Source organism: Euleptes europaea, chromosome 13, assembly GCF_029931775.1.
Source record: "Euleptes europaea isolate rEulEur1 chromosome 13, rEulEur1.hap1, whole genome shotgun sequence".
Taxonomy (NCBI): domain Eukaryota; kingdom Metazoa; phylum Chordata; class Lepidosauria; order Squamata; family Sphaerodactylidae; genus Euleptes; species Euleptes europaea.
This window is the reverse complement of record NC_079324.1, coordinates 61,408,111-61,550,603: the sequence shown is the minus strand read 5'-3', so window position 1 is coordinate 61,550,603 and position 142,493 is coordinate 61,408,111. Positions and strand designations below refer to the sequence as shown.

General features: G+C 47.0%; 6 protein-coding genes across 6 annotated transcripts; 2 read left to right on the top strand and 4 right to left on the bottom strand.

Moving 5' to 3' along the window:
* The first annotated feature begins 421 nt into the window (after positions 1-421).
* LOC130486491 (uncharacterized) lies at positions 422-2,193 on the top strand. Its single transcript, XM_056859766.1, has 2 exons — positions 422-507; positions 1,981-2,193. Exons 1-2 carry the CDS (start codon positions 489-491, stop codon positions 2,163-2,165), a joined length of 204 nt encoding a protein of 67 aa, XP_056715744.1. The 5' UTR covers positions 422-488; the 3' UTR covers positions 2,166-2,193.
* A 6,922-nt stretch (positions 2,194-9,115) lies between these two features.
* DIABLO (diablo IAP-binding mitochondrial protein) lies at positions 9,116-13,473 on the top strand. Its single transcript, XM_056859764.1, has 5 exons — positions 9,116-9,232; positions 10,455-10,586; positions 11,174-11,284; positions 12,298-12,394; positions 13,245-13,473. The coding sequence occupies exons 1-5, from the start codon at positions 9,137-9,139 to the stop codon at positions 13,457-13,459; spliced, it is 651 nt and encodes a 216-aa protein (XP_056715742.1). The 5' UTR covers positions 9,116-9,136; the 3' UTR covers positions 13,460-13,473.
* Positions 13,474-17,159: 3,686 nt separating this feature from the next.
* On the bottom strand, positions 17,160-18,289 carry B3GNT4 (UDP-GlcNAc:betaGal beta-1,3-N-acetylglucosaminyltransferase 4). Its single transcript, XM_056859758.1, has one exon. It carries the CDS (start codon positions 18,287-18,289, stop codon positions 17,198-17,200), a length of 1,092 nt encoding a protein of 363 aa, XP_056715736.1. The 3' UTR covers positions 17,160-17,197.
* A 6,770-nt stretch (positions 18,290-25,059) lies between these two features.
* On the bottom strand, positions 25,060-43,721 carry LRRC43 (leucine rich repeat containing 43). The gene is made up of 12 exons (XM_056859097.1): positions 43,635-43,721; positions 41,426-41,704; positions 40,083-40,193; positions 38,779-38,918; positions 38,150-38,388; positions 34,913-35,091; positions 33,558-33,690; positions 31,710-31,849; positions 31,213-31,368; positions 29,936-30,127; positions 28,200-28,287; positions 25,060-25,202 (listed from the first exon to the last, which is right to left on the bottom strand). Exons 1-12 carry the CDS (start codon positions 43,719-43,721, stop codon positions 25,060-25,062), a joined length of 1,887 nt encoding a protein of 628 aa, XP_056715075.1.
* Positions 43,722-64,972: 21,251 nt separating this feature from the next.
* On the bottom strand, positions 64,973-110,418 carry MLXIP (MLX interacting protein). Its single transcript, XM_056859096.1, has 18 exons — positions 110,027-110,418; positions 109,889-109,957; positions 83,286-83,392; positions 82,581-82,666; positions 80,794-80,883; positions 79,738-79,779; positions 78,849-79,020; positions 78,517-78,600; positions 76,400-76,494; positions 74,240-74,849; positions 73,136-73,257; positions 72,848-73,034; positions 70,663-70,787; positions 70,093-70,194; positions 69,206-69,333; positions 68,108-68,231; positions 66,882-67,011; positions 64,973-65,164 (listed from the first exon to the last, which is right to left on the bottom strand). Exons 1-18 carry the CDS (start codon positions 110,416-110,418, stop codon positions 65,043-65,045), a joined length of 2,787 nt encoding a protein of 928 aa, XP_056715074.1. The 3' UTR covers positions 64,973-65,042.
* A 4,377-nt stretch (positions 110,419-114,795) lies between these two features.
* Positions 114,796-138,530, bottom strand: BCL7A (BAF chromatin remodeling complex subunit BCL7A). The gene is made up of 6 exons (XM_056859472.1): positions 138,432-138,530; positions 126,684-126,765; positions 123,889-123,985; positions 118,246-118,413; positions 116,468-116,589; positions 114,796-115,502 (listed from the first exon to the last, which is right to left on the bottom strand). The coding sequence occupies exons 1-6, from the start codon at positions 138,521-138,523 to the stop codon at positions 115,428-115,430; spliced, it is 636 nt and encodes a 211-aa protein (XP_056715450.1). The 5' UTR covers positions 138,524-138,530; the 3' UTR covers positions 114,796-115,427.
* Positions 138,531-142,493: the final 3,963 nt, after the last annotated feature.

Here is a 142,493-nt window from a genome sequence, read left to right as displayed (position 1 = left end):
TTCTAGAGCAGAGTGTCATCCACATGTTACTTTGAATTATGCACTCTTCTTTTCCTACTGGGTCCTATTATTATCTTAAGCATCTGCTGTACAGGAAAAAAATACACCTTGATGTTTTTGAAAAGAAATGATTACAAATGTAACTTTGTACGCTTATTGGGGGGGGTGGAGTTACAAGTAACTGGAGCAACTAGCAATCTGGAAACAATTATTTTGACTGCATGGTATTCGTTTCCACTTTTTAAAAGAACCATGAGTATTTGTGTACTCTATGAAGGATGAGTGAAGGATCTGCGTATGTCCTATCCACGAATAGATTCCCGACCACACCTAGTCCATTAGGACAAGCATCCTTTGTACGTACAGACTCATTACGCCTGCCTCTTCACATATAACAAGAAGAAGATCCAGCGACATCACAAGGCTTTCTACAAACAAGACATTCAAGAGAGAGTCCAGAAACAAAGGCAAAGAACAACTTCAAGCAAATGCCGTCATTCATCCAGGGTAAGCAATTTCTCCCCATCAAACGTAATATTTCTTCCCCCCCATAAATTAATAGGATTATCTGATCTGTTTCCTTATCTGGTGACAGCAGCTTTTATATATTTGATCCAGGAGAATATCAATAAAACATAATGCTGTTACTGTAAATAATTAACAGATTAGTTTAATAAATAACTGGGTTTAAATCATTTCTCGTAGCTTTTAAAATGATCACAAGTGTTTGGTGATTTAATTTGTTCCTGACAGTTTTAAGAATAGAAAGAATCCTTTAGATTAGTTCTAACCTGATCCAGGCTTTATTTTCTCTTGTTCAGACCAAAGTAAATTATTATCTTTCTGATTTATTAGTGTTGTTGTTATTTAAGTTTTGACATATTTCCTACACTTAGAAAAGTGTAGCAGTTTTTACCTTTACAGTGTTATAACTCATTAAACCATAGTAACGGTAAAATGTTGCAGGATTCAATAGAGCAACCAAGCGTATACCTCCAAAGCCTGTGGGCTGAAAACCGCTGTTCATTTTACTTTTCTGAAGTTTAGGAACTGCTGTAGCTTACTGTGTAACACAAGTATACGTATTGATTTGAGTGGGAATGGAATTCAAGCATTTCTCTCTTGCACAGATTATTTTGGGCAGAAGCAAAGATGCAAGCCAAACAATTTGTACTTAACCCCCCCAAATCATAAACAAGAATGTTTATTTCTGCCAGTCGGTCCATTAGAGGCAATTATGGCATTAAATATTAACGGGGGCTCCATTGGAAAGATGGGCTGCTTTGATTAGTGCCTTTGATTGTTGTTAATGCACTGCCAGCCATGCATCTAGAAATGTTCTCCAGATGGTCTATTGGGAAAAGTACTTTGGTGGTCTCATTTCCTCACATTAGGCCTTCTCCTTCCATCAACTGGTAGTAGTTATAATCTATAACTCTTATGTATGTACGTGTCAAGTCATAACCGACCTATGGTTACCCCAGCAACGGGCTTTCAAGGCAAGTGAAAAACAGTGGTGGCTTGGCGTTGCCTTTCTCTGCCGAGCCTTCTTCAGTGGTCTCCCATTCAAGTATTTGCAAACTGTTTCCAAATCTGCCTAACTACTATTACAAACTTACAGTATTATCCTTTAAGCGGAGTTACATCCATCTTCACTGCAACTCTACTCAGGACGGCACTGTTAGAAAACTAATTTGTGGTTGGCTCTGTTGATTCAACCACTCTTTTAGATGCGTAAAGTGTGTAAAGTGCCATCAAGTCGCAGCTGACTTATGGCAACCCCTTATGGGGTTTTCAAGGCAAGAGACTAACAGAGGTGGTTTGCCACTTCCTGCCTCTGCGTAGCAACCCTGGTATTCCTTTGTGGTCTCCCATCCAAATACTAACCAGTGCTGATCCTGCTAAGCTTCCGAGATCTGACAAGAACAGGCTAGCCTGGGCCATCCACTTTACAATGCCTTTTTTTTGTCTCCGTTACAGATCAGGCTGTTCCCACGCATTTCTCTCCACCATCTTACAGAACCCGAATCATGCAAGACTCCTTCGCTGTCCACTGCCTGAAGGTGCTGAAGGAGCTCCTGGCTTTTGTACTGTTCAGTTACACGGTGCTGTTTGGTGCCCTGCTGTTGGCTGGCTGGACCACTTATTTCCTGGTGCTTAAATGACATCTCCACACACACCCCACCTGCGGCTGCAAAGGCCCCCCGTTCTGTCCAATGCCTAAACAATAAACACAACAACGCCCCCTTTTTAGTCCACGGACTTTGCAAGCTTTAATTTTGTTACATGATTAATGATTAACAACAAACCAAATGATTTGTTCATAAATTTTACCTTTTTTTCTCAGGAGTCAGCATCTCATAGCAATAACAGCAAAGCTATCCTCTCTCATCTTTCTTTTAATCTCTTTAGGAGAGAGCCAAGATAAGCGCAGAAGCTGGCTGGTCAAGCTGTAACTTGCCCTCCTTTTATCACCCTTAATAAGCTCTGATGTTGACTGCAATTTTCCCCTTGCTTATGGTATTCTCTAAAACCCACTCTAATTTTCAGCTTTTACTTCCTGCTTTATCTGAAGATAATGAAGTTGCTGAAGCCAAGCTGCCTGGAAAAAGCATAAAGGACTGTGCGATTATTCTCTGTTTTGAAAAGAGAAATCAATAAAATAATTACCTGCTGGTCTTGTATTATCTCTGATATCTGATTTGAATTAGAATGGTTTATATTAATTTGTAATTTTAATTTTTTACTAATCAAAGAATAGGCCATAAGAACTGATATACCCATCTGATGTGAAGTGAATTTCATAAGTACATTTCAAACTGAAATACAAAAATGCAGGCATTGAACTGCAGAACTTGATTTTAAAAGGAAAGAAATCTATACTACCCCAGAAAGTTATACTATCTATTTCTTACAATCATTGTGATGTTTTAGAGGGGGAAAGTATGGCATTCTATTCGCTAATAAATTCCTTTTGGAATTACAACTGATCTCCTCCACACTATGGAGACCATTTCCCCTGGAGAAAATCTGAATAAAAATTATGGGAGGGGGGAGTCCCCCCACAATATGTGCAAAACTAGTGATATATCAACTGGTACCCAACCTCTGGTATAACATTATTTCCAACACACTATATTCATAAATATATTTGTATGTACATGAATATCTAGTCAATAATATGGTTGCAGATTAAAGGTATATTTTACATTTGTAATACAAGTCTTACAAGTACACCGTCTAATACAAAATAAATGGAGGCTCTATTGCTTTTTCTCTCTTTTGTGCAACACTTCTTCATATATCACGAGTGTACTCGGAGGCAAATAAGCTACTCGTGATATATGAAGAACTGTTGCACAAAAGAGAGAAAAAGCAATAGAGCCTCCATTTATTTCGTATTAGGTGTACTTGAAAGACTTGTATTACAAATGTAATATGTAATATGAAGAAGTGTTGCACAAAAGAGATAAATGTTGTTACCCCTGGAGAAAATGGCTACTTTGGAAGGTGGATGGTAAGGAATTATACCCTGCTGAGGTCCCTCCCCAAACCCCACCACCCCTCCCAGGCTACACCTATAAATCTCCAGGAATTTCCCATCCCAGAGTTGACAACACTAGCAGTTGGGTTGCCAAGCCCCTCACTGCCACTGGCGGGAGGTTTTTGGGGCGGAGCCTGAGGAGGGCAGGATCTAGGAAGGGGAGGGACTTCAGTGCCATAGAGTCCAATGGCCAAAGCGGCCATTTTCTCCAGGGGAACTGATATCTATCTGCTGGAGATCAGTTGTAATAGCAGGAGATCTCCAGCTAGTACCTGGGGGTTGGCACCCCTACCTAGCAGTGCTACTGGGCTCCAATCTAGGCAGTCATAGAATCACAGAGTTGGAAGGGACCACCAGGGTCATCTAGTCCAACCCCCTGCACAATGCAGAAAATTCACAACTACCTCCCCACCACCACACCCCCAGCGACCCCTACTCCAATGCCCAGAAGATGGCCAGGATGCCCTCCCTCTCGTGATCTGCCTAAGGTCATAGAATCAGCCTTGCTGACAGATGGCCGTCTAGCCTCTGCTTCAAAACCTCCAGTCTCCTCAAAAAAATTTGGGCAAAGGCCGTCACATATTGGGATAAACTGGCAAAAATGGATTTTACTAATTTAGTTAGTGAGTTATAGAAACAAGTTTTATTACTTTTTTATTATACTGTTAATGGAAATTTTTAAAACTGTTAAGACACTTCTTCGGACGTCTGGTGATGGGGGTCACTTTTTAAGGTGGGTGGAGGGTCAAAAGGGTATTTTTTGTTTTCTGAACTGTACAATTTTGTAATCATGAATGTCTTAATAAGAGCATATGATTGATACTCTTTTGTATGTTCTGTTTATTTCTTATTTTTTAAATTATTATTATTGTATTTGTTTGTACTTGTTTTGTTAAATGTTATATAAATAAATACATACATATATACACATACACACACACACACACATATATATATATACATACACATATATACATACACACACATATATATACACATATATATACACACACACACACATATATCTATATCTATCTATCTATCTATCTATATCTATCTATCTATATTTCTATATTTCTATCTCTATATCTCTCTCTATATATCTATATATCTATATAAAATCTCCAGTCTTTAAACGTTGGCCTCTCATGTAAACTGGAAGGTGCCGACAGGCTCGTTTTGTCCCCCCTTCCCGCCCCGCATCCTGTGGGATGAGAGACGATGATGGGAGGGGAAGGAACGGACCCCTTGCGGAGGGAAGGGGGAACAGGCCGCGCCTCGGCTCTATGGTTACCGGCCGGCTCAGAGAAGTTGCGTCATTTCCGTCGCCCCCAAGAACACGGCGGAGCCAAGATGGCGGCGGCGGGCCTGCGCGCTCGCTGGCTGCGGGGCTGCTGCGCGCTCCTCAGGTACCCGAGGAAGGCGGCGGCAGCGGCAGCGGCGGCGGCTCCTTCCCCGCTCCGCCGCCCCCCCACCCCCGTCCGGAGGGCCCGGAGACCCCAGACGGGGCTCGAACCCTCGGGGCAGAAGCCCCGCTCGGAGAGGCCGCTCTCCCGGGGAGGAAGGGGGAGAGGGAGGCGGCCGGCCGGGAGAGAGGGAGGCGGCCTCCCTCTCTCCCTTCCTCCCCGGGAGAGCGGGCTCTCCGAGCGGGGCTTCTGCCCCGAGGGTTCGAGCCCCGTCTGGGGTCTCCGGGCTCTCCCCTCTCCACCTGGGGAAGTGGGGGGGGGATCTCTTGGGGGCTCTGGAGCGGGTCTTGGGGAGCCGCCCGCGTCGAGGCTGCCCTTCCCGGCCGGGAGGGCCGCGCTTTTGCCGCGAGGGCCTGCTTGGGCGGCGTCCCTCCCTCGGAGGCGAAGCCAGCAGACTCTCATGCCTGGGAGATGGGGGCGGGGCGGCTGGGGGGCGGCGGCTTCGTGCTGCCTGGTCGCGGCCTACACGCTGATTCGACTTTTCTTAGGGAGTTTGTGTTTTGTTAAAAGTCTGTTTTGATTTAGGACGGCTGCCAACCTCCAGGTGGTTAGAAAATAAGCAGCACACAAGCTCAAATTTATACACCATACTCTTATGTTTGTTGAATTTTTCAATACAGTAAAATACTCACTATAGTGAATTCACAGTGGGTAGCCGTGTTAGTCTGTTTGCAGTAGTAAAAAAGGGCAAGAGTCCAGTAGCACCTTAAAGACTAACAAAAATATTTTCTGGTAGGGTATGAGCTTTCGTGAGCCACAGCTCACTTCTTCAGATACCTTGTTAGTCTTTAAGGTGCTACTGGACTCTTGCCCTTTTTCACTATAGTGAGTATTGATTCAGCTCAAACCCACCCCTTTCTGACCATATATTACTCTTCCTACACACTTGACACTGAGAGACACTGTCCTTCAGTGTTACTCCTCTGAAGATGCCTGCCACAGCTGCTGGCGAAACGTCAGGAAAGAAAATACCAAGACCACGGTTACACAGCCCGGATAACCTACAAGAACCAACTCACTATAGTATACCTTATCAGTTTGTATTCAGGCAAATGATTTCTCAGGCTGTGGAAATGTCCAAGAAACGAAAGAGACTGTAATGGCTGGAGAATTCTTTGTGAATCCTGCCATAGAAACCTAGGTGTAGGTCTGCAGAAAGTGACAACGATGAAAGCTGGGCTGATCAAGCCGATTGGCGAAAGCATTTCTGGATGGAACGTTCTCTCTGTTAGTCTTCGGAGCGTGGCTTTTACCGGCCGCGCTGGGACCTCCCGGTCCCCCAACCTCGCCTAGTTGAGGGAGGCGAAGAGCCCTAGTAGCCTCTGGGCACACTCAGGACACCGTTGTGATCTTCATTGACGCGACCGCTCTTGTCTTCAGCGTCCTGTTTGAACTCACATCTACCAACTTGTTTTGAGACTTTTACATTACGATCTCTTTCGTTTCCACAGCCTGAGAAATCATTTGTCTGAATATAAACTGATAAGGTATACTATAGTGAGTATTTATACTGTATTGAAAAATTCAACAAACATAAGAGTATTGTGTATAAATTTGAGCTTGTGTGCTGTTTATTTTCTAACAGTATTGTATTACAGCACTTTGGTTTTTTGTTTCTTGGTTGTAACCTCCAGGTGGTGGCTGGAGATCTAGTATTTCAGCTGATCTCCAGGGTGGCAGAGATCGATTACCCTGGAGAACATGGTTTCTTTGGAGGGTGGACTCTATGACATTATATACCAATGAGGCTTTGGTTTTGCAGGTCAAATCGAAGCCAGTTCAGTGAACCTAATTTTTTTTAAATAGATGGATAATTGTGTGTAGTTGTGGTTTTATTCCACCACCACCAAATAAATAAAAACACATCTATATTTTTGAGCCGTTTCTAGGGATAATCACCTGAAAATTATTACTTACAACTTTGAAATGGCCAAGCTTCCATAAAAGTTTTCTGTCAATAGCTAATATTCATCGTGGTTAATTTCATGCAACATAACTTAGAAATTGATCAATTTCCATGGGAAAACCTTGAAAAATGTCTGCCTCTGTGCACACAGTCAGTAGCTATCCCTGCCTTTTAGGCTGAAGTACATTAAGAAATTGTAGAGTCCTGGAACTGTTTCCCTGGGGGAAACCTGTCTGTTCCCTTACTGAACACATTAATCTGGTGAATCAGATCATCGGTCCATCAAGGTCAATACTGTCTACTCAAGTCAGTACTGCAGGGTCTCCAGCAGAGGTCTTTCCTATCATCTACTAATTGGTCCTTTCAACTGTAGATGCCAGGGAGCCTTCTGCAGGCCAAACAGATGCTCTACCACTGAGCCATGGCCCCTCCCTTCTGTTGCTGTCTTCCACCAGCAAGTGAAAACTTTTTCGTTTTGTTTGGCGTTCCCACAGTGATCCATCCTTCCTGCCCAATGTTTTAATTGTTCTTTTTATGTGTGTGTGTATATAAAAACTCTGGTTTTAATTGCTTGAATTATGTGTTTCTTGTTGGTTTTAAAAATTTTGACTATTATGTAGGTAATTTGTTAGCCGCCTTGGTGGCCCGTACGAGGGCAGAAAGGTGGTGTGTAAATTCTGAAAAATTAAATATCATCTGTTAAGGAAGAGAATCTAATAAACATCAAGGCAAAGTACTACTTCCATTTCCAGCATCCCATCTTCCCTATGAGGTTACCATTTATGCTTTCTTGGTAACTGGGCCAAACGTGTGGGATGAAACAAAGTTAGAACACACTCGTTTACATAGCCAAGAACATAGCAGGGAATATAATATTTCAGATCAAAATGGCTCTAGCTTTGCATGTGATGCAACAGACAAGCAGGTTATATCTTGGGTAGCTTCATAAAATAAATCTGGTGCCTTTTCATGTGGATCTTCTGTAGCCACATAAGAGAGAACCTACCAGAAATCAAGGCTTTCTTTGCCTTCTCAGCAGAAGGTGCAGTGTGGAATCAAGCAAGCCTGGTTTTTTAAAGCTCAAGACTGAAAATCCTGACCAAAAGACCAGTTCTGTGAAAGTGACAGGAGGGCATTACCTGATTCATTGTGCAGTACTTCAGTCTGAGCTCACTAATTTCAGTGGAGATAGCCTGAAGGACTACATTATTATCTTGTATAGGACTTCCAACAGGGCATGATACAGGATACATCCAGCTAGAGCATGCTGGGACCCATCCTAGCAATATGTAACTTCCATGTCTGAATGCAACCTGGCTTCTTAGAAATTGAGGCAGGTCAGTTCATTCAGCAGCACACGTGTGTGTGTGTGTGTGTGTTAAGTGCCATCAAGTCGCTTCCAACTCATGGCAAACCTATGAATCAATGTCCTCCAAAATGTCCTATCTTTGACAGCCTTGCTCGGGTCTTGCAAATTGAGGGCTGTGGCTTCCTTGATAGAGTCAATCCATCTCTTGGTGGGTCTTCCTCTTTTCCTGCTGCCCTCAACTTTTCCTAGCATGACTGTCTTTTCTAGTGATTCTTGCTGTCTCATAATGTGACCATAAGCAGCACACTTAGGGAGAGTTTATTCCAGATGGATAGCCATGTTAGTCTGTAGCAGCAGAAACAAACAGGAGTCCAGTGGCATCTCAAAGACTTTGTTCCAGCATAAGCTTTATTGAGAGAGCTCACGTTATCACCTGCACAGGAGTATATGTCCATGAAGTTGATGCTTTTACATTTACAACAGAAGGGGGGAGGCAGAAAACACTACAAAAAGAAGCCAGTTCAAAACAAGATCTGCATCCACTCTGATTATTCTTTTTATTAGGTCTTGTTTCAAACTGCCGTTTCTTTTAACATTGTTTCCCGCCCCCTTCTGTTGTGAATGAAAAAGCATTGCCCTCCACCTTCATACACGCAACCCTCTCCATCTTTAATGGTGCCAGGTAAAATTTCCTGGGTGGCTAATCTGTGTCAGGCATTGCATAGCCTAAAGGTGCCTTGCTTCTTGAAGGGGAGAAGAGTGAAAGTCAGACTTCCTGGCAGATGCTGGTGGATCGAGGGCACCAGATGTGTGGGACCAGCCTCCAAAAGGGCATGGTTACCTGGTAGCAGGATGCCCTGGTACTTAACAGGTGTGTCTCTCGTAGGCGGAGTTTTCCGATCCTGGCTGACATGAGGACTCGCTGTGTCTCAGGACTGAGGGGACCATGGAACAAAGTGGCAGCGTTGGGGCTTGGAGTAACACTCTCTGCCATTCCTATTGCACAGGTAACCCTAAGGAAATGCAGCTTGGTATCAGGTCTGGGGTGCACATACGTTGGCATTGTGTAACAGCAGTGCAAGGAACACAGATTGATGTCGGTTAAGGAGAAGCGGTTGCTTCATTACATCGGTGTGTGGACACTAGAGATTTATTTATTTTCTGCTTTTCTAATGAAGACAGTGGTGGCTACTTGGCAGCCCTGGGACAGCCCAGTGGCTAGGCTGATGGTTCACTCTGGGCAACAGTTTATTTTTGTGGTTGGAAACAGCCATTTTGCCCTCTCCACCGTCCCTTTCAGTTGGCTTCAGGAGTAGGAGAAGCTTGGTCATCCAATGCTGAGGCAGAATTAGCACAAAAGATAGTTACCAGCCCACCATTTCAAACAGTGGCATAGGATTCTTCATTGGAGGAAGCTTAAAACTAAAGATAAATAAAACTGAAGCAGATCATATTGCTTGTGTCAGAGGAGCACAGACTGTATGCAGCCCCAGGTGTAAAATGTTCTGATTTTCAGCCATCAGTCACCAGAAACACTAAAGCCAAGAACAGCAGGATATTGTGGAATTGCCCACTAATTGTGGTGTTTGCATCACTGAAAGGGCCCTCGCATCAGAGCAAATCAGCATGAATAGCAGAACAGCTCCATAGGCTCCAGTTAGCTGTTAAAACTTTTGAGTGTACCAATACTACCAGTTTTTTTTTTCCTTAACTGTGGAAGTACGAAACTCAAACTCTTGGGGAAAGTATTAAACGTTCATAATGGCCTGTGGGTGGCTTGGATCCCACCAAAAAAAATTCTGCTGACAGAAGAGATATCTGTCGGTGAAGCAACACTTCCTTGCCTCCTTTTACAGCCCCAAATGCTTCCCGAAATGCTGGGACAAAGGACCCCTAGGAATAGTGTGAGGGAGGAGTCAAAGTCTGCAGCAGAAGGGGGAAATCAGCAAAAAAATAACCCTCCTTTTGGTTAGTGGAAATTTCTGCTGGATCCAGCAACCTCTAACCCTAATATGCCACACAGGGTTATTGCAGGTATAAAATGAGGATTGTAATGCTGTTTGAAAAGTGGTAATAGGAAGTATTGACTTTGTTCCCTCAGCATACAGATTATCTGCCGCCCTTTTTCCTTTTGCTGCCAACCGTGTATAACGTTTCCTTATCACGAGCTTCCGGAGAGGCTGTGCCATCGGAGAGCAGCCTGACCAGCGCCTAATATTTGTTTTCCAGAAACATGACCCGAGCCTGCTTAGCAACGAAGCCTTGATCCGGCGAGCGGTCTCTTTGGTAACTGACAGCACCGGGACGTTGCTCTCCCAAACGACGTACGCGCTAATCGATGCTCTCACGGAGTACACAACGGTAAGAGACTCTGCCTCGTGACACCAGTGGAAATGCTGCTGTGGATATTTAGCCATATATACAGGAAAAAAATACCACTACACACCTGAATGTGATCAGTCATATAATTTCATATAGGTGATTTATAATTCCAAATGAACACTTATAATATTCAAAATACTTATGTCCACACAATGCAAATTATCCATACAAGGTTATCATTGTTTTGCATCAGCTTCATCAGAAGTCTGTTGCTTTATGTCTTGCTATTTACAGGAGAATCTTGACTGCTTCATTTTCTTTCTGATTCTAATCCTGTTACCAGGCAGATTATTCTGTTTGAACTGGCAGTCAAGATGCGAAACAAGGATATAATCGCGAAACCTTGTATGGATAGTTTGCATTGTTTAGACATAAGTATTTTGAATATTGTAAGTGTACATTTGGAATTATAAATCACCTTTCTGAAATTATATAGTTGATCACATTCAGGTGTATAGTGGGTTTTTTTCCTGTATGTATGTGCTTTGGGTACCACTCCCCTGTTGGTATAGTGGATATTTAGCCAAGCAGCTGGCCTCTAACCAGACCCCTGTTCCCCCATGCAGGCGGTGTACGCGCTGGTGTCACTGTACCAGAAATACACGCAGCTCCTTGGGAAAATGAACTCCAAAGAGGAGGATGCTGTCTGGCAGGTGATCATTGGTGCTCGAGTCGAGGTAAGCGACCAGCCAGGCTCTTGAACCTGGTGTGTCTTGCTCTTCAAGGGCCAGAGTGCTCCAGCTTGCAGCCGTTCTGGAGTTGAACTCGAGAGTCTGTCTGTCTATCATCTATCTCTGCTCTTACAGCTATGGCCTTGAGCAGAAAATAAAAGAAAAAAAATGCCTTACTTAGTGTAATTCTTTTGGTATTTAATTATTGCCCTTATAAACTTTGCCACAGACAGAGTAACAGAATCATTTGTATCTGAGAGCAGCCACATCACCTGCGCCCTCGTACTGTGAGATGCCTCATTGGACCTTTCCATATTTATAAATAAAGGATTAATTAAACTGGCTCTCAGATCATTAAAAATAGGACACTCCATGATCATATCTTCAGTAGTTTCAGCTTTATCATGCGAGCATCTACATGTTCTATTTGAGTATGGCACTTTTTTAATATCTGCCCTCCAAAACCGCCGAAGGAAGGGCAGTCGTTCTTGCCAAAGTAAAAGCTCTTCTGAGTTTTGGTATTGTCAGGCAATAGAAATACTTCGGCAGTTGCATCAGAATGGCAATACCCAAAGAGGAGGGTGAGCACACCCTACGAGCCCTAACAGATATACTGTTGAAGTCCAGTTCCTTTACTCGCATTTTGATTAGACTAATTATTTCTTTGATCTCTATAGTCTTTACCATGTCATTTGTAATTCCTAGACATTTCATTTTCTTTTCCAGTAAATAATCCCATTGGCTAATGCGGGCATCTGCCGGCCCAAGTCCAAGTCAAGTAGGCCTCCCCACAGATTTTAAGGGAGAGTCCTGAGTTCAGGTTCCTGCTCCATTGATGCTCACAAAGTCTGCTTTTCCCAGTAGCTAGTGCCTGCCTTCGAGTCTGTAAAAAGGTGGAAGCCAAGCAGTGAGCTGCTGTCAGAAGGGCAAATGTGAACATGTTGCTGTTTGTTTGAATCCGATGGCTTTTACGGACAGGCTCAGGTGGTGTTTCTGATGTGTCGTTTGGCTCTAATTAGGTGACGACAAAGCAGCAAGCGTACCTGAAGCTCGAGTCCAGGTGGAGAACAGCCTTGCGCCTTTCTGAGATGGCGGCAGAGGCAGCGTACCAGTCAGGTATTGTTAACTGATGACTATCCCTATGGTCAGAGGCTGACGGGATGCCAGTAGCACCCAGCTCTTTTCCCTTTCCATAGAGATTGTGCTTAGCAAAAAAAGTTGCATTTCTTTGAATTGTGCCCAGAAGTTAAGGCCTTGATCCACATCTGTATGCCCTTCATGCGTGCATTTAAGTCTTCCTCTCAAAGGTTACCCTACGCAGCCTCCAAAGTATCAATGATTTTGAAAGACGGTTTCTTAATAAGGTAGTTCCTCTTAATAAGAGGAAAGCAGTTCCTCTTAATAAGAGGAAATTACATTTCTGTGGAGGCATTCCCCTCCCACACACCCACACACACAAAATACCCTCACCTCAGCTTAGGAAAGATCTCACCTCCTGGGATTGTTGTTGCCTAAGGAATGAGATGGTGTCTAAAAAGGAGCAACAGAATAGAGAACTGCAGACAAAGCTTTTGCCTAGCATGTGCATGACCCAAGTTGTGTAAGTTGTTACACGGCACTGTGTGGGAAGGGCTGTGTCTCAGTGGTAGAGCCTCTGCTTGGCGTGCAGAAGGTCCCAGGTTCAATCCCCGGCATCTCCAGTTAAAGGGACTAGGCTTTAAGTAGGTGATGTGAAAGACCCCTGCCTGAGGCCCTGGAGAGCTGCTGCCTGTCTGAATAGACAATACTGACTTTGATGGACCAAGGGCAGCTTCATGCATTCATGTGTGCTTTCTGTGATAGATAAACTCACAGCAAAGGAGTGAAGTGTCGAGGTCAGAACAGAGCCCTGTGTCACGCAGCTGGGCTTCCAGGCCACACACCGTGGGCATGTAAAGCCAACCTGACCTCCACTTCCCTGTTGCAGGAGCTGATCAAGCCTTGGTTTCAGCACAAAACCATATTCAGCTGGTGAAGAGCCAGGTGCACGAGATACGGCAGCTGTCGCAGAAGGCAGAGACCAAGCTGGCTGAAGCTCAGACCGAAGAACTCCTGAAACTGAAAGAAGAGGACCCTTTGCTGCCTGCTGGTCAACAGGCCAGCAGTGAGGAGGCTGAAGAAGCTTACCTTCGCGAAGACTAAAGCCTGTTGATTGGCTGCCTCGAGGATTTCACCACTAGTTCAGCTGCTGGGTGGGGAAAATCAACACGATCAAGTTGAAATACTGGGGCCATAAGGTTACTGGCAACCTTTCCTTTGTCTTGCCAGGCTAGCCTGACGCAGGGCCCAGACCTTGGGAGCTGTGCTTCTGATCGGGTGGGAACTTGTTTATTTAAACGCGCAAATGTGAAAGTAGCTGGCCAAAACACACATTGCTGCCTGTGGAGATGTATTATTGGAACAACTAATAGCAATGCCTCAGTAACATCCGTTGAACTCCCAGGTGTCTGGAGACAATTGTAGGCTTCAGTAAATCCAAGAGGGCTGCGTCTTTTTACATCAGAAAACATTTAGTTGTTTTGTGAAGGGAATGAGGTCATGCCAAGGATTAATTGCATCTGAAACTTAAGACTGAGTTGCACTTCCTAGCCAGAAAGATTGATGCCTCTTTTGTGGGTTTTTTTCTAATTATGTAATGCGGACTGTTTGCACCGAAACCTGTTTTTAAATAAAAGGCAACAATTAATTGTAACTAAAGCGACTTCCTCCACTTTGTACCGTGGCACCAAAGTGAGCCAGACTCCTGTCTGTGGGTCCCAGAGCATTCAGTCCTAGTCTGTATGTGCTTCTGAATGGGGAGGGACTGTAGCTCAATGGTAGAGCATCTGCTTGGCATGCAGAAGGTCCCTGGTTCAATCCCCGGCATCTTATAGGCAAGTAGGTGATGTGAAAGACCTCTGCCTGAGACCCTGGAGAGCCGCTGCCGGTCTGAGTAGACAATACTGACTTTGATGGACCAAGGGTCTGAGTCAGTAGAAGGCAACTTCATGTGTTCATCACTGGCCCTGCTCAGCCAAGAAATGCAGCAGCACCTTCCACTATCTCAGTTGTCTGCAGAAAACCCTCTGACCCTCTTCCCTTTCCTTTTCTAGACTTTCTTCTAACTCCTCCCACACACATACTGCTGCCAAAAGACACTCTAGCAGTGGAGAGAACCACAGCCAGTCAGCTTCCGCTTTGGCCATCTCCTCTTCCCACAAACAGGCTTAGTTGCATGAGTGTCACGTGCTTGCTAAGGTCTTGTGGTTGGGTTTCTCACTGTACAGAAGGCTGTCTGTTTACTCTTTGGCCATGGTGATAGTCCAGTTTGAACAAAGGCAGGCGTTACTCCTTCAAACCACTGAGCGGGACAAGCAATTGCTACAAAAAGTCAAAGGCAACGGGACACTCAGATGGACTCGTATCTCACCTTTCATACCCTGATGCAACTTTAGACTGGGCTGCATTTAAACCTCAGTCTGTCTCTAATGCTTCCAGCAGGAAACAGATTGCTTAGTTTGTTCTTTTAAATCTTATTCAAACACACGTTGGAGAGAAGTTCTTTGAAATTGCAGCTGAAACCCAATGGGGCAGAGAGGTAACTGCTGCTTGCAGATGAAGACAGATGGTTGCAAGAGGTCAAGCAACCTGTAGTCTTGTTCCCAACCCCGCCCCTGTATGTACACACATGGGTGGTAACTGAGCCTCCGCCCCTTCAGCAGCTCCTACTCTTCTTCCATGCCTGGCTCCAGTTATTCACTCTTGGTGCTGATTACTGCAACACACTTTACAAAGACAACACGACAATAACCACATTTGCGCAAAACATTTTGAACTCTGAAGTGCTTTTTGTACATCATCATCCATGGAAATGACATTCAAACGGGGCCCTGCCAGGGCAGTAACTGCTAATGCTAGCTCTACTAAACATCCCTGGGGAGACCTCACTGCTATAGCATTAGACTGCAAGTAAACTAGTATTTCCCTCCCTTCTCTGAAGCAGACGTGTGACAAATGTTACATCACTTTCAGGAACAGAAAAATCCACCCACCCCCCAGCACAAAAATCCACATGGATTTCTGATCCATGAGGTGGCATCTCAACTTTGGAGGAAGACTATCCTGTCAGGATCAGAGCGCTGGGGTGGGTGAGAAGGGAGAACAGGTTGTGAGTCTCTGTAAATGATGGCGGGGCCAGCTTGCACCCCCCTGCCCCCCCAAAAATAAATGAATTTCAGCAAGAGCGGAAAGGCTGTCCACAACTCAGCTGTAACACTGCACCAACCTTGCCTGGCGGATTGCAAGCCGTTGTGAGTGGTATCCTGACAGCCTAAAAGAGCCAGCAGTTTGCCAGTTTATTACCCCTTCTGTGACTGGGTGTGTGTTTATACCTCTCCCTCACTCTGCTGAAGGCCTGGCATGTGGACAGTTACCAGGCTGGATGATGCATTTCCTGTTCCCCCCCAACCCATCTTTCCAAACGTCATAAATTTTTATTGTCCCTCTATTTGTGCCTTCTGTGACGTTGCTCTGTTGTTTCTTTTTAGCAACACAGAAATGCTCAGTAGTTATATTTTCAAAACTGTTTATTCAGCTCTGCTGTGAAGGAAAAGGACGGGAGGCCAGGGTTTGGTGGGGGTGCCCCTTCGGCCGCCCTACAGTGTCAGTGACTTTTAAGCACAAATGCTGGTGGAAAACATGATTAGTGAGAAATTAGTATCAAACTAAATGTGCTCCCGGACTGGGGCTGGTTAAGAGGGAATGTGTAAAGTGTGGCGCCTGGCAGGTCCACACCTCTTGGAATGTTTAGTACCTGTTACCAGATAAGAACAGCCCGAGGTTTCAGCCTGGCAGGGCGGCGGCCAAAGCCAAAATGTAACCGTAGCCTTCAGACTAAAGGCTTGTTTCTGGAGAGCTGCTGCTTCAAGGGAACATTTACATGACAGGCGTACTTGTCAGGGGCTTCCCTCCCTACCAAGTGGTTTCTAGTAACCAACTGCCATTTTGGTAGGGCACAGAGAATCCTTTCCTAGGAAGCCTCAGCTCCTTCGCAGAGCTACGCTTTGAGAAATTCCCAATAGGGAAGTAATTCCCCCCAAAAAGTAGTTAACCCGCTGGTTTAAAGCTGTAGCCAAGCCAGGGTCTCTGTGGGAGATAAAGAGGAACTCAACCGGTTGGAGTTGGCAGATTTGTTTTAGCAGCGGCCCTTCCCTCCAGCCTCTTGTGTGGGGTAGCCTCCTTCCCCTGGAGGAAAAGACCTCCTCTAGCAGAACGAATCCGCAGGATCCAACTCGGTTCGTTTTTACGCTCTCACAGAACTCCTTGGACTCTCTTCTTGGTCTCCTTTATCACCCACTGAGAAGGTGAGTCTAAAGTTAATTGCACACCTTCACCTGCATCATGCTTTAACTTCGAGGGAAGCATAATACGTATGTTTCTTGCTCAAGGCATTACAGGTCTGCTCTGAACTAAAGAAGTCTCCGTGGAGCAGCCCGCCCCCAAACATGTAGACACAATCTAGACAAATGTCATCTGATTCCACCGACTAGAGTTCAGACTTATAAATGCTTGTCTTTGGCTAGACCATGCCCTGCCCGTACAACTAGGATCACCCTGCAGGCTGAAACCCACTCCCCAAATCACCTGGTAAGTAAGGCAAGCACCCAGCAGGATACACATCCTGAGCAGGGGAACCAGAAACCAGACCTGCTCTTGGTCCAAATGTTTAAGACTTCTGTAAACAATTATTTTAGGGAGGAAAAAAAAGTATCAGTGCAAAAGTTATCCTACCATAAACAATTAGACTTTAACAAAAACTTATCTGTTAATAACAGTTTAAGCCAACTCCTGACAAAGTCTCAGCTACATTGTATTTTGCCAGAGGCCCTCAAATCGCTTCTATCATTTGTGAGCTACTGACATGGCACATCTAAGTCCGCCGTCTTTCATCAACGTCCACATGACCCACATCTCCGTTGGGCTCAGTTTGTGTATGATCATCAGTTCTCTGTACAGACAGGGATCAAACGGATTAAACGGCCTCTGGATTCCAAAGGTCTTAAAGCCGGTGTGGTGAACTGGAGTCATCCCCATTTTGGCCAGGCACATCCCAACAAAGACATCGTCTATCGGGAAGAGCTCCGTGTTCTCGACTGCCAACTGCAGCCGTTGCACCGTCGTCTGGGACATGACGTAGCCACCGCCACCGGCGTAGAGGGGGTAGAAAGGCTCCCGGTACATCGATTCCGGTATAAAATACTTGATGTTGGTGTTTCTTATCGGCCGGGCTTTGCTGATGACATCTCCAGCGAGAAGATCCTTCTGCGGGTCCAGATCTTTAAGGAACGCAATGATATTGTCGATGTTTACAAACACGTCATCGTCCCCTTTCAGCACAAAGCGGGCGTGCGGACAATCAGCGGCGTACCATTGAAGGAAATGCAGTTCCTTCAGGGTCAAGTTGAAGAAGTTGTCAACGAAATCCCACTGGACAATATCGTCGAATTCCTGACTCTCGTACACCAGAAGCTGCTGGAGGGAGTGAGCCCGAACTTTGACCTCTGAACGACCGACCAAGAACAGCAGCTTCACCGATTTGCCACCAACGATGGTTTCCTTCCCCCACGTGTTCCTGATGGTCACTCGGCGATCTATGTTGACGGGGGCGGATTTGATAGCCAGCAGCAGGAAGGTGTTGGCATCACAACCCGTGGGCTTCAGCAAAGTTGAGAAGTGCCGGCAGTGCTTGTACGTTAAGAAGACTCGGTGGACCTCAGGGAGGGAGGTAGAGGAATTGGCAACGGTAAGGTCCGGCGTGCATTCGCTCGGCTCCACCTGTTCAGGGAGCCGTAAGGCATGCTTCTGTGGCGGCTTGTGCGTTTTCCCGGTTGCTGTAGACACAACCGACTTGGTGTCTCTCTTTAAGTATACCAGGCATGCGAGCAAGAAGATGGACAAAATGTACATGGCAAATGTCCTTATCCTGGGATGCATCTTGAACGCCAAAGAAGGTCTGAGACCCTGTGTGGTTAAAAGACACAGCGTTGTTAGACTGGCCAATCTGCCGCTGTCAAACCTAAGCGACAGAGTTGAAGCAAAATAAATTTGTGCACGCTCTGCTCTGTTTGAAATGTTAGAGATGTGTAAGAACAGGGATTCCTTCTCACTTGGTACCTACATACAACCCCACGTCCGTATTTCCATCAACGCCACTGTACACAATCGCCAGCTTCGGTGACTGCAGCCCCTGCTGGGTTTGGATGGTCCATCGTTCTTCAGCATTGCCCCAGGCTAGGTCCTTCGCTGCGACGGCCAAGGGCCTTCTCAGCCCCCACCCACCCCGTCACACTTTCCAGCAGCAGTGACCAAGTTTATTTAGCTCTGGCTGGGCGGCGAGGGATCGTAAGGCAGTGTTAACAAATTACTGTGAAGAAAGCCGATTGACGAATTCAAGCAGATGTGGGGGCCATTTTTGATAGATATAGGTGATTTAATGTTTATGAAAAAGGTCATTGGTACTTTAATAACAAAGTAGAACAGCAGATAATTTAGATTAGAAAAATGTATGTTACTTATTGTTGATCATAGGTTGTTCACACACAATTTTATAACGGAAACATAGATATAGCCAGCAACCAAGGTTGATGTGTATAATAGTCTATTGCATTAAGACCAATATAAACAGTTCAATTTCTAATTAGTAACAGTTACTGGAATATTAGTTAAACTTTGAATTAATATAAGAGAGACTACGGGGTTAAGATAGATGGTGGAGCCAGCCTGGGCACAGGCCAAACTCTGATATTTCCCCTATTTGCTTTTTCCATTTTCTTTTTTCTGTACCCCTTATAAAAAACAAATAAAACTACATTAAAAACAACAACAAATTACTGTGCTGGATTACATGCTGCTTTTATAGAGGAAGGCTGGGGAGGCAGAACAGGAGCCAGAGATAATTTCGACTACTGCCTCCCTCCCCTTCTCTTTCAGTGATTCACACCACCACTTACTTTTTCACAGCACAACGAATATGTTTATTGTCTCTTCTTTAGAAGGGCTCAATGCTTAGTGGTTTGGTGGATATGGCAAGGAATGTAACAAGCAATCAGTTCTTTAAAGCAAGGGACAGCAGAACTCTGCTTTAAAACAGTTACAATTTCACCCCCCACACACACACCACTTGACTGAACTGAAAGGGTGATTCCGGCAGACGAAGAAAGACTTACGGTATTACTTTTCGAACTCCTCCTTAAACCCGAGAATCTCAGCCTGTTGAAAAGGGTTAGCTTGTCTCTTGGGTTATTTCCCTCAATCCCCTCACAAGTCCCTAACCTATTTCCCAAAGGATACCTGCTCTATTCACATGAATACCTGAAGCAGCCTTAAACTGAATCAGACCCTTGGTCCATCAGAGTCAGTGTTGTCTACTCAGACTGGCAGCGGCTCCCCAGGGTCTCAGGCAGGGGTCTTTCACATCACCTACCTGCCTAGTCTCTTTAACTGGAGATGCCGGGGATTGAACCTAGGACCTTCTGCATGCTGAGCAGATGCTCTACAAACTGAGCCACAGCCCCTCCCCCATGCAGGAACTGCCTTTGCTCTGGGTTCAAACTCTGAGAAATGCAGCTTCCATTCCCACCCGACAGCATCCCCAAAAGCAGTCTACTGGCCCTCATACCTGCATACATACTTGAAATCTTATGGGCAATTGGCTCAAATCTAGGGCTCCTGATGCATGCTGGGGACTAAGTGTACACAGGGTGTGCCTACACTGGGTTTCACTGCCGACTTCAAGGTAGGGTGAAGCTCCGTGCCTGAGCAGTTGCTGCACATGTGGACCTCTCCACAACAAATTAAGTCAGTCCATGGGGAAACTGTGCCTGTTGCAGCACACAGGGCGTTCTGGATTCAAATCTCACTCAAGGTCCTGCTATGCTCCTGGACACCTGCACTTGCTCCACCACCAGGGCAATGCAGCCTACGGTAGAGTAATTGTCCAGGAATCCAAACTCTGCCATTTAAACTGGATGCTAGAGCCTTCCATCCTAAGCTTGCAAATTGGTCAAAGAAGCAAATGCCAGTCAGCAGCCACAGATGACGAGCATGGGATCCAAAACTGCCTGAGTTCCGGGAAACAGCCACCTGGGGTGGAAGGAAACATCCCTTTCCCCAGCCAGCCCAGCATGACTTCCCTTCTGCTGTGACTCAGGCAGGACTCTTTGAAAAACTTTGGTACTAGTCATGATGCATACCTATTCTCTCCAGGATCAGAGGAGCAGGCCTATTATAGTAGGTGCTGTGGAACTCAGGCAGGACAATGCTGCTGCTGCAGTCGTCTTGTTTGGGGGCTTCCTGGAGGCACCTGGTTGGCCACTGTGTGAACAGACTGCCGGACTTGGTGGGCCTGGGTCTGATCCAGCAGGACTTTTCTTATGTACTGGACACAAATTTTGTGAATCCCTGGCACTCTGCAACTCACTCTATGAATCAAGCCTCAAGTTGTATTGCTTACCAAAGCTCTCAAACAGCAACTGAAGACTTTGCAGAGTGCAAAGCAGCAACAGCAAGAACCATTTGGCAGAAGGAAAGGTTAAGCCCTAGGTAAATTTACCTGTTGACATAAAAAGATGGTCTTTGCCCACTCACCTGCCGACTTTCTCTTCCACTTAAGGGAGACTCAAACCAGCTTACAATCTCCTTCCCTTCCCCTCCCCACAACAGACACCCTGTCAGGTAGGTGGGGCTGAGGGAGTGTGACTAGCCCAAGGTCACCCAGCTGGCTAAATCCAGTTCACCAGATAAGCCTCTGCCGCTCAGGTGGAGGAGTGGGGCATCAAATCCATTTCTCCAGATCAGAGTCCACCGCTCCAAACCACCGCTCTGAACCACTACACCATGCTGGCTCTGTGGCAGCTTGAAATCTTGTCTTGAAGGTGCCACAGGTGCATTCCAACTGCCAGGTTAAGTGTGCTTAAGCCCCACCGTGCTCTGACTCAAGAGGATCCAACTGCGGGGTGGAGGGGAATGTGGCAATCCAGCACACCCCAAAGGGAGCAGGGAGACAAGTTCCAAGAGTAGGTGAGGCTACAGCTACCCGAGACAGCCTCAGTTTCCTCTTCTGTAAAATGGCAAAAGGCCTGATCTGGGTGGGCCTGGCTGGCCCGATCTCGTCAGATCTCAGAAGCTAAGCAGGGTCGCTCCTGGCTAGTATTTGGATGGGAGACCACAAAGCCTTCTGTTTAGCTAAACTGAATGCAAACCACTCCATGGTCCTGCAACGCAGAATTTTGAACATACCCTACCCAGACAGGACCTGTCCTTGCTCTTCTGGCTCTACTGATTCATTAGCCTCCTGCCCTCTTGGAATGCCGCTTTTAGGAGGAACTCCGATCACGTTACATCTCTCCCCTTTTAACATATAAATCTAATGCCTCTATCTCTGACATAATGCCTTTTTTATTAAGTGACAGGGATCCCAAGGCTACATTGTCAGTGGCAAGATTTGTTTCAGTCCTCATATCCCTCAAACATTAGATCCAAAATCACGCTGCTCAAGATCAATGGATCAAGGAGCTTCTAAGGGATAAAGGAAAGGACCCAGCAGCACCAGGGGCGCAACCCAGAGGCAGGCAGTTGCAAGCACGATTTGCAAAGCAGACTGACCCCCCGGGTCCAGGCCTCGCCTAGTCCGAGGGCAGCTCTACCGCTGCCTAAGCGGGCAGCTGGCTGGAGGAGACCCCACCATGCAAGGGGCATCGCGGCGGAGCACGCTTTTCTCCCGGAGTTCCCCCCCCCCCGCCAACCAGGGACCGTCAGCTTTCCTTCCCAGCAGAAAGAAAGGGGAGGGGGCGTCGGCAGCAGGCCGGCAGGCACCAATTCAGCATCTCCATCCCCCCCCCCCAGCCCGGGCACGCTAAAGCGGCTGCAGCCTCGGCCCGCCCGAAAGGCAGCGCGGGGGGGGGAGGGCGTGACCGGGGCACACAAAGCATCCTCGGCGGCGGGGTTGGTCCGGGGTGGGGGGAGAGGCGAAGCTTTCCCCCTCCAGGGCGGGACATTCCCGGAGATTTGGGGAGCAGGTCGTGGGGAGGGGCACGACGCCCTCCCCTCCACACCCCCCGCGTTCTCCAGGGGACTGACCTCGGCGGGCTGGAGACCGGCCGGGATCGCGCGGGACCTCCAGGCCCCGCCGGGAGGTTGGCAGCCCTGCAAGGGCCGGGGCGGCCGGGTCTCCCGCCGGGAGCGTCGCCTCCCCGGGGCCGCCGCCGCCCAGGACGACCTGCTCGGCGTGGCCAAGGGCGCCGAGATGCGCTGCGCTGCGATCCTGCACCGCGCCTCGCCTGCCGGCGCTGGCCGTCTCCTCGCCAGCCAGCCCAGCCCAGCCCTGCAGCGCCGGCAGCCCCTCCTCGACCACCCCGCCCCGCCCCGCAGGGGCGGGACGGGGTGGTCGAGGAGGGGCTGCCGGCGCTGCAGGGCTGGGCTGGGCTGGCTGGCGAGGAGACGGCCAGCGCCGGCAGGCGAGGCGAGGCGCGCGAGCGGCGGGCCCGGGCCGGGGTCGCCGTGGCAACGGGGGGCTGGGCCCTGGCGCGCGCCGGCTGCAGCCGCAGAGCCCGGGGGGGTGGGGTGGAGGAGCTGCCTTTGGGGCCGCCAAAGGAGACTTCCCAGACGGCAGCTGAGCAGCAGACCCCGCCGAGCAGCTGGGGAGGGCCGGCAGACTCCGGGGTCGGAAACCCCGGGCGATTTCAGGGTGGGGCCCGGGAGAGAGGTTGAGGAAGGGCAGAGGCCAGGGCAGGGCAGAGGGCCCCACAGCCCACCTCCCAAAGCAGCCCTTTTCTCCCGGAGAGGCGGGGGGGGGAGAGAGAAATAATAACTGTTGTGGATAAATAATCAATAAGCGATTGATGTCGTCTGGAGGTCAGCTGGAGTGCTGAGAGATCCCCCGCCCCCGCCTGGAGGTTGGCAACCCTCAGCCGCACCGCTGGACTTGCTTTGGTCAGCCTGCCAAGCAGGGGGAGGGGGATACTCCTGAGGCGCTGGGCTGTTTGTGACTGGGAGCCCTCCCCTCGCCAACATTCACGCTGAGAACTTATGTCGGAGATACATGGTTTTTATAGATTTTATAAGTAAAAAGGGAAAGGTCCCCTGGGCAAGCACCGGGTCATTCCTGACCCATGGGGTGACGTCACATCCCGACGTTTCCAAGGCAGACTATAGATTTTATTCCCAGTGGGTCGCCGTGTTAGTCTGTCTGCAGTAGTAGAAAAGGGCAAGAGTCCAGGAGCACCTTAAAGACTAACAAAAATATCAAAAATATAATACCAGAAATTATTTTTGTTAGTCTTTAAGGTGCTCCTGGACTCTTGCCCTTTTCTACTACTATAGATTTTATGCATGTGTAAAGTGCCTGTCAAGTCGCAGCCGACTTATGGTGACCCCTTTTTGGGGGTTTTATGGCAAGAGACTTAACAGAGGTGGCCATTGCCTGCCTCTGCACAGCAACCCTGGTATGCCTTGGTGGTCTCCCATCCAAACACTAACCAGGGCTGACCCTGCTTAGCTTCTGAGATCTGACGAGATCAGGCTAGCCTGGGCTGGTTTTATAATTCATTATTTTAATTAGGTTTATCATGTTTTATAGTATATTGTATATTGATATGACTGTGTCAGCCTCCCTGAGCCTGGCTTTTGCCGGGGAGGGTAGGCTATAAGTTTGGCAAATAAATAACTATCCACCCTATTTAAAAAAAAAATGAAACCTGCATTGAGTCGGGGCACACTTGAGTGGTGTCATGTGGACATCTCTTAACACCGAGGCCAGTGAAACTGTGCTTAGTGGGTGAAAAAGCTGCACCTTGCAAAGGAAAATCATTTACCTCCAAGCCAAAGGGGGGGTCATGAAGCATGCAGGGGAAAAACAGGAGTGGGGGGTCTTAGTCTGTCCTTGGGCAGCGGAGGGGCTCTTGCTTGAAGCTTTGAGAGCCAGCGTAGCACAGCGGTTAAAGTGTTGGACTACCTTCAAGTGACAGCCCCTCCGCTGCCCCAGCCCATTGGCACATCAGGGTCTGAAATGTGGCTTTACTGTAAAGCTCCTTTTCTGCTCTCCACTGAGCTGTTCAGGATAGGTCCTGCTGATGGGCAGGTATGATCCCAAGTAGATTAAGTGGATATTTCACTATGGGATAATGGCGAGGCAGATAAAATGCCAAAGTTTCCCTTAAAATCGGAGGGGGAAACTGCCCCATGAACCCTGAATTTGTAGCGCTGCTTGTCAAAGAATGAATACGATACTTTCACTGGATAGTACCTTATTCACAGCTGCAAGCTTTTGAGTTACAATGAGTTCTTCTTCAAGCAAGAATGGAGTAACAAAGAAGGTGTCCACAGAGACTTGCTCACCCAGACTTTTGGTTTTCAAGCTGTGGGTTTTATCCGGCAGCCACAGGGCCCAGGCATCTGCTAATTTGATTTCCAAATGGTCAACAGCAAAACATTTGCTAGCCAGCAAAAAGGAAAGAGCAAATTGAAAGTCCAAAGAAAGCAGCAGAGAGCACACAGAAATCAGCCTCTTTAAATGAATTCCTGTCTCCAACGGAAATGACCTCGGGGCCCAACTGCACATTATTTTGGGGACCCACAACTGGACCCCCCTGACAGGTTGCTTATCCCCCCCAAAGAAGCACATCCACAAAGGTCTTGAAGATCTTCACCACCACCTGTTACTTCCGGTGCCCCAACGTTAAATCAAATCTGCGCTACTCACAGTACAACTATGTAGATACTTCGGTTTTTATTAAGATTTGTGATGATGACTTCCACTTAGGGTGCTGAATCTGGAATTCCACAGTCAGAGGCACCGGCTGGACCATTTGGACCTCTGCCCCTCTGGGAGACTCCTGTTTCTTTCCTTTCCCTGCAAAAAAAAAAAAAAAAAAAGTGTAGCCATTCGCGTTTTTAATTCATACTCGTAGGAGACTTTGAGTTGAAAGATAAATGCGTGAGGAATCTGTAAGATCCCATCTCAGGCATATTTCATGGCAGAGGTTCCCAAATAGGGCTCCGCGAAACATCTCCTAGTGCTCCATGAAGAGATTGGAAAGAAAAATACTGCTGTCATTCGATTTAGTATATAGGTGCGAGGTGAAAATTAGTGCTCCATGATGAATTTCTCTCCTGAAAAGTGCTCCATAACTCAAAAAGTTTAGGAACCTCTGCTTCATGGGAATTAACAGAGAGGGGGGCGGTCACGTTGTGTGCCAGATACACTCTGTACAGTTGCATCACTGTAAAATACACAATAACCCTAAATACATTTTTACCGTAATGTTTATTTAAACATTTTTCTGCCATACTGGGGACTCAAAGCCCCTTGCAAAGTATATATAAAACAAAAATATACAACCCAACAGATGCCCCCTAGTCAAACTCAGAAATAATGATCGAATTCAGCTCATTATTCTTTGTTTGAAATATCAGATTAGACAACTGCATTTTGTAGAGACAGAAGGTTCCACGAGGGAGGGGGGCGGTGTGGTATAGGTCGATCTCGTCAGATCTCGGAAGCTAAACAGGGTCAGTACTTTGGAAGTAGGGTTGCCAACCTCCAGGTACTAGGGGGAGATCTCCCGCTATTACAACTGATCTCCAGCTGATAGAGATCAGTTCACCTGGAGAAAATGGCAATTGGAACCTATGGCATTGAAGTCCCTCCCTGAACCCCACCCTCCTCAGGCTCCACCCCAAAAACCCTACCTGGAAGGGAGACCACAAAGGAAGACTGCAGAGGAAGGCAATTACAGACCCCCTCTGCTTCTCACTTGCCTTGAAAACCCCTTGCTGGGGTCGCCATAAGTCAGAAGCTAAGCAGGTTCGATACTTGGATGGGAGACCAGCCAAGAAGACTCTGTTGAGGAAGGCAATGGCAGACCACCTCTGCTGCTCACTTGCCTTGAAAGACCCTCACTGAGGTTGCCAGAAGTGAGTGCGACTTGCAGCATTTTGCACATACAAGGCTCCACAAAAATGGGAAAACGTCTGCGGTTCTTCCTCCTTCTTGCCCTTCTTTTTTTACCACAAGTGCCACTTTCGAACATGTCATGTTTTTATTCATAGTATAAGTTCCCGGCCGGGGGGGAGGTTCAGTCACGTGATTTTCCAGTTCCTTTAATGTGGTGGATGAGTAATGCATGCCGGAACACAGCACTTCCCCACAAAGCGATTCACTGTAAAATGTGACCGACGCAGCACTACGGGCATCGCTTTTTTCCAGCATGTTTCTCTGAAGATCTATGAGCATCTGACTTGAGGCCACTGAAGAAACACCTCTCTTTGAAAATACATGGAGCTGAATTGCTCCTCCCCCCTTAGGTTTGACAGCCAGTGTGGTGTAGTGGTTAAGAGCGGTGGTTTGGAGCGGTGGACTGATCTGGAGAACCAGGTTTGATTCCCCATTCCTCCACATGAATGGTGGACTCTAATCTAGCGGCGGAGGCTAATCTGGTGAAATGGATTTGTTTCCCCACTCCTACACACGAAGCCAGCTGGGTGACCTTGGGCTAGTCACAGTTCTATTAAGAGCTCTCTCAGCCCCACATACCTCACAGGGTGTCTGTTGTGGGGAGGGGAAGGGAAGGTGATTGTAAGCCGGTATGCTGTGTGGAAGTGGGAAAAACTGCTTTCCAACAGCTCCCTACCTGGGCAATCACTTGTCTAATGTCACCTAGGTCATTTATGTACAGGTACTTTCACTCATGTTCATCCCCCGTCTGTCTTGGTTGTTCCTTGAAGTTATGCATGAGTTTTCCCACCATTAGCGATGACCTCGCTGCCAGCCCTCGCAAATCCTGGGACTTCCCATTCCTCTGTTAATCCGGTTCTTCCCTCTCCTCTGAGCTCAGCCTGGGTGAAATCCCCATGCATAAGGCAAAGCATGGGACACGCAAGCTTGGTTTCTCTTAAGGCCAATTACAAAGCAACATGTAAAGAGGCGAGGATTCAAATCATTCCTGCTTCCTCTGAGCAGAAGAAAGGTTTTTTAAAACCAAGGCTTGGATTCCACTACCACCCCGCCGCATTCTTTTCAGATTGCTCTGTTTTTTGTTCTTAAAATTCTTTTTTATGCGACAATTTGGGTTTGGGGGGAGGGAACTTTTCTCTCACTACAGCCAATTACGAAGCAGCATTTCAAGGGGCGGGGATTCAAATACGTCCTGATTTGAGCTTGGAGACTGCTGGTGCATAGACTCCCAACTGGAAAGTGTGGGTCCAGCAAGCAACACACCTCAGGTAAAACTCCCGTGCATAAGCGACCCTACTTTGTTGCAGTGGTGAGACTGGAACCAGGGATTGCACAGATTCTCGTCAGAGGCCACCAGGCTACACCTGCCACAAGCAGTCTATACACTGCCATGGAACCAGTGTAGCCTCTGACGATCCGCCAATACGCTTTTATGAAGTCCCCAGTCCTCACGAAGGATGTGAAATACTTGCTAAGGTGCAGGCAGCATCTGTTTTGCATAGCTGTAGGCTCCAGTGGCGCAGAGTGGTAAGCTGCAGTACTGCAGTCCAAGCTCTGCTCACGACCTGAGTTCAATCCCGACGGGAATCGGTTTCAGGTCGCCGGCTCAAGGTCAACTCAGGCTTCCATCCATCCGAGGTCGGTAAAATGAGTACCCAGCTTGCTGGGGGTAAAGTGTAGACGACTGGAGAAGCAGTGGCAAACCACCCCATAAACAAAAGTCTGCCTAGTAAACGTCAGGATGTCACGTCACCCCATGGGTCAGGAATGACCTGGTGCTTGCACAGGGGACCTTTACATTGCATTCTCTGCTAGCCACCCTGTGGGTCATCTGATCAAATGGTTGAGCATCAGTCTTTAAATGCAAAAGAGATACTGGGCTGTCTCCATTACCTTTGGCAGCCGATGCGGTTTTCTGGGTTGCCGCGCTGTCTGTCCCACCTTTAGGTTTTTTATCTTTGTTTTTGCCCTTTTTACCATCCTGCAAAGGAGAGAGGGGGGAGGGGCAAACAGGGGAGCATTTTTCAGGGAGGGCGGGAGCTTTATTGCAAATGAAAGGAGTGAAGTGTCTCAGCTTCACAGGACCATACTTCTGAACTTTGGAGTGGCCGCAAGGTATTGGAAACACAAGAGCCAACCCCACGCCAAAGGCAAATTTAGGGTGTGTCTCCTGTGACTCCTCCAGCATATAGGGTTGCCAACTCCAGGGTGAAAAATTCCTGGAGTTTTGGAGGGAGGGCTTGTGGAAGGCAGGGTTTGGGGAGGGGAGGATCTCAGCAGGGTATAATGCCATAGAGCCCACCCTCTAACACAGCCATTTCATCCAAGGGAACTAAGCTCTATTGCCTGGAGATCAGTTGTAACAGCGGGAGATCTCCAGGTCCCACCTGGGAAGTGGCAACCCTGGACAACAATGATCTGCTTCTTCTTGAGGAGAAGAAGAGGAGTTGGTTTTTATATGCCGACTTTCTCTACCACTTGTGGAAGAATCAAACTGGCTTACAATCACCTTCCCTTCCCCTCCTCACAACAGGCACCCTGTGAAGTAGGTGGGCCTGAGAGAGCTCTAAGAGAGCTGCGACTAGCCCAAGGTCTCCCAGCTGGCTTCATGTGTAGGAGTGGGGAAATTAACCTAGTTCACTGGATTAGCCTCCGCCATTCCTGTGGAGGAGTGGGGAATCAAACCCGGCTCTCCAGATCAGAGTCCACCGCTCCAAACCACCGTTCTTAACCACTACGCCATGCTGGCTCCCCAACTCTTTTATTCTGAGAGTCCTGACGTAGACCAAAGTGGGGCCGGCAATACGAGATCCAGTACAAGAACCTTTAGGAGACAAATGCAAGCCCCATGTTTGTGGGCAATGCAGTTGGTGAATGGGGAGCCCGAGAGGCATCCTCACCCCCAGCCAGAGGGGTGCTTGTTTGGGTCATAGAATCATAGAGTTGGAAGGGACAACCAGGGTCATCTAGACCAACCCCCTCCACAATGCAGGGAATTCACAACTACCTCCCCCCACACACACACCCATTGACCCCTACTCCATGCCCAGAAGATGGCCAAGATGCCCTCCCTCTCACCATCTGCCCAAGGTCATAGAATCAGTGTTGCTGACAGATGGTCATCTAACCTCTGCTTAAAAACCTCCAGGGAAGGAGGGCCCACCACCTCCCGAGGAAGCCTGTTCCCACTGAGGAACCGCTCTTACTGTCAGAAAGTTCTTCCTAATGTCTAGATGGAAACTCTTTTGATTTAATTTCAACACAGTGCCACAAGCCATCGCTGCTCTTGTGTGGGCCACACAGAACGCCTCATGGTACCGGATGTTGTCCTCTACAGCCAGGACCTCAGCAGGATGCCTCTGTCCCTCAGGAAGGCAGCCATCTTGTTCCAATGCCCTTTCTGGCTCTCTGAGTAAATATAGGCCCGGGCAGCAGCTTCTGACAAAGCTCTACAGTCCAACATGGCATCTGGGCCAAAGCCCGCCTGCCCATACGTTTGAGGCTCTCCCAACTGGACCTTTTTACCACATGGACTGAACTGATTTGCCTTTGTGACAACAAAAGAAAACTGTGATTTTTTTGGTGTGTGTGTGTAAAATTCCAGCGCAAGTTCATCTGGTTCCAGGTACCTTCTCTTTCAGGGCTGAGGGCTGAGGTCTCAGTTCTGTGATGAGGACGCCAAAGTCACATACAGTTGTCAAGAGCGACTCTCCCGCTAGCAGGCTTTGGAGGTTGACATGGCCAGAGCCCAGGGTTTTCAGGATGGGAGGGTCGCTTCGTAACTCCGGGGAGACGGATTTCTTTCTCTTCTTGTTGCTACCCTGTAGGAATATCAGAGAGAAGCATCTCCTAGTCAAAATGGATACTAGTCACGATGCAGACCTATTCTCTCCAGGATCAGAGGAGCATGCCTATGATCTGGAGAACTGGGTTTGATTCCCCACTCCTCCACATCAGCGGCGGACTCTAATCAGGAGAATTGGGTTTGATTCCCCATTCCTACACATGAGCAGTGGACTCTAATCTGGAGAACCGGGTTCAAATAATTCAGTTATGCTTAGTTTGCAGAAGGCAGAAGAGAGTGAGCCTTCCTGACCTCCTCAGGCAGGTCATTCCACAAGGTTGCGGCCACAACAGAGAAGGCACATGTACGGGCCATTGTGGATTTTGCCCACTTGCAAGTTAGCACCTGCAGTAGGCCCTGCTCAGAGGAGCGAAGCTGTTGTGGCAGAGCAAAAGGGAGAGGCAGTCCTGCAGATTTGAGGGTCCAAGGCCATGAAGGGCTTTGTATGTGACAGCCAATACCTTAAATTGAGCTCGGTAACTGATGGGTTACCGGGCTCAATTTAATTTAATGGAAGTCGGTTTCAGGTAGCCAGCTCAAAGTTGACTCAGCCTTCCATCCTTCTGAGGTCGGTAAATTGAGTATCCAGCTTGCTGGGGGTAAAGGGAAGATGACTGGGGAAGGCACTGGCAAACCACCCCGTAAACAGAGTCTGCCTAGGAAATGTCGGGATGTGACATCACCCCATGGGTCAGTAATGACCCAGTGCTTGCACAGGGGACTACCTTTACCTTTTAACTAATGGGCAGCCAGTGGAGTGACTGAAGTTTCCAGGCAGTTGCTACCACTGAAGGATGCCAACGGAGACTTATTAATATCTGCACAACAACCCCAACAGCACCAAGGAATTAAACAACGTAGCTGTTAACCCCATAAAGATATTTTCTTTTGCAAGTACAGGAACTTCAGCACGCAGTAACAGCAGCAACCCCTCTCTCCCCACCTACAGGTAGATGTGCACAAATGTCATGTTGTCATGCAAAAATAATGTGGCTGACCTCTCAGCCGGGCTTCCGTACATTGTGGGTTGAGCAGAATTGCCAGGCCCAAGTCCAGCCTTACCTTCCCGCCATCTTTCGGCTTCCCCTTCTCCACTTTGCCCTTCTCTGCTTTCTCTTTGTCCTTTTTCCCCTTTTCTGGTTTCCCTTTCTCCGCTTTCCCCTTTCCTTTCTTACTGGGAGTTTCAATTGGCGTAACAATGACAGGCCATGAGATGATCTAGTGGAGAGAAAGAGAACGTCACGAGGCTGCAAAAAAGGCCAGAATCTTGGTTATGCTGGAATTTTAAAAAATAAACATAGAGGAAAGTGTGTTTCATGTTGCTGCATATTTCCAACACTGGAAAATCTAAAAACCCTTGACCACAAAGTCACATGAAGAAATGAAGCTGCCTTATCCTGAATCAGACCCTTGGTCTAGACTCTAGAAGCAACTTCCATTTCTTCTAGATTCTATGGTTATTGCAGAGGAACTGATTTCTTTGGTCTAGAGATCAGCTGTAATTCTGGGAGAACTCCAGGCATATCTAGAGGATGGCAACGCTACACAGGATAAATTACCTTTTCCTCCACAATTGTGACGGTGGTTCCAGCAAGAAGATAGGCCTTCAAAGCAACCAGGTCTTTGGTGACGTGCTCCTTTCTGTATTCACACTCAATGGTCTCTGCCCAGGGCTTCCGAAGGGTGGAGTAAACATTTGCTAAGTTAGAAAGACAAGAGAAAATTAAGATTTAACAAAAGTATGCCTCTAGAACAAAACGTTTTTAGAGCAAACAAAAAAAGAACAGAGCGTGACCCTTATGGTTTGGTGACACATTCAAAATGGCTGTGTGTGATACAGTCATCTGTGGCTGTCTCAAAGGGGCTGGGGAGATATTAAGTAAGGGCTGGACCAGAGTCAAAACAGCTATCAGCCTTCGTGGCTAGATGGAACCTCCAATGTTCAGAGGCAGTGTACTTCTGAATACTTGGTGCTAGGAGGCAACAACAGGGGAAGAGAGCCAGTGTGGTGCAGTGGTTCAGGGTGTTGGACTCTGATTTAATCTGGAGAACCAGGTTCAATTCCCCACTCCTCCACATGAAGCCTGCTGAGTGACCTTGGGCCAATCACAGTTCTCTCAGAACTCTCTCAGCCTCACCTACCTCACAAGATGCCTGTTGTGGGGAGAGTATGGGATTGTGATTGTAAGCCACTTTGAGACTCTTCTTCTGTCTCTGAATACCTATTGCCAAGAGGCAAGCACAGGGAAGGATCTGGCCTCTGTGCTGGGCTTTTGTAGGCCTTCTAGGGATTGGTTGTGGTGGGAAAACAGGCTGCTGGACTAGATGGACCACTGGACTGATCCAGCTGGACACTTCTGCTGTTTACTTTTCAAAGATGGCCTCCAGGAAGACCAGTTGCCGATCAGAGCCAAGGGTTGCCAACCTCCAGGTGGGGCCTGGAGATTTCCCAGAATTACAACTGATCTCCAGACTACTACAATCAATTCCCCTGGAGAAAATTTATGGCGTTATACCCTGTTGGAGTCCCTCCCCTCCCCAAACCGGCCTTTCCCAGGGTCGAACCCCCCCAGATCCCCAGGAATTTCCCAACTCAGAGTTGGCAACCCTATCCGAGCCACAGCACTAGAGAGGTATTCTATCAAACCAGATGGGTGGACTTAAACCCCGGTACCACTCAGGTGGTAAGACCTCCGTTTTGATTTGTAACTCAACAGGCTACCATTCAGGCAACAGCCCCGGTGTAAGATCAGATTACTTTTTCAGGATAACAATATCCCTTGTCAATTATTAATCAATGTGGCCATGCTAACAGATCCCTCTGTGACCTAGATTGTTGAAAACGCACTGCTAGGAAGCAGAAGCAGGTCACAAAATTACACAGGAATCCAGTAGTACCCCAAAGACTTCCAGAAGTTATTTCAGCATGAGCTATTGTGGGTCAGAACTCACTTCCTCCAAATCATAGAGGCCTACATCTATGATGCCTCCCCACCGCCTTTCGAAGCAGAGCCACAAACAGTCCATTTTAGCAGGCAGCATAAATTTTCATTTTGCCTTTGAACAGGCAGCATAAACCCTCCCTTTGCTAGGATGCTAACTTTTGTAACAGTTGGGTGGGTGTATTTATGGCCCCTCTCCACCCTTAGTGACAGTTTTAAAATACTTAACCTATCAGTGACAGTTTTAAAATACTTAGCCTTTGCAAAAAATGCAGAAATAACTGAAGATCTAAATCAGAAGCCAACAGAGGACAGGTGGAATTCATCTGTGCAATCATGAAGAAGAGAACATTACTTCTGAAAAATCAAATTAGAACTCGGGTTCTCGGAATTCTATCAAGCCTCTGCTTTGGAGGCCTGGAGACCACAAGTTCCCGCTACTCCCATCTGGCAGGGGTTACCTACCCGCTTCAGAAGGTGAATCCAAATTAGTTGGTATATCCAAAGCTGCCTCCACATTGCCCCTTGCTTCTTCTGGGCCTGCCGGGGGGCTTCCTGCATTATGCATAGTTGCTACTGGATTTTGGGATGCCACGACCTGGGACAGAAAAACATCCAGCACCACTATCCACTGGCTACTCCAAATGCTGTCATCACTAACAACAAGACGAGGCAATGAGAATATTCAGAAGAGAGACTAGGGGCACTGGGCCCTAACCACACCATGAAGAGGAGGAGGAGGAGGAAGAGAAGGAGAAGTGGTTTTTATATGCCAACTTTCTCTACCACTTAAGGCAGAAACAAACCAGTTTACAATCACCTTCCCTTCCCCACAAGAGACACTCTATGAGGTAGGTGGGGCTGAGAGAGCTCTAAGAGAGCTGTGACTAGCCCGAGGTCACCCAGCTGGCTTCATGTGTAGGAGTGGGGAAACAAATCCAGTTTACCAGATTAGCCTCCGCCACACATGTGGAGGAGTGGGGAATCAAACCCAATTCTCCAGATCAGAGTTCACTGCTCCAAACAACTACTCTTAACCACTACACCATGCTGGTTCTTACATTGCTGGCTCTTACATTGCTTTTACAAGGGTTTAACTATCATGCCCCCACAAAATATCCTAGGAGTGGCAGGTTGACAAGACTGCTGAGAATTCACCCCAGCTCCTCTCCTAGAACTGGTTCCCCAGGCTCTCTGGGGAGAGGGAATGGTCATGAAACCTGTTTGTGGTGTACATACAACCTTCCCCCCATATCTCATGGCTCCAAAATGAAGATGAAGCACTATTTTTATTCGGTGTTCCTTTAAAAATAATTCCAGGTAAACTGGGAAACTTTCAGACAGTAGCTGTTAGTCTGCAGTAGAAAAGGTAGGTTTGAGTCCAGTAGCAACTTAGAGACCAAAAAGATTTTCGGGGTATGAGCTGTTGAGAGTCAGTCAAAACTCCATCAGATACCTGATGAAGGGAGCTTTGACTCTTGAAAGCTCAGACCACCAAAAATTTTGTGGGTCTCTAAAGTGCTCCTGGACTCGAATCAACACTGGGAGATAAAACTAAAGAGTTAACAACATTATGATCGCTAGATACTTTGCATGAATGCCTGTGATATGTAAGTCTGATGAGCCAGGAGATCAACAGAATAATATTGAGTTTTAATATATAGAAAATGAATGGAAGATGTGTCGAGGTTCATTAAAATTTTGGCCCTTTCCCTATGTACAATAAAAAGGATGCTATTTTTAAAAACTGTTCCCTGTGGCTTTCCTTAATATTTCTGACTCATCAAGGATTATGTCACTGCAGCCCTTCAAAGGTATACCTTGGTGTGATCTCTGTCACTGATTTTTTCACCTTTGGCAAACTCATACATCACGTAGTAGCTGTAAGTGACCACGGGAGACTCAGGACTACTTTCCGGATCCTCAGCACCTATAGGATTGGGGATGCCTCGGATCTTGCCAATGGTGACAATCATTTCAACGTCCTGCTGGAGCAGCGCTATGAAAGGGTCAGAGAGAGCAGCAAACCCATTTTCGTTAAGGAGGGGCAGAGATGCCCTTTGCGCCATTCCGTTCCACCAATCTCTTTCTTGCTTTTTCACCAGTTTTGCGTTAATATGTCCCTCATATGCAAGAGATGCCAAAACAACATTAAACATAACATTGATTCAATGGGAAAAGCTTGCTGCAAGGAAATACAACACAGTGTGACAAGAAATGGTTGGATCCTGTGGAGACATTCTGCAAACAAAGAGCCCCTTGCTAGATTAAAATGTGCTTGAGCTTCAAGACTCCTGGCTGGGCTTTGCTTAGAGCAGGGATGGGGAACCTCAGGCCCGGGGGCCATATGCGGCCCCCGAGGACATTTTTTGTGGCCCTCGGGAGCTCCGGAGCCCTGCCGCGGGGGTGTGGTGCAGGGCAGCCTTCCCTGAGGGTGTTCCTGGGGCCACGGTTTGCAGGGGCGCTGCGGCGCCCTTTGGACCTCCTCTTGCCGACTGACGGCTGTTGGTTGGCGAGAGGAGGGGGAGGGACGCTTCCCCCAAGGCTGCCCCTAAAGCCGCAGCATGCAAGAACGCCGGGGCACACTTTAAGCCCCTCTCACTGCCTGTCGGCTGTTGAGCAGCGAGAGTGGAGGGGGAAGAGGCCCGCGGCTCCTGGCGGCAGAGCATGCGCGCAGGAGCCTATCGGGCTTCAGGGGGCCTTTTGTGGACTCTGGGGGGGGGGAAGGGCATGGAGCCTGGGGCCAGGTCACATGGGGCGGGCGGGTGTGTGTGTGGGGAAGGCTTTTCTCTCTCCCTCTCTTTTTTTTTGTCTGTCTCCCTCCATCCTTTTCTTTCTCCCCCTCTTTCCATTTCTTTCTCCCTCTCTCCCTTTTCCTCTTTCTGTTTTCCTTCCTCCCTCCCTTGCCGATCAACCGTGGGCTGCGCCCCCCTGGTGCCTCATTTGCTTGGGCCCACTGCTGGCTGCCCTCCCGCCTGGGAGGGGGGAGGACCGGGGGAGCGGGGGCGCCCTCCAGGCCTTCTCTGTGTGGCCTGTCCTGGGGTTACCAACCTCCAGGTGGTGGCTGGAGACCCGGCAACCCTAGCCTCTCCCCCCCCCACCAGGAGATCTACACCTGGTATGGCCCCCGAATGATGTTATAAATGTGCAAATGGCCCTTGGCAGGAAAAAGGTTCCCCACCCCTGGCTTAGAGAGACTGATTCGGGAACTGTTATACCTGTTAAGGAGAGGACCTACATCGCTTGACCACAAGAGGTCACCCAATGGCCTTGCACAACTCACATTTTTCCTGTGCATTTCTCCAGTGATGCTCAAGCAAACACTGCTCACATTTAGATATTTTGTGTGTAAAGTGTCCTCACGTTGCAGCCGACTTATGGCAACCCAGTAGGGTTTTGAAGGCAAGAGACAAGCAGAGGTGGTTTGTCATTTCCTTCCTCTGCATAGCATTTACATGAACACACATGAAGCTGCCTTATACTGAATCAGACCATTGGTCCATCAAAGTCAGTATTGTCTACTCAGACCGGCAGCGGTTCTCCAGGGTCTCAGGCAGAGGTCTTTCACATCACCTACTTGCCTAGTCCCTTTAACTGGACCAGCTGGGGATTGAACCTAGAATCTTCTGCATGCCAAGCAGATGCTCTACCACTGAGCCAGAGCCCCTCCCCTCCTGGACTTCCTTGGAAGTCTCCCATCCAAGTACTAACCCTGCTTAGCTTCTGAGATCTGACGAGATCAGACTAGCCTGGGCCAGCCGGGTTCAGGGTGTTTAGATATTAATACAACGTATGTTTCATACCCCAGTTGTCTGGTTGTGTTTTCTGAATTTCTTGATATCTGCTCTTCGGCACTTAGGTTTTCCCATTCTGATCTCGTTAACCTGGGTTGCTCTCCTATGGTCACAAGATGCTTGCCCACCTGTACGTACCTACACATCCGCAAGTGGTCTGGCCCATCCATTCACTGATACCTAATCAGGCAATGTGTTCCCCTCTACAGGCAGAAATATTACATTTGACACACATGATGCACATCCTTTTTATTACACAAGTCTGAAAGCAAAACTGCTATTCAGCAGAGGTGTTAAAACCATGCAAGCATCCAATACCCTGACCTAGATGGCCCAGGTTAGCCCAATCTCAACAGATCTTCAAAGTTAAGAAGAAGAGTTGGTTTTTATATGCCGACTTTCTCTACCACTTAAGGGAGGCTCAAACCGGCTTACAATCACCTTCCCTTCCCCTCCCCACAACAGACACCCTGGGAGGTAGGTGGGGCTGAGAGTGACTTGCCCAAGGTCACCCAGATGGCTTCATGTGCAGGAGCGGGGAAACCAATCCAGTTCACCAGATTAGCATCCGCCGCTCATGTGGAGGAGTGGAGAATCAAACCCGGTTCTCCAGATCAGAGTCCACCGCTCCAAACCACCACTCTTAACCACTACACCATGCTGGCTCCCTAAGAAGGTGTCTTTAAGTATTTCCCAACCCAGAGCTGGCCACACGGGCCCTGATACAAATGCTTGTGCAAAGAACCCTACTTTTTTTCGGAGTCCTCGATTCTGCAGAGGCCAAGGGCAGAGCTTCTCTCTTGCCGCAATCCCACCTCCACTTCCCTTAGACCAGGGGTGGGGAACTTTTTTTTTGCCAAGGGCCATTTGGATATTTATAACATCATTCGAGGGCCATACAAAATTATCAACTTAAAAATTAGCCGACCAAGCCCCAAGCAGGCAGCTGCCCCAGATGACCCCCCCCCCCGCACAGGCAAGCAGGCAGGCATCCAACCGGTGGCGCACACAGTGGGGGAAGGTTCCTTTTCTCGGCAAAACAAACTCACATCCGCCTTGAATAGAGGCTATTCCTGTCCTCGGGAGGGGGCGGGTCACCAGTCTTAGATCCTTCTGGGCTAGAGATCTGCCAGGACCCATATAGGGCCAGACCAAATGATTTTGGGGACCTTAAACGGCCCCCGGGCCTGACGTTTCCCACCCATGCTTTGACCATTCCACAACCTGCCAGCGAGAGAGATTCTGTAAATATGGCAGCCCCACCTGGGTTGGAAGAGACGCCCAAGAACCAGTGCCTTTCGTCGGGGGTGATGTTGCCATCATCCAGGGCACAGAGTTTTGGCAGGCTGTCTATGGTGAAGCCGCGGTAACCGGGCATCAGGGCCAGAGGGTTGCCCTGCAGCACGAGGACTCGAAGCCTCTTCAGCGTCCCGAGTTTGGCGAGGAGGCAGAGCAGGTCCGTGAAACTGTTATAACTCAAGTCGAGGGAGACGAGCTTTGGCCTGAAAGCAAAGGAGAAATTACTAGGAGGTTCCAGACTATCGGTCGGATTCTGCCAATGGTGGTGCTTGCCCTCCCTATCCAAGAAGTGTCTGGGGAGGACTCTTTGCATGGGGGGGGAAAGCACCACCCATTAATGGAATGGATCCACAGAATCCCCTTTGGAATTGTTCCAGATGTTGCAGCAAGCCTGTCTTATGGAGATCAATTGTAACTCCGAGAGATCACCAGGCCCCACCTGGAAATTGGCAACCCTACCGTTTACTCTAAACCACCCATCTTTTCAGAACACAAAGGAAAAAGGAGAGGCAGAAACAAAGGAAGTATCCTTAGAAAAATGGCTGCTAGAAACACCTCAGGTGATTCTTGCTGGTGCCAGAGCTCAGCGTTACCAGAAAGCATTGGTGAGGTAGTCTTCCTGGGACGAGCCCAGCCGGCAGTTATGACCAAGGCCCAGATGCTGGAGTTCTGGAGGGGGGGGGGCACACAGGTCCTTCAGGCATTCCACCTCGTTGCCACAAAGTTCCAACACCTGCCAAGGATGGAGAGAGGAGAAAGAGAACCTTGGGGGCGGGGGGACCGAGGCTGGCAGCCCGTCTGCTCCAGGCACATGAACACATGAAGCTGCCTTATACTGAACCAGATCCTTGGTCCATCAAAGTCAGTATTGTCCACTCAGACCGACAGCAGCTCGTCTCAGGCAGAGGTCTTTCACATCACCTACTTGCCTTGTCCTTTAACTGGAGATGCCGGGGATTGAACCTGGGACCTTCTGCGTGCCAAGCAGCTGCTCTACCACTGAGCCACAGCCCCTCTCCAGGGTCCCAGGCAGAGGTCTTTCACATCACCTACTTGCCTCTTCCCTTTAACTGGAGATGCCGGGGGTTGAACCGGGGACCTTCTGCATGCCAAGCAGAGGCTCTACCACTGAGCCACAGCCCTTCCCCACACAGGCCACGCCACCGTTTTCACATATTAGATGGAATTTGAACTCAACTTCTCTTATCCATGGAGGAAGACTGCCCTTTTCCTGTGCTATCAATACTTGCAGTGCCCAAAACAATGAAGTATTTGGCTTCATGTAAAAAGGCCCTGATCCCGGGAAGCCTAGCATGCAGAATTCTTGCCTGGCAGGGAGCTACAAACAGCACAAGGGAAGGGGTGGGAGACAACAATTCCATCTCCATGTTCAATTCCAGAGGATACCCTTAAAATATTGCAAACTTATCCAAGTTACAAAACTTGCAGGATGCCAATTGGATCCATGGCAAAATCCTCATATCATCAAAGCACAATATCTTTATTAGGACCAACAATAAGGGCCCCAAGCAATGGACAAGTTTTGCATTCTGGAGAGTCGAGAACAAATAAAACAAGCACGAAAGGAGGAGGGAGAAGAAGCTGTTTCAGGGCATGAGATGGAAGTCCCAAGTCGGCAGTTTGTAGCTTTCTTCAAATGTGTGCAATTCTCCACTCCTCCATTTTATCCTCACAACAACCCTGTTAGGTAGGTTAGGCAAGGTCACCCAGTGAGCTTTATGGCTGAGTAGGGATTTCAATCTGGGTCTCCCTAGACCTGGTCCAAAACTCTGACTGCTATACACCACTGCCCCCCTGTAAGACTACTCTTCAAACGTTAAAAGTCAAAGAGCCGAGTGACTGCAAGAGGCTCTCGAGAAGAAATGTGACCGTTTACCTTCAGGGTTGGAGGGAGGTTGGCAGCGTTTATTCTGCTGATGTGATTGGCACTGAGGATGAGCTCTTCCAGGTTGGGAAATTTTAACAAATTGGCATCAATTTCATCCACCTAGGGTTTAAAAAAATACATCACCACAAAAGAAGAAGAGGAGTTGGTTTTATATGCCGACTTTCTCTACCACTTAAGGGAGACTCAAACCGGTTTACAATCACCTTCCCCTCCCCACAACAGACACCCAATGAGGTAGGTGGGGCTGAGAGAGTGTGACCCAGCTGACTTCATGTGTAGGAGAGGGGAAAGAAATCCAGTTCATCAGATTAGCATCCGCCACTCATGAGGAGTGGGGAATCAAACCCAGTTCTCCAGATCAGAGTCCACCGCTCCAAACCACCGCTCTTAACCACTACACCATGCTGGCTCTCTTCACCCAGAGATCATCCAGACCATCCTCTTCTTGTGAAAGACTCTCTTTAGCAGCAGTGCCCCCTACTCCAGGTAGGGTTGCCAACCTCCAGGAGGGGCCTGGCTGTCTCCTGGAAGTACCACTGATCTCCAGCCAGTAGAGATCACTCCCCCTGGAGAAAATGGCAGCTTTGGAGGGTGGACTCCATTCCATTACAACCTGCTGAACTCCCTCCCCTTCCCCAAATCTCCAGGAATTTCCCAACCCAGAGCTGGCAACCCTCATCCCAGGCCTAATACACAAGCCAGGCCCCAGACAGACAACTGATGCTTCCAAGGGAAGCCCTAGAAGAGCCAGCAGCTCCAGAGGAGTGACTCAAGCCACAACTTCGACGTCAATTAGTGTTCTAATACAGTCAGGATGGCGGGCACTCAAAGAGCCCCAATCACGCAAACTTTAACAGGATTGGACACTCTTGAGTTGGGAAATTCCTGGAGATTTTGGGGTGGAGCCTGGGGAAGGTGGAGTTTTGAGGACAGGAGGAACCTTAGCAGGAAGCAGTGCCATAGAGTCCACCTGCCAAAGCACCCATTTTCTCCACAACAACTGATCTTTGTCTTCTGGAGAGCAGTTGAAATTCTGGGAGGTCTCCAGGCCCCACCTGGAGACTGGCAAGCCTACGCACAAAGGGAATCCAAATTCAGACATTTGTTCCTAAGGGATAGGAACAAATACAAACCACTGCTGCTTTGGGGGCCCAGCTGCAATTCTGCAAATCTATCCTAAAGTAGACCCATTTTACAGATGGAGAACACTGAGGCAAAGTGACACAGACAGGCCAGGCTCAGAAGTGAGATGAGGCAGGCCCCTGGATGGCTGAATCTCTCATTCCAGTCTCAGCCGTCTGCCCCCAACATGAAACCACGCAGCCACTCACGCCTTTATTGACGATCCGGAGTGATTTGAAGTAGGAGAAGATGAAGGTGTCTTGGATGACCTGCGGAGTCCACACCGTCAGCTCCCTCAGCTGCTGGTCCTCAGGGCTGCAGTCGGGCGGCAGGGCCCACGGTGAGCCAGGGCTTCTCAGAAAATCTATGAGCATTTCAGCGGTTTCCTCCGTGGGAGGAATGAGCTGGTCACACAGGGCCACGCTTGCCTGTCGCCGCTGGAAGGGCCACGAGGCTTTGGCTTTCCGCTGCGGGAAATGGGATCGATTCTGGAGAGAACAGAAGATGGGGGTGGGGGAGAGACACAGAAGGACTTTGGCTGGGGAGCCACCCAACAAGGGAAGTGACCCAAAGGCATGTGGGCGATCACTCCAACAATCCAATTTCACTTTAAAAAAGGATGTGGACAGAATTGAGCGGATGCAGAGGAGAGCGACGAGGATGATCAGGGGCCTGGAGACCAAGAAGCCCTGAGAGGAGAGGCTGAGGGAGTTGGGAATGTTCAGTCTGGAGAAGAGGAGGTTGAGGGGGGACAGGATTGCTCCCTTGAAGTATTTGAAGGGCTGTCACTCAGAGGAGGGCAGGGAGCTGCTCCTATAGGCAGCAGAGGATAGGACTCACAGTAATGGGTTAAAATTGAGGGCAGAAAGGTACCAGCTGGATATTAGGAAAACGTTTTGTTACAGTAAGAGGTGTTTGCCAGTGGAAGCGGCTACCTGGGGAGGTGGTGAGCCCCCCCCCCCTCACTGGCAGTCTTTAAGCAGAGGCTGGACAATCACTTGTCAGGGATGCTCTAGGCTGATCCTGCATTAAGCAAGGGGTTGGACTAGATGGTCTGTATAGCCCCTTCCAACATTGATAAAGACATATGGGTTTATTTTTGTTATTTATGAAAAGCAATTTGTGCTCATTTGTTTAGGAAATGTATATGCTGCCTCTCCAGAGTCTTCCTTGGGATGGTAAAAAGAGTACCATAAAATAATAAATGACCAATATTTACATTATAAGCTGCCTTGAGTTCCAATAAGGTAGAAACGCGGCTAATTTTTAAATAATAAAATAATAATTTTAAATAAATAAATATAAAAACAAAAGCTTTTTGTCTGCTCAAAGCGCTTCCACTGCATGTCTCCAGAATCCTTAAAACACCCCTAAAAATAAATCTGGTGCATCTGTTAATGTGGTCTAGTGGTTAGACTATTTGATGAGAGGTTTCTGGGTTCAAACCCCTGCTCAGCTACTCTCAGTCCAAAAAACTTGCAGGGTTGTTGTGAGGACCATGTACTTCACCCTGAGCTCCTTGGAGAAAGGGCAGAAACCAGAGGTAATAGATAGATGCTTCAGAGAAGAGGGTAATTGGCTGGGAGAGAGAGAGGGAGAGAGAGATCTGATATCCGAAGACCTCCATCCAAGAGGTGAGATGACATCTGCCTAGGGGAATGCATTCTCCGGGTCCCATTGGGGAGAAAGTTATGGTATAAATGAATTGATTAAATAAATATACCACATATTCTCAGTCCCAGGCCTTACACCACACCTTCAAGCATTTTCATTTTTATTTTTTTTGAAGCATGGAGCCTCAAACACAAAATCTTACACACTTTTTGTGTGTGTCATGTGGTTGGATCCAACAATGTAGATTGTGTTCTGTTTTGGGGGGATTTTTCTTTTCGCACAGCTGCCAGCAATGTCTTTTCGGACTAGTAGCTGACATTTTTTTTTAAATCAAGAAAACATTATTTTAAACATTCATACTATTAAATATCACAACTGACCAGCAGATTACCATCTCAAGCTCTGGTAACACGTGTATCTCCCCCCCCCCCCCACAACCAATGCTTGAGCCCTGCATTCTACTACACCAGATCTCAACTCTGTCTATAGGGCTGGGTGGAGGACAACAACCTGGTGGGCAAACTCTGGGGGCCCCGGTCGGCAGACAAAGTGTCTCTGCCGTGTCCCTTCGTTGGCCTCCTTAATGAGAGGAAAGTGAAGTGGAATCTGCACTTGTCAGCCTGGCCTGGCCTGCCTTACAGGGTTGTTGTGAAAGGGCCAAGTAGGCGACCGTGAGCTTTTTGGAGGGAAGGTGGGCTACATAGGCTCAGAAAGAGGGGGGGGGAGAATGCAGAGGGCCCCAAGAGCGATGAAAGGCTGGGCTTGGGCCCCCCCCCCGCCAGCCGCTGAGCCCCCTCCTCCTACCCAGCCCCCAGCCCCGCAGGGAAACTGGTCGAGGCAGAGCGTGCGCAGATGCGTCCAGAAGGCGTCGGAGGCGCTGAGGCCGCCCATGCCGGAGCCCCCCGCGGCCCCCCGAGAGGAAGCACGTGGCGCCAGGCCAGGCCAGGCCAGGCCGCGAACGCCCCGGGGACCAGCCCGGCGTCCTCCGTTGCTAGGAGACGGGGCCGGTTGCTCGGAGACGCTGGGGCGACGCGGAGGAAGCCGATTGGCTCAGCCGGCGGCGCCCGCTTCTTTCCACATTCCATCCTGCGGGTGTCGCCCGGGGTTTGCTGGTTGACGCGCACGTGCGGCAAAGCGAGGGTTGCCAGCTCCGGGTTGGGAAGTGTGTGTGTGCAGTGGCGTAGCGTGGGTTGTCAGCACCCGGGGCAAGGCAAGTAATTTGCGCCCCCTAACCCGTGGATTTTAGCACTCGAGTCTCTTCCACTAGATTAGTTAAAGAAACCCTTACCCCCTAAGCACATGTATTGTTTGTGCTGATGTAATTAAAGTAAAATGACTGAACCTGGGGCCTTCGGTATACCAAGCAGCTGTGGGACTTGCAAATACCTCTGTACTTAATAATTTGTGTTTAAGAGGTGTTTGGAAGATGCAATACAAACCTTATGCCTGCTTGTCTTTGGGCCATACTCCTCCTGTGTTGTTTAGGTGGAAAGCAGCCACTGGCTTCCTTTTGGGACTTCATGTACCCCCCCCCCCATTCATTTTCATATGCCCAAAACATATATTTACTGTTTACTGATATGATGCTTGCTATACACCTCTGTGCACATCCTGGCCACAGGAGGCAAAGATGTATAGTAAATTGGCCCATGCTGCAAAACTAAATTAACTGTATACAATTCAAATTCACCAATTAGTAATAAGTGGAAGATGAGTTTGAAAAAGAAAAGTCCAGGAGGCAATTCTCACTAAGCATCAAATTCTAATCCACAAGTGGTTTCTCTAACAATGTGTGTGTGTGTGTGTAAAGTGCCGTCAAGTCGCAGCCGACTTATGGCAACCCAGAGGCCACTTACCGGCATCATCTTCGCCCCGAACCGCATTGAGGCGGGTGGCGCCGGCTCCCACCACCCGGGACCGAGGCGGAGACCAACGGCCGAGGCCTGGAGGAGTGCGGCGGCCTCGCGTGCCCAGGAACCTGTTGCAGGCGGCGCTCCCGGGCCGGTGGGACGGCCCTCGCGGGAGCGGCGCCTCTCTCAGGGCCCAGCGCCGCCCCGCGCCCTTCAGCTTTGTCTCGCCTTCGCCCCCCACCCCTCCTTCCCCGCCGCCTCTGCTCGCCACAAACAAGACGGCCGCCGCCCTCCAGCCTCCTCTGAAACTCCCCCCCCCCTTCCGCTGGCCCGGCAGGGAGGAGCTGCTGAGTCCCACCCCCAAGGTGGGCTGGGCCGGGTGAGGCCGACGCTGTGGGCTCCGCCGTGCGGCCCTGCCTCAGCGGCGAGGGGGAGGGAGATTAATGCCTGAGGCGGCCCTGCCGTGAGTTGGGGAGCGGGGCCGCGGCTTTCCCGCCCCCTGGAGGCCTGCTGAGAGTTTGAAAATGTTATACAAAAAACACCGCTTTGAAAGGGTTTTTTGGATACCGCGGCTTATGAATGGTTGGAAGACGTCTTCACTGCAGTGAGAGAGAGTGAGTGAGTGAGCCAGGCAGGGGCAGAGAGCTGCGAGTGCGCCCCCCCAGATGTTGCGCCCGGTGCGGCCGGCCCCCCCTGCACCCCCCACGCTACGCCACTGTGTGTGTGTGTGTCGTGCGGGTCAAGTGACGTCAAATCGCTTCCTGCTCACGGCGACCTTATGAATTAAAAGTCCTCCAAAATGTCCTGGCTTTGACAGCCTGGCTCAGGTCTTGCAAATTGAGGGCCGTGGCTTCCTTTATAGAGGCATAGAAAAGGGCAAGAGTCCAGTAGCCCCTTAAAGACTAACAAAAATGTTTTCTGGTAGGGTATGAGCTTTTGTGAGCCACAGCTCACTTCTTCAGAAAGCTCATACCCTACCAGAAAATATTTTTGTTAGTCTTTAAGGGGCTACTGGACTCTGGCCCTTTTCTACTACTGCAGACAGACTAACACGGCTACCCACTGGGAATTATCTTTATAGAGTCAGTCCATCCATCTCTTGGTTCTCGTAGGTTATCCAGGCTGTGTAACCGTGGTCTTGGTATTTTCTTTCCTGACGTTTCGCCAGCAGCTGAGGCTGGCATCTTCAGAGGAGTAACACTGAAGGACAGTGTCTCTCAGTGCCAAGTGTGTAGGAAGAGTAATATATAGTCAGAAAGGGGTTGAGCTGAATCATTGTCCTGCAAAAAGTAACAAAGGTAATGTGCTAACCATTGTCCTGTAAGTATCAAGGTAATGTGCTAATGAGCTGCTGGCAAAACGCCAAGACCACGGTTACACAGCCCGGATAACCTACGAGAACCAATGAACTCTGAGCATGAAAGCCTTCGACAACATCCATCTCTTGTTGGGACTTCCTCTTTTCCTGCTGCCCTCTACTTTTCCAAGCATGACTCTCTTTTCCAGCGACTCTTGCGGCATTCTCAGTTTAGTCATTCTAGCTTCTAGGATCCGTTCAGGCTTGATTTGATCTATAACCCACTGATTTGGTTTTTTGGCACTCCACGGTATCCATAATACTCTCCTCCAACATAGGGTTGCCAACCGCCAGGCAGTAGCAGGAGATCTGCTATTTCAACTGATCTCCAGCCGATAGAGATTAGTTCACCTGGAGAAAATGGCCGCTTTGGCAATTGGACTCTATGGCATTGAAGTCCCCCCTCCCCAAGCCCTGCCCTCCTCAGACTCCGCCCCAAAAACCTCGTGCCGGTGGTGAAGAGGGACCTAGCAACCCTACTCCAACACCACATTTCAAAGGAATCTATTTTCTTCCTAGTGGGTAGCCGTGTTAGTCTGTTTGCAGTAGTCAAAAAGGGCAAGAGTCCAGTAGCACCTTAAAGACTAACAAAAATATTTGTAGGGTATGAGCTTTCGTGAGCCACAGCTCACTTCTTCAGCTCATACCCTACCAGAAAATATTTTTGTTAGTCTTTAAGGTGCTACTGGACTCTTGCCTTTTTTGACTATTTTCTTCCTATCAGCTTTCTTCAATGTCCAGCTTTCACATACATAGTGTGTGTGTTAAGTGCCATCAAGTCGCATTCGACTCATGGCGACCCTATGAATCAATGTCCTCCAAAACATCCTATCTTGCAAACTGAGGGCTGTGGCTTCCTTTATAGAGTCAATCCATCTCTTGTTGGGTCTTCCTCTTTTCCTGCTGCCTTCAACTTTTCCTAGCATGATTGTCTTTTCCAGTGACTCCTGTCTTTGCATAATGAGGCTGGGAAATACCTGAAGATTTTTGGGGCAGAGCCTGAGGAGGGTGGGGTTTGGGGAGGGGAGGACTTTAATGCCATAGAGTCCAATTGCCAAAGTGGCCATTTTCTCCAGGGGAACTGATCTCTATCGGCTGAAGATCAGTTGTAATAGCAGGAGATCTCCAGCTACTACCTGGATGTTGGCAACACTATGCAAAGCCCTGATACAGGTTTACTCGGAAGGAAGTCTGGCAACCTCAGCTGCGCTTTCTCTCTAGTAAGTTTGGGTTGCAGTTGTATCCTGCCTCTGGCGCTGTTTCCTCACCTGGTCCCCCCGGGAATGAGGATTTCCCTTTGCCCCGAAAGTGTTTATTGAACTGCACTGCAGACCAAGGGAGAATTAACGTTAGTTCCAAGTAGTTTCCTTCATCTCTAGAGAGCCAGAGTGACCTTTTTAAAAAAATGCTGATTACATTGGGCCCTTCCTATTCTTCAGGAAGTCCAGAGATCTTAACAGTCTGATGATGTGAAATGTCCTCTAGATCTTCAATGGTGATTTTAAGTTCTCTTGTGGTTTTAGATACACCTCGTTTTGTTTAGATACACCTTGTAGCTTTAATTCTTAGTCACATTATCTGTTATTGCAATTTTGTTTAATATTTATTTACGGTATGTATGTATTTTATTGCTTTTCTTTAATTTCAAGCTCTTTGCTTTTCACCTTCAAAATGGGATTCCAAATGGCTTATGGGGGAAAAAAGATCAACAGTTAAAAGTCTGCTAACAGCAATAAATAAAAAATGCCTGACTAAAAGCCAGACGTACCTCTTCAAAGGTGTCCCAGGCTCAGCTCTACCTTGCAGTTTCCTGAAAGCTAAAAGCTTAAAGGATGGGTACCTTCCAGACAGATTTAGGGAGGCTGTTCCATAGTCCTGGGAGTGTCTGCCAAGAGAGCCTAAGACCTTACATGCTTGCATGAGGGAAAGGACTGGGAAAATGTGCTCAATCCTACTAGTTACACTGAATTGCCTTTGCAGCAGAAGTTTCTATACAGTCTTCACGGGCAGCCTCATGTAGACTGCATGAGTGTAATCTAATTTAAATGTTCTCAGAGCTAGGACTGATGTATCCAAAGAACTGGCTGCTCCCGGAACAAACTGCCAGTTGTTCAGATGGCCGTTGGAGGTCCACTTTGGAGAGGCCCCATCTTTGGAAACCAGGCGGGTAAAGAGTCAGGGTTTTCTCAGTGATGGTGTCAAGCTTCGTATATCCATTTGCTGGGCACTTGGTTTGACCACTTTTAGACACCAGTTGAAAACTGTTATCTGGGCATTTTAATCTATCAGTGACTGGGGTGTTCTCTGGTTTAGTATTTGGTTGTTTAAATCATATGCAAACCCCACCTCAAAGGCTTTGGTTGAAGGGCAAAGTGGGAAGATTTTTAAACCATTAAGCAAATGAACCCTGCCTTTTTTTTCAGTTTGCATAAGAAAAAAACATGCATGTGGGTAGGTGAGCACTACGTTAGGGGTAGGGTTGCCAGGTCCCTCTTTCGCCACCGGAGGAAGTTTTTGGGGTGGAGCCTGAGGAGGGCGGGGTTTGAGGAGGGGAGGGACTTCAATGCCATAGAGTTCAATTGCCAAAGCGGCCATTTTTCTCCAGGTGATCTGATCTCTATCGGCTGGAGATCAGTTGAATTAGCAGGAGATCTCCTGCTGCTACCTGGCAGTTTAAATAACTAACCCTAGTTAGGGGGCATAAGGGAAACCCAGTGTGAGCCCCAGGCTGCTGGTCAACAGTCTCTAGCCTTAAGGCAAAACAGAAAACATTGTGATTTGCCACAAACAAGAGGATTGTTAAGTCTGCGTGGGAAGGATTCACGAGATCAGAGACGGAGTTCAACAACACAGATTTATTTTATTTCAGCACAGAACTAACTTACACACTGAACATGCCCTGCATGCACTCCCCCCTGATCCGTGTTAGGGGGGAATACCCTCTCGGTGACCAATGGGACATGCTGGCTTAGGGCCAATAGGATCCGTTTGCTTAGCCAATAGGGCGAGCAGGGTTTAGGATCCTTCGGACGGAACTCAAGCTCCTCAGTCTCCCCTTGCTTACTACCCTACTAAATACATACACAACAAAGATCATCCCCAGAGCCCAAATTCAAACCACACCTTTAGGATCCAGAAGCATCAAAAGCCAGTCTGAAAAAGCATCAATGTCCATTGCTGACTCGAATCAGGACTTGCGGAGGAGTTAGGAACGCAGGTTAAATCAAGGCCATCACTGGCCACGTCATGCTGACAAGAGCCGTTGAGATTTGGGAGGCCTTCTAGGTGCACGAGTAAAAAAACCTGTTTCGCCTCCTTCCACATCTGATAGCTTTTCTAGCCTGTCGATCTAATCTCTCTGTGTGTCATTTCTTTCTCAGAAGTGACCCCCAGAGGAAGAGAAGGATTCTGTTGTGTGTGTGGTTTGGGTGCTTATCTCCTGTGGGGACAGGCCTTGGGCTGGTGCAGGACTCCACCCTCACTTCTATTCACTGGAAAAAGGAAAGGCGTCAGACTGGGTCTTCCTTGGCCAGGCCGTGCAGCCGATTCATTCCTCACCCGGATAGTTCATCGTTTCCATTCACGTCATGGGCATCAAACTGATTTTTAAAAAATTATCGGATCTTGGCAGCAACTAATTTTTTAAAAGTCATATTCAAAACTGAGCGAGGGATTTATTCCATTTAAAAGGTTGATCTGACTTTCCATTTCCATTTCAGGCAGAATTTTTTTTTTTAATGCAACTGGTATTATGACATGTTTATTTATTTACATCCTGGTTTCCTCCCAGTTTTGGTGGCTTTGAACGTTGTTCTACCCTCCTTCATTTTCTCACAACAACCCTGTGAGGTAGGCGAGGCTGAGAGTTTGTGACAGGCCCAAAGACACCATGCAAGCTTCCATGGCAGAAGCGGGGATTTGAACTCAGGCCTGCTGGCAGCTGATTGCAGAAAAGAATACGTGAGCAGTGCAAAAGAGCCCAAGTGGCAAAAAAAATCAAAAACATTTGCCTTAAAGGGAATTGTCTTAAATTAATGTTCATCTGCCATCCATCAGGAGGTCTAGAGCAGGGGTCCCCAACCTTAATGTTCATCTGCCATCCATCAGGTCTAGAGCAGGGGTCCCCAACCTTTCTGAGCCTGCGGGCACCTTTGGAATTTTGACACTGGATGGTGGAGCCAACCACAAAATCTCAAGGAGTGAGCTCAGGCATAATTCTAACAGTAAATCTTCAACAGTCCAGACAGAAGCTCTGTTTAACTGGGTGCCTTTAAAAATCAGCACATTGTTTTAAAGTATTTCCTTGCATACACAGCTTATCTTTAGTCATACAGTGAAGATCCTTGTGTTGTGGTGGCAGCTGCTGAAGCAACTTTTTTAAAATCTGCACAGTCAAGTCAGCTCTCCAGCGATTCATCAGAAGTTCTGTTGGGCAAAAGCCCCACCCACATTCTCAGAACACTTCGTGGGCACCAGAAAAGGTGTCGGCGGGCACCATCGTGCCCACAGGCAGCGCCTTGGGGAATCTTATTCTAGAGCCTCACTTCTGAGAGTTGGTATGGAAAACTGGGGTACCAAGGTCAGCCACACAGCCGCTCAGAAACCACAGACAAGATCCAGGAGCAACAAGAACACCAACTGCATCCTCAGGCCTTCACTGATCACAATCACTCTAAATGAGAAACGAGTGATTATGATGGAAATGATCCTAATCAGAACTTCCCATGTGGGCACTTGCCTTCGAAGGCAAAGAAGTAACTCAAAGCCGGTATCTTGTGTATGGCAAACATTTTTCCAGGGGAAGGAATCTGACAAAATGAGAAAATCCCCAAATCAAAATTGCCCCAGCCTCCCACCATTTCTCCAGTTCACTCACTTCCTTCCACCCAAATCTTGTTCAAATCGCTTAAATACGGGCTCTGTGATCCCTGAAAAGATAGACGAGTGGAAGTCACACGAAAACGGAAGACCAGGCCTCTTGCGACTGCATTAACCATGCTGGGCCAAAAAGGTAGGTTTTCCCTTTATGTGTAGTGTGTGGGGTAATAAGTATGAAGTGTTCTTTACGCTTATCAGCTATAATCATGGGGAGGGGAAGAACCAAGTAGGCAGTTTATACTGGTGTCAGCTTGAATGGGACTTCTCAAGTGTAAATGTTTAGCAATGTTTTGCAACAAAACATGAGATTTTAAAATGCTTCAGAGGTAGAGCATCTGCTTGGCATGCAGAAGGTCCCAGGTTCAATCCCCAGCATCTCCAGTTGAAAGGACCAGGCAGTAGGTGATGGGAAAGACCTCAGCCTGAGATCCTGGAGAGCCGCTGCCAGTCAGAGTAGACAATCCTGACCTTGATGGACCGAGGGTCTGATTCAGTAGAAGGCAGCTTCATGGGCTCATGTGTTCAAAAGGAGACATGGTGAGTTTCAAACCATTCTAACCAACATCATTGCCTGAGGAACCCCTGCACAACTCTCCTGCATAACGCAGAGGATTTTGAGACTTATTCTGCATAGCAAACTCATCTCTGCCTGATCACTGGCCAAGCTAGTTAGATTCACTGATTTAGGACATACCCAAGAACTCTCCTGGGGCTGCCAGGCAGGATCTGTAGTGGTGGACAAGCTAGAACCTCCTCTGCCATTACTGATCTCGTCATTGAGGGGTGCCTGAAAAGCTGTAATAAACTTCATGGAGTATAGTTTGGAAAACCACTGGAGAGAGAGCGAGAGCACTGAAAAGAGAAAATGTTTTCATTATTAGTTGTGCTTAGCTATTCACTTGCATCAACTAATTGCATTTATTTACCTTTGTGAACAGAAATATGTGGATTGATCTTTATCCTCTGCTGCTGCCTGGCACGTTCACTTCCCAGGAGACAGTGTGACATATGCCTGATAAATTTACAAGAACACGCAAATGCACTTGAGACAGCTGTAAGTATGATGCACCATCCCCCCCATTGTTAATACCAGGGGATATTTCAAGTTACTAAGAGCAAAATGATGCCAAGAAGCTAGCCTGCTATAACAACATCCTGCATTGCTACTCCATATCAGATGACACCCAGGCTGTCCCCATAGCAGGTACCAACATTCGGGATTGGGTTTTCAAATGTGATGCTGCATCGGACAGGCAATCAATCTCCCACTCCGAATTCTCACCGTGGTTTAAACAGTTTAAAAGGGATCATGTCAGAGCTTCATACCTGGTCAGTATCCCCTTCCATAACCTCAGAATAGCTTCTACCTCCCTCCGGTTGCAAACCATGCCAACGGCTTGGATAGCTGGATGTTACTCCCAAACACCATGGGCCTCTCGCCTACGTATTTGTGGGGCCGCACCAGAGGACCTTACTCATTACACCTTATTCTGTCCTCTTTATATAAAGCCCAGATTTAAATTCCTCAGAGCGATTCTAAAGGGCCTAAATCTTTCTCCAGATCCAGAGAAGCTGCTCTTTCTCCTATCAGATGCCAATTCTGATGTTTCCTACAAAGTGTCACTCTTTGCTTTAGCAGCTAAGAAAATCCGAGCTAAAGCTGTTTTTAACGAGGGATCTTAACATATTTAAATATTAGTTTCTTGTGGGTCAGACTGTTTTAAAGTTATTTTAATGTTACTTTATGATATTTTTATGTTATTTTAATGTTTTGTATGGTGGATTGTGATGGCCTTCGGCCACAGACAATAAACTTTATCACTATCACTAAGTTACTAAGATGGTATTTAGGATCTCTCCTCTTTCTCTCCAACATTTTAATACATACAATTATAGAAGTTAAAATTTCATTTCTAATTAAATGCCTTCTTGTCGAAAACATTATAGCAAACACAGAAAACAGGGTGAAGAGGAGTCTACTTTATAAGATCAGACTGACAGATAACATTATGCAGAGAATTCATGCATTTTAGATAACATAACCTTAGTGCTTTTAAAAAATGATTACAGCCCCCAACTCTAAAGGAAATTGGGCTACTGCCAAAGGACCTTTTTGAGTGAAAATAACCACCAGCGCTTTTCCACCAGTGATTTCCGTTTGTGCAGATTTGATGTATTTACTTTATCATCCATGATTCCATTTGCTCAAGAGCTTGTGGAAGCTTCTGCACAAGTGAAAAAACAGCTTTGCTTAGTTCATCTTTTCTTCCACCATCTTTTAGCCTACCAGTGGTTTACAACAGCCGTTCCATGAGTGGAAGACACTAACAATAGCCTCTCTAGATCAAACTCATGAAGAACAATCCATTAGGAAAGTCTTGTCTTGCAGTACCCTTGTACATTTTAAAGGGGCTTGCACAGGAGAACATCTTGGTGGATCAGGCCCCTCCCTCTACAGCCAGTTTTTGCTCTTCAGGCCCATAGATTCCAATGGCCCTTTGCTAGTTTCTGACTAGTCACCTGACTGTACCTTTAGCTCCTGATGGAGACTTTCTACAACAGGGATGGGGAACCTCAGGCCCGGGGGCCGTATGCGGCCCCCAAGGACATTTTTTGTGGCCCTTGGGAGCTCCGGGGCTCTGCTGCGGAGGCGCGGTGCAGGGCAGCCCTCCCTAAGGGTGTTCCTGGGGCCACAGCTTGCAGGGGCGCTGTGGTGCCCTTTGGACCGCCTCTCGCTGACTGACGGCTGTTGGTCGGCGAGAGGAAGGGGAGGGACGTTTCCCCCAAGGCTGCCCCCTATAGCCGCAGCGTGCAGGAACGCCGGGGCACACTGTAAGCCCCTCTTGCTGCCTGTCGGCTGTTGAGCAGCGGGGGGGGGGGAAGAGGCCCGCGACTCCCGGCGGCAGAGCATGCGCGCAGGAGCCGATTGGGCTTCGGAGGGCCTTTTGTGGACTCTGGGGGGCGGGAGGGCATGGAGCCTGGGGCCAGGTCGCGTGGGGCTGGCGGGTGTGTGTGTGGAGGGGAAGGTTTTTCTCTCTCCCTTTCTTTGTCTGTCTCCCTCCGTCCTTTTATTTCTCCCCCTTTCAATTTCTTCATCCCTCTCTCCCTTTTCCTCTTTCTCTGTTTTCCTTCCTTCCTTCCTCCCTTTCTGATCGACCGTGGGCTGCGCCCCCCTGGTGCCTCGCTTGCTTGGGCCTACCGCTGGCTGCCCTCCCGCCTTGGAAGGGGGATGGCCGGGGGAGCGGGGGCGCCCTCCAGGCCTTCTCTGCATGGCCTGCCCTGGGGTTGCCAAACTCCAGGTGGTGGCTGGAGACCTGGCAACCCTAGCCTCTCCCCCCATACACCTGGTATGGCCCCCGAATGATGTTATAAATGTGCAAATGGCCCTTGGCGGGAAAAAGGTTCCCCACCCCTGTTCTACAACAAAATAGCCATTTGGGGGGAATGATTCTCAGAGCAAACTAACAAAACTAAAACTAAATGCAAACCATCATTCCAAGAATTTCCTACCATGCCTACAAACCATGCAATATTGCTGTAAAATTGTGTGTTAAGTGCCGTCAAGTCACTTCCGACTCATGGCGACCCTATGAATCAATGTCCTCCAAAACGTCCTATCTTTAACAGCCTTGCTTAAGTCTTGCAAATTGAGAGCTGTGGCTTCCATTATAGCAGGGGTGGGGAATGTCAGGCCCGGGGGCTGTATAAGGACCAATCATTTGGTCTGGCCCTTCATGGGTCCTGGCAGATCTCTAGCTCAGAAGGATGCTGCCCTGCCTGAATCCCTTGGGCCCAGCTGGGGACAGCAGAGCTCAAAAGCAAGTCGCTCTATGTGGCAGACACTCGGAGCTGGCTCCGGTCGTGCCTCTTGGCTAAATGTTTGACCAAATATACCAGGCTAATTTTTAAGTTGATAATTTTGTATGGCCTGCGAATGATGTTATAAATATCCAAATGGCCCTTGGCAGAAAAAAAGTTCCCCACCCCTGCTTTATAGAGTCAGTCCATCTCTTGTTGGGTCTTTTCCTGCTGCCTTCAGCTTTTCCTAGCATGATTGTCTTTTCCAGTGACTCTTGTCTTCTCATAATGTGACCAAAGTGCGGCAGCCTCAGTTTAGTCATTTTCGCTTCTAGGGTCAGTTCAGGCTTGATTTGATCTAGAACCCACTGTTTAGTTTTTTTGTCAGTCCACTGTATCAGTAACACTCTCCTCCAACACCACATTTCAAAGAAATCTACTTTCTTCCTATCAGCTTTCTTCATTGTCCAGCTTTCACACCCATGCACAGTAATAGGGAATACGATGGCATGAATTAACTTGATCTTGGTGGCCAGTGACCCATCCTTACCCTTCAGAATCTTTTCTAGCTTCTTCATGGCTGCCCTTCCCAGTCTCAGTCTCCTTCTGATTTCTTGGCTGCAATCTCCCTTTTGGTTGATGATGGAGCCAAGGAATAGAAAGTCTTGAACAATTTCAATTTCCTCGTTGTCAGCCTTAAAGTTGAGTAATTCTCCTGTAAAATTAGCCATTCCTTTTATAACGGGAAGTTTTTGGCTATGTAAGTGCAGCCCAAACTGCAGCTTGCTGATTTCTTCTTGTGTTTACAGTCTTAAACTATCAGCCAGCAATTGAGGGTGCAATACCTTTCGCTCCCTCTAACACCCCCTTAGGGTTGCCAACCTCCAGGTGGTGGCTGGAGATCTCCCACTATTACAACTGATCTCCAGCTGATAGAGATCAGAAAATGGTCGTTTGGGCAATTGGATTCTATGGCATTGAAGTTCCTCCCCTCTCCAAACCCCGTCCTCCTCAGGCTCCGCCCCAGAAATCTCCAGGTATTTCCCAACCCTGAGCTGGCAACCCTACACACACACATACACACCGGCCTGGCTGGAAGAGTATTTTCAAGCCTTTCAGTGCCAAAACATTGGAAGCATCGCCTGACATGCCGTCATAGGGCTGGATCCCTAGGATCAGTTCCGCTAATACTCATGCTTTCTCCTATGTAAGAAAGAGAGAGAGTCTCAAGAGTGTCTCTAAGAAAGGGAGCTTTGAGTCTCAAAAGCTCCTACCCCAAATATCTTGTGGGTCTCTAAGGTGCTACTGGACTTGAATCTCACAAGAGAGAATCTCGTATTTCTTTCTTTCTTGGATTTGTATCCCGCCCTCTATCCCCAGGCAAGGCTGGGCTCAGAGCAGCTTAAACCAGAAAAAACACGTATACAATAAATACAGAAAAATAAAATCCTAATTAAAATTACTAATTCAAAATCTAAACAATTTAAAAACAACGGTGCGAAACTGCCTGCGCACAGGAGCAAGAACCAGCCCAGGAAAGGCAAGCAGTGTCCCCTGGAAAGATCAGATGTAGACAAAAGGCAGGGGCGTTAAAATAACTACATCAAAATAAACACACTTTTATGGGTGGAAGGGTGAAGTGTGCAGCCAGTTTTAATTCCAAGTGTGGGGAAGAGAGATGCTTCAGAGATGTCGTAACTTGTAGCAGGAATTACGAAGGGCAGTCAAACAGGTGGTGGGCCATCTCTGAGCAGCTTCGGACAGAGGGACTAATAAAATAACATCTTTTTATTTCAATGTTTGCAGACCAAGAGTTTTGTTGACGTGCCAAGCAACTTGATTAGTACCATCGCCGATCAACTCCCCAGTTGCAATAGCTCCCTCAATAAAACCGACATTCTCAAGGCGTTTCACACTCTGTTCCAGCAGCTCAGCGCAACCATTGACGGTGCTAGGAGGATAGAGAACCTGGATAGAATCCTTGGTCAGCAGAAAGTATGCCTGCAATACTATAAAGTGGCAAACTCCTCTATAAACATCACCTATGACAAGAAAAACGAAACAGACCAGAAAATACTTCTTATCAGGGCTTCTGAACGCTACAAGTGCTTAATGCAGAAACTTCACAAAGACTTATGCAAACAAACTTTTGCTGATGCTGCGGAAGGCAGAAGATAATTGGGCACATTTCTGTTGGGGGCATTTTCACAGGTGAAGCTGAAAACGTCAACGTGTCATGCTTCTGAGTGTGGTTGAAACGAAAGGAAGCTGGTCGCTGAAACGGGAAGTAGATTCTGCCCAGTGTGGCCCCTTTGAGTTACAAATGCCAGACATTCAAATGACAAGTTTTTAGCTTCACTTGAGCAAATGTATTTTGCTGATAATTAAGTGCCACAGATAAGCCAAAAAGGGGAAGGAGGTCAGGGAGTCTGATCTATATAGATATATATAGCTTATCTATTTATTTTTAATAATATTTCCATTTAGAAAGGTTTATTTGTTAATAATATTTCCATCTATAAATATCTTTTAATTTATTAAAGGCCACTAGCTACCTACAATGCCAGAGTGGTTTATAAATGAGTATTTGGTTCATCTCAGGGAGATAAGATACATGTTTTCATGTTTTTAATGCATTTTATTTTATGCATTTTATCTGTTGTAACCCACCTTGAGCTCCATAAAGAAAAATAAATGTTTTAAAGAAATAATAAATTTATTTAATAAATGTTATAATGTTTTAAATAATTAAATATGTTATCTAATAAAAGTATTTAAAGATACACAATGTTCTTGGATTACTCACTCTATTTATTGTTAATGCTCTCCAAATTTTTATGTTAATAAAGCATCCAAAGAGCCAAACTACTTGTGAATTTGTTCAGATTGGTACCACGAATTCAGGCAACCTGCCCTGCCCATATCAAGCCGAGAACACCAAAGCCACATCTTTCCAAGTTTGGAGGCTCCCCTCATCTCTCTCTGTGGGCCCCCACTTTCTATCTGGTTTGCATAGAGGACTCTAGGGGAGTATTGTCTACTCAGACTGGCAGCAGCTCTCCAAGATCTCAGGCAGAGGTCTTTCACATCACCTACTTGCCTAGTCCCTTTAAATGGAGATGCCGGGGATTAAACCTGGGACCTTCTGTATGCCAAACAGATGTTCTACTACTGAGAAGAAGAGTTGGTTTTTAACTACCACTTAAGGAAGAATCAAACCGGCTTACAATCACCTTCCCTTCCTCTCCCCACAACAGACACCCTGTGAGGTAGGTGGGGCTGAGAGAGCTCTAACAGAGCTGTAACTTGCCCAAGGTCACCCAGCTGGCTTCATGTATAGGAGCGGGAAAACAAATCCAGTTCACCAGATTAGCCTCCACCACTCATGTGGAGGAGTGGGGAATCAAACCCGGTTCTCCAGATCAGAGTCCACCGCTCCAAACCACTCTCGTGCTGAGCCACGGCCCCTGTTGACCAGAGGCACAGGATCCAACCTGCTTTGGTCTGATTAGCTGATCTGCTGAGCACAGAGTATTCGTGTTGTGAGTGAGCTGCTCAAAAGAAATCTGATACTTTCAGGAAAATGTAAATCACAAAAAGAGTTGACAACACATTATGCCACAACCACAAGCATGCTCTTGAGGATTGACATGATTGTTCCAATTGCAAAGGGGTGCTGACAGAGAGATTTATCTGTCAAAGGAAAAGTGTGATTGCCCTCAAAAAGCTTTGAAGACCAGAGAGTGATTTATGGCAAGAACTGAAACCACCAGCAAGCACTGGAGAGGTGTTTTTTTAAAACTGCTTTTCAAGCAGCCGGATGTGGGAAATCAGTGTATAAATTCAGAAAAAGCCCTTGATACTCACTTCTTGACAATATCCAACTCCAGAAGGCTGGTTGGCGATCGTACAACTTTCAAAGGACATTAAGCATATTATTTCCTTTTTGTTCACAATTTGTTGCCTGAGGAATAAAGTTCAAATGATGCCCATGCTATGACGGTAAGACTGCAAAATCGTGACAAAACAATTTGCTGCCCTTTCTTGTTCCCTATGTAGAAGGCCAAACGGGAGGGGATTGGAGAACTTCCATTATTCCTTCAACATCTCCCAGAACTGCCATTCTGCCTCTTTCTGCAGGCAGGCCCACGGCCATGGACTAGTAGCCAGAGGCAGTGGTGTGTCAGACAGGTGAGACCTGGGTTCTGATCCCCAGTCTGCTATGAAGCACCTTGAGGGTAAACATGGGTAGGGTTGCCAGGTCCCTCTTCGCCACCAGTGGGAGGTTTTTGAGGCAGAGCCTGAGGAGGAGGGGGGGTTGGGGAGGGGCTTCAATGCCATAGAGTCCAACTGCCACAGCAGCCATTTTCTACAGGTGAACTGATCTCTATCGGCTGGAGATCCGTTGTAATAGCAGATCTCCAGCTAGTACCTGGAGGCTGGCAACCCTAAACATGGGCCAGTTAACATATTCTCTTTCTCTTCAACCTAACCTTCCTTACAGGGTTATTGCAAGGATAAACTAGAGGGGAAAACCATGGGCACTATCTTGAACTGCTTGGAAAAGTGGATAAAGATGCAATAAAAACACAGGACTCAACAAAATCAGACGGAGCTGTGGGGACTCACTGGGGTGGGGAAACCCAATTCCCTCCCCTGCTGGCCCTGCTCTGCCCTCCTTCTTCATCCAGCTCTGCCTGGCTGGCCTCTCTCTGCCCTCCGCCCACTCACCCAACCCTCGTTGCCCTATATTGGCCTCAGCAGTTCCTACGGCTTTTATTTCCCCCCTCCTTTCCCCACTTTTCAATATCAGGCACCATTTGGGATTGCAATCCAAAACACCGTCCAACTTGCTTCCCCTGTGACATTTGCACATTAACAGATTTCACTTTTCATGTTTTGGGTTTTTGTTATAACCCCCACCCCCCGAAGCTTGCATATTTCTGCAAATCTGAAGTTTCCTCTGAGGTTGCAGAAAACATCTTTCTCTTACACGTGTGCGCACGCACTCCTGCAGGTTTTTTGATTTACACAAGAGGGCATACTTGGCTATCAGATATATGAAATACAGCCTCGGGAGTTCTCAAGTCTGCCCAAAATCACACTCTCTGCCCAGAGCCTATCCTGCAATCCAGTTCCCTGTAAGATACAGTAGTCAAAAAGGGCAAGAGTCCAGTAGCACCTTAAAGACTAACAAAAAATATTTTCTTAAAGAACAGGCAACACAATGCTTTTAATCAAACCATCTTTGAATCAGTCTTGTATTAGGGCGCTGTAAGAGATAAGCATTGTGGCTTTTGACTTGCACAAGTTTGACGTGCTAAACTCCCAGCTCCAACCATTTCTCAGAAATTCTGACAGACTTCCTGGTCTGAATTGGCTTTCAGTAGTCTAGGCTCAGCAAGGTAAGTGGGAATGATAGTTCAATATTGTACAAGCAGGGGACCCACAAGGACTTGTGGGGGAGGGGATTTCATTTCTCCTCTCACTTTCCTCTTTCCCTGCCCTGGCATTCTCCCTCCATAGCTTTTCCCCTTTTCCTGTTGCCTTTTCATCTACTCACCCGCTAATGTACCTTTATCTCATCCCCCCCCCACCCCGTATCTTCAGCTTTTCCTCCTTCAACACCCCCAACAGCTTCTATTTAGGAGTGGTGGACCAGGTTGGTTTCCCCACTCCTCCACATGAGTGGCGGGCTCTAATCTGGTGAATTAGGTTGATTTCCCCACTCCTACTCATGAAGCCAGCTCGGTGACCTTGGGCTAGTCACAGTTCTCTCTGAACTCTCTCAGCCCCACCTACCTCACAAGGTGTCTGTTGTGGGAGAGGAAGGGGATTGTAAGCCAATCTGATTCTCATTAAAAGGTAGAGAAAGTCAGCATATAAAAAACTGGTCTTCTTCTCCACCTCCTCCTTCTTCATGGCTACAGTCTCTGGCTTTAAGTATCCACAGATTTGGCCATGTTGAAAATCGGATATAATGATTTTTGATAATTTAATGAGACTGTTCGCGTCTGAATCCTTAGAGGAGGCCTGACTAGAAACTTAAACAGAATTGTCTAGCCCAGGTACTCTAGACTCAACAGCAAAGCATCTTTTTGAAAAGACTACAATTCAAGTCTGTTTTTTCCCCAAAAATAGTGTTTATTTTGGTTGTAACTATAAAAAAATGTAATTGCACAGTTTCAAGAGAGCGACCAAAGTGGCCGAAAGGCCCTTTCATGCAATAGAAAAGAGACCCTTAAAACCGGCGGCAAAGGGCATGCCTGCAGTTGCCATCTTTCCAAGCTTGTTGCAATTTTAAGAATAAAATCCATTAATTAAGAGAGAAGTTATCATCACATATGCAAAAGACGCAAATCTTATCCAAACAACTGAACAGATCGCTTGCTTCCATTTCATTCACAATTTTTTTTAAAAAAATGCATGTTTGTGGGTGAATTTCAGAATAAACCTAGCTTCCCCCAAAAACAAAACACACAACTCACCACAGAACGATCATGTTGAAACTACTTCTGTACACCACTGGTAATGTTACCAGGCCATACCACAACCTTACCAGCTCAAGTGTCCCCTTCTACTTGATTTATACAAGCTATTATGAAACTGTTGAGCATAGAAGAGCTGGACAGGGAGGGGAGTTCAATTTGCATGCGCAAAGGTGAGCAGGATTATGGACCTCAGGACTGACTCCCCCCCACCCAATGACATCTATCCTTGGACAACTGTGATGCAAAGTAACACCACTTTCTGCAGTCAGCATAGAGGGGATTTTTCTCCAGGGATAGTTTGTTATGCAGGTTTGAGAAAACTTGTAGCACCCCCTTCTTTTCTAATACAACCCCTTAAAAGGATTCAGGAACTGAGGCTAAAACTTCACAAACAGAAGAAGGTCTCATAGCTTTGCCTGCATACAAAGGCTCAGACTGAGGCTTGGTTTTCACATGCAGAAGAATGAGGTGGCGGAACAGACTGCCGTCGCTTCAGGCTGCTGGGGGCAGATGCTGCCTGGGATGGGCCCGTTGCATTAAAATGTCCTCTATTTGCTGACCTGTTTTTCTGCTTGCAGGTTTTTAAACATTCCAAAACGTGATTCTCCCCCCGCAGTATTCAAGTAGTGCAGTCCCATCTGACCACCTTATTCTGCCCGTGTAGGTGAACCAGGTATTTGTGAAAGAATTGGTGCTCGTGTGTGACCATTTCCAACCCCACCCCAGCTGAATCCCCCGTTCCAATTTCCCACAAGCCCATACAGATTGAACTGGAGTTTGCATTGAAATAAGTGCCAGAGAATTATTTCCTGAAGAGCAGACATCTGTTCCATTTTATTCTTTAATTCCTTTCTCAGTGGGCACAGGAGTGGAAAGAAGGGCTTAACTAACGTGGGCTAATGGCTGGCGTGCGCATAACGTCATGTTCATTGCGAGATGGGAAAGGAAAGCCGCAGACCTGTATATTGTGCAAAAAGGTGAGGAAAGGGAGAGGCAGTGTAAGACAACGTGGTGTAGTGGGTTAAGAGCGGTGGACTCTAATCTGGAGAACCGGGTTTGATTCCCCACTCCTTCAACATGAGCGCCGGAGGCTAATCTGGTGAACTGGATTGGTTTCCCCACTCCTACACACGGAGCCAGCTGGGTGACCTTGGTCTACTCACACTCTCTCAGCCCCACCTACCTCATAGGGTGTCTGTTGTGGGGAGGGGAAGGGAAGCTGCCGACGCCCAAGGCAAAAGCATTCCGAACTGTAGAGGTGATGTGACCATTGGGTCTTACGGATCATCAAGGAAAGGCTGGGCAGTTCTCAATAACTTGACTGTCCCACCCAGGAATGGCTAGCTGGCAGCCCATGTGAGTCCAGCTGGGGCTCCAATCCTGTGTGGTTCCCCCTCACTGCAGATCCTATGAGAATGCAGTACCTCAGGGTCAACTTTACGGGTCCTGGGAAGAGAGGTGGGGGCATCTCCCAGTAATATTTTCAGTTTGTGCAGCTCTGCTATTCCACTTTCATGCCATTACAGCCCCTGGAGGAACTCCGGCCCCTTGGGCACTTTCTCCAAGAAGGGCCCCTCCTACCCTACTGAACACATAGGCTATTGCTGCTTCTAACTCACATGATTGAATGCCAGTATGAGACATAATCATGGCTGCATTTCTAATGATTTCCAACGGTTCCAATTTCTGAGGCCCGTGTGAGGAGCAAATCTGTGGGTTTTTTAAAAAGGCTGTCTCAATATTCTGCCAAAGCTGCCCTGAGAAAACTGAATCTGCATGATTGAGCAAACATACACCATGGAAGAAGTCTGTCAGCCATGGCTGGTGGGAAGGAACTGAGCTCTGGCGTTGTGCTAATTCCGCCCCTTCCTGTGCCGGTACAGCAGACCGAGAAACAAGAAGGAATTATTGCTGCGCTTGCAGGAGCCAAAAGGAAGTTTGTCTGATTTAGTCAGCCCTCCCGACATTCTCCTCGATAAGCCAACACCTCTCCTTTACAAAACAACAGCAAAGCCAATAGGGGGTATCTAATAACTGTAGTAATTCTGGCCAGGAAACAAGCTGGGTTCAGTTACCCGGCCAGCCTGGGGACATGACCCCTCCAGGAAGCAGCCCTTTCAGAAATAGATATTGCTGGGCACATAGATCATTATTGCTAAAGAGAAGCCAGCTGTATTAAGGGGAAGGGGCTGAAAACAAGTTCAAAGAATGGGGCCAACTTTGCAAATGTAACTGCTCTAAAACTCGCAAATACATTAAGACTTCTTGAGTTTTGGAACATGTTTCATCTGATGAACTGCTACAGGAGCAGGCTGTGGATTCCCCCTATCCCCCAGCTAATTTTCTGTGCCAGCCTCAACCGGACCTGTATAGATCTTACTCATGATTAATGTTAATCAGGATTTGAAACCAGGGCCTGAAATGATCCCATGGTTAAGGAGCTGAGCACATCGCTTCTGCACAGGGCTACAGGGATGGGAAGCAGCGCTGGGAACCAACAACAACCTCTCTTGCCTCTGGGACAATTTCCAAATGTGAACCAGAGCATGCCACTAAGTCATCCATCCAGATAGGCTTTCAACGGCAAGCTTTGCGGTGCATTGCCTGCATATGGCCACCGATCACCAGTGCCAAGTAAGAGTTGCTTTGGGATGACCAAGCAGGAAAAGGTTGTAAACTAGGTTCATCTGCCAGGTTGACAGTGCACCAGTAGAGGTAAGTGCGGGAAGACTAGTAGATTGCTGCTTACAGAACTAGTAGCTTTTGGGGACAAATCTGCGCAACTGACGGTAACCATGCAGGCAAAGCCTGCCTGAAAGCATCACTCTTCAGGAGAGTGAAAAGAGGCCTTCTTAAGAAAAAAAGAAAGACAAAATGGCGCAGTAGTAAGAAACACTCCTCCCGCTTCTGCCAAGGTGTCTTGAGCTAGTCCCTGGAAGCTAGTAGAAGTTAATCTTAAGCCATTTACTCAGATGCCACAAAAGATAAGCTGATCCTGCTGTAACAATTTGTATTAAGAAATTGTAGAGTTTCACCTCATTAAAAAAGGGGGAGGGGAGCTGGCCAAGAGGATGCCTTCCCTGTCAACAGTGGGCTGGGGAGATGTTCTCTTCCTCCTTTTGCCGATGGAAGTTATTTCCCACTGAAGTCCTTCGTCAGGCTCCAGAGATCTCCCAGTGACTCCCTGAAGGCTTGCAGGTGCCCCGTGGAACGTCTGGCTCGTCCGTCGATATTGTGATCCACCCCCCACCCCCTGCCTTTTCCCATGCTGTTCCACAGGCTGCTGCCAGGTCCTGTCGAGAAGGAAAAGACCCGCCGCTCAAAAACAAGGCCCAACGACTGCTTGGGGAAGGCGGTGCTTTGAATCCCGGCCTTCCACTTTCCCTGAGGAGGAAACCAAGAACTGGGAAAGGAAAGAGAACAACAACAAAAAAGGCTTTTTACATTTTGTGAATCCGGACCTCCGTTTCCCTTTTAAACGCCGCAGCTCCTTGTGGTCTCGGCTCTGCTGCCTCCGTCCGTCTCAGGTGCTTGAGGTCATGTTGCTTAAGCGTCCGTGCTGCATAGATTTTGAGACATTGCATTGAAGGAGTGTTTCTATTGCTGGCGCAGGCGTTTTGGCCTGCTTGTTTACCTGAGAGGGCTTTCCCGGGTGACTGAGCCCCTTAAAGCACAGCATCGAAGGATCGTCCCGTGGCTCCCACCCTCCCGCCACGTCCCTCGTGGCTCAGGTCCCACAGCAAAGCTGACTGCGAGGAAGTTCTGAGGTCTTGTGAGGCTCGGTCTCCTGCCTGCCCAGGCTTAAGGAGCTGGCGCTGCCATCTTTGGATAGGTTTGGTTAGGTCTCTCCAGCTGTTTGGTTCATCTTGCTGACGGCCTTGGCGGCTTGCTCCGGCAACCGGGACGGGTCGGAGAGAATGGAGGTGGAGACGCTTAGGTGTCGGAGGGTGTTCAAAACCACTGGGATGGAGGATGAGAAGGGGTGCAAACAAAATAAACCCCGTTACTTTGGTTGCCAAAAAAAATAATAATCACACATGTTCAAATTTCCTCCCAGAAAACTTCAGCAAAGCCACTGAAGACATATTGGTCTGCTGTGATCACATCTGCCTCCCGAGGGACACAAATTACATAGCTTGGAACTGGGAATGCAAAATTTGCATTTTTCCATACCTTTATTAGCATAAATTCATAAAAGGCTTTATTGAAAGCAATTCTAAATGACTACAGTGCTATCTCATGAAAGGGATAGTGCACAATACACAGCTTCAAAATGCCATTAATATCTCCCTATACCAGGGGTGGGGAACGTCAGGCTTGGGGGCCATATAAGGCCAGTGAAGTCATTTGGTCTGGCCCTTCATGGGTCCTGGTGAATCTCTAGCTCAGAAGGATCTAAGACTGGCGATCTTCCCCCTCCTGAGGACATGAATAGCCTCTATTCAAGGCAGATGTGAGTTTGTTTTGCTGAGAAAAGGAACGTTTCCCCCCCCCCCTTGCAGAAGAGTCGTTAGCTATGGAGCTGCTAGGACTGCAAAAGAAACTGTGTTAACCCTTTCCCACCTGGGCCATGGAGAAACGCATTCCCTCTGTACTACAAGAGGGCTGGGGGTGGAAGAGGTGACAATGGAGGGGTTAAAGGGGGCAGGGCCAGAATGTGTGTGTGTGTGTGAGCTCTTAGCCAGTGTGTCCTCATTTCATCCCTGCCTGCGGAGGTAGCAGGAGCCGGCTGTAGAATCCGGCCCCGAACTTGCGGAGCAGGAGCAACTCAGGCGTGCAGCTGGACAGCTACGCCTGGCTGGTGCAACAGACCATCCTGGGCGACCAGGTGGGTGAGTGCACCACCGGTTGGATGACTGCCTGCTTGGGGCTTGATAGGGGGAAGCTTCCTGCTTGGGGCTTGATCAGCTAATTTTTAAGTTGATAATTTTGTATGGCCTGCGAATGATGTTAAAAATATCCAAATGGTCCTTGGCGGAAAAAAGGTTCCCCACCCCTGCCCTATACCAAGCTACCCTCAGAAAAATCCCCGGCACAACTCAAGAGGGAGGCATGCTGGGATTAGGGCTGTGCACCTTCTGACTGGTACTGGGAATTTGGGGCAGCCGGTGTTTCTTTAAGTGGGTTTCTTGTCTGCCCTTCAAGGGTGGAAAACATGGGCAGAGAATCTGTGCGCAACACCTGCTGCCATCTCAGAAGGTTGGGAGGGGAGGGGGAGGGAGGGGAAGTGTTTCCTGGCACAGGTCTTCAATGTACCCATTGTCCACAGTAACAGCTGCATATCTTTTGCACCCAGGACAAATATATGCAAAACAGGGGAGGGGCTGTGATTCAGTGGTGGAGCATCTGCTTGGCATGCAGAAGGCCCCCGGTTCAATCCCCAGCATCTCCAGTTAAAAGGACCAGGCAGTAGGTGATGTGAAAGCCCCCTGCCTGAGACCCTGTAGAGCAGCTGCCGGTCTGAACAGATAATACTGACTTTGATAGACCAAGGGTTTGATTCAGTATAAAGCAGCTTCATGTGTTCAATACAGATAGTGGAGAACAGACTTTTTGTTTTTGTGCTGAGAAGTGATTTCGCTGAAGTTTTAACTAGTGATGACATTCTAAAGGGGAATCTAGGTATGGACCTTTAGGAACTCAAGCCACCCGCCCCCCCAAATAAAGTGCTACTTACTTGGCCTCAGAACAGGCAGAGAGCAGTGCTGGTCCACCCAGGCCAAGGCGGTCTGGTTCAGCTCTTGCAAGCTGGTCGTGGACACCATGCCGTTGAACGTTTCGAACAAGGGGTTAATGATGATGCTGAACTGCGAAGTGACCCGAGAGTTAAGGGGGAAACCAACACGCATTCATGCCCCGTGTAGGCGGAAGAGGGAATACATCCCAAGGGTTGCTACCGCCCTCAGAAAAAGAACATCAAGGACATCCCCACAGAGCGGGGGACATTTTTGTCACGCTGGATCCAGTGCCCAGCTTTTCTTTTGCTGCAGTTTTGTGACCAGGGGCGGTGCTGCGTCTACAAGTTGAGTATCCCTTATTCGGACACTCAATGATCAGACTGATCCAAAAAATGGACGTTTTGAGCTGGCATGCAGGCATTACTCACAGGCTCTCAGCAGAACCACTGGTGGTTCAATGTACACATAATTATTAAAAATGTTGTTTAAAATTACATTCAGGCTATGAGTATAAAGTATATATAAAACATAAATGAATTTCATGTTTAGACTTGGGTCCCATCCCCAAGGTATCTCATTATGTATATGCAAAAATTCCAAACTATTCCAAAATATTGAATGATCCGAAATACGGACCACTTCTGGTCCCAAGCAGCCCGGATAAGGGATACTCAATCTGTAGTACCAAAACTGTATCAAAAGAACTTGGTTTTTTGCCTGGCAAAGAATTCCTGTTTTGAAACAAAATGCCCAATCAGAAAAGATCACTGGCCACCCCCTCTCCCCCTGCTGCACCCTAGAAATAAAGAAGGGGTGTAACAAGAATTAGTATGACTCGCAGATGCGCATAAGAATCCTCCCCACATTCCAAGTTTAGTTACCAAGAGGAAATCCTGTTCTCTCGCTATTCCATTCTTGAACCACTTGGAAGGCCAACGCTCAGCTTTGAAAACGCGCATTTTCTGACTATCTGCAGGGCGCGCCCTTATCACCATCCAATGATCAAAGGCTGCCAGCCTGGGATGAAACAGGACAGGCTTCTAGGCCTGAGCTGATTAACAGACAAAGCCCAGCGCTGCCCTCTGCAGAAGTTATATACAAAGTGCTGCAGGTCCCACAAGAGTCAGAGAAGATCAAATGCGACCTCCAGCCAAGCAGACACCAGCTTTGCTGGTAAAGGAACAAATCCCCCCCCTTTTTTTTACAGATGCATCGAGAAGGATACAATCCAGAACTTCCAATTTTGCAGGGTCCTGTTTCGTACATATTCTTCAAACATACTCCGCATCTGGTCAAATCTCTGCCGTGTGATGGGAACGCCGGTTTCAGGGAGCTGCCGCTGACATGAGCTGCAGGAGGGAAGAGATCGCAGCTCTGACCTCAAGGACTGCCTCCTTGCACATCAACTCAGCTAGACACAGAGATGTACTGTAGATTCCCTGCCCTACGTTTGCCCAGCATCAGAGGTGGGAAGGTGCATGGGGTAAACGGCCTGGGCATTCTTAGTGGTGGCCCCCGAGACTGTGGAACTCCCAATTCAGGAATGCGTTCCTGCCCAGGGCAGAATGCACTGGCTACATATTTCTATACTGTTCACCCCCCCTTAAAAAAAACACCTCTCTCTCACACACACAAAGAGAAAGACCAAGGAAGAAACTAGTCTCCCTCTCTCACTATACTAGTTGCAGGGGATGTGTGCATGTTGCAGCAAAACTGACTAACAATCGGCTCAGGACAGATGAAATGAAAGAAGCATAGAGTTAACTCAGGGAATGCAACTGGCACAAGCTGTGGGGACAGCCATTTGCCCAGATGGCTTTAAAAAAAGGATTAGACACATTTACGGAGAACAGGCCTATCAATGGCTATTAGTCATGACAGTTAAATGGGACCACCTCCATGAGGACATGTTATTAAATTAATAGGGAAGGGGTGTCATCCTTCCATCTTTATTTACACCCCCCACTGTTCTCCCCAGAGGGGATCTGAAACAGCTTACATTATGCATCTTCCTTCTTGCTTTGCGAGTTTCCAAAGGCCTCTAATTGGCCACTGTTGGGCTAGATTGATCTTGGTTTCTTCCAAGAAAGCAGCTATGGTGTCTGCTCAGAATACCCACAGCCATATGCCTAAGGCTCTTTACTGGAATGTGCAGAGGCCAAAAAGGTGATGCCGAGGGCTCCCTGTGCCCCCCACCGCAATCACCTGGCCCGTTTCAATCTGCAGCTGCTGTGGGGTCTACATCCCACCTGTCGTCATTTTGGAGGGGTCACAAGACACATGCGCCACTCACAAGAGAAATGGCAGGCCTCTCAACACTCACATGATGGTAGCGTTCAGCTCCTCGATTTCCTCCTTGAGGCGCTTGGCTTCCTCCTGCATGTGAGATCGTTCCTGCTGCAGCTTTGCGATGTATTCCACCGTCTTCTGAAGCGTGAGGGCATGGCTGATCTGTAGCAGGGAAAAGACGACCCCAACTGCACTCGCCGGCAGACAAGCTGGTGGCCCCATGCAAAGCTCAGGGTACTGAAGGAAGTAGCATGAGGAATCACAAGAGGGGTGTATAGGTGCACACACGCTATGCCTGCATGGGAAAGTGGGAACCTACTGAATGTGATATTGAGCACACTTAGGGGAGGGGCTGTGGCTCAGTGGTAGAGCATCTGCTTGGCATGCAGAAGGTCAATCCCCAGCATCTCCAGTTGAAGGGACTGGGCAGGTAGGTGGTGTGAAAGACCCCTGCCTGAGACCCTGGAGAGCTGCTACCAGTGTGAGTAGACAACACTAACTTCGATGGACCAAGGGTCTGATTCAGTATAGGGCAGCTTCAGGTGTTCCCCAACAATACCAGCATACATTTAAAAACCAAGTTTCTAATGCTTGTAAAGGTATGCTTTAAAATGCGTGGGCAATGGTGGGTGGAACCTCAGAAGCCAACCCAACACGACTTCCGCTAGTTAGGGAGCATCGAAGGACTTTTGGCCCTCCCCACAGCTAGAAAAAAAGGAAGCAATGCAGTACAGGAAGACTGGCCGAACAATTTCTTTTGGTTGCAGAACTGAGCTTCTTTGTTCAGAATTTACAAACGAGTATGACAGAGTACAGGGGGATGTTCCCATTTTTGGTGTTTTTGCTGTACCTTTGAGCACAGGGGGAGAGGAGGAATCCCTCTTTTGGATGCAGAGAACAGGGTCCTGCCAACCCACTTACTGATTTAGAGTTTGCTGACACCAAGGTATTCAGGGTGCTAAAGCCAATCTTGATGTTAAACCTCCGCTTCTGCTCTGCTGAAATATGCTTCATCCTTCGGGTCTGTCCAAATAAAAATAAAAGTGAGCTCTTTGTCTGGTTTTGGATTTCTGCCTCTTTGCTGGGGGTTAGAGGCTCTTGCGTGATATTATGTGGTAGGAGTCTCCAGGGCTTTCCCACATGTAAAGGAACGCTGCAGCAGCAAAGAGAAGGCCTTTGTTCCCCCAGGGCCAACTCTTTGCAAAAGTGGAGGCTACATGCTGAGCGCTGCCAGGGGCTAGGAGACCCACACCCACACACCCATAGAGTGTCCCAGGTCCAGGGCCAACTCGCAAAAGTAGAGGCTACATGCTGAGAGCTGCCAGGGGCTGGGCAACACACACACACACACACAGTGTCCCAGGTTCCAGGCAAGCCAACCTGAGTGCAACACCCCTTCCTCTCTCCCAGCCTCTCACACGCACTGTGCAAGTTTAATTTCACTCGTGCCGCGACGTGTTGACCCGAGGAAGAAAGGGCCAAAGAACAGACCTTAAAAGCCACCACCTGAGGGTCAGCGGCGGTTTTCCCTGAGCAGTTGTTCTGTGGGGACTGAGGGCTGGGACTTTGTTCCGATGTGCAAGGTGACGCCTGCCCCGACTGCTGGAAGTCTCTGCCTGAGAAACAAAAGAGAGAGAGAGAGAGAGAGAGAGAGAGAGAGAGAGAGAGAAACAAAGAAGTTGGGTCCGAGGGAATTTTCTACAGCGAACAAATAATTCAAGCACTAGCCCCGTCCCAAATTAGCGAATCAGGATATCCACTGATATGCTATCACAGGCTTTGACATATAGCTATTCCATTTTAAACATATAGAATTGTATAGATTTGCAGAATTTTCCTATTTTGGAATAACTGAGTTCCTATTACAATCCTGACACAGCCTTTGTAAGCCTCATTGAAATCCATTCAAAGGCTTGTCTCTCCCTAATATTGGTTGGAGGAGCTAGGAGTGCTTTCATTTTATTCAAAGGGCTCTGTCTCTTTATAGCCTTGTTCTAGGGTTTGTGGAAGGCTGCTTTCCCAAGGAGCCAACCAGTAATTGAGGGGAGGAGAGCCAGGAGGCTTGGAGTAGAAGGACGGCTCAGCCAGTCCTGAAATTTGCTGGGTGGCCTTGGGCTAGTCGCTCCGTCTCAGCCTAACCTACCCAAAAGGGTCATTGCAGGGGCAAAATCTAGGTCACCCTGAGACCCTAAAAAAGCAACTTGGCACCCTGCAGCCACATCAACCTCTCCCTCCCCAACCTCGATGCCCCTGAAACTCAGAAGAAAACATGCGCACACTCCCCATAAGAACATAAAAAAAGCCACGCTGGATCAGACCCAGGCCCATCAAGTCCAGAAGTCTATTCACACAATGGCCAACCAGGTGCCTCTAGGAAGCATACAAACAAGACCACTGCTTGTGTTCCACAGCACCTAAGATAGTAAGCATGCTCCTCTGATCCTGGAGAGAATAGGTATGCATCATGACTAGTGTCCATTTTGACTAGTAGCCATGGATACCCCTCTTCTCCATGAACATGTCCACTCCCCTCTTAAAGCCTTCCAAGTTGGCAGCCATCACCACATCCTGGGGCAGGGGATTCCACAGTTTAACTAAGACAGGACTGCTGAGTCTGAGGATGGGGAGCTAGCCTGCCCCACAACCCGTCTGCAGCACAAGGATCTCCACACAAGTAAGTGCCTGGCTCTGTAAGTTGCCTGGAAGGACTACGTTCCCTGGGGCTCACTGTGGCCCTGGTCAGACGAGAAGCAGTGCCAGCAAGAACACAGAGATTGGAAGGTGCTTCCTTCCAACTGCATCTCTCTTAGCTGCTCCCTCCCTCCCACCACCACCACGAGATGAGCCATGGGCCACCTGAAGCTACGTTTCTTGTCCCATTTCCAGAATGTGTTACTTTTGGCAAACAAAATACTTGTGAGGAGAACCAGCCTAAGCATGCCCCCCTCCCGGGTGTAGACCCAGTGAAGCAATCCCATTTCTTTCCTTCGCACGGGGTCGTGCTGAAGGCGACCAGGGTGATTTATGCATGGGAGTTTTACCTGAGGTTCATTGCTCGCTGGACTCACTTTCTTGTTGGGAATCTATGCACCAGCATTCTCCAAGTTCAAATCAAATCCCAGCCCCTTTAAATGCTGCTTTGTAATTACTTATAGTGCTTACTGTGAGAGAAAATTCCTCCCCAAACCCAATTGCCACATAAAACAGCATTTTAAGAACAACAACATTAAAAAAGGAGCAATCTGAAAGTGGGGGGGGGGGGAAGAGAGAGAAATCCAAGCCTTGGTTTTTAAGATTTCCTACTGCTCAGAATGAGCTCCGAGGAAGCAGGAAGCATTTCAATCCCCACCTCTGGACATGCTGCTTTGAAATTGGCTGTGAGCGAAACCAAGCTTGCATGCTCCGCACTTTGCCTTATGCATGGGAATTTCACCCAGTCTTTGCTTAGGGGAGAGGGAAGAGTCAGGTTAACAGAGGAATGGGAAGACCCGGACATTTCGAGGGCTGGCAGCGAGGTCATCTCTAATGGACGGAAAACTCATTCATAACTCCAAGGAACAACTGAGACAGTCCGGGGGCGAACGTGAGTGAAAGTACCCATGCATAAATGACCCAGGGCTGAGAACAAGCCCTTCTTCACCCCAGCTATGTGCACCCCAGCTAAGAATGTACTTACTGGAGACGGGCGAGGGGACCTGGGGGCAGGTTTTGCGGGGGAGGGCCTGCTCGCCTTTCACCAACGCATCCTGCATTGCACCGGGAGAGAAGAGATGTGGAATGGTGGCTGGGCCGGGCTGGGGGCTCGCAGACGGGTGGCCCGGACTGAGCAGAATGCTGCCGTGGAATTCTGCAGTTTGGGGTGCCTGGGGACAAAGGGCAGGAGGAGGAGAATGCAAGGTGTGTCTTGAGAACTGTCAACACGTGACAGTCTCCCACCCTTCCACACAGAGAGTCTGTAGCTTACTCGGGCCAGTCCAGACGGGGCAATGACAACGTTGGGCTGGGAGATCCTTGGGGCCAAAACACTCTCTCTCTTCATGGGGGCCGGAGTAACAATCACAGCTCTGGACGGTCCCTGGAAGGCAGCTGTGAACGAGAATGGAAGTTAAAACCGGGAAAGGAAAGAGAGAGAAAGGATGCATCCCAGGGAAGACACTTCCTGTGACTCTGGTAGTCCCTTCCAACTCTATGATTCTACGATGGATCAAGTGGTCTCACTTTGTGGAAGGCAGCAGTCTTGGGCCCACCTCTGACTTAAAGGAATTAGAAGAAGAAGAAGAGTTGGTTTTTCTATGCCGACTTTCTCCACCACTTAAGGCAGAATCAAACCGGCTTACAATCGCCTTCCCTTCCCCTCCCCACAACAGACACCCTGTGAGGTGGGTGAGGCTGAGAGTTCAGAGAGAATTACTGTACAGCCCACCCCCCACCCTAGGAAAGAGCAATACAAAAACAGTTTGCGACATCCCCAGTTTGTGTGTGTGTGTCTCTACCATGGAAAGGCTTTTAAAAATCCTACTGGAGGGATGCAAGCTCAGCTTTTTAGATGCTGGCCAGAGTTACTGGAATGTCTCAGAATTTTCCCCCAGAACCAAGGTAATAGGGCAAATCAGCCAAGTGGCTACTACAGAAAATGAGACACTCCCCCCACCCCACCCCCTGAAGAAGACCTCTAACCCAGCATCACTGCTGTTAGCGCTGAGTCCTTTGTTGGAAGAAGAAGAGTTGGTTTTTATATGCCGACTTTCTCTACCACTTAGGGAAGAATCAAACCAGCTTACAAGAGAGAACTGTGACTAGCCCAAGGTCACCCAGCTGGCTTTATGTGGAGGAGTGGGGAAACCAACCCGATTCACCAGATTAGCCTCCGCGGCTCATGTGGAGGAGTGGGAATCGAACCCGGTTCTCCAGATCAGAGTCCACTGCTCCAAACCACCACCCTTAACTACTACACCACGCTGGCTCTCAAGAGACTGGTCCCATGCCCCCACCCCAACGGCGCTCCAGGGACATTCACCCGGGGGACTTTCAGTTAAAAGGCGGCACACAGACCAACTAATCAATTCACCCGGGGCGAGGAAGGTGTTTTTCAACACTAAGGACACCGTTTCTGGCTTTGGAGCAGGCACGAGCTTCTGCGGCTTCTTGGGCCGAGTCCCGGCGCCGGCCAAGGGGAGGGCAAAGGTGCCCTGGGGCTGCAGCAGAGGCTGGCGCTGCACGACGGCAGTCTGGAGAGTCAGGCTGCAAGGCACTCCCACCCCTGGCTGCTGGGCTGCCAGGAGGCCGCTGTGGCTGAAGGTGGTGGCGGAGACGTTGTGGGTGGGGGTGGCAGAAGCGGTGTGGGTGATCACGGAGGATTTGCTGAGCCCAAGCTCTGGGGCCTCTGGAGAAGCAAACAAGGATGCCTGAGAGGCCAGGCTGGTATCCAGAGGCACGGGTGCCTGCTGCGGGGGCTGGAGGAGCGGCACCAGAGCCGGGAACGAAGACAGGAACGGCTGCTGCTCGGCGCTGAAACCCGGCGGCTGCAGGAAGGAGTCTCCGGTCCTCAAGCCGAGGTCGGCACCGACATCAGCCACACTGGGAAGGATGGAGGCAGGCACTGAGGCGCCGATGAGCCCTTCGCTGAGGTTCACGGGCGGGAGCAAGTTGGGCAACGGCCCCGAGGGCAGCTCTCCAGCCTATAAGGAGAGAGAAGGAAGGCTCTGTGAGTAGGAAGGCTGAACATGAGCCAAGTGTGCGGCTGCTGTGAAAAAGGCAAATTCCATGCTGGCCATAATTAGACAAGGAATAGAGATTAAAACAGCTGCTATACTGCCCTTGTATAAATCTATGGTGAGACCACATTTAGAATCACAGAGTTGGAAGGGACCACCAGGGTCATCTAGTCCAACCCGCTGCACAATGCAGAAAATTCACAACTACCTCCCCTACACACACCCAGTGACTCCTACTTCATGCCCAGAAGATGGCCAAGATGCCCTCCTTCTCATGAACTTGGAACATTGTGTGCAGTTCTGCTCACCACCCCGAAAAAGGGATATTGCAGAGCTTGAGAAGGTGAAGAAAAGAGCCACCAAAATGAACAGGGGCTAGAGTAACTGCCCTATGAGGAACGGTTAGAACACTTAGGGCTGTTTAGCTTGGAAAGAAGGCAGTTCAGGGGAGACATGATAGAGGCCTATCAAATTTTGCATGGTGCTGCAGTCATCTTGTTTGTGGGCTTCCTAGAGGCACCCGGTTGGCCACTCTGTGAACAGACCGCTGGCCTTGATGGGTCTGATCCAGCATGGCCTTTCTTATGTTATTTTGTGCCTCCAAGCTACAAAAGAGCCTGAGAAGACCCAGGTCTGCCTCAGCCGAGTTCCTCTCTTCACCTTGCAAATAACTCCAAAAAAGCTACAGCCTACAGCCTCTTTTTTCTTACCAACCTGCCTACTGAAATATAACTCTCTCGGTGATTATACCCAACGTGGCCTAGCAGAGCGTGTGTCTGCCGTGGACCAACAAGACCCCAAGTTTAAGTCACTGGCTTGGCTACTGGGCAAATTTGGGCCAATCACAGCATCTTTGGACTCACACAGAAGAAGAAGAGTTGTTTTTTATATGCCGACTTTCTCTACCACTTAAGGAAGAATCAAATCGGCTTACAATCACCTTCCCCTCCCTACAACAGACACCCTGTGAGGTAGGTGTGGCTGAGAGAGCTCTAAGAGAGCTGTGACTAGCCCGAGGTCACCCAGCTGGCTTCATGTGAAGGAGTGGGGAATCAAATCCAGCTCACCAGATTAGCATCCGCCGCTCATATGGAGGAGTGCGGAATCAATCCCGGCTCTCCAGATCAGAGTCCACAGCTCCCAACCACTACACCACGCTGGTTCTCATAGTTATCTGTATTCTTAATTATCATAGGTGACCACAGCTAGGAATAAAAGTAAAGCCCACGAGCCTCAGGCTCATTTTCCACACAGGCGCATGTAGTAAAATTTGCAATTATCCAAACTCAACAGGGACATGCAATGTTTCGGTTTTCTAGAAACTTTGGAAGAAGGGAAACTTCAGGTCCTGTTGGCTCAGAATCACACTAAAGACATGGTGAAAATCAGATAATGGAAGGAAGTCTACAGCAAAGTTACAAAAACATCAATTTGTTAATAATCTAACAACCCAGAGAATGTATATTAAAACCTGAGAAAGATCTTACAACCTCACATTTGAGAATCCTTCTCACCTGGGAAGGATGGCTGCAGGCGTCTGCCATGACGGTACTGGGAGCAGGAACAGTGGGGAGGGTATAATTACAGGAACGGCTGGACAAGAAAAGGTCTGAACAAAGATGAAGGAAGGCATTATTAGAGGGTCTGACAGTCATGTATTGCAGACCCTGGCTGCCCTAATCCATATTCTGCCAGTACGTTGCTAAATTCTGGTAATAAAGTGGAAAGCCTTCATGTGAAAACGAGAGAGAAAAGGATGAGAGAAAAACATCAATCTGTCCGTTTGCAAATGAAGAGGCCCCTCTTACTTCAGAAGATATAATGAAAGGGGCAGGGAGGATGCGGAACACAGGCAAATGGTGGGGGTTTATTTATCACATTTATAGCCCACCCTCATTCCCAGCCAAAGCCGAACTCAGGGCGGGTAACAACCTTTAAGATACATAAAACCATAATTTAAACCCATAAACAAGGTGGCCTTAAAACAACTCAGACACTACCATGTAACTGGTTTTTGGCAGGCCAACCCCCCCCAGATGTCAATAGTCTGGGGGAAGTATGGGGAGGCCAGCAACGGCGGATAAACTTGCAGCTGCCCTCAGTTGTAGGCCTGGTGGAATCGTTCCGTTCTACAGGCCCTGCGGAATTCCTTAAGGTCCTGCAGGGCCCTGATGTCACTCGGGAGACTATCCCAGCAGGCTGGGGCCAGGGCTGAAAAAGCCCTGGCCTTTTTTTAAAAATAATAATAATATTTTATTCTTTTTAAAGAGCCCTGGCCCTTGTTGAGCCGCACACTCTCCAGGCCAGGGACCATGAGCAGATTATTATCAGTAGAGTGTAGAGCTCTTTGGGGGGGGGGGGGGGAGTCTTTGGATTGTAGTAATAGCATTTTGAGACCACCAACGGTTTGCAGATCTTGTTGCACATCCTGCTCGATGGCCCTGCAGGACCAGCTTGGGAAGGTGCAGTTGGCATTTCGCGCTGTTATAATTAAGATGATGTTTTTTTCTAAAAAAAATTAGTAAAAAATTGGGGGTTGTCTTATACACGGAATACACAGAAAAATAAGGGCGGGGAAGACAGCAAGGCCCATCGGAAGGCCGGATACCGGCTAGCCAGGGCGACCGGGCTCTTCCCTGCCCATCAGCTGATGGGCGGGGAAGAGAGCGGGCGGGGAAGAGCCCATTCGCCCTGGCTGGCTAGAGTCCGGCCTTCCAATGGGCCCCACTCTCTTCCCCGCCTGTATTTATCCGTGTATAAGACGCCCCCATGTATAAGACGACCCCTGATTTCTTAATTCACAGTGGGTAGCCGTGTTAGTCTGTCTGCAGTAGTAGAAAAGAGCAAGAGTCCAGTAGCACCTTAAAGACTAACAAAAATATTTTCTGGCAGGGTATGAGCTTTCATGAGCCACAGCTCACTTCTTCAGATACTGCCATAAAATATTTTTGTTAGTCTTTAAGGTGCTACTGGACTCTTGCTCTTTTCTACTCCTGATTTCTTAATTTTGGGTTCAAAAAAACAGGGGTCGTCTTATACATGGGGGCGTCTTACATACGGAAAAATATGGTATGTGGTGGTACCACATAAGCTAACTAATCCTTCAAGGGACCAACTCACAGAGCTCACTGTTTTAAGATGTGCTGATGGACCCCGCTCGCTCACTTGATAAGCCTTATAAAGGGATTAGAGAAATTCACAGGGGATGCAGCTATCAGCAGTTATGGACTGCAGCAGCTACGAATGGAACTTCCATGTTCAGAGGCAGCAAACCGCTGAATTCTAGGTGCTGAGGGCAGGAGCTTGGCCATCACCATTCTGCCCGGCTTTTGAGCTCCCAGAGAAACAGAACATCGCACTGAATGGCGTTCTGTTCTGCTAGGCTGCTGTTACATTAACCTCAAGCAAACTCCAAGAGCAGCTGAAGGAACTCATCTCAATGGACTTTCCCTGGTTAGGACGGTTGTCACAGCTTAGACACAAAAGTGGCAAGCTCTCTTCAGTTACAAGATGACTCACATTAGCATAACTTCCTGTTTCTGCATATAAGTGCTCTAAAAAGAGCAGAGACCTGAGCTGTTACATCGTCAAATGAAGCGCATTTGAATTTTTTTTTTAAAAAAATTCTTACCCTGAAAAAATTCAAAAGTATCCATGCAGTTGGGCTGGAGAGGACTAAGTCCCGGCTGAATCATGTCGGCATTTCCTACGTGAGCTGGAAGAATCAAACACAAGCAATGTATAATGATGATAATGATAATAAGAAGAGGAGGAAGAGGAAGAAGAAGAAGATTATTTACAGCCATGCAAGCTGATACAGCCAGTGCTGGGCAAACCTGCCTAGAGAGGGAGTTCCATCAGCCAGGCCAACCTAATGGAAGCCCACTGAGACAGAAAGAGAAAGCTGCTTCGTCTGGCTAGAAAAAAAATCAAGGAAGCAGGATGAAAAAGGTGAGGACATACCTATCTCTCTGGGATTTGGCCATGAAATCGGCTGGTGAGAAGACAGCGTGGAGAAGAGGGTGTCTGGCAACTCTGACATGAGCATGTCTGTACTGAAGAAGGAGTCCAGTTCCATGGGGACAGGAGTCTCCCGGCCATATGTGTCTTTATGCCACAGGAACATGTCATCGTCCTGGGGGGGGAAGGAGAGGAACGTTAAGGATAAAATCCTGGAGTGGCACTCATCAGCAATCCGTGTGATTCCTCGCACGCCTAAGAGAGAATGAATGCATTCACACGCGCAAGTTTGGAATGAACCATTTGGGGCATAGTTTCTCCCAAGATGAACTTGGAGAGAGGGGTTGACATCTCAGTTAAGTAATGGTGATGGCCGGTAGTGGCAAATGTGAACGATCCTGCTAACAGAGCTGTCGTCCAGAAGAGTTAAACACAGGCCATCAAAACTTGGATAAGTGGCGATTGAATATTAGGGATGCTGGGGGGGAGCAGCCCCTGACCTTTTGTCAATAGCCCCTCCTTAACTATTGCTTTTAGTAGATTATGGGGAGGGCAAACATTTGGCCTCTGCAGCTGTATCTGGGAGTGGGGCTTGTGGATTTTATTAAGATCACCCCTGTACTGCCCCTTCAAAATTCAGGCACTGCTGCTACATAAACAGTGTTTCGCTGGATCAACCACCAGGGCCACATGACTCTTTTGCTGCCTGTACCACTCACCTTAGTTCCCCTTCATAGCTCTGTGCTGCTCTCCATTTTAAGCACACACACACAAAAAGCTTCCCAAACAAACGCCCTCTTCCTAATCAACAGTAAACAGTGCTGGGCCTTGGCAAATCTCAAGGTACAGCTCTGAGACTTACTTCAAGAGAAACAAATGACGTAGCACCTACCCGAACCAAGATGGAGAGGTCTTCATCTTTGTGCTTCTGTAACTGGAGAACAAAAGGAAAACAGAAAGATCATTAGGGAAGAAGAAGAGTTGGTTTTTGTATGCCGACTTTCTCTACCACTTAAGGGAGACTCAAACCAGCTTAAAATCACCTTCCCTTCCCCTCCCCACAACAGACACCCTGTGAGGTGGGTGAGGCTGAGAGAGCTCTAACAGAACTGTAACTTGCCCAAGGTCACCCAGCTGGCTTCGTGTGTAGGACTGGGGAAACAAACCCAGTTCACCAGATTAGCCTCCACCGCTCATGCAGGGGAGTGGGGAATCAAACCTGGTTCTCCAGATCAGACTCCACTGCTCCAAACCACTGCTCTTAACCACTACACCATGCTGGGAGGGCTAGCCTGATCTTGTCAGATCTCAGAAGTTAAAAGGGGTCAGCCTGCTTATAAATTTTGAGATTTATATCTTAATTTAGAGACTTGGATAATATTATAAAGGTTTTTCTGCTTTGGTTCTTGTAGGTTATCTGGGCTGTTTGACCGTGGTCTTGGTATTTTCTTTCCTGACGTTTCGCCAGCAGCTGTGGCAGGCATCTTCAGAGGAGTAACACTGAAGGACAGTGTTACTGTTACTTCAGTGTTACTCCTCTGAAGATGCCTGCCACAGCTGCTGGCGAAACGTCAGGAAAGAAAATACCAAGACCACGGTCACACAGCCCGGATAACCTACAAGAACCAATGAACTCTGACCGTGAAAGCCTTCGACAATGTTTTTCTGCTTGTTTGGATATATGGATTTTTGTAATGGAAAGATGGCTGTAATGTGTCAAGTAAGCATTAGTGTCCTAATTGTGTGTGTGTGTGTGTGTGTGTATGTTAACTGCAGTCAAGTCGCTTCCGACTTACGGCGACCCTATGAATGAAAGTCCTCCAAATGTCCTATCTTTGACAGCCTAATTGTACAAACGCTTTTTTGTTTTTAATGGTGAATCAGCAGTTAATTCATCGGTAAGCTCAACAATTTCTGCTTGAAATATTGATTCTGGAAACAAGCTTACCCTTTTCTTAAAATAGGTCCTCCACTTATGATACTCTCTGATCACTATTTCTATCCGCCGTTTCCAATATTTCCCTTCTGTTGCAATAGCCTGAGAAATAAAAGAAAAAATAAATATTATTACCAAAGTCCAATCCATCTTGCCTGGTGCTGCCTCCTTTGACCGGCAGTGGCTCTCCAGGATCTCAACACCAGAAATGGCAGACGCCAGGGACTGAACCTGGGACCTGCTGCACGAACAGCAGGCATTCTATCCACTGAGCAGTAGCCCCACCCTTCTTTCTTTACAGAGGAACATTCTAGGCCACAGTGGAAAATCTGCTTGGTTGGGTTGTACTTCCACTTAAAAATCTCATCTTCCAGAATACTCCAGCCCTAGTAATTTTCCTTTGAAGAGGGTTCAGCCAACTGATAAGTCTCCGTAAATAGAACATGCAGGCAAAGCTTTCTCCCAGATCTGCATGGTGCAGACCAGAGGGCTGGGGACGCTGAAAAGTTGAGCCAGCAGAAGAGTGGACCTTCAAGTTATACATGCTTGGCAGTCAAGGGAATGCTGCAAGACATATCCACCAGCGGGACCATCCCCTTCAGCAGATACTGAGGAGTACAGACCCCCCACATACACTGCAGTCCCCTTATGAAATTTGCCCCATGATCCAAACTGATAAGAGACCATTTTAGAGCCCCCTACCTGGCAGACATCACTACATACAGCCTCAGAACAGCCCTGACATCGCTGTGTTTCCAAACTATGCCCACAGAGCTACTTGCAGGCCGTTTTTTTTTTTTTTTGGTTTTTTTTTTAAACCTCTGGCTCAACGCATTTGTGTATGTGGTGGTTCAGTAGAAGACCAATCTCATTATGTCCTGTCCTGTCCTTTATACACTGAGCCCCAGAACAAGTTTTTGGCAAACATTCTTTCAGGGTCACAATTATCATCTGATGTTGACAGATTAATCTATTTGTTATCAGATATGGACCCTTATATTTCTTGAAAAATGGCACTGTTTGGTGTGGCGGTCAAGAAAATCAGGGCAAAGCAAATCTCGAGAGGTGGTAAAGCTGGATAGAGCCGAATGGGTGTATTTTAATTTCTTAATTTCTGTATTCTTTTAATGATTCTGGTTTTGTATATTTTAACTTGTTATATTGTTTTAGATTGTAACGGCCTATGGCCTTATACAATAATCTTGATATGACATGACATACATTGCAGTTCTTAGGTGAGCCAAGCTGACTGAAAGAACTGCTTCGTACCTTTAAAGCCATAGATGGTTTATAACCAGGGTTCCTCTTGGGCCACCTTCTTCCATAGGAGCGTGCCTAAGTTCTCTGCACTTCCTCCGAGGGCCTGCTCCCTGCAACCCCTGAAGTGAAGGCAGTGGCCACGAGGGACAGGATCTTCTTTGCTGCGGTGTCCCATCTGAGCAATGCCCTAACCCTTTGCCTGACCCTGAATTTCTTCTCAGCACCAGGCCAACAAATCTGTATTTTTTCAGACATTTTATAAGTTGTTGGTTTTCTTTCAGACTCCTGTGATTTTATTCAACTGCACTGCTAACTCCTTTTCAACTTGTGCTGCGCCTTTTAATACTTTTTGTATGCAGCATTAGGCTTTTGTGCTACTTTAATGTTTTCTGTTACGTTGTGCCCCTGTTGCTGTTTTGCTGTTCTACTGTGTTACTGCATTGAAACCACAGAGAGGGGGAAACGAGGCAGGGCATGTAAATCAAAATCAGCGCACCGTACACAGTCAGACCTTCTCCTGACGTTCCTCTGGGACATACCTCAGGGCGACGGTGTTCGTCCACCTCCACAGAACCATCCAAGGGAGTCACAAAATGGCAGACGGGGTTCTTTCGCTTCTCCAGATCTAGAACAGAAATGGGAACAACCAGGCATGTCTCAAGAGGAGGCAGCACACAGGTCCGATCGACCAACGAGCCTGTTCACTCATGGTCTCCCCCCACAACCAGGAGTCTACCTATACTGAGGTCACATGAACACATGAAGTTGCCTTATACTGAATCAGACGCTCAGTCCATCAAAGTCAGTATTGTCTACTCAGACCGGCAGCGGCTCTCCAGGGTCTCAGGCAGAGGTCTTTCACATCACCTACTTGCCTAGTCCCTTTAACTGGAGATGCCGGGAACTGAACCTGGGACCTTCAGTATGCCAAGCAGATGCTCTACCACTGAGCCACAGCCCCTCCCCAAAAGTGACCCTTCTCTGCCTGCCGAAAGAAGTTGAATGACTGGCCTGGAAAGAGCACACATTTATCTGAATGCTCCATCACTGCTACTAGAAGGGAACACCTGTACTGGGGAGATTCCACGTGGAAGCAAATGCTTGATTTTCCCAGCTTGGTCATCATTTCTACCAGCAGTGAGGGTAGATAACCAAGGGTAGAATCCTAATGAGTGGACCTTAAGTCCCTTGCATGTTGCCAACTGAAGCATGGACCAAAGCAGGATTCAGACAACCATACTTACACTGAATGTACCATGCCCTCCAGATGGCATTGTTGAGCCGGATTTTATCCCTGCACTGAAGTTTTAAGCCTTTAAAATTCTTCCACTTTGGTGAAACCAACTTGCCACTGCAAGAGAGAAGAGATTTTTTTTGTAACGGCTGGCAGAGTTCCAGCACAACACGCTAAGCTGACAACTCCAAAGCCACCTGGCACCCCAGCCCTGGGGCTCAGTTCGGATTCTGATTAGCAGAGCCAACACACATGAACACATGAAGCTGCCTTATACTGAATCAGACCACTGGTCCATCAAAGTCTGTATTTTCTACTAGGACTGGCAGTGGCTCTCCAGTGTCTCAGGCAGAGGTCTTTCACATTACCTACCTGCCTAGTCCCTTTAACTGGAGATGCCAGGGATTGAACCTGAGACCTTCTGCATGCCAAACAGATGCTCTACCACTGAGCCACAGCCTCTCCCAAAGTCAGTAGTCTACTCAGACTGGCAGCAGCTCTCCAGGGTTACAGGTGGAGGGTCTTTCACATCACCTCCTTACTTGATGCCGCCAAGGATTAAACCTGGGACCTTCTGCACGCAAAGCAGATGCACCTGGTGAACTTCTTTGCATGCAGAAACTCAACTCAGATTTACTGTGAGCTACTCTGCTGCCAGGAGGTGGGGGCAAGAGAGAACAGATGCTTCTCTTCTGCTCTCTTTTCCCAGAGCGATAGCAGAAAAGCCAGTTGACGCTTAGACATGCGGCCCTATAGAAGCCAATACATAAGAAGCTTATCGGTGAGGGAATGCTGGCCAAGCCAGACAGAACAATGGCTTCCCTTGATCGCGGGGTAGAACATTTTCTGCTACAATATTTCCCTCCGAAAACTTAGCGTTTGTAAAAATTGGGTTGCTTCTTTGGGTATGCTTAGTACAGGGATCCCCAACCTTTTTCACCCTGTGAGCACCCTTGGAATTTTGAGATGGGTTGGTGAGTACCACCCTAAAATGGCCGCTACGAGAGGCAGAGCCAAGCCCAAAATGGTGGCCACAAGAGGCGGGGCTAAACACAATATCTCCGCTCCTTGCTTTGTAAAAGAATTGCAGGAGCGGAATAAAAAGAAACGGAGGAAAGCCTAGAAGGAAGAAGAAGAAAGAGAAGGGGGGATAAAACGAGGGAAACCTGGAGGCCGAACGTAACCACTAGCCCGGATGCTTACTAGTCCTCATGATCCTCCAGCGGCTGAGGCTGCTACTGCAGCTGTGGAAAACCCTTTCATTGGAATAAGGGCAGCCAATAACAAGCACTGCCTTACAAAAGACCACTTTAAAAAAATGAGTCTGGCGCATACTATGTTTTCCAGCTGAAAAGTGGTAAAGCAATACATAGTTGTTTAAAAAAAATTATTCATATTTCTTCAAATTATATATTAAAAGCATAGAGCAACAAAACAACAAAGGATAGACCTCCTAGAGGGCTGTGCTCCCTGCTGTTGCATGAGTTCTAATAAATTGTTCCCCCCTTGGGAGGAGGATTCCCCCCTTTTAGATGGGTTATGGTAATATAAGGGGGAATTACTGTTAAGGCGCCATTTTTAGGTAGCTTAGGTGAATTAGGTTTTAACTGTTACTATGGATACAAATAGATTTTATTATCATATTAATATTGATATACAAATGTATTTTATTACTGTTATTGTTGTTAGCCACCCTGAGCCTGACTTTGTTGGGAAAGGGAGGCATAGAAATTAAATATTATGATTATGATTACTAGAGGGACAGAAAGTGTACATAAGGAGTAGAAGTTTGTGTTGTAGATTAATATTATTACCATTCTAACTAAACTATGAGCATTATTTAGGTTAGGTTTTTGGCACTTGGAGGATGTGAGCTGACAAAAGGTATAAATGGACTCCAAACAATAAAGAAAGCATCTGCACTTGCTGGTTTTTTGCTAATCTAATTTAGTGACTTCGTTTTTCTAACACAGCTATTTTCCATACTGCATCCTCATTATAATTTTTGTCATAGTTTTTCCAGTGCTGAGATACAATGCATGTTTGAAGCTAGGCCAAAAATATTACATTCACTTTTTAACCACCAGGTATCTGACAAAGGGAGCTTTGACTCTAGAAAGCTCAAGCCCTGAAAATCTTGTGGGTCTCTAAGGGGCCCCTGGACTGGCATCCAGCTGTTCTACTGCAGACTAGCACTGAAACTCTCTGCTACAAGAGGCAGTGATGGCTGCTGGGTCAGATGGCTTTAGAAGGGGTAAGACACATGCATGGAGGTGAGTCCCACCAATGGTTATTTAGCCATGATGGTTAAGGCTGCAGTCCTGAAGGACCCCCCCCCCCCCGAATCTCCTTAGGAGCTGGTGTGGGGGCAAACACGCCAGCGCCCAGGAGCCACAGTGGTCCGCTGGCCCCTGCCGCCAGCGCAACCACTCCAGGAACTAAATCCTGGAAGAGAATGCCTGCGCAGGCATGGGGGAGACATTCCTGGGTCATTCCCGGGGGCGGAGCTACCTTTGGGCAGCTTCCTAACCCCATTTGCCCCGGGAATCCCCCTTGAGCTGTGGCGTGGCTGTGCCACCTTTGTTCAATGGGGCATTTCCCCCATTTTTTGCTTTTATTTTAAAGTGCTCTTTTCCTCCTCTGGCGGCCGGGAAGCCTCAGAGGAGGTGGCAGGGTGGCGCCACTCCTGGCCGCTGCCTAACTGCCCCACCCTTCAGGATTGGCCCGTCGATGTAACCTACAGGTCCAGTGGCGGTATACTTGTGGATACCAAGTTGCTGGAGGTCTACAATGGGAGAATCTTCCCCCAGAACATGTGGGAAACAGGAGGGAGCACTAGGTAGACCCCCTGGGCTGATCCAGCAGGGCTCTTTTTATGCTACGCCGAGAGAGACAGCAGCGCCAACGCACCAACCTTCCACGAGGTGACCTTGTGCTACGGCTAAGACATCTACTGCCACTGCCCAGAAAGCAAGTGGGATGCTAAAGCCAAAATGCACTGGGCTGGAAATGAAAACGCCTGCCCAGGCATCAAACACTCTTGTACAAAACCATCAGGCACTTGTTTATTACAGTCAGAGACGAGCAGTACAAAGCTTACATTAAATATTTACAGAAAACCATTGCATATGCACAAAGCAGTAATTCTCACTAAACTGGAATATCTATTGTCTGATAGAAACCACTGGGTATCCAAACAAGTAACTAGATTCTGTCTTGGGATATGTAAGACATGGGGAAACAATATTAAAGCTGATCTAAACCCATTTGGCTAGCTCAAATGTTCATGTACCTATTTTTCTGTTATATTGAAAAACAGTGTTGCACTTACCTGTAACTGTTGTTCATCGAGTGGTCTTCTGTGCAGTCCCACATGGGACTGTGCGAGGGCACAGGCCAGCCATGGAAGATTTCTCTAGCTTTTGCTTCAGCTGGATAGCTATAGGAGCGCACCACTCCCTCCGGCTCAGGGCTGTCATTTTCCCGCCCAGTCACCTGATCGAGGGGGAGGGGGCGCTTCTCCCTCAGTTCTCCCACCTGCCGCCGTGGAGACCCACAATGCAATGCTAGTCCCACAGCGGGGTCGGCGGGAGGGATGTGTGCCTGCACAGAAGACCACTCGATGAACAACAGTTACAGGTGAGTGCAAGTTTTTCATCTTCATGGCTTCTGTGCAGTCCCACATGGGAGTTTAGCAAGCTCACTTACCGCATGGAGGCGGGTGTGGGACTCCTTCAGCGAAAGTGCGACTGCAACACCGCCTTCCCAACAGCTGCATCTTTTCCGGAATCCACATCCACCGCATAATGTTTCAGAAATGTCGATGGCGTGGACCACGTTGCAGCTCGGCAAATCTCCTGCAGGCTGACCCTGGACTGGAAAGCAGCAGACGCGGCCTGCGACCTGGTGGAATGTGCTGTAACCTGTAGAGGACAGTCTAACTTGGCTCTGCCATATGCCAGCTTAATCGCTGTAGAGATCCACCTAGAGAGGGATTGAGAAGACACCCCTTTGCCATTATTAGCACCCCGAAACGAGACAAACAGATTATTTTGAACTCTAAAATCTGCAGTCCTGCTTAAATAAAGCAATAATGCTCTTCTAACATCTAATGTGTGTAGAGATTTCTCAGCCGAGGATTCCGGGTGAGGGAAAAACACTGGGAGTACAATGTCTTGATTCATATGAAAAGCAGACACCACCTTAGGTAGGAAAGTCATAGCAGGGCGTAAGACCACCTTGTCCTTATGGAATTTGGTGAATGGTTCATCCCAACGCAATGCAGAAATGTCACTGACTCTTCTGGCAGATGTGATGGCTACCAAGAACGCAGTCTTATAGGAGAGCAACGCTAAGTCATTGGTAGCCATGGGCTTGAATGGAGATTTCATTAATTGTGTGAGTACTACAGACAGACTCCACTGAGGGACAGGAGGTATAATCGGAGGATAAACATTGTTCAAACCTTTAAGAAACTTTTTACAGTAAGAGTTTGAAAAAAGCGACTTAGACCCAACTCCTGCATGGAAGGCTGAGATTGCAGCCAAATAAACTTTAATGGAAGAATTAGACAATCCCAGATTTTTCAAACTTAACAAGAACTCTAAAACAGAGGGTAACGGACAGGTCGCAGGTATTAGATTCCTATCTAGAGCCCATGACACAAATCTGCTCCATTTGGACATATATGATGCTCTGGTGGAGGGTTTCCGAGAAAACAGTAATATATCTGAAACCCTAGTCGGCCAGTGATTTACCATTGTATCCTCCATGCCGAGAGATGTAGGGAGTGCACATCGTGGTGCCTGAATGGCCCGTTCACTAACAAGTCATCTGCCAGAGGGAGGGCTAAGACGTTCCCCTTGGCCAGGGTCATCAGGGTTGCAAACCAAGGGCGCCTCGCCCAGAATGGGGCAATCAAAATGCAGTTGGAGTTTTCTGCCCTGATTTTGGCGACGACCCTGCACAACAGGGGGAAGGGGGGAAACATGTAAGCAAACATCCCTGTCCATGTCAACTGGAATGCATCTCCTCTGAACCATTCCCCAATGCCTGCTCTGGAGCAGAACGTCGCACACACAGCATTGGCGGGCGTGGCAAACAGGTCTATCTCGGGTACACCCCACAGTGTGAAAAGAGGAGTGAGGTACGTTGGATTGAGGGTCCACTCGTGATGACTGATAGTGAACCTGCTGAGCGCGTCTGCCACCACATTGTCTTGACCCGCAATGTGAATTGGTTGGAGGATCGTGTCATGGCGAGCGGCCCATTCCCATAGCCTCATCGCTTCCTTGCACAGAGCTATAGAACCTGTGCCCCCTTGTTTGGCAACATAGAACTTTGCCACCATGTTGTCTGTTGCCACTTGGACTACATGTCCTGTAACCACATCTGAAAAAGAACAGAGAGCAAGTCTTATAGCCCTTAACTCTAGGAAATTAATGTGCATGCGAGCCTCCGATGGAGACCAACACCCCTGGACCGATTTGCCCTCGCAGTAGGCTCCCCATCCCCCAAGTGAAGCATCCGTGCTAAGGTACACCTCCGGGACGGGGCAGGAGAAGGACACCCCTTGTGACAAGTTAGGCTCAGATTCCCACCAGATTAATGAGCGGGCAACCACTCTCAGGATAGAAAACCTTTTATATTTAGTGTGTATCCGTGAGTCAAAGTTCCTAAGGAACCAATTTTGAAGTGTCCTCATATGGAAACGTGCCATGGAGATGACTGCGGTGGTTGAGGACATCAGCCCTAGCAGCCTCTGAATTGAAACAGCTCTCTGGCATCTGTTGTGCTGGAAAAGTTTAATCATGGTTTGAATAGCTCTAATGCGTTTTAAAGGCAGGAACCCTTTACCAGCTATGGAGTCTAATACTACCCCAATGAACTCAACCTTCTGTGACGGTTCCATGAGGGATTTAGAATAATTAATCACCAATCCTAGACTTTGTAGTGTGTTAACAGCGAAGGACAGGTTGGCCGACAGGACAGTTGATGAGTCAGCCACGAATAACCAGTCATCTAGATATGGGTACAGGGTACAACCATGAAGTGTGAGGTAGGCTACCACGGGTGCCATGCATTTAGAAAATACCCGGGGAGCAGTAGCCAAACCAAAAGGCAAAACATTAAATTCGTAGCATTTGCCCCCTACTTGAAATCTGAGAAATTTCCTACAGGTTTTGTGGATTGAGATGTGAAAATATGCGTCCTTTAAATCCAGGACCGCAAACCACATGCCAGTATCCAATAGAGGAAGAATTTCTTGTATAGAAATCATGCGAAACTTGCGGACATGTAAGAACTTATTCAACTCTCTAAGGTCCAATATCGGTCTCTTTCCTCCATCCTTCTTATCAATTAAGAAGTATCTGGAGAAAAAACCTGGTAGGTCAGCATCTGAGGGAAGCTCGGAAATAGCACCCTTGAGTAACAGCTCATGTACCTCCTGTAATAGAAGGTGCTGAGATGTTAAGGGAACATTGACAGGAGAGACGCATGGAGGCCAATGTTTAAACTCCAGGAAATACCCACACTTTATTATCGACAAAACCCATGGGTCAGAGATTTCATGCCAACGTGGCCAAAAGGGAAACAATCTTTCACCAAAACATAATGTGACTCCTAGTCAATTAGACTTCCCTTTGTTCCTAGCCGGGGAACCATGCTTACCCCTTCTGGGCTTGGATCTGGGTTGGAATCTATCATGTTGTGGAGCCTGATAAGGAGGCCGGAACTGTGTATGGGTCTGTTGTTGTTGACCTTGGTACCGGTACGGCCTCTGAAAAGATTGCCCCTGTTGGGGAAATACCTTGGTTTATAGGAAGACGAAGCCGGAGTGATGCCCAGAGATTTTGAGCTGGATTTGGTCTTCCTTAACCTGTCTAAAAAGACATCCGTCTGGTCACTAAAGAGGTTACCTCCCTCGAAAGGGAGGTCCTCGATGCGGAGTCTAGTGTCATGTGGCAACGCAGAGGCCCTGAGCCAAGAGTGGCGCCTGAGGGCTACCGAAGTAGCCATTGCTTTACTGGAGACATCAGCTAAATGTCTAGACACCGTTAACTGATGGCGACCAAGACTAAGGCCCTCCGCTTGGATAATCCTGGCCAAGGTTCTTTTGTCAGATTCCAAAAGCTCTACATATGGAGACATCTTTTCCCACAAGTAGAACTGATACCGTCCCATGACAGCAAGAAAATTGCAAATTTTGAGAGCTAAGGACATAGCAGAGTAGAGTTTGCGCCCCACCAGGTCCAATTTCCGACCTTCCTTATCCTGTGGGGAAGAGTGGCTGGTAGATCTAAACCGCCCTGGCAGGGCCTCGACAATCATTGAATTTGCCACTGGGTGCTGAGCCAAAAATTCACAACCCTCACACTTAATTCTATAGAGGGAGTCTGACTTGCGTTTAGACGCTGGATTAGAAGCTGGTTTCAGCCAATTAGACTGAATTATATCAAGTATACTTTGTACCATAGATAGGGCTACTGGACCCCCATTAGATTTACTTAAATATCAGACACTGCATCAACAGGTTCTGAGTCATTCACCCCATAGTCAAGATTCAATGCTTTTGCCATACGGAGAATCTGATCCACAAACGATCTCACACTTTCTGGAGGTGATGATGCTTTAGCCTCCTGTATAATCTCATCAGGCAGAGATGCATCAGAGTCAGCGTCAGAGTCCAGCACTATTTCTTGCTCTGACTCCATGCTGCATGGAGTGGGGGAGCGATGTCTCGCCAATGCCCGATCGTGATCTCGATGTTGAGCAGAGGGCTCCTTAGACGTCGATGGATCGTGACGCCCCTGGGAACTGCTCCTCGATTTCAGGACTTCAGCCCCCGAACTAAGCTCCTTATGGTAATTCTGGGAGTGATGGCAATCCCTGGAGGAGGGCGGGTCCCTCCGGGGGGAAGGAGATCGTCTGCGGTAGCAGCAGGAACAGCCCCGATAATAATGAGCTGCTGGGCTCCTTCCTCTAGGGCTGTAAGAGCGGCAAGCCAATCGCGCAGACTCCCTGTGATGGGAGGGGGGAGTCGGGGGCAGCTTGATGACGTCATCTTCTGAATATCCGGGTGATCTACTCCTCCAGGACAGCGAGGGCGTTCTCGGCCGTCGAGCGATGCTCTGAGAAGGTGATTGGCGCCAGGAGGAACTTCTCGACCTCGCCGCTCCCTGACGTCGAGGTGAATCGATGTCGGAGTCCTCCTACCGGGCGATCTGCCTCGGTCTTGGGACGGAAACCTCAGAGGGGAGGGGTCGCGATGTCGGGGAGAGAACCTAGGGCAGTCTTTTGGCCCTAATTCACGGTGTTTCTACGCAGGAGATCTTGAAGCCCCACCTTATTAGGGTAGGTTGATTTGGGCTCCGTCTGGCGCTGTCTCTGCGCTCCGGTTCTGCGAGGGGGCGTAAGGGAGGGTGATCGTTCCCGTCGTGACTCGGGTGAAGCCCGGGGAGATGATGGCTTTTGCCTCTTTTTTGGCTCGCTTCCCGACTGGGTTTCCGATGACTGGGGCCGCTTAGCCAGTTTTTAAGGAGGGGGCAGGGAAGAAGCTCTCACCCCCGGCTCTGTAGCAGGCTTCGAAGAACACGGCACTGAAACAATGGACGGTGGTCGTTCCATTCGGGTGGAGGTAGAAGGTTGGGGCTCCAGAGCCTTCTTCCATAACGCAGCCTTTAATCTAATTTCTCTGCCCTGACACGCCTTAGGTGTAAAAAGAGCGCAAGCAGAACAAGAGGTCGCTATGTGCCCTTCTCTGAGACACATTAGACATTCTTTATGTTTGTCATTTTTACCCATCTTGGTGTGACAAGTAGCACATTTCTTAATAAGGACCCCAGAGGACTTTGTTTTATTATTATCTTTATCCTTTTTATCATTTTTCTCGCTATCCATATCTCCTCAGGGAATAACTACTGTGAGGAGAAGAAACAGCTGAAGAATTTAGCTCCTCTCTTCATGGCGGCAGAAAGAGAACTGAGGGAGCCCCCTCCCCCTCGATCAGGTGACTGTTTGGGCGGGAAAATGACAGCCCTGAGCCAGAGAGGGGAGGAGTGCACTCCTATAGCTATCCAGCTGAAGCAAAAGCTAGAGAAATCCTCCGTGGCTGGCCTGTGCCCTCGCACAGTCCCATGTGGGACTGCACAGAAGCCACGAAGATGAACTGTTGTTGTTTTAATGATGTTTTAACTTTGTAATACAGGTCAAGGACTGCAATAAATTATACTAATACTAAGCAGTAATTCTTAGATGGGTTCGGTGGGTTTGAGAGAGGCACGCAAGGATCATTTGAGAAGAAAATGGGAAGAGAAACCACAAAACGCACCGTGGCAGTCCCTTGTCTAGGGCTTCATCTTTGTTCTCTCTGAAGAGGCACAAAATATGCATAGAGAAGCACAGAAACATCTGGCACAAGAACGGCAGCAGAGGCTTACAAAAAAAGAGGATTTTGTGCCGGGACAAAGGATCCCAAAGGCCCCACCTGCCAGCGCAGAGACGGCTGACTTGATTTTTCCTGGGCGCGCCAGAGCCGGCATTATTCCGGAAATAATCCTGTCGCGGCTCGCAGTGGTAATTGAGTCCATGACAGACTTAGTCTAGACAGAGCAGACAGGCAGCTGCCTCCCTCCCTCCTCTGCCACTTACTGGACACAGCGCAAACCACTCTGTCCACTACTAAACCTCGGGCCAGAATCCTCACGATGCTCTTTAAAAAATGGATCCACTAGGAATGAATGCCGGGAAATAGAATACTGGCTGCTCTTCTGAACACAGCACAGAACTCAGGTTTCAAATGCAACACCCCATGGCACATGATAAATTCTGAGAATTTCAGGGAGTGGGATTAACCGAAGGCTTCTAGAACTCAAAACTATGGGGCGGAGGGGAAACCTCCTCTAAAAATTCAGAATGGGAAGAGATAGAGAGGAAAGGCATCCCAGTGGTTTGAGCAACTTAAAACACCAGACAGAATAAAAAGGCCTTTGCCTTGTACCTAAAAACCAGCAATCCCATGAAGACCTCCTAGGGAACCATATTCCAGAATGGTGGTGCTACAACCATGGAGGCCCTGCTCTGAAGCTCAGAAGAGAGACGCTGAGGCAGATGTCAGTGAATGGACAGGCCTTCACAGGAACAAACAGCTGTTTACGGGACTATTGGATAAGATTCTAGCAAATAAAGACAGTGTGAATTCAAAGCCAGAAACTGGGTTTCCCTTCAAAGTGACAGCGATCTCTTCTATCAATAAGCAACATAAGCAAATGAAGATATCAGTATTCAAGTGAAACTGGACTTGTGCCATTTTGGCTAAGCTCAGTGAAAGGCAACAGCACATGTATCTAAATGGGATGGCAATGGACATATCTCTACACCTTTCTCAAGGAGTCCTAGGAACTGTATTGTGACAGGAGTTGAGAGCCATTTCCGCACCCTTTTGCACACAGCTTTCCCCCCATTTGTGATTTCTAAGAGAACTCCAAATAAATTTAAAAGAAATTGTCCGTCCCAGATACTCAAGATGACACCCAAAATGAATACATTTATATACTGCAAAGTGTCAAATCAATCAGTTGTCAGTCAGACAGCTGATGGGTTCAAGAAGGCTTGTAAATAACCAATCATCTGACTATAGATAAAAGCTGTCTTCATAGGCCTAGGCAAGGAAGCTTCTGTCAAATGGAACCGTTGGTTCTTTTTCTTCTTCCAAGTGGCTGTTGTGCGATAGATTACTAACAGGTATGTGTGGCTACATAGACTAGTGCACTGCATTTGTCTTTTTTATTTTTTTAACATGTACCCATAAGGCTTTTGTTATTTAATGATATTTCAGAATCATTAAAAACAAGACTGTAGATAACAAACGCGCACCCACCCACACACCAGGGCAAAAAAAAAGTTGCTTTTGGCCTCCATGCATCATTTCTCTTGGGAAGCATTTTTAAAAATTATTTTTAACCTAATCTCTATTCTGGGGAACTGGGCATGTGAATTCTGCTCTCTCCGAGCCAAAACTAACAATTTCCCCACAAACAAAGGTTCATTCAGAGCATCAGATAAGAACGCTGGCTTATTGTGCGCCAGACAAAACGGCCGGCTCGCTAGACAAAAACATTCCTGTATTGAGCCAATAAGGATTGTTATTTCCCTCCTGTATGGGAGCCTTCAGCCAAGTCCAAGCTCTCCCACTGACTAGCACTAACTTCTCAGCTCAGCTCATCCCCGCCCAGGGCTGAAAACTTCAGACAATGCCCCTGGGGTTTCCTGGCCCACCTTGGAAGACACTCTCCAACTAGTCAGTGTGGCACAGTGGCTAAAATGATGGACAGCCAGGTTCAAATCCCCACTGCCCATCTTGTACGTGGTGTAGTGGTTAAGAGCGATGGTTTGGAGCAGTGGACTCTGATCTGGAGAACTGGGTTTGATTCCCCACTCCTCATGAGTGGCGGATGCTAATCTGATGAACTGGGTTGGTTTCCCCACTCCTCCACACGAAGCCAGCTGGGTGACCTTGGGCTAGTCACAGCTCTCTTAGAGCTCTCTCAGCCCCACCTACCTCACAGGGTGTCTGTTGTGGGGAGGGGAAGGGAAGGTGATTGTAAGCTGGTATGATTCTCCCCTAAGTGGTAGAGGAAGTCGGCATAGAAAAACCAACTCTTCTTCTTCTCCTTCTTCTACTACTACTAACACCATCACCCTAACAGAGGAAATCTAAATTGGGGAGAAAATCTATAGTCTGCCTCCCCTTCTAACTTGCTTATTGTTAATTGTAAGTATTTAATGTTGTGCTTCCAACCATTCAAAGCCGTTTGCGGCCACACTGTTTTGGAAAGCCTCACAATAACCCTGTAAGGTGGGGCCAGTGGTATCCTGACACATTCGGAAAGATGGAAGGACAGCGGTTTGCCCAAGACGATCTACTTCATTTTAACCTTCTGAGAGGAGCAGTCCTGAGCTTGCTTGGAAGAGCACGATGGGAATGTTTTAAATAAATAAAACTTCATAGTTGAAGCCCAGATTTGCAAGGGGGAATTCTCAGTTCACAGCTCAGACTCTTAGGAGAAATGTGACACAGTTGCTCAGCCTTTCTGCCTCTGTCAATCTGGCAATGTGGGGAGAGGTGTAGCCAAGAGAGGGGGTGCCCACGAGATTTTTCTTTTCCCCAGACCACAATCGCCACAAACTATTTTTGCCACTCTTCCTGCCTGCTGACTCTAAAAATAGTAATTGTAATCCAGGCTCCCCTTCCATTCTCCTAATCTTGCTTGAGCCACAGTGCAGACGAGAAGGGTTGAAGCGAGGTGAGATAAAACTAGGTGGCTAATAAAAGCGCAGCTGGTTTCCTGGAAGCAGCATCCAGTGCTGGCCTGAAAGGGGGTACGACGGGATACCTGGGGCTGATACATCAGAAGATGGTTCCTGACATCCTTAAAGTTATCAGAAGTTCTTCTGTTCGTTTCAAGGGAGGCAGGGTTGACATTAATACCAGCAACAACACAGCTGCCTCTAGGTTGTCATCTATAGCACACTGCCCTTCAGGAAGATGTGTGTTAAGTGCCGTCAAGTCGCTTCCGACTCATGGCAACCCTATGAATTGTCCTCCAAAAAGTCCTCTCCTTAACATCTCCTCTCCTTGCTCAGGTCTTGCAAAGTGAGGGCCGTGGCTTCCTTTACAGAGTCAATCCATCTCTTGTTGGGTCTTCCTCTTTTCCTGCTGCCTTCAACTTTCCCTAGCATGACTGTCTTTTCCAGTGACTCTTGTCTTTATGAGAAAAGACTACCAGGTCAAGGTTGACTCAACCTTCCATCCTTCCGAGGTCGGTAAAATGAATACCCAGCTTGCTGGGGGTAAAGTGTGGATGACTGGGGAAGGTAATGGCAAACCACCCTGTAAAAATAGTCTGCCTAGTAAATGTTGGGATGTGACGTCACTCCATGAGTCAGGAATGGAACCCCATAGGCAGGACTGCTGCTGCAGTCGTCTTGTTTGTGGCTTCCTAGAGGCACTTGGTTGGCCACTGTGTGAACAGGTTGCTGGACTTGATGGGCCTTGGTCTGATCCAGTAGGGCCTTTCTTATGTACTTAATGAGCCAGTGCTTGCACAGGGGACTACCTTTACCAGTAAATCCACCCAGTGTTTTCGGCCTCTTTAACAATCCATGTTTCTAATTATCCACACGTGCTGATTGATGAGGCTCGTGCAGAGTTCTTCAAAGTCACCTTATTCTAAAGATCACCTTATTCTAAAGCTCTGGATTAAAAAAACTCGGGAGAGATTCACTGACCCGACAGAACAGTTAGCTGTTTACTGTGGGCAACAGAAAAAGAAACCCGACGCCAGTTCTTCTGTCACAGAGGATAATGTAACATTCCCCACACAACGAGGCAAGCCTATAAATACACTGGAGACTACAAGGGTCTCAGTTAGTGTTCCAAAAAAAAAAAAAAAAAAAAAGCTCTTTGGAAGACCTGCTCACTTCTCCCACACTGAGCATGTACACAATGCAAACTCTCTTGAGGCATGGAGAAAAAAACCAACTTCAGTTCCAACCCAAACCAGCTAAGGGCTCAAGAATTTATCAACCAAGCACGCCTGTTTAACTGCAACTTTCAAAGCATCGAACAGAAACCAGACTAGATGTTCACCACAGAAAAAGGGGAAGTCCAGAATAACACTGGAGAGCTTTGTGGAAGCTGGAATGCCTTTTCAAGAACTAAAACAGGATGGCAATAAATTATGTTGTAAAGCAAACAGTATCACAACCACTATCAGAGTAAAACAAAATAAAACATGCCTTTCCTTAAGAATAGTTTTGCCTGAACTTTACAAGATGCTCAGAAAGCATAACTCAAGGGTAAATATTTCTCTTCCTCACTCACATCAACAGCTCCAGAAAGTAACAGTATTGATAAAGAACCGGGGGGGGGGGAGTCATTTGGGTTTGCCATTAAAGTGTCTTGAGGACTGCATTCAGCCTGCAGTAATTTTTATCTGTGGAAAACATTCCATTGGAACTGAAAAATGTTTGTCCTGTGAAGAGTGGAAGCAGCAGAAAAACAGAGCAAACCAGTATGCCTGTCATCTCAACGTATGGATGTTCGATTCTGCTGTGCCCCCACCCCAAAAACTTAAAACTGTAAACTTGCACAGGAATCTTTCCTGTGGAGGAAAATGTTACCCCAGAACAGCCTCTCCTCTGCACAAGAGACACAATGCAGGTCTTTTGCTGGGCCAGATTCTGCGGTGTCTACTCTACTCATACAAGCCTTTGAGTTACCTGAAACTGACCATCAGAAGACACATCAAAACTGGGGGAAATTTTTTTTGTACTGTTGACCATTTCAACACCAGAAGAGCTAGCCTGGCTCTCCGTTAGACTATATCCTGCCTAATCCTCCGGCACACGCTTGACCGGCCACAGCACACAAGGAAGTAACACAGAAACGGATCATATCAAGACCTGTCGAGAAAGGGGCAAAGGCTGCAGGTATATAAACACGGGAAACAACACCCCGTTCAACCCCTTCCTTAGCAATCCTTAACACACAGCTCTCTTCTAGGCACCGGCCTACTTCTTGCCCTTCTTGAACACTCTCTGCATAGGGGACAGCTCATTCTCCACAGCAGAAAGGCAGGCTTGTACGGCTGGAGGAGCAGAAGTCCATCTACAGCATGTAAGGAGTCAACACAAACAAAGTCAACACAAACAAAGCAGGCTGCCGCCATCTTAACTTTCCACTTGGAATGGCTGTACACAGCCTAGGCATCTAATCTAAACATTCATCCATATTCTGTATGCTGGGGCCGGAGAAGAGAAAATAAAAGGACAGAAACAAGACCAGGCGCCACAGCCCCTGATTCGGGCCTTTCTCTCACTATTTTATTTTATTCCTCTTTACCAATCACAAGGCTGCAGAATCGTGCCCCACCTCGCCAGCCCCACCCTCCTGTCACGTTTACTGTACCAGGTCCACTGTCAACCTTAGGTGTGTGAGGTAAACTAGATTTGCAGTACGTTAGTCTGTTTTCTTTCACTTGAACACATAAAAGCTGCCTTCCACTTAATCAGACCCTTGGTCCATCAAGGTCAGTATTGTCTGCTCAGACTGGCAGCGGCTCTCCAGGGTCTCACGCTGAGATCTTTCACATCTCCTACTTGCCTAGTCCCTTTAACTGGAGATGCCGGGGACTGAACCTGGGACCTTCAGCATGCCAAGCAGATGCTCTACCACAGAGCCACAGCTCCTCCCCAAGAGTAGCCAGGATGCTTACAGGGTGGCATTTGGTTGGTTACCCTTTCACAGCCTAACCAACCTCACAGGGAAATTGCAAAGACAAAAATGGGGGTGGGGCGGAAGGAGAAGCCTGCACACCACCCTGAACTCCCTGGAGGAAGGGCAGGATAATATGTATAGACAGAAAGGAGCCCCACCTACCTCACAAGGTGTCTGTTGTGGGGAGGGGAAGGGAAGGTGATTGTAAGCCAGTTTGATTCATCCTTAAGTGGTAGAGAAAGTCGGCATATAAAAACCAACTCTTCTTCTTAACCCCAAGACACCTCTGCCCTCATCTCTCGACAGATGCGCCAGGCGGAAAGTCAAAGGTGGTCCCCGGGAAATCAAAGTCTGAGACTTGGAAGTCATTTTCTCAGCCAGTGGGACGGACAAGAGTGATGAGAAGTCAAGTGATCCCACTCAACATTGTCAACAACTGGGCAGGAGAGGGAGCTCAGCACACCAGAGCAGTCGGCCTTATCTATGGGCACTTAATTATCCTCTAAGCGTAGCGAGTGTTGAGGAAAGGAGTGCCGTTGCTCCTGTTGTACCAGCCCTTCTTGATGCCAGCAATTTGCTCAGCGGCAGCCAGCAAAGCAGTCGTGGGATCGGGTGGTAAACATCCACACCTCTGACCAGCTCGACGAAAAGTGCTAAACCACTCGCTTGCAGAATGAAGAGCATGTAAGTGGATTATGAGTAAGAGTTTCCCCCTCACTGGGAATGTATATTGGCACAGAGTGTTGGCTTTGGCCAGTTATGCACGGGAGGTTTTGCCTTGGATTTACCACTCTCTAGATGCATTTTTCGCATCCCAATTTCTCAAAACTCAACTATGAGCCCCCATGCAGAGTTTTGAGAATTCAGATGGGGGAAATGTGCATCAAGAGGGTGGCAAATCCAAGGCAAAACCTCCCGTGTATAAATGGCCTTTATAAGCCTCCTAGCCAGCAGCAACCTTCTGGCACAAAAGGGAGACGATACTGGTGCTTTTGAAAACATTCTCATGCTAGAGAACAAGTGGGCAAATTATGGCGCTGGGGCCATAATCAATCCAGACCTTGACCTGATTAATTTTGCTCCCCGGCCTACCAGACTGAAGCATCATCTAGCAGGTCAGTGCTTCTGGAAAACTGTTTTAACAACTTGAGTTGAGACCAAGAACCTCTAAGAAAAGCAAGGGGGGAGTTATCACTCTCCCTGCTTTTGAGCGCTGCAAACTGGAGGCTGAATCTTCATGTTTCTACATCATTATACCCTGCCTTTCTCCCCAATGGGGACCCAAAGCAGATAGCATTGTTCTCCTCTCCTCCATTTTATTCTCACAACAACCCTGTGAAGTAGGTTAAGCTGCCTCTTTGTGTAAACAAGCACAGGAACAACAACTACAATTCACCGGCTCTCCTCTTTGGCTGCCATTTTCCCTGTTCCACTAGTTTTTTTTCAGGCTGGATTTCAGATCATGGCAATAGATGGTTATAATGGTTATTGATACTGCAAAAGCCAGTATAGGATCTTAAGAGGCACAGGTTCGAATCCCCACTCTGCCATGGAAGCTTGCTGGGTGACCTTGGGCCAGTCAAGCTCTCTCAGCCTATCCTAAAATGGCAGAGGGGAGCATGTTGTAGGCCACTTGAGTGTCCATAGGGGAGAAAGGCGGGGCATAAATGAAGGGAAAAATTTTTCAAAATGTATTTACAGACAAGTGCCTGTCATTAGTTTGTCTTATTATAACGGTGGCGGTACAATGTGGAAAAGTCTGAGAAGTCCTTGATTACACAATGCTCTGGGGACCCTTCAGCTTTTTGAAGGCTTGTGGCTGGAGAACTCAGCAGATTTTTGACTTCTTGGCTTTTCTAGTTTTGGAGCAGCAAAAGAACCTGAAAGTGCCATATCAGGAGCAATGCTTTTCTCACAGTGCAATGGAGAACAAGGGCCTCTGGCTGCACAGGCAGTCCCTTTCAAGAAGAGAACAGAAGCAAACAGATTTCAAACATACCACTTTGTACAATTGCTACATCTTAAGCACACTGTAATGTGACACTCCCTGTACTCTCAGTTACGACCATGAAACTGCACGTCAGACATGTCTCAAACGAGGCAGGGAACTTCCAGCAAAATACAAGAGCCAACTAATAGTGGTCGGCCCACAAAACCTAGTTGATTATCTAAATAATTAGGCAAAACTATTTTGATTTTAAAAGATACCACAATTAATAATGCAACAGATTAGAAAAAAATCTTAGTTCTTTTTAATACTTGCAAAAGCCATGAGTTGAAAGCACTATCTCAGAAGCGGCAGAAAAAAATACCCCTCCACCCCAACTGTTGTTTTATTCAGACACAGGTTTAACGGAACCATTAATGAAATAAAAACCAACACAGCTGATCAGCTTTCTGTAAACCACCATAAAAATCAGTTTTGCTCACGACCTGAGTTCGATCCCGACAGGTAGCCGGCTCAAGGTTGACTCAGCCTTCCATCCTTCTGAGGTTGGTAAAATGAGCACCCAGCTTGCTGGGGGTAAAGTGCAGACGACTGGAGAAAGTAATGGCAAACCACCCCGTAAACATAGTCTGCCTAGTAAACGTCGGGATGTGACATCACCCCACGGGTCAGTAATGACTCGGTGCTTGCACAGGGGACTACCTTTACCTTTTAAATTTTAGTCTAAAATGATGTCTGCAGTAATATGCAGTTTGTCTCTAAGACAACCCTGTACGGTGTGTTGGCGCTTTACGAACAGCAAGGCGTGTGACGGTGCTTTGCATCAGGCTAAGCTCTTAACAGAGGTAAAAAAATATCAAACCAGGAACTTCCTAACAGTTTTAGCTACTGCGCTGCACCAGCAAGATAAGTGACTCTTGCTCCCAAAACAAGTGGAGGGAGGGCGTCTAAACAGACCACTCCCCACCCCAACCCTCAGTAGTACAGGGAGAAGGAAACAGCTTGGCTACATTCTTGGCCAGCACCTGTCTTGACTGAAAACAGCTCCAGCTCCGTTGCAGTAGTCTCCAAGGGATAACTAATGATTTTATTATCCTTTTGCTTTGTGAACCATCCTGAGCAGGTTCTCCAGAGAGGCAACATCTACATTTTCCAAATAATAAATAACTTTGCAACTAGGGCAGGCAATGCTAAGGGATCCAACTGGGCTACAGCGTCTCACAAGTTCAGAGCCAAAGTGCAGAGACAGCCCCCCCGCCCACAAGATCTTTCATCAGCACTTGCCAGGATAAGACCCAGCAGCTGGGAAACGGGAGTTGGGATACCTTTGTTTGGCAGAGGTTCACAAATTCACTCACTCCCCGCTCTGGGGAGCCAGCTGGATCCCAACCCAGGCCCCTTCCAAACCCATCTCCAAAGGTATCCACAGGGGTAAGGCCCTCTCCCTAGCTCCTAGAAGGTTCGTCTGCAAAGTTGTCCCTCCCCTACATCAGGGTGAGAAGAAATCCGGGCTGGTTACCAAGTCCCCTAGCATTTGCCAAGCATTTACCAAGACCCCTGCACTTGCTGCTAGAAACAAATTCCTGGAAGTAGAGGACTTCGTAGAACTCAGGAAATTCCTGCCGCAAGTTTCCAGTTTAAAATGCTCCAGGGATCCATTTGCCTCGGGACAAGGGCATCTCTGAAGGACACCTTTCAAAGTAAATCTGGGCAGCTGCTGTTACAGCAAATACCTTCTTAATCATAATTTTAAAAAATGCCTAGGAGGGTGGGATGATAAAAACAATATTTGGGAAAATATTCGATATGCAAAGAAAACCAATTTAAGGAATCCACCAAAATTCCTTTAAAGCCACACCACATTGTGTGCAAAGTACAGCCAATGGCTCACCCCCCAAGTCTGTCCTGGAAGCTGCATGGCTCTATATGCCAAAAACAAGGCAGCTCCTCCCTTCTCCATTTTCACAGATTTTCCCAAACACTGGAGGTTATGAAATGCATAAGTCATAAAATGAACTCTGTTTACAGCCTGAAAAAGGACGTGCTCCCACATGATATTAACGTCACACAGCAAACCAGAAGCAAACACGTCCTTCACAGCTGATATTAAGGTTTGGGTTTTTTTTTTTTTAAGTTGCAATTCTTATGTTAGGGGAACTCTCCTTTTTCAAATAGCCACTGAATCCTGCTAGAGGGGGAATGCTCAACAATGCAATCCTAAGCACATTTACTAGGGAGCACATCCTGGTGAACTCAGTGGGACTTTCTGCTGTGTAAACATGCACGGGAACAGCAACTGCAATCCACCAGCTCTCATCGTGCATTGGGACTGGGTTGTGGAGGGGGTGGCATTGCTCCACCCTAGAATCAACTTACTAATCAGTAGGTGGGACTGAGAGTGCTCGGAGAGAACTGTGACTAGCCCAAGGTCACCCAGCTGGCTTCATATGGAGGAGTGGGGAAACAAACCCGTTTCACCAGATTAGCGTTTGCCACTCATATGGAGGAGTGGGGAATCAAACCTGGTTCTCCAGATCAATGTCCACCGCTCCACACCACTGCTCTTAACCACTACACCACGCTGGGTCTCCTAGATGCCTGCCGGAGGCACGAGTTCCCACTGGTAATGTCCTTGGCCCACTGGCAAACGGCACTTTGGCCAGAGCCTTGGTTCAGCAGTGAAGCACATATTTGGCAAGCAGAAGATTCCTAATTGCATTCCTGACATCTCTAGTTAAATGTAGCAGATGGTGGGAGAGACTCCTCTGTGCTCAAGACCCTGGTGAGCCGATGCCTGTCAGAGTAGACAGAGGAGCCGAAAGGTCTGATTATAACATTGTTGGTGCTTATAAGAAATCAGTCTTTCTGAAGTTTACAATTCTTGCTCATAAGAACATAAGAAAGGCCCTGCTGGATCAGAACAAGGCCCATCAAGTCCAGCAGTCTGTTCACACAGTGGCCAACCAGGTGCCTCTAGGAACCCCCAAACAAGATGACTGCAGCAGCATTGTCCTGCCTGTGTTCCACAGCACCTAATATAATAGGCATGCCCCTCTGATCCTGGAGAGAATAGGTATGCATCATGACTAGAATCCATTTTGACTAATAGCCATGGATAGCCCTTTCCTCCATGAACATGTCTTCAAGCCTTCCAAGTTGGCAGCCATCACCATATCCTGGGGCAGGGAGTTCCACAGTTTAACTATGAATTGTGTGAAGAAATACTTCCATTTATCTGTTTTGAATCTCTCACCAGCTTCAGCAGATGACCCCTCGTTCTGGTATTATGAGAGTGGGAGAAAAGCTTCTCCCTGTCCACTCTCTCCATACCATGCATAATTGTATAGACCTCTATCATGTCTCCCCTTAACCACTTTCTTTCCAAGCTTAACAGCCCTAATCGTTTTAACTGCTCCTCATAGGGCAGTTGCTCTAGCCCCCTGATCATTTTGATGGCTCTTTTCTGCACCTTCTCAAGCTCTGCAATATCCTTTTAGGTGTGGTGACCAGAACAGTGTTCCAAGTGTGGCCTCACCACTGTACAAGGGCACTATGATAGCAGCAGCTTTAACCTCTATAATTTGCTATGCTGTATTTTGCTCCACAGAAATGTCTTCATTTCACTTTATCCTCACGTATTTTATTATATTTAGCACATTTTATCCCACACTCAGGGCAGCATACGTCATTCCATTTTATCCTCTCAACAACCCTGAGAGGTAGGTTAAGCTGAGAGTGTGTGGCTGGCCGGAGGATGCCCAGAAACTTCCATGGAAGAGTGGGGATTTCAACCTGGGTCTCCCAGATCCCAGTATGATGCACTAGAACAAAGTACACCGGGATTAACGACCCGTTACCTTTTTCATTGGTTCACACTTGCTTTCCCGTGCTCCCTGCAGCCACGCAGCAGCTGTGGAGAACTGCTTGTGCAAAAAAAGGGAGAGTCCAAAAAAGGCTGGAGTTGCCACTTAGTTTGTCTATCATAAAAGACAAGACAGCTGATCAGTTAAGGAAACCGCTGACGGCCTTGGCCAAAGGGACAGAATAAGCAGTTCAGAACTGTGGCCCATTTCACAGTGGCCATTGTCCCTGCCACGACAACTTGTCTCCTCCACAAAATTCCCATGTGGGGGGGGGAGGAGAGCAAATATAACCTTCCAAAGCCAGCATTGCTCCTAAACCGCACGTGGAAAAGGGAATACATGGGAACATGAGAGAACGCTGTCCTTCCTTATTAGCCTTAGAAGACTTGCAAGTAAGTACCCCAAAATTACTAGCCCGCAGAATATTTACACTGGCCCTACCAGCCCTGATATGCCTAATAAGCCATTCATAACTCAGGAGGAGGAAGGGAAGAAGCAAGAAGCAGTATTTGCACTGCACGGTCATAGGGAGACCGTTGTTATCTGACTCCAGGCAGGAAGCAAGTGACTGGCTAACATGCCTCTCCTTCAGGGCCTTCATGCCGAAAGCCTATCTCTGAAGTCCACACTCCGGACTAACAAGTTCCCAGCGCAAACGTGTCGAAACAGCTAGGGCAAAGGCCCTTAGCACTGGACTTACCCCTAAAATAGAACGGTGTAATGGCCGGGGAGGGGAGGATGACTTTTTTTCTGCACACCTCAAATCTGTCATTTGACAGATAAACAACAGTGAACTTTACTGTACCAAGGTAAGTTGATAAACGGAGTGTGCAAAAATATTAGTAACTGGAAAAGCCTGCGTATTCCTCTAACCAACAACATGCTAGTCTTGTTGCTTGCAGTCTTGTTTACCAAGCAGTCTGAATTCAGCCAGTCACTGAAATGGAGACTGCAGATACCTCTGGTGGCACTAAAGCCCCAGCTACAGAGGGGGACTTTCCGTAAAACACTATTTTCCCTGGGACTATAATTCTGCACATCATTTTGACTTTGAGGTTGTTTCATTTTCCACTTTAGGCCGCACAGCCCCACACAAGATTCAGAGGATATATAGGCTGATTAATGCTAGTGTTAACACCCCTGCCTAACATATAACAACCTGCCATTAATCTACGTTTAGACAAGCCTCCTAAACAGGTAAAACAGACTCTCAGTGGGGAACAGAGCACACGACCAGGTCAACAAAGCAAACCCTGCTCACATTGCTCCCCTTACTATGCCAGTGCATTAATCTGTCTCAGGAGAGGTTTCAGTTCGGCAAATTCTAATTTTTTTTAAAAAAAATCTGTTTGAAATCACAAGTCGTATTTATACCATTATTTCCACCATTGTGGAAAACATGAAAACTCAATTTTTAAATCCTCCTTTTCTCTACTGCTCCAGCAGAAGTCGTCCCCTACTTGGGTCTATGACAAGGTGAAAGTCAGTTCTTACATGATTCAAGATCCGGGGGAATCTAAGGTTGATAGCATTCTTCCTGGAAAAAATTTGCCAGTTTTCACCAATTGCAGGAGAACCATTCCTGACACTCTGCATCTCAAAGAAACATAAGTTGGAAGGGACCACCAGGGTCATCTAGTCCAACCCCCTGCACAAAAGGAAATTCACAACTACCTCTCCCCCACACACACCCAGTGACCCATGCCCAGAAGATGGCCAAGGTGCCCTCCCTCTCATGATCTGCAAATGGTCATAGAACCAGCATTGCTGACAGATGGCCATCTAGCCTCTGCTTAAAAACCTCCAGGGAAGGAGCGCTTACCACTTCCCGAGGAAGCCTGTTCCACTGAGGAACCGCTCTGTTAGAAAATTCTTCCTAATCTCATGAAGAGGGTTCTAGTCCACAAGTTGTTAATGCCATAATAAAAATGTGTTTGTCGTTCAGGTGCCACAGACTACTGTTTATTTTCACAAACAAACGGAGTGTACATCTCCAAGCATTACCTTATCTGGTCACAGCTAAAACTGATCCCTGACCTCATTGTTTTAGTTTCACCTTTACACAGCCAAGAGAGAATAGTCCTATAATCCTTTTCTGCATTGTCAAAAGAAGATAACACCATCTATAATCTTATTACTGCAGCAAGTGAAACTTAGCAAAGGGATCGTACACGTGGCACAGAACTCCAGCAATTGCTTCACAGCTCAGTCTACACACGATGCCTTTGATAGAGGAGAAAAGACCTTGGCTGTGCAATTCATTCCCTACAAACTACATATACACACCTTGCATTCCAGATGGCTAGTTAATGTCCCAGGCTAAACTTCTGAAACAAGTGACAACATTGGCGTGTTGATGGACCTTGTTTGTTATCACAACTAATGAGCTTAGCTGACATCTGTGCAAAGCACGCTCCCAAGGCAAAACCATGAAACCACAGAGCTACACGTTCTGCGATTTCTGGGCCACCGTGGATCTTCCCAAATGAGGTGGGTGCTGGCAATTTCATGCTGAATCTTGATTATTAGGCATGTGGGGACTGGGTTTGTATTGGGACCACACAGCGTGGGGAGAAAGGACCGTAGCAGGACCCTCACCAAAACTGCCCAAGTGCCTACAGCTCGGAAATGAACCCCATAGCTGGATTCTTGGGAGTTCTCTTACCAAAAACCAAGTTCCAAACAAAGAATAATGGTTGCATTAAAGAAAAAAAGGGAGATTCTGATGGTGCAAGCGCTCTCGCACAATTGCTCCCACGTAACAAGCCTGCCTCCAGGAGTAGCTGCCCATTTTATGCTAACCTGACAGCTACGCATACTTTTATGTATGTACATCTACATACATTCTCCCCACGCTGTGTGGTCCCAATGTGTGTACACTCTCCCCACGCTGTGTGGTCCCAATACATACTGCTTTTGTAGCAAACACGTAAAATGTCAACACCAGCCATGTATCGAGACACATGCATGAGGTCCCTACTACATGTATACTATGGGTAAGTGCTCCAGTTTACATAGAGTAACAGGGCTTGCTGTGTAAGGAATGCAGTTGTCCTAGTTTCATGCGTCTTGGAACTACACCAAGACAGCAATCCTAAGCAGATCTATTCAAGATCTATTCAATGGAGCTCATTCCCAGGAAAGCGTTCTTAGGATTGCCCTGAAACAAACAAATCTATCAATTTAATTTAACATTCTCTCTCTCTCTTACTTAAAAGAAATCAACTTTGCTTTCTCACCATTATTCAAACAAAGGCACTAGGAAAAGGTGAGGTGTAACTTCTTTCAGTGCTTGGGAAAACCATAAAAAGCCAAGCGAACTGCTAACCTGAAAGAACTTACTATATCAAAACCAGGCACTCTGTGTCATATTTTTGCACATCGTTCCACAGAGAAGCTTTGCTAATCTGTTGCTCGGAAGGGGTCAAACGCCAGCACGTGTCGAGCACTTACAGCTCTTCCTCACCAAGAGGCGGCAGGAGCTCAGAATCTTTTTTTAAAAAACTGTTTATTTACCAATATATAGTTAAACAAAGGGCATGCAGGCTTAATTTCAAAATACTATAAAACAGTAAACAAAATCAAATAACAATGGAAGTTGCAGCAAAAACACACAAAACTAAGCCTACAGCAAGCCCTTTTAGTTTTTTCTTTTTCTTTTCCAGGAGCTCAGAATCTTTGCAGCACTGATCAAGTACATTTATTTTTAAATCTCCTCCTCCATTCATCTCGCAAACCTGCAGAGAAGGTAAACATCTGCCTGGTCAACAACTGGCCACAGGGCCTGAATGAGCTCTGCCCTCTTTCCCTATTTTATCCCTTCAGAGATGGGATGAGCACAAAGAACAGAAGAAAAGAGACCCTGAAACTAAGAGCAGAAAATAACAGAGTCGGCATGTTTCACTTCCTGCTTAGGGATGAATATTCAACACTCACATACTTGACTTTGCTAGAGGGTTTTGTTTTGCAACGTCTGGTGGCAGGTGGACACGAATCTCACCACCCTCCAGGGTGCCTTAAACTGCAATCCTAGAAGTGCTTTTCTGAGAAGGAGTGAATGATGGAAAATGCCGTCAAGTCACAGCTGCATGTGGTTTTAAGGCAAGAGATAAACAGAGGTGTTTTGCCATCGCCTGCCTCTGCACAGCAACCCTGGACTTCCTTGGTGGTCTCCTATCCAAGTACTAAACCAGGGCTAACCCAGCCTAGTTTCCAAGATCTGACAAGATCCGGCTTGCCTGGGCCATCCAGGTCAGGGCATAGACAAACAGAGGTGTTTTGCCATCACCTGCCTCTGCATAGCAACCCTGGACTTCCTTGCTGGTCTCCCATCCAAGTACTAAACCAAAGCTGACCCAGCTCAGTTTCTGGCTACCCTGGCCCATCCAGGTCAGGGCAAAGACAAACAGAGGTGGTTTGCCATTGCCTGCCTCTGCGCAGAGACCCTGGACTTCCTTGGTGGTCTTCCATCCAAGTACTAAATCCAAGTACTAAACTTAGCTTCCGAGATCAGAGGAGATTGGGCTAGCCCAGGCCATCCAGGTCAAGGTTTAAGAGATGAACGGAGGTGGTTTGCCATTTGCCTGCCTCTGCATAGCAACCCTGCCTCTGCATAGCAGACCCTGCTTAGCTTCATAGATCGAATTAGACCCGGCTAGCCTGGGGTCTCCAGGTCAGGGGAATGCACCCTGTGGAATAACATGAGACTTTAATTCTGAGTAAACCGTTTTAGGATTACGCCCCTCCGGGCCAGACTCAAGCACCTCATGGGAAAGGAAGCCACTTCCAAAGACCACCCTGCCTGAAGCCTCCCCCCACACCCCACTGTCCCACAGCCCCCCTCCATTGTCACCCATGTCATAAGAACATAAGAAAAGCCCTGCTGGATCAGACCCAGGCCCATCAAGTCCAGCAGTCTGTTCCCACAGTGGCCAACCAGGGGCCTCCAGGAAGCCCCCAAACAAGACGAGCGCAGCAGCACCATCCTGCCTGTGTTCCCAAGCACCTAATATATTCGGCTTGCTCCTCTGATCCTGGAGAGAACAGATATGCATCACGACTAGTATCCATGGATAGCTCTCTCCTCCAAGTAAATGTCCACCCCCCTCTTAAAGCCTTCCAAGTTGGCAGCCATCCCCACATCCTGGGGCAGGGAGTTCCACGGTTTAACTATGCCTTGTGAGAAGAAAAGACTTCCTTTTATCAGTTTTGAACCTCTCCCCCTCCAGATTCAGCCGATGACCCCGCGTTCTGGCATGATGGGAGAGGGGAAGAAAAGCTCCTCCCGACCCTGCCCGCTCTCTCCACAGCAGGCATAACTTCACGGGCCTCCATCGTGTCTCCCCTCAGCCGCCTTCTTCCCGAGATAAGACAGCCCCAAGCCTTGTCACCGCTCCTCAGAGGGGCAGTTGCTCCAGCCCCCTCCTCAGAGAGAGGGGGGGCTACGGGCGACCCCCATATCCCCCAGCCCCCACTCCTTGCTCACAGAGACCCCCCCCCGTGCCAAGCCCCCCCCCCCTCACCTATAGGCCAGGGTCATGCACTCGAAGAGCTTGGTGAGGGAGGCGTCGATGCTGAGGCGGCCCCCTCCTCTTCCTCCGCCGCCGCCTCCTCCTCCGCCGCCGCCGCCCCCCTCGCCCCGGCCCGCCCCTCCGGCCCGCTCGGCCGCCGCCGCCCCGAAGCGGTAGGTCTGGCAGGTCTGCTCGTTGACGGTGTCGAAGTCGTAGCCCTTCTTGGGCGGGTGCTCGCTGTGAGGCGACGACACCATGAAGTGGCCCGAGTGGATGATCTGCGCCGCCCGCCGCGCCGGGCGCCCGCCCGACCCGCCGCCGTGTAGCCGCCCGCCGCCAGCGGCCCCGCGGCCCTCGGGCCCGGCCCGCCCGCGCCCTCCCGCCGCCGCCGGGCAGCTGGCCTCGTCCCCCTCCTCCTCCTCCTCCTCGGTGTCGTCCGACGAAGAGTCCTCGTCAGGCCCGGCCCGGGGGGAGATGGGCGGCACGGGCAGCGCCCGGGACCCCGCCAACCGGCCGGGCCGCATGAAGACGTCGGCCGCCATGGGGGAAGCCAGACGCGCCCCGCCGCCGCCGCCGCTTCCCGCGACTCTGCGGCCCGCGCCACGCCCCGCGCTGCTGAGGGGGAGGGGGAGGGGGCCGGGCCGCGCCTGCGCAGAGGAGGCCTCGTGGAGGAGGAGGCGGCGGCAGGCCCCGGAGGGAGGGCGAGCGCGGGGCCGGCCCTCTTTACGGGTCGGTGGGAGGCTCAAAACGCGGCCTTGCCTGGGAGCCCGCGCGGCCTAGGCTATTTGCTGCGCGGGGTCGATTCAGAGCCTGCGTGGCGGAGTCTGACCTGGAGGACCGGGCTCGATTCCCCGCTCCTCCACACGCAGCCAGCCGGGTGACCTTGGGCTAGTCACGGTTCTCTCAGCCCCGCCTGCCTCACAGGGGGTCTGTGGTGGGGAAGGGGATTGTAAGCCGGTTTGGCTCTTCCATAAGTGGCAGAGAAAGCCGGCACAGAAAAACCAACTCCTCTTCTGGTTCTATCTCAAGAGGGCATCTTTGGGGTAAATGAAGCAATCTGAATATTGGTAGTCCAAAAGGGCAAGAGTCCAGTAGCACCTTAAAGACTAACAAAAATATTTTCTGGTAGGGTATGAGCTTTCGTGAGCCTGTGGCTCACGAAAGCTCATACCCTACCAGAAAATATTTTTGTTAGTCTTTAAGGTGCTACTGGACTCTTGCCCTTTTGGACTACTGCAAACAGACTAACACGGCTACCCGCTGTGAATATTGGTAGTAGTTTACTAAAGTGTATTTAAGGCTTCCTTACTACCACCACCCTAACGGTCAAACTGGGTATTCATGGCCAGTTGTCCAGCCCACTTGTAACTTCAAAAGGAGTGTGCCAGGGTTGTATCTTGGCCCCTCTGCTTGTCAGTCTATATATAAACAATATTGTCGAACATCTGTCAGGGTCACAATTTTTCCCAGTCGGGATTGGTGGGAAGGCCATTTCAGTACTCCTTTATGCTGACAATACTCTACTTGTACTCCATATGCAAGTTGGTCACGTATGTGTGAAGTGCTGTCAAGTCGCTTCCGACTCATGGCGACCCTATGAATGAAAGTTCTCTTAACCTTGGCTTATGATGAGATGAAATCTAATTCATGGCAAAGTCATATACTGAACATAGTGGCCAAACCTGGACTCTCAGGAATATTTAAGGATGTGCTTGGTTTCTCTGCAGTTAAAAATTTATAAAGCAAAAGTTTTTGATAGAAATGCCTGAGTGGATACTGAATTACCAGGTACTCCGAGAACTGCCTCACCCGTGGGTCCATCAAAGTCAGTATTATCTACTCAGACCAGTAGTGGCTCTCCAGGGTCTCAGTCAGAGGTCTTTCTCATCACCTACCTGCCTGGTCCCTTTAACTGGAGAGGCTGGGGATTGAACATGGGACCTTCTGCATGCCAAGCAGATGCTCTACCACTAAACCACAGCCCCTCCCCAAAGCAGACCCCCCCTTTAACCTTTGTGTCCTATTTTACTGATTTATCCAATTTTGAGCATAGAAAGTCCTTTACTAAGGCACGTCTGGATACTTTACAATTAGCACTGTTAAGAGGTCATTATGAGACCCCATATAATTAACTAGTCTGCTCATGCAACCATAGATCCATTGAGGACCTGGCTAATGTGATTCTTTGGTGCCTGAGATTTGCAGTAGACTGAAAGATATCTTAGAAATATTTTATCCTGATGCTCAGGGAGGTTGGACCAGAGCAAACTGGAGATATTACTTGCAGACAGAGATAAATGTGTAACGCTACAATTGGCAACGTCTGTGGCCCTGGTTATAAAGATACGGTCAAAACCCTCTGATGCAAGTTTGGCTGATGAATAATAGTTCACTAACTTTACGCCAGATCACTTCTTATTACTATAGGAATAGTAAGTTATTGTTAATTCTGTTTCCTTTAGCTATCAAGGTTTATGCTTTAAACACTTCTCATGTATTTTAATTACTGAATATTTTATGGATTTTATGTGATATTGTGATTGCCTTGTTGTGGCCATGGCTTTGAGCTAATGCAATAAAACGAGAGATGAGATTGAATACTCATACTGGAATAAATGTTTACTGTTTTAAGGTGAATGGCTGTCCTGACTCAGCCGGGCTCTTATGTTCTACTAGGTATCTTGTAAGATTCTTCCATTTCTACAAGTTTTATAGTCACACACACTTTGATTAATTAAATGAAAAAATATTATTCACACAGTATTTGTGTTGTGATTTTTAATTTTTATAAATGAAACCATTGTACATTGTACAAACCATAGCTACTGATGGAATAAATAAATGAAAAAAATTATACTGCTGTACAACACACACAAAATCATTAAGATGGAAAACGATTAGGTTTTTTTTTTTAAACCCACAAAATTCTTTACACCTTCTAGCAGGCCTTTAGATAGAAAGAACATTCCAAAATATGACGACCTTTCTGTATGAAGCGACTCAAAGCCAATAATTTTATGCTGCCTCACTGACTGGTGGATGCTATTTTGTTAAGTGCCAGCACTTTTTGGAATGTTTAATAACTACTTTCCCCAAGCAAAAAAGAAAAACACCTTCAATTAACAATTCTACTTTAAGTGTTTGGCTGAGTAAATAGCTCATTTGGAAGGCTTCCTCCCTCGCCGCCCCCCCACAAAGATCTGTTACCTTGCTAGCTTATGTCTAGGTTTTAGTATTTGAGAGGTCCAAACGCTCAGCTTGTAGATAAGGAAGCACTTATTGACATCTGCACTATTTCTAAAAACACGGGTGCTATGCACCAAGCACGGCTGCTCCATGATGTCTCGTGACATGAGCAGAAGTGCTTCGTGGCCTGCATCCATTATCAGCATGACCACTGACAGTCACCTGGATGCAAGATTTCAGCAACCCCTCCCCTCCGCATTTCAATAACCCCCCTGCCCCGACAAAAAGTTCATAAAACCGATTATTCTAAGTAAAGATGGCTCTATACCAAGAAGCTGGATCCGGTGCCAAGCCTCAAGTATTGTAGATCCTTTCCTCGCTGGATCTCACCTACGATAATTTCCAAGCTTTAAAAATCATTATCTAACTGCACATCCAAATGGCCTATCAGTGTTGTCAGGCACTTCAAAGAAAGACTAGTAACAGTCTTGTACACAATTTTGAATTTCTGCATACTAGATAATGTTAAGATTCTCTCCCCTCATGTCAAAAGGGTACAGGCTGACGCTAAGGGGTTAAAGGAATCTAACTATCCACTTTTTCTCAACTGCCTGTTGTAGAGAGATGATCTCAATAGCTATAACTCTGAACGAGCTACAAATTAAGTGTTGCTACTTACAAAGTGAAGCCACTAAATGCTGTGATTCTGCTAGGGTGGTTTGTTTGTTTTTGTTGAGCTACAGAATAGCAAGAAGATGGTGCCATCCATTAAAACCCACTGCTCTGCAACTTTCATTTATTTTAGGAGCTCAGTTGTAGGGCTCAGTCCACACATCAGTAAGGAAGCCCTCCTGGGGAAAAAAGGTTGATCCAGCAGCACCAAGTCTTTGTGAACGACACCATACTTCTGAGGAAAAGTCACAGAGGAATTAAGCCAGTTTCACTAAGCGTGTCAGTAAATGCCAATACATGTTTCTAACTAATGAAAAATTTGAGGTATTTTAGTGCTATTTATATATATTTTTTATTTATTAAGTACAGGATTCAGCTTTGAAATCAAAACACGTGTCTACTTCCTTGAAAATCTGTAAAAAACACAAAACAGAACCACAAGCTGCATCTACGGACAGGAGCTACCAGGGCACGACGACTTTTCAACAGTGGCTTCCGAGTGATGGACTGCGCTGATCAATTAAAACTACATAATTACAATGTTTTTAAATTTCAAAAATATATTTGTCTATTTCATAGATCAGCCAACACATTTTCGTAAAAAAAATCTAATTAAACATGGGTGTTAGTGTCCACACTGACTGCCATTTAATCAGTCGTCACCCACATTTTTCAAGCAGATACACAATTCAAGAGGAAAAAAATCAGTTATGTATATTGTGCAAACCTGTATTTATAGAGGAATCTTTAAGAGGTTCAGAAACCGCTATTAAGAGCTAGCTCTTAAAATTCATAATTTGCTTCAATACTTACCCAAATCAGTGCTAATTTAAACAGCAAAACACATTCATTTGAATAAACCGGTTTGTTTCAAGAGACTATTAATACAGCTAGAGGATGGAAACCACCAGGAATGTCTTCTACGCAAGCTGTATTTATGCACAGCTCTCACATGTGTCCACAGTGACTGTGTAGGAGAAATTTTACAGCAGCTCAAAAGCTGTACTTAAAAAAACCTTTGCTGTGCGAACCACATGGTTTTGTCTCTAGACTCCCAACAGTGAAAATAGCCTCCTGATTTCTCTCACAATATCTCCATGTTAGAACAGTAAGCACCAGGGTATAAAATTGAAGGGGGGGGGGGGAAACACACCTAAAGCTTCATATATGGCATTGTAGAAACATAGGCCACTTTGCAAGAGATGGGGGTAGGGGGGGTGAGAAAACTCACGTTAAAAAAATTAGCACTGGCTCGTTTTGGAACACAAGGCACAAAAAAAAGAAAAAGAAGAGCAGACATCAAACCAGAACAATGAACTTCACATGAATAGATAATACCTGACCTGTACCATCCTTAAATATCTTAAAATGTTAAATAGAAAAATGGAAAAAATACAGCAGCAACTTAATTGTAATTCTGACGTTAGAAACAGTGCGTAGACCCCTCCTGAGTTGTTCACTCCAACCATTTCAGAGACAGTAACTTAAAATTCTCAACATTTCATTTCACAGGAAAGAAAGTTCAGTGTCTGAAGCCTTTGCTTGGTTTTCTTGGATTTTTGCTTGGTAACTTGAAAAGTTTGTAGGAGTTCTGTCTTCCTCTGAGACAAGATACTTAAGTATGGTTGTTCTATAATTTAGCCCACTGATGTACCTTATGTAAAAACTGGCCAGGGGAAAAAAAATCTAGCGTCTATATTTCATCCACATTTTGTTGAGAGGGAGCCTCTACTTTCATCTTTTTAGAAGGTGGCACTCCTTCAGAGTCCTTCACAGAGGGAACAAAAAAAGGAGAATTAGCATCACCACTGAATAAAAACAACAAGGAAGTCTTATTTGTACAGAGGCACAAAATATCCCCAGATGGCAAATGTTATTTCAATCATCATTTATTTCCTGCTATTTTCAATCATCATTTATTTCCCTTCATAGATCTCCCATTCACACAAGGAGAACACCATTTCTAGATATGAAACGTATTGGCTCCCCAAGCAAAAGCTGCATTTATCACACGCCCCTACAAAAGTCACACATACCAAAGGTAAGCCAAAATACCTTTCCCCCACTATACGCATTAAGACAGGTGTCAGAAAGCGACTGGAAGACATCTTTTGAAATGTGTAGACTAGTCAGACCTTTATGCAATTTGCTTTCACTTTGCTGCCAAAGGATGCTTGTCAGGAGGAACAAATATGGTTTCCACTAGAAACAGCAGCAATATCTTTGAACCAACAGGCAAGAGGCCTGGAACAAGGGCTTCTGCTCTCATGACCATCCTTAATCTAGAAAAGAACCAGGAGATTGACTACCTTTCGATCTTGTGACCAGGGTTTTAAGTGGAAAGAATGCCCAAGCCCCTAACTCAAGTCATGTGGCGGTCTCTACCAGTCGCTGGCTCTGCTTCTTTCCTACTTCTTAACACCTGTGCACATCAGTCCAAGCACAAATTAAAGGGACATCTAGGCTTTTACAACAACAGCCAGATAAAATGCAAGTTTCCATGTATGAACAAAAGGACTGTTTGCTGTACAGATAAGTCAAAAAGTTCAGTGGCTGACTGTCAATGCCAAGACAGAAAGAAATGTCAATACAAACAGCAAAGGTGAGAAAATTTAACACCAAGGGCTTGGCTGGAAGTTGGTAAACTTAGATTCTGATTTCTGACAATGCCCCTTCCTCGTTTTTGTTTGACATTACCATTAAGAGGTCCGTATAGCAATATTTCTAAATTACCTGAGAGTTTTTAGATGCCTCTGTGGCAGTGTCATTTTCTGTCAGCGGCTGAGTTTCGACTTTCTCTGAACTATTCATGGAATTCTCCAATGAAGATTGTGAATTTTGTTCATCGGATGCATCTGAAAAAGTTTACAGCAAAATTGCAGGGAATGCAACCACAATGCTTTTTATCCAACGATAACTGCACAAGAATCTTAGATAGAAGAGAACCTGAAACATTCAGCAAGAGGGATATCTGGCACTGGGGCCTCAGTAAGTTAGAAACAGGCTGGAAGCTGGACAGCCTGTTGTGCCAGCCACTAGAGGGAGGCATGGCAACGTGGATATGCCGGAGGGGGGTGTTACCAATCCTCTGCAAGCATTTGGGTAACGTTTATGCAGAGCGGGCAGCCTACAGACAACTTATGGGAGAGAAGGAATGCAAGAGAGCAATGACCCCCCACCACCACAATTAATTATAAGTCTGAAAAACATGAATTTGAATTCACACAAATGGCTAGTTTGTTCTGGGATCTATGGAATGGCTTCTGGAATAATTACAATGGTATTTCACACAGGACAGACCTTCATAAGAATGTGTCATTCATACAACTTCACCAAATACATTCTCGTTAAGCGGATCCATTCAAAAATCCAATCTCGGTTTACAATTGCTTAATTCCAAATATAGGACTCTAAATCTACAGTCTGAAATGCAGTAAAGACGAGATGAAAACCTGGAAGTGGCTAGGCAGAAGCTAAAGGGGGCCTTATACGGATTTCTGTACTGAAACCCCAATTATCTTTTTATGATCTGAGAAAGCAACGTGACCTGGATGGCCCAGGCTAGCCTGATCTCATCAGATCTCAGAAGCTAAGCAGGGTCAGCCCTGGTTAGTATTTGGATGGGAGACCACCAAGGAAAACCAGGGTTGCTGTGCAGAGGAAGGCACTGGCAAACCACCTCTGTTAGTCACTTGCCATGAAACCACCCCAAAAAGGGGTCACCATAAGTCGGCACTTTAAAGTGCCATAAGAAGGCACTTTACACACACACACAGATTTCTGTACTGAAACCCCAATTATCTTTTTATGATCTGAGAAAGCAAGGTTAAGGCCTCTCCCTGGCCATAGGGTCTGTATTCCACATACATTCTCTTTTCACTCATGAGTGTAAAGCCAAGAAAACTAAAGCATTAGATTTTACATTCCTTCAGACTATCTTTGAAAATGCATCCTAAAAGTGAACATGTGTAAGAGGAGCTTCCAATAGTGCCCTTAGAGCTCAATCTAACCTTAAAGCCAGGAGCCACTGGAGCAGCCTCAGGATAGCAAACTATCTTTTGATCTGCTTGATTACAAAGGAGCTAATTAAGCAACCTGGATAAACCAGAGGAGCTCAAACCCAGCACCTCAGATCGTAGCCACTCAAGGCTGAGCAGAGGTGTCTCAATAAGAAAAGGTTGGGAAAGTTTGCACACTTCCCAGGCCAAGGAACTGTGCTTTGTGCTGTGACCTAACCAGCTCAGCAAAAATTCACCTTTGACAATAACTATTCACAAAGTCATAGTAAAAGCAAAAGCTAACTAGAAATAAAAGGGAAATTGGAAGTTTGGCATCCAAAGCAGAAGAAAAGCGGAACCGGACTTTAAAAATAGGTTCCTTTGCTCCAAGGAGGTATTTTGTTTGATCTGTTGCATATAAAGAAATGGACGACTGCTAACCGCTCGCATCCAAGAAATGTGGAGGTCCGCTAGCCCTGAAAAGACAAAGCAAGGCAGCAATATATCAATTACCTTCTGAACCAGGTTCCTCTTTCGCATCTGTTTGCGCATCATCAGACTTCGTTTCAGGACCATCTGCCTGTCCCGTTGAATTCTGCTCTGGCGTGGGACTCGAATTGCTGCTGTTCTCTTGTTTTATCGGAGAAGCATCAGCTATCGAACTCTGGTTGCTGTTATCATCTACAAACAACAGAATGGCTTGGTGAAAAAACTGAACATTCCAAAACTTTTTTTGGGTAGGGATTGTGGGTATCATGTATAGAATTCTCTTGCATTCATAGCATGTTCAAACTTCCTTCTCAAATCCTCAGGTGTTCTATGTGCCTGAGATGTGAGCCAGGCCAAAACTACATAAAAATTATTTACTTACTTATTCATTTGTTTCATTTATACCCTGCCTTTCTTCCTGCTGGGGACCCAAAGTGGCTTCTACTCTCCTCCTTTTTATCCTCACAACAATCCTGTGAGCTAGGTTAGGCTGAGAGTGTGTGATTGGCCCAAGGTCACCCAGCAAGCTTCCGTAGCCGAGTGGGGATTCGAACCTGGGTCTCTCTGATCCTAGTATGATACTCTAACTACCACACCACACTGACTCTCCTTCTAGTATTATAATAATTATTTTTTGCTGCACTTAAATACATAAGACCTGAATTAGATATGAGGCTGACTTCCATGTGATACTGTCTTCCATGTTTGTATTCAAGTGTCTAGCCCGTTCACAAAGAGTGCATCTAATTTCATCAAAAGAGACACAGAGGTTGAGGGAACCCTCCTTACTTTCCCCACTGATCCTCTCCCAAACTCTAATAGTGGGAACAGCCCTGGTGAGGCAGAAGGCATCTGGAATAATGGGGCAAGAGATCAACTCTAATGTTAAAAGGAATGTATAGGTGAGTACACCTCCCCAGAAACCTGCTCAAGGTGGCTCAAAACTAACAGTACAAACCAACAAGCCATTTAAAAAGAAGTCAATTAGAAACAGTATTATTATTAGATTTATTAGATTTCCACAGCGCCTGCAAGACGGAGTTACTCCACCGGGCCTATGGTTGTGGGCAGCCACAGGTTGTCATCTATCCCTAGCCTCCATACCTCCCCTCCCCTATTTTATTATATAGAACTGCTCTGACAGCGCGTTCCTGACTTCTGAGGACAAAAGTCCTCAGGAGTCCAGGAAGGGGCTGAGCCTGGCCTTGGTTGGAGACTGACAGACAGAACACGGAGCAGCCTAGCATGATGTTCATAAAACAGCAAAGAAAATCTGGAACCCCTCAGCTAAAAGCATGGGTAACAAGAAATTTTTGGCCAGGCACCAAAAGGAAAGGTAGGCAGGCACCAGGTGAGCCTCAAGGGGGAAGACATTAAAAGAGTAAGGTGCCTCCACTGAAAAAGCCCTGTCTTTGGTCACCACTTGCCTGACCTCTGTAGGCAGTGGCACAGAACAGGGCTTGACAAGACATCTTAACTGGCTGGCTGGGCAATATGGGATCCTTCAAGTATTCTTGTCCCAAGCTGATTAAGGCCTCTAAGGTAAGAAGCAGCACTCTGAATTATGCCCCGAAACAATGAGAAGGGTGACAGAGATCCTAAAACTTGCTAAGGATCAGAAATCAAACCTAGAGCATCTGGGACCCTTGATTACATTACAATACAGATATTCAGGTCCATTCCACATTGGACCATCCTGGCAGACTTTTTGGGACTGAGCCGGTTTAACCAGACCAGGTAATTGTCATGAAAGTTCAGTCATTTCCAGGTGCTTGATGGAGGTGGAATATGGCTCCGATTGGTAAAAGTACCCTCTGACATCAGAGATGGGAGTGTGTGTGTGTGTGTGTGTGTGTGTGTGTGTGTGTGAGTGAAGTGCCGTCGAGTTGCTTCCGACTCATGGCGACCCTATGAATGAAAGTCCTCCAACATGTCCTATCTTTGACAGCCTTGCTCAGATCTTGCAAATTGAAGGCTGTGGGTTCCTTTATTGAGTCAATCGATCTCTTGTTGGGTCTTCCTCTTTTCCTGCTGCCCTCAACTTTTCCTAGCATGACTGTCTTTTCCAGTGACTCTTGTCGTCTCATGACGTGACCAAAATACGACAGCCTCAGTTTAGTCATTTTAGCTTCTAGGGTCAGTTCAGGCTTGATTTGATCTATAACCCATTGATTTGTTTTTTTGGCAGTCCATGGAATCCGTAACACTCTCCTCCAACACCACATTTCAAAGGAATCTATTTTCTTCCTATCAGCTTTCTTCACTGTCCAGCTTTCACACCCATACATAGTAATAGGGAATACGATGGCATGAATTAATCTAGTCTTGGTGGCCAGTGACACATCCTTACACTTCAAAATCTTTTCTAGCTCCTTCATGGCTGCCCTTCCCAGTCTCAATCTCTTTCTGATTTCTTGGCTGCAGTCTCCCTTTTGGTTGATGGTGGAGCCAAGGAATAGAAAGTTTTCCAACAATTTCAATTTCCTCATTGTCAACCTTAAAGTTGTGTAATTCTCCTGTAGTCATTACTTTTGTCGTCTTGATGTTCAGCTGCAGTCCTGCTTTGGCACTTTCTCTTTTAACTTTCAGCAGTAGTCATTTCAAAACTTCACTATTTTCTGCCAATAATGTAGTGTCATCAGCATATCTCAAATTATTAATGTTCCTCCCTCCAATTTTCACTCCACCTTCATCTAAATCTAATCCAGCTTTCCTAATTATATGTTCTGCATATAGATTGAAGAGATAGGGAGACAAAATACATCCTTGTCTGACACCTTTGCCAATTGGAAACCATTCCGTTTCTCCATATTCTGTTCTAACTGTGGCCTCTTGTCCAGAGTACAGGTTGTGCATCAAAACGATCAGATGTAGTGGCACACCCATTTCCTTTAACACCAGCCATAGCTTTTCATGATCTACACAGTCAAAAGCTTTGCTGTAATCTATGAAACACAAGCTGATTTTCTTCTGAAATTCTCTCGTATGCTCCAGTAACCAGCGTATATTTGCAATATGATCTCTAGTGCCTCTTCCTTTTCTGAAACCAGCTTGAACATCAGGCATTTCTCGTTCCATATATGGTAACAGCCTTTGCTGTAAGATTTTGAGCATCACTTTACTTGCATGAGAAATTAATGCGATGGTCCGATAGTTGCTGCATTTGTATGGGATTGGAGAAATCCGGTTGTCAGTCTTAGAAAGGAGGCCGGCTTAGGCCCAACTCCATTTAGCATTATCTATACTGGCAGCTAAACTGGCAGCAAGTGAAGACACCAAGAGTAATGATATTTCAAGCTGAACTCACTGCTAACCAACCATTTGGCCAAAATTAATACCTGGTATAGAACGATGTGGGTTGGCATTACACAGATTACACAGTTGCACCAAGAATTTATAGATTAAGAGCCAACCCAGAAGGCTGAACTGGTTTACAGTGTGAAGGATCAGCTATCAATTCTGCCCTGGTTCTGTTGACCCATTTCTGGATGTAGGTCTCTTGGGTTCCAATGCAAAAATTCAACTACCTGGAAGTTTTCATATTCATGAGATTGAACATGATCTCCACATACAAAGAATAGGTACTCTGCATCAAAGACTAAAAAGCATACTACTTTATCTTCTTCTGAACACAGAAGTTTACACCTTTACACCTTTGTAAAGCCCCGTGGAGCAGAGTGGTAAGCTGCAGTACTGCAGTCCAAAGCTCTGCTCACGACCTCCCAATGGAAGTTGGTTTCAGGTAGCCGGCTCAAGGATGACTCAGCCTTCTATCCTTCAGAGGTCGGTAAAATGAGTACCCAGCTTGCTGGGGGTAAAGGGAAGATGACTGGGGAAGGCACTGGCAAACCACCCCGTAAACAAAGTCTGCCTAGAAAATGTCGGGATGTGACATCACCCCATGGGTCAAGAATGACCCGGTGCTTGCACAGGGGACCTTTACCTTTATCTTTTTAAGGTGGCTGAAATTCATTCAGGCAGACGAAAGGGGAGATCAGTCCAAACAAAGTGACCTTGACCCACTGCCCAAAAAACGCTTCCAGAGTTTCACACCCTTGCATATAGATGTTCGTTAATAAAAGCTATCGCCTTACCTACTTTGCCTCTCACCGAGACATCCAGAATTGGAAAATTACAGATTCCACTGATGGTAGCCATGGTAACATTTAATGACTCACTCCAAGTGTTAATCTGTCAAGCACATGCTTCTGGAGAGAAAACCTTAATTTCCCCAATTCACTTTCATCAGGCTGGAGACTTTACAGAGATGTATAACAGGGGAGGGGAGAAATCCCCATGTCCTGGAAATCTACTCTGACAACAAAGGAGAATCTGCACTATCACCATTAAGTTAATGAAATCATTGTGAACTAGAGCGGGAGACAGGAAATATCGGAGGTTTCCATTTCTTATAGCATCATTGCGGTGTGCTTGTTGGCATTTCAGGTTCCAGTAGCTTAAAAACACAGGGAGTCAGATTTAAGGGAATCATTAGAAAAAGGCTCCCAACAATTGCAGTCTAGCAACAGAAGTTGCCATTGGAGGTTGTATAACCCCCTTCTTGGGTGGTCTTGAATGCGAAGTTGACCAAGTTCTGCACTAGAGAGATTTTAAGATGCAAGTATTCTGCTGCCTAAGGGGCACATGAACTCAGGATACTGGCACCGAAAAAGCTTTGCAAAACATGATCTAAGTCTCCATACACCTTTTGCAGTAATGTCAAGATCTACAGCCATTCTGACTTTCTTATTATACAAAATCGCAACCACAACATTGTTTCCTCATTTTCAGCACCAAACAATATTCACCCACCATCATTTCCACCTGTACCCCAACTGCACAAAGCTGCAGCCCACAAAGTGCTCTCCCTCAAATGGTCCCACTGAAGTCTTCCGCTTTAAAAGCTGTGGTTGCTATTCAATGTTCACATGAACCTGCCTTATACTATATTCAGATAAAAATATTTCATACGGTTTATTTCTGGGTGTGACTTTTATAATTTTATGTATTTATGACCACTGAGGAAGGCCTACTCAGGCCGAAACGCATCTGGTCAAGCATTGGCCATTTTATAACTGATTTTTATATGTAGCCTGTATTCCAGGCCCTGTGTTTTTAACAATTTTACTGTGTACACTTTGCAATAAATGCAATTATTTTGTTATACTGTATAGTTTGTAGCTCAATTTTTGAAGCTCTGTCTACATATTTGGTTGAGTTTTTTTCCCTTTTTTGTTGTTCTATTATACTATGACCACGGCTCTATCACTCTTGGTATTGTCCACTCTGATTGGCAGCTGCTTTCCAGGGCATCAGGAAAAAGTCTTTTACAACACCTACTACATGATCCATCTGACCAGAGATGCTGGGAATTAAACATGGGAACCTCTGCATGCAAAGCAGGTGCTCTCCCACTGAGCCACAGCCCCTCCCCTTAGTCTGTCAGATTGCTCAAAGACTTCTGAAAGTGAGATAGAACTGCCTGACCCTGGGGAGCCACTGTTTTCTCAGTGCTAATTTTTGTTTCTTACTTTAGCTGAGGGACCCAACCAGGAATGCAAGTCACATTATCAATCAATTTGGAAATCAAATTCACATATCTGGGGACTCCTTCCTCTCTCAACCATTGCCACTATTAGTGGCAGAGTATTCCTGCCCCACACTCACCATGCATATCCATCATGCCAGGAGAGGAGCTGTTCTCTGGAGTCGTGACCTCAGAACCACACTTTTCATCTTTGCCCTTTTTCTTATTCTTGGTTTTCTGGAATAGGAAGAGAGATTTAAGACCATGACCTCATACAACCTTGACTAATGGCCAGGATTTGGTGCTTCTGCCCCTCAACTGAGGCTCAATTCTCAGAAAACTGTTTTTAAATTTTTATTTTCTGGTGAAGCGTGACATCACTAGAGGGGAGTCTTCTTATCATTATATCGTCTTGAGTAGCTCTCCTGTAATAAGGCTACAACAGCACAATCAAAAACACGTGAATGATACCAATATCCATCACTGTAACCAAAAAAGAACAGATCCAAATCACTGTGACTAATCATACCAGTTGAACAGGGCAGCACGTTTTTGAGCTGCAGATTCCTTGAGTCAGGAAGGCAGTGACACCAGAAAAAGAATTCCTCTCTATGTCCTGCTGTATACAGATCCTCCAACTGGCTCAAAGAAGACTGGGCGTTTAAGTCAAGGAAATTCATACGGTGATTTAAAATCAGTATCAGAGGAGGAAGGAGGTGTCTAGACCAAGAGTGTCGAACTCAAATGTTAGGAGGGCCGGATATGACATAAATATCACGTGGTCAGGCCAGACCATGCCTCACCAGCCCAGATTGAGAGTGTGGGGGTGGCTGCCTCTCCTGGCTTGCAGGCCGGATAAGAGCTCTTAAGGGGCCGGATCTGGCCTTCAGGCCTTATGTTTGACACCCCTGCTCTAGGCTGATCCTGCACTGAGCAGGGTGTTGGACTAGATGGCCTATATGACACTTTCCAACTCTATAGTTCTACTCAGCAGAACAGTGTTTTCACACAAAATGGGATATAAGTTCATAGCTGATGGGTAAACAAGCACTTGCCTGTTGTTCATGCTGATATTCATAGCTGGAATTAAGCAAATTACAGAGCTCACATACTCAGAGGGGATATTACTATTTACGTTTTTATCTCGTTCTGCCTCTGATGAGCACAGCCCCAGTAACTTCACAACCACATGTTGGAAATAAATCTGAAAAATTAGGAGCCGGACCAAAGTGACCCAAGGAACTTAGCAGCTGAGCAGAATTTTATACCAGGGACTACTCCATCTAAATTCCGCTCTCTATCCACCACATCACACTGGCATCAGACAAGAACAAAAGATCAGCCAGGTGAGCTCAAGAACCACCAGGATAGCATCATCAGGAGTCAAACGTTTGGCCTCAACGTCCACGGCAACCTACTAGTTAGTTCCTGTTCCCAAGCCCGTCATACGTACTGTACAGCATTTATAACGATTGGCCTCAGAAGATGAGCATTTATCCTACAGCTTCTTCTTTACATGGAAAGCAGACTGTGTGTTGGATACTAGGGTCATGCATTCTATGTCAAGAGATTATAAAATTACAGCCTTTGCTTCAATGGATTTCACTTAGCAGGCTATTTTTAAAAAAGGAAGGCGTTGCATAATTGAAGCACTTTGCTTTCAAATAAATCAAGTATTTGCACGTCAGATCAATATGGAGCAGCAACACTTGCTGAATGTCATATGGAGCACTCCCCCAAAGTGCTACAGTCATTACAGAAGGCAAAGGGAAGGGCAAGAGCATCTATTGCATCAAAAGCCCATGCAGGAAAAAAGATGCGGCATTTTCAATTAGGAGGCGACGTAATTGGTCTCCAAGGAGAAAGTGCCAGCTGCACCACGCTTGGCATACCCAGTGCCTGCTGAGAGAATGAAGAAACAGATGCTGGGGGGGGGAGGGGACCTGGCTCGGAAATTAGAGCACTCCGGTCAGGCAACGCTCTGGAAATCGGGAGCAGATGGCCACATGACAGCCTCAGGATGCAGCGGGCATTGACAAGTATTGGGGATTTTCTCGGTCAACCAGCGTGTGTGTCAGCCGATTAAAACAGGTGAAAAACATTAAAACTGCGCAAACACAGGCATACAATAACTATGCCTTCCTATCTGGCATGGACAGGGCACTGGGCCTTTTCCATCATAGCTCCGGCTCTGTGGAATGGGCTCTCTGAAGAGGTGAGAGGGGCCCCCACCTTGGAGGTGCCACAAGGCTTATCTGTTTGCCAGGGCTTTTAAGGGGGTTTGAACAGCAGGAATCTTTTAAGTGGGGAGAGATTTGGGACTCATTTTATCTTTGGTTTTAGCTGAGGATGCTTTAACTATGATTGTAAGCCGCTTTGAACCAAGCAGAAAGGCAGGATATAAATGTTTAAAGAAATAAACTGTAAAGACAGGTGGCCATAAAGATGACTATATGACGCAATCTTCATTGTCACAATCTCCAGCTGGTTTCAGCATGGACCAAAAATAGCACCAACACTTCTGTCTGAAAAAGGAACAGGGTCTTTCAGAAAGACTTCCCTCCCCACCATAAAAATCAATTTTCCATTTAGCTAACATACTGTTAATTTTCAAACTGCATACTAGGTACTGGCTCTGGAAAAGGACTCAACTTTTTTATACATTAAACAAGGAAGCTATAAACGCAGCCTCATTTTCATCACAAGCATCCTAATTGATTGCCAATACTAAGTAATATTGTGTGTGATTTTTTTCCAATAGAAGGATTTGAAATTTGGAAGACTGTGCCAAACTGTGTTTTCTACCAATAACTCCTTCAGTCTCAGACCCCTTTCCTAGCTTTTGTCTACAACCGCAACACAAAACAACTTGCGTTTTTCTGAAGATTGCCATGCAGTTTCACCAGATATTAAAGAAATACCCTGAAACACTTACATCATCTCCTTTTGGCTCCGTTACTGGTACCCATTTGTAAATCCTCAGGGAGGTGTCTCCAACCGTTACCCATTTCTTTTCCCTACAAAGCAGAAATATTCATTCAAAACACACTGAAAAGTGAAATGACCTAGTAATGCATGTCACAGAAGGATCTCAACAAGTTTTTTTAACTGGTAGGATATTCTCGACCGAACTTAGAACTATGCGGAGACCAGCCACTCAGTACTGAGACATATATAATTATCTACGTTTATAATAAAGACCCATTATCTCAGCAACCAGCAGGCATCTTCACAGTTCCTGGATGGACAGAATTCTATATTCCACAATATGCACAAGCAAATACAAGTATTTGTTCAACAACGTTTAATGTTTCACAACAGTACATGATTTCTCTTTTGGCAAAGACACTTGACAATTGTACTTGGGGCTCACAAAAAGAGGTTTACAACTAAGAGCTATCTGCGTTCAACAGAGGAGGTGTGAGTACAATCTGTGCAACCCAGATTTCCAGAGACAGGAATACTACAGGACAACACGTGCGCCCCCGTCTTCCAGCACTCAAGACTCCATGCAAAAGCCCAGGCAGCCAAACCACCCTTACATTAGAATAGGTATCTGAGAAGGCATGGTGCCCGGAATGCGTGCCTGCAAAAAGAAGCTTCACACTGCAAAATAAAATATTGGAAATGACGGCTGAGTTTAAAGGCCTAACAAAAGGAGATTAAGAATTGCGACAACGTCCAAAAATAAGGCCTCTGGTTCATGAATTCGGGGAGGGGGGATCCTGAAAATGGGATAAAGTATTTCCCCCCCCTCCCAACAAAAGCTAACGCCCAAGGAAAGGAAAGAATATCTTATTTTAAGAATATTACGCAATTAAACTGCTTGGGCCTTCACAGCCTGAACCTAAAAGATCAGGTTGACTAAAGGGAACCTCCATGTTCAGAGGCAGTCAAACTCTGAATACCAGCGCCAGGAGGCAACATAAGGGGAAGGCCTCAGCCTCTGTGTCCGAATGAGAGGAACTAGTTTCAGGAAAGGGAGGGAAGAAATAGTAGGGGAGGGGAAATGAGATCCCCTCCAGAAGTCTGTGCCAATCTCCCCTCTTGTATTGGTATATTATAGTGCACCCATACAAAGAACGCCAAGAACAGAACACTCAAATGGCATCTACTCTGGTGTTCAAATAAACCCAATTCCAACCTATTCATTTAAACTACAAACATAAAAGACAATTTTAGAGCCTAAAATGCCAAATTACAGAGGGGGCTCCATCAAGTGAACAGAAGTCTCCACGATACAATACAAAACACCTATCTCCTCCACTCAGCTTTCAATTGACACACCCAAACCCATGTCTCAAAAGGGGAAACCTTGTTCAAGCTTCACACAATCAACACTATCAGGCCACATAAAGACAGCACAAAAAAACCTCCACGTCTGAAGCAGATGTTTGACTGGAGGCTGAAGAAACTAGTTTTGCAGAAGTTCTCCTCAATTCGCAGATTAGCAGAATCAGCAGCAACATGGGGAAGGACACGTCTGTTCTCGGCAATTAGACTCCAACAAAGGCTGAATGTGATCCGAGCAACTGAACCCTCAAAGGAAGCCTCCGACAAAGCTTCCCACGTCCTCCCAAATCTGCTAGCAGTTGTTAAGAACACTTGGTGGCACGAAGGCTTTCTTTTTTTGTGCATAAAGCATTAGCCCATTTGGTCATCTTTAGGGGATTCCAACAAGCTCGCGAAGTGCAAATGATATCTGAGAACAGGGATTAAAATAGAACAGGCACAAACCAGTGTATCTGTACCATCTACCTCTAAAAGAAGCCAAAATAATTTTTATGCGGTCAAGAAGGTTCCCACACTCCTGTTGGTCTGCAGGATGTAAGGCAGAGCTGTTCAGGAGCGCACTTGCAAAAGGTGAATAGAGTTACAATGAATGTAGTTAATTGGTCCTTGTAGGTTATCCGGGCTGTGTAATCGTGGTTTATTTTCTTTACTGACGTTTCACCAGCAGCTGTGGCAGGCATCTTCAGAGGAGTAACACTGAAGGACAGTGTCTCTCAGTGTCAAGTGTGTAGGAAGAGTAATATATAGTACGATATATACTACACACTTGACACTGAGAGACACTGTCCTTCAGTGTTACTCCTCTGAAGATGCCTGCCACAGCTGCTGGCGAAACATCAGGAAAGAAAATACCAAGACCACGGTTACACAGCCCGGATAACCTACAAGAACCAATGAACTCTGACTGTGAAAGCCTTCGCCAATGTAGTTAATGTTTGTGAGATTTCAAATAGTTCGTTAGGTAGATTATGCTATTCTTTTTAATACTCTCTTCTAATTTTGTCATCCAGCTTTAACCCAGCGGTGTGAAAAATGACGTTTCACTGCATTGTTCCCCAATCTTGTAATGATGCTGTACTGTCGGTTTTATGAAGTTCCCTAATGTTGTGGGTTCTATGTATTGTGATTTACATATTACATTCTCTTTAGTTGTAACTAGGGTTGCCAGCTCTGGGTTGGGAAATACCTGGAGATTTTGGGGGTGGAGCTTGGGGAGAGGAAGGACCTCAGCAGGGTATAATGCTCAGCAGGGCATAATATATACAGAGTCCACCCTACAAAGCAGCCACTTTCTCCATCAGAGCTGATCTTGGTTGTATGGAGATCCACTGTAATAGCGGGAGATCTCCAGGGACCACCTGGAGGTTGGAAACAGAACCCTGGATACTTACCGTGAGGGTTCTTTCTGCTCTGAGGTATGGAGGGCATCCTGAATTATGGGTGACTCCTAGCAGCTGGTCAGGAAGGCAGGACTTATTTTGTCACTTCCTGTCTCCCACATGGGAGTCTGCTAGCTCAGTTTAAATATTTCCCAAGCTAAGATGAAGGACATTCCTTTAGGTCGAGATTTTCTCCTTTTATTTCCTCTCCAGAATTAGGATCCTCTAAGAGGTCTAGAGCTGTGATTGTTTTTGCCAATAAGGACTGATAGTCCTCCCCATTAAACAGGGGTGTTGGTTGTTCTGCCTCTATGGGTTCTTCCTCGGTTAAAAATTCTCCTTGCTCCTTTTCATTAGCTGATAAGGAGGAAGCACCCACCTTTCCTGGGGAAGGACAATTGTGTGCATAAGAGGCCTTTCTGGCTGCTTCAGTGGGCCACTGACAGAAATCCCCCTTGTAAGGGGCGTCCTCTCCCTCCCCAAGTCTGTATCTTGCGATGGGAACCTGTGGGGGGGATTGGGGGGAGTGGTATGAGCCCCTGGGAGAGGATGAAGCAGGATGGCTCTGGATATTATGTAACTCTTCCCTAAGGGCTCTTCTGACTATCTCCATACTCTTGAGCAAGATGGCTGTGCTCCCACAACCTCAACCGAGGAGGGGGTACATTACCACCTGGATGTTCCATCTCCGCCATCTGCTACAAGGTGAGGGGTGGTCCTCCTGGGGGCCTGGCCTATTATCATAGTCACTCAGGGCCAAACTGGTAGCCATTAGGGCCGATGGATCCAAGGAGGCCCGTTCCGTGCCAGTTTTACTCGGCACGGTTTGCCATTTCCGTTTTGGCACAAATATCTCCAATGCTTGGTCTCCTTCTCCTCTAATGCATCTGTTGCTGGACATATTGTCTCCTCATGGCAGAGAGGAAATTAGGCCCGTGTCTGCGTCCTCCTCAGATAGAAAACCATCTCCGTTGGGCTCCTCCCGAGTCTCAAACTCCGCTATAGTGGAGGAAAGGGGAGGACAAGGAGAAGGAGACATGTGCAGTGAAAGAATGTGATCTTTCTCTCTCTCTCCTTCCAACGACAGATAACCGGCTGAGATTAGTAATAATTAGTACAAGACAGAAAAAGGGTAGCTGCTGTGGAGAGCTACTTCTCAGCTACTCTCCCTATGCAAGGCAGGAAATAAACTGGGTTAGCAGACTCCTGCGAGAGACAGGAAGTGACAAAATAAGTCCTGCCTCCCTGAGCAGTCGGTAGGAATCCCCCATAATTCAAGAAGCCCTCCCCTCAGAGCGGGAACCCTGGCTGTAACCTGCCTTGAGTCTCAGCAAGAAAGTTGGACTATAAATGAATGAATAAATAAATTCACACCACAGTGACTAGGGTACAAAGAGCACTACTACGTTTAAAACGACTTTGCAGATCAAATATTCTGGTAAACTAATCTTAAACCTACATACAGGACATATCACATATGGTAAGGTGGAAAGATGTCCATCTTCTCAGCAAACAGCACACACTATTTTAAGACTGATCTATGCCAGCCACAGACCTGCCTTATTTTGTACAAAAGCACACCCCATGGAGTACAGCAATACATATATGGTGCAGCCCACATATAGAGGAGCTAGTGTCCTTTGAACCAAGCCCAGATGGTTACCAGGTTTCTCTCTCCTAAAGAGCTCTATGTATGTAGCATGCTCCATATCTGAACCTCATACAGGATTACAAGATACAAATCCTTTATTTCTTTTGGGCAAATTATACAATGACATGAATTGCTGCCATGGCTAGAAGAGGCCGTTCATGTCCAGCTAAAAGAGCCAAATTTTCTACTTAAGCTTGTCTTGAAAGTATCGTGGTGAATTTAACAGGCATAGCTTGCTTCTTGCATTGACCTGGATAGCCCCAGGCTAGCCTCATCTCATCATATCTCAGAAGCTAAGCAGGGTCGGCCCTGGCAGGTATTTGGATGGGAGACTTCCAAGGAATACCCAGGTCAGACTTGGAGGCAGGCAATGGCAAACCACCACTGAACATTTCATGCCTTGAAAACCCTACGCAATCACAAGTCAGCTGTGTCTTGATGGCAAAAAAACAAGCTAGCTTCTTCTCCCCAAACATTCTTAGCAACTTTTCCATTTTGAGTAATATGCACATATAGGCTCATTTAAGAAAAACACTTTAAAAAAAAAAACGGAGTTCTGCCCATTGCTGGAGAACATTTTAAAGCTTACCTTGACAAAAGGCTTCCAGAGGATATAAACGGTCCTGACACATTGTCATTGACCACAGAACACAATGAGCCTAGCCTTTACTAGGCCAAAGGAAAACCAAAAAGGAGTATTGCGGCACCTCAGGGTCTATGCATCTTGGGAGCAGAATGTTTATGAAAATATTTATACCCCCGTTCCCTGTGACTCAAGGTGGCTTACAAATCAAAACTTAAAATATACAAAATACAATCAAACAGGTCTTGACAAGTTTTTACTGGGACTAGAATCCAGCCCCCTAATTTAAGAGACAGACTCGTTTTTCAGCCGCCAGGGTTTTTTTAAATGACCAGATTTTATAATTATTTCAACCACAAAACCTAATACTAACCTCTTCAGAGTTGTTTGTAATTTTATTAGCACAAAAAAGTGTTCTAGTATATAAATCAATATGGGTTAACCGTAGTTGTTGTCACCACAACAAGCTAACCTCTAACCCTAACCTAGCTTCTTCCCCAATTTCTCATAATTTAATTATTGTTTTAAAAAGCACCACTTAAGTAGGTATTGGAGCCAGGATAAAAAGCAACTGATTAAGAAATGAATTCATTCATCACCAGTGAATGGTGTAAAGTTAAGTTTAAACAAGCAATCACAAGGACTTCATGCACATGTATTTTTTATGTCACGCTGATGCCAAATGCTAAGCTTTCTGTTAGAACCAGACACAGCCCCCATTCAATATGGCTTTGGTCCATGTAGGTCTCGTGACACCAAACCCGGCCTTTTTGTTGGTCAAACCCTGCCCCTTTTTCACCAGTGGAAAAATGGGTTGGATCTAACCCTTTGTAATTCCACTGCACGCTGCTGAGACACGCTACATTAAACTCATGAAGTTTCTAGGTGCCAGGGGGACCTGGGAATCAACAAGTCCTGCAACAGAACCCCAAATAACCCACATCCCCCCTAAGAAAATGCCTGCACGAAAATGCCTATACAATGGTAAAAGCCCTAACACCTCCAACGAACTTTGAGACACAGCACCCTCCTTCACTTCTTAAGGGAGGCCCCAGCCCACAGGGTGGGAGAGCTAATAAAAGAAAAGGCACAGGGCAGGCTCTAACTGATGCCAGGTTGGCTACCTTACACAAAGGAACAGCCAATAGATGGTACACAGGGATATGTGAAAAAAAGACTGTTTTAGATGTGTGAGTCCTAACGCATGAAGAGCTCCACAGGTCATAACCAGCACCCTGAATTGATTTCAGAAACAGCTATTTTAAAATAGGCAAGTTATGCTTGTTTTGGATAGCTGTTAACAATAATTGACCTGCCACATTCTGAACCAGTTGGAGGATAAAGGACCACCTTGTCTTACAAAGCATTTCACTTATTACAAATGCACAGCATGAAAAAGTCTGAACACTCAATTTTTCCAAGAGAAAGAATTTTTTATACTGTAGATACATACAACGATTTTATTTGAATGTGAACAGTTTTGACAACAATTTATAAGTTATGTGTTTAATGATAATACATTATTAAGAAGTTCAGTGTTTTCTACATTTTTATTTTAGCTTAATATACACTCATACTGGTAGTTCTACCTATTGTGACTATGAAAGTTTGTCCAAATAACATTCTTTCTTTGATTTACTCCAGAGTTCATTTTGCCTTCAACTTTTATTTTTTCCTACCTCTCAGATGGCAAAAATTAAAGGTACATGTTCTACAGTAGTATAGGGTGCAGCAGTTTGCAATTCTCTCAAGTACTTGGGTGTATCTGCAATTTTTCCTTAAAGAACATGAAGATATTTATTTACTTTATTTATACTCAAACCTTTTCCTCACTCCATTTTATCCTTACAATACCCCTGTGAGTACTCTGTCCAGTACTTGAGTATATTTGCATTCTTTTCCCTTAAACATGAAGATATTTATACTTTTAAATTCCATAAATATGCCAAATAGGACAATTTTACATGCTTACTAAGCTATAAATTACACATTTTATGTTGTTAAATCATGAAAAGCAGTTTAGATTTGATAGGAAAATATTGCATTGATTTCAATTCTGCTCCCAATTTTTTTTCCTGAAAAAAGGGAGAAAGAACCAGTCCCCACCCCCCACCCCCCGTGGCTAAATTTCCATAAGTTTTACCATCTCTAGCACACCCAAATTTCCAACTTTCTGTTGGAAAAATTTAAAAAGGCAAAGGTTTTTTTCCAGCTTTTCATATGTGAAATGCTTGCCACTTGGTCACTTGTCTGGCACTGGTTTGTTGAGTCTCTGGTGCCAACCCAACGTGTTTTTATTTGGAGAGCCCTTTTGTTGAATTGCTGTTTATTAGCTGTCTAGTTTGTTTTGGTTGCTTGCCTTGTGGTTTAACAATTGCTTATTTTTCCCCTTGCTCCTGAGGTTCTGCTGATTTATAAAAGGTATTTTAGAACTGGGTTGATATTAATGGGTTGCTTTCTTATTTGCTTTTACCTTGCTTTTTAATGTTGCATATCAGAGAGTATTTTAAGCAATATATATTTTGATTTGTTCACACGGGATGGGTTTTAGCTTGCATAATACTGTTGCTATATTGGCTTATGTTGTAAGCTGCTCAAAAGCCTTAGGGCTGAGGCACAGGATAGAGGTTTCTCTAAATAATGATTAACATTGACGCGCGAGGAAGAAACAGTAGATCAAAATCATGTTTAATGCCATGGTCCTCAGACCTTAGACCACTCAGCTGCTGTCAACTCTAAACATTTCCCACGAACTGCAGCCTATAACCCATCTGACAAATTCAGTGCCTCTGAGGCCCAATCAATTTAACTCCCTCCAGCACCACCACATCTTAGAATTATGACAATAACACAACATTGCCTCAGTTTGGATCTCTGAAGTCCAGGCCTCAGAGCTACTGAACCCTGAAGGCTGCCTCAGTCGAGTAAGCAAGTACATGCAACCCAATCCTAAGCATGTTTAATCAGGAGTAGAGCCCAGGGGGGTTGTGGGACACCCTCCAAGAAAACATGCACAGAATTGAAACCCTATGTGAATTATGAGACAGCCAGGTAAGAAATGGGTGATTAGAGGTTTAAGCTTTTTATACTGCAGCAAACGAAATACATCTTTAAGAGCATTCTGGGTGGGTAGCCATATTATTTTGCTGCTACTGACTACGTACAAACAGGACCAACAAGCACTTTACAACTGTAAAAAATATTTTATCACAGATTCTGACCCAGAGTGATTCTAAGATCCAGAACCAGAGGATTAAACATGAGGTTCTCCAGACTGGAAAGCATCTGTCTGTGTATCTCTCAGCTGCAACATCAAAGCCCCACTGAAATCGATTGGACATGACAGAAACATCTTTAAGTCATAGGTGTCAACAGGAAACTTAGGAGAACCAACATATTTATGTATTGACTGTTGGAAGCTGCCTTGAGCCTGACTAGACTGAGAAAGGCCGGGTATAAATAAAATAAAGTTTACGGCTGCTACCGTAGACCAAAAGCAACTGTACTCCATTAAACAACTAAAGATTGAAATACAACTGAAAACCAACCTCCTAGAAGATAGAATACTCTGTTTTCCACCCATAAGAAACCCAGTGTTCAAACAGAACTATCGGTTTTTCAAATATGCACAGCAAAAGAAACCCAAAAAAAGAAGAGCTGAAAAGTGCTTTAAGTGGCATCCATACCAAATATTTTAGTTGTCTGGGCATCCAAGTGGCTTGGATTTTCACAGTTCTGACTTGAGCATAGCTGAGCTGACTTTCTCCAGATTTCACCCAACAGGTATTGGGATCCACTGGTGTGTCATGCATTGTGTTTACGCCAACAGCAATTCTTCTATAGCAAGTTTTGTCTTTGCGGTCTTCAGAGCAATCATGTAACACATGGAAATATGGCAAGACATTAACTTTATGTTAGCCATCTTTAACCTCAAAAATATTGAATCATAATACAAAAAAATCTAGCATACATTACGAAATGCTTCCTTCTTTATTTGTTGACTTATTAAATGTATTTTCTTTAATTTTCTTATTCTAATTATCCCTCTTTGTATAGGTTAAACTGAAGAATGAATTAGTGTCACAGACAATCCTTTCAAAGATCGGACAGAGTATTTGCATTAAGTGGAAGGTTGCCCTTTAAGAGCTGCTCATTGCGTCAGGATTGAAGTCTACAAAATTCCAGCGGAATCCCCCATCACTCTCCTCTTGGAGGAATGAACCACTGTGATCACCTGTGCACAGTTGCCATGACAACAGAAAACGCTTGGCAAAAAAGTTTAGCCTGGTTTATTTGTTGAGCAAGAAAAAGGTTTCCTCTTCTTCCCCAAGCCTCTGCCAAAGCATGACAAAAGGAAACAAGGAGCACGCTTTCCTTCAATAAGAATAGCAAATAGAGCATCAAACACGCAGCTACAATGGTACTGATAAGGAGCACTGGTCATCTCTCAGCATTATGCTTGACTCCTAGATGCTAGCAAGTCGGTCAGCCAGCCAGCAAATAGCATTTGCTTAGCCACACAGTAGAACCATTATCCCTAGGAACTTTGAACTACAACGCTGTCAGTGTCTGGACTTTTCAACACAATGGAGGATTTTTATTTTAAAAGCCCTTCTGCATTAGAACAGAGATTCTTGTCCTTTGTACAATGCAAGTTAATTGGACTGTTGTCAAACCTCACAGCTTTAGTTTAAAGTCACCCACTCCGAAGGAGGAGAAAGGGATACATGTATTTTTTTTCTGTATTCTGCTTGTTTACCAAACATCTAAATACATTTGCTGCACAAGAAACAGATCCTTAGTTTCATCCAACATAAAGCTTCTGAATTCTATAAATTAAGACAAAACCTGAGAATTCCAGCTTGCTGAACAAAATTTAGGTTAAAATTACAAGACTCAATCATGCTGTTTAAACAAAATAAGGCACTCTTGAATTACATTCACACCATGTTATCCTTCCAAAAATACCAAACTGTACGCTGATTGTCTATTGTGCTTCAATAACCATTTTGCTGCATTGTTAACTATGCCACACTGGTTTCCACAATAAACAACACTAGACAAAAAACCCCACAAAAATGCAAAATACCAAAATGTTGTAAAGATTTAACAAAAGGGGATGATTTTACCAAGGTTATAACCTTTAATTATGATTTCAAACAAATTCAAGTAGCAATTACATCCTTTCAAGCTCAACAGAATTTAAACCAACTTAATTAAACAATACAGCTAGCATGGATCTGATTTTGCAGTAAGGAATCTTTAAAAGAAATCCAATGGTTCCCATTAAAATATGAGTCTACCCACACTTTAAAAACTGCACCTCATTTCAAGAGACAAATATCCTAAGGTTTTCTTCTGGGATGTGAAAGAAAACATTTACCCCAAGCCCTGACGCTTGCTAATGGCGTGCAAGGAAACAGAAAGACTGCTCTTCAGCAACTGATCTAAAACCATAATACACTCCCCCATTCCCTAGACCCACACACCTATTTAGTCATTCTGAATGAGGGGAAACAATTCTGGGAGTCAGAGACATCATAAAGCACAGTACACAGCACTTGGGTCCTCTCAACATCCTAGCCAGGGGCAGGGAAGCTAAATGGAAGTTATGTTCACAAGGAAGATATGCAAGGAGAAAAGCAGTAACAAAAGGTTATAGGGTAGTGCGGAACAAGGACAAAACACATCCAAGAGAATGAGGCAGCACAACAAAGAGGTATTGTTGAAGGGCTGTGAGATACTAGGCTAGCAGGCAAGTCATGTGCCATCTGGGCAAAATGGTGGGGGAGACTGACTGAGGAGTTGTGGCTGGAGGGGCCACCACTCACAAGGTCTCGGCTCCAGTCCTGAACCTCAAGTAGCAGGGTGAGACCAGGATGCGGAGTGGTCAGTTAGCGAGATGAGGCAATCTAGCGGTTATGGACCGGAGCAAGAACAGATAACAAAGGACCGCAGCACCTAAAACCAGTACGTGAGGTTGAGCTGACCATGAGAGAAGAAAGACCACCTTGACCCTGGGCAAAAACAGGGAGGGACAGAAGAAGAGGCACCTGTAACAAAGCCTGCTGAGATGGAGAATGAATGGGGAAACCAGAGAAGACACCTGAAACAAGAAACCAGGGTGGTGTTTGGCAAATGGGGGGTGGGAGAGAAGCAGCAAGAGGAACTGACACACCGGAGGGAAATTTAACAAGGATGCCAGACTATGTAACCACCGAGTAGAGAGGGGGCTGGGGGGGGGGGAGTCTCTAGCCAAATGGGAAGGGGGGGCAAAGACAGGCTCTGACAGAGGACCAAATGAAAAGTACAAAGGAACTGAGAGAGGAAAAAAGACCAGAGGTGTAGACCAGGAATGGGGAGACAAAGAGAGGAGAAGCTCCTCGAAAGAGCTTTTTTTTTGGGGGGGGGGAGGAAAAACTCTAAAGGGGGATTTGCAAGGAATTGGGGGGGGGAGAAACTCTCAAGGGACTGGAGAGGCTCAAAGCACATGGGCGAGAGGCTGGAGGAGCCCAACAAGGGGCAAGCCCCGAGCCATGGGGGAAGGGGAACTTATATGAGGGGCCAATAAGAATAAAGGGTCGGGGGTGGGGACTGGGGTACATGCCAAGGACGGGTGGGGGGGGTGGAGACCCCCCCAAGGGGAGAACCTGTGTATGGGGCACCCCCCTCAGGGGGCTCCTGAGTGTGCCGCGGGGGGGGGGCGCGCGCGAGAGCCCCCCCCCTGCCCTGCCCTGCCCTGCCCTGCCCTCTCTTCCTCCTCCTCCAGCACCTCACCATTTGCGCACTTTCTCGATGGCCGCCATCACTCGCTTGATATCATCCTTGGCGCGGCTGCGGGTCTCGGCCCGCACCGACCGGCCCGACATGCTGTGGCGGCTGAGGGGAGCGCGGTGGGGGAAGGGGGTGGGGGGGTGGGGGGGGCGGCGGCGCTCGGCCCGGCCCGGCCGGCCGGGGAAGGAAGGGAGGGAGGTTGGGGCGAGGAGGCAGGTCCGGCCTCGCTGGGCTCGCGGCGCCCCCGCGCGCACAATGAAGCCCGGCTCGTCGCCTCAGCCCGCCCGGGAAGGAGCGGCGGAGGCGGAGGGCGCCACTGGCTGGGACTCGAGCGCCGGCCCCCGCCAGGACCGCGCGGTGCGCATGCGCCGCCCCGCGCACGCGCACTCCCCGCCTCGCGCTCCCTTTCTCCTTCCTCCGGCCTTCCCGTGGGCGGGGGCGAGAAGCCGGAGAGAAAGGGGCGGGGCCTGGGAAGGGAGGCGGGTGGGCGGGGCCGCGCCGCGCCGCGCCTGGGCCGAGGGGAGGAGGGCTGTGAGGAGGAGCGCGGTGGGCGGGGTTTGGCGCCGTGGGAGGAATTCGGGGCGCGGCCCTCCTGCGCGCGCGCTTGCTCGAGAGGAGGCGCGGCCGACCGCGGTGCCTCGCGCAAATTACGCTTGGCGTTAAGCAAAACAAGAAAGGCCCTGCTGGATCAGGCCCAGGCCCATCAAGTCCAGCCCTCGGTTTGCAAGACCTGAGCAGAGCTGTTAAGGATAGGACGTTTTTTGGAGGACGCTGACTCACTTTCACACAGCCCAAGTGGATTGAAAGTGCACTATTTGGCCTGTGTGAAAGTGCCATCAGAAGCGACTTGACAGTACTTCACACACACACTAGAAGCTAAAATGATCGTATTTTGGTCACATTATGAGAAGGCAAGAGTCGCTAGAAAAGACAGTCATGCTGGGAAAAGTTGAGGGCAGCAGGAAAAAACGGAATGGTTTCCAATTGGCAAAGGTGTCAGACAAGGATGTATTTTATCTCCCTATCTCTTCAATCTATTTGCAGAACATATAATTAGGAAAGCTGGATTAGATTTAGATGAAGATGGAGTGAAAATTGGAGGGAGGAACATTAATAATTTGAGATATGCTGATGACACTACATTATTGGCAGAAAATAGTGAAGTTTTGAAACAACTATTGCTGAAAGTTAAAAGAGAAAGTGCCAAAGCAGGACTACAGCTGAACATCAAGAAAACAAAAGTAATGACTATAGGAGAATTACCCAACTTTAAGGTTGACAACGAGGAAATTTAAATTGTTCAAGACTTTCTATTCCTTGGCTCCACCATCAACCAAAAGGGAGACTGCAGCCAAGAAATTAGAAGGAGATTGAGACTGGGAAGGGCAGCTATGAAGGAGCTAGAACAGATTTTGAAGTGTAAGGATGTGACTCTGGCCACCAAGACTAGATTAATTCATGCCATCATATTCCCTATTACTATGTATGGGTGTGAAAGCTGGACAGTGAAGAAAGCTGATAGGAAGAAAATAGATTCCTTTGAAATGTGGTGTTGGAGGAGAGCGTTACGGATACCGTGGACGGCCAAAAAAACAAATCAGTGGGTTATAGATGAAATCAAGCCTGAACTGACCCTAGAAGCTAAAATGACTAAACTGAGGCTGTCGTATTTTGGTCACGTCATGAGACGACAAGAGTCACTGGAAAAGACCGTCATGATAGGAAAAGTTGAGGGCAGCAGGAAAAGAGGAAGACCCAACAAGAGATGGATTGACTCAATAAAGGAAGCCACAGCCTTCAATTTGCAAGATCTGAGCAAGGCTGTCAAAGATAGGACATTTTGGAGGACTTTCATTCATAGGGTCCCCATGAGTCGGAAGCGACTTGACGGCACTTAACACACACACACAACAAGAGATGGGTTGACTCTTAAAGAAGCCTGCAAGATCTGAGCAAGGCTGTCAAAGATAGGACGTTTTGGAGGGCATTGATTCACCAGGTCACCATGAGTCGGAAGCGACTTGACAGCACTTAACACACACACAACACATACAAACAGGACTAGAAAAGAGTAGGAGTCCAGTAGCACCTTAAAGACTAACACAATTTCTGGCAGGGCATGAGCTTTCATGAGTGACGGATCACTTCTTCAGATAACTCATGAAAGCTCCTACCCTGCCAGAAATTGTGTTAGTCTTTAAGGTGCTACTGGACTCCTACTCTTTTCTACTGCTACAGACAGACTAACACGGCTACCCATTGTGACAAATAGGACTGTCCATCATGAAATGATCCAGAGAGTTGCATTGGTAAGAGGATAGGGACTGTGGCCTACGCTACTGTATCCTCCGGACTTTGTAGTTTCTACACCATTTTACTTATCCTGTTTATATGCTTGGGTTCAGGTTTGTTGCACCTCGCTTTTAGATTTGTTTTCAGATTTCTGTAGTCTAGGGTTGCCAACCTCCAGGTACTAGCTGGAGATCTGCTATTACAACTGATATCCGGCCAACAGAGATCAGTTCACCTGGAGAAAATGGCTGCTTTGGCTATTGGACTCTATGGTATTGAAGCCCCTCCCCAAACCCCACCCTCCTCAGGCTCTGCCCCAAAAACCTCCTGCAGGTGGCGAAGAGAGCCCTAGCAACCCTAGTCCCTCTCCAAACGCCGTCCTGCTCAGGCTCCGCCCCAAAAATCTCCAGGTGTTTCCCAACCCAGAGCTGGCAACCCTACCCCTCTTGGATAGGGTTGCCAATCTCCAGGTAGTAGCTGGAGATCTCCTGCTGTTACAACTGATCTCCAGCCTGGAGAAAATGGCCGCTTTGGCTATTGGACTCTATGGCATTGAAGTCCCTCCCCAAACCCCACCCTCCTCAGGCTCTGCCCCAAAAACCTCCTGCCGGTGGCGAAGAGGTTCACTTTGTGTATCCCTTGTGGAACTGTTACATTTGCAATGACTTCTGTTTATTCCAACTATATCCTCTATAGATTTTAAGTCATATGGACTATTACATTTGCCAATGGATATAGTTATAAGATTTATCCCTAAGGGGAAGAAATGAATTTTTGAACCTTGTGTATACCTTTTGAACTGCATGAATTGAATGGAACTGATGAAGAATGAAACAATCGTCTTCCTTTCATAATAGTCTTTTACACATCTGCTGAGTTCTTGTGACCAGCTATTGGAATCTTATTGGATCTATGTACCCTTATGGACTATTGAAAAAAACACATTTATACATACCTTTGTGGACTATTGAAATACCATTGTATATGTTTGTCCCTTTCCACTATTGTATGCATTGATTACACTTTGATGTTTCACTCATTTGTGTTGTAGTAATTATAGCCTAAGATTCCTGCACTACTTTCCTTATCCTTGATATTAGTGCAGAGGTGTTGATTTTGGTTTGCTCAATCTCCAGGTAGTAGCTGGAGATCTCCTGCTGTTACAACTGATCTCCAGCCTGGAGAAAATGGCCGCTTTGGCTATTGGACTCTATGGCATTGAAGTCCCTCCCCAAACCCCACCCTCCTCAGGCTCTGCCCCAAAAACCTCCTGCCGGTGGCGAAGAGGGACCTGGCAACCTTATTGTAGTCCTAGCCCTGTTATTTGGATGTTCCATCCTGTTGATGGTATTTGGCTTACACCATGTAATCCGTCTTGAGTCTTAGCAAGAAAGGCAGAATATAAATAACCTAAACAACTAAATAAACACAAGGTTCTATGCTTGGGCTTTTGCAAGCAGTTTCCCCTATGATCAGGCTTCGTGAAGAGGTCGGGGATGTCTGTTTTCCCGACTTTCTGGAGTTATGCCAGAGAGCTTTGGGGGAGCCTGGGCCAGGGCAGAGGGGGGATATATGCTAGTGAGGCATAAGGAGTTTATAGATTGGTTTTTAACATGCTTTTATTGCATTTCATATCACTTTTAATGTTTGTTATCATCTGGTTGTTTTATACTTTTTTCTTCTTTTTATCACCTGTCTTGGGTTCTGAGACATTCAGGAGAAAGGGAGGTATGCAAATATTTTAAGCGAACAAGTACATATCCAGAATTCCTC

Coding starts and splice junctions, on each gene's coding strand:
- B3GNT4 (XM_056859758.1), bottom strand. CDS start 18,289: ATGCATCCCAGGATAAGGACATTTGCCATGTACATTTTGTCCATCTTC.
- LRRC43 (XM_056859097.1), bottom strand. CDS start 43,721: ATGGGCGGCCTCAGCGCCTCCGACGCCTTCTGGACGCATCTGCGCACG. Junction 38,389..38,778: donor TACCTCACCAATGCTTTCTG/GTAACGCTGAGC, acceptor CTTTGCTTTCAG/GCCAAAGCTCGTCTCCCTCG. Junction 33,691..34,912: donor GTGACAGAGATCACACCAAG/GTATACCTTTGA, acceptor TTTCTGTCCCAG/GTCGTGGCATCCCAAAATCC.
- DIABLO (XM_056859764.1), top strand. CDS start 9,137: ATGAGGACTCGCTGTGTCTCAGGACTGAGGGGACCATGGAACAAAGTG. Junction 10,587..11,173: donor CTCTCACGGAGTACACAACG/GTAAGAGACTCT, acceptor TCCCCCATGCAG/GCGGTGTACGCGCTGGTGTC. Junction 11,285..12,297: donor TCATTGGTGCTCGAGTCGAG/GTAAGCGACCAG, acceptor GGCTCTAATTAG/GTGACGACAAAGCAGCAAGC.
- MLXIP (XM_056859096.1), bottom strand. CDS start 110,418: ATGGCGGCCGACGTCTTCATGCGGCCCGGCCGGTTGGCGGGGTCCCGG. Junction 79,780..80,793: donor GGACCTATTTTAAGAAAAGG/GTAAGCTTGTTT, acceptor TTTGTTCTCCAG/TTACAGAAGCACAAAGATGA. Junction 69,334..70,092: donor TGTCAGCAAACTCTAAATCA/GTAAGTGGGTTG, acceptor TCCCTGCTACAG/ATCAGCCATGCCCTCACGCT.
- BCL7A (XM_056859472.1), bottom strand. CDS start 138,523: ATGTCGGGCCGGTCGGTGCGGGCCGAGACCCGCAGCCGCGCCAAGGAT. Junction 123,986..126,683: donor CGGAGCCAAAAGGAGATGAT/GTAAGTGTTTCA, acceptor TTCCTATTCCAG/AAAACCAAGAATAAGAAAAA. Junction 115,503..116,467: donor AGGCATCTAAAAACTCTCAG/GTAATTTAGAAA, acceptor CCCTCTGTGAAG/GACTCTGAAGGAGTGCCACC.